The sequence below is a fragment of the Musca domestica genome, unplaced genomic scaffold, assembly GCF_030504385.1.
Source record: "Musca domestica strain aabys unplaced genomic scaffold, Musca_domestica.polishedcontigs.V.1.1 79, whole genome shotgun sequence".
NCBI lineage: Eukaryota > Metazoa > Arthropoda > Insecta > Diptera > Muscidae > Musca > Musca domestica.
Genome location: NW_026712406.1, coordinates 1,990,785 through 2,134,963, shown reverse-complemented (window position 1 = coordinate 2,134,963; position 144,179 = coordinate 1,990,785). Strand labels below are relative to the sequence as shown.

The window sequence follows — 144,179 nt, the reverse complement described above, 5'->3', positions numbered from 1 at the left end:
TTTCTTTGTAAGGTAAATAAATGAAATGAATGTATTTTTACAATTTTCCCCTTCTAATAATGAATACTTCCAAAATTGTTTTAAAACTGATTTGCCCGATTAAACATGGAATGACAAGATTAACACTTGGGTCAATTTTATGCAATAAATATACCAGTAACGCGAGAGCTATCTGAAACTTGCTGGAAAATATATCGGTATAATGATAACGTTTTTACAGAATTTGATTTTTAAAATCACATTATTTTAAATTCGCCTAAAGCTCTGGACCCAAGTGTGTACCCATAACATAGATATTAGAATTACAAATAAGTAATAAATTGTAATGTAAAGCAAACAACAACAACAAAAAGATCTTATGCACACACACAGTGGACATATTTAAAACACTCACAAAACAAACAAACAAATAATACATTCACAAAAAAAGAAAGGACAAGGATAACTAACCTTAAAAAACTAAACCGAAGAGTAAAAAATGTGAAACAAAAATTGTAGATTAGCACCAAACAAAAATTATTATTAAAACAAGAAAAAACAAAACAAAAATGGAAAAACAAATTCACAAAATACATCAAAAACCATCATGCATACACATACATCATAAATAGTTCATTCGCGTAATTATACATTTATACAGATTATATATAAATATAGATATATTACCTATATACAAGGTGGAAACATGCAATCCCTTTTCTTCCCCCCGCCAAATCCTATCCCATTATTATCGAACGACCATCCTTATTATTACTATTATTATTATTACCATTAGCAACCCTTATATTTAATAACGATGACTTTCCCTATTTTCCTAGGATATACGTTTCTAAATTGTAACACAAAAATCAACGACTTATTTTTTAAGTAAAATATCTACTTTTTTATATACATATAACAAATTGCATATATATAGTTTTTTTTTTTTAAATATATAAATATTAATATTTTTTCTATTAAATTATTTATTTAGTTTGTATGTAATATTGAGTTGGCGTAATATCCACACACACATACATATATAAATAGCATTACATTTATACATTGCCTGTGTATTTTACTGTAATTAAGTTTTAACCATACAAAACAACAAAATGTTGTATCCTTAGTCATTTGTTATTACAAAATCAAAAAACAAAAAAAAAAAACTAAAACATAACAAAATGTATATGTATATCATCATTTCTTGATCTCTCCCACATTTCTGGGCTCTGGACAGACGGCGACTAGGCGACGACAACGACAAGTGTAGCGTAAGTCGAGTTTTATATAGTGTGCTTGTATTTCTTCCTGATAAGAAATTGTATTTGTCAAATAAAACAAAAGAAAAATAATAATTAAACAAAAGAACAAAAACAAAATCCGTTTAATTTAAATGGAGTATTAATTGCATTACAAAGTGTTTGAGATTTACGATAATCCTCTCAAAGGAGTTTTCATACATATTGCTAGGAAGTGATTAAATAGAATTAAAATCGAAAATCCTTCCCAAAGGCATCTTCCAGAATAGAACCATAGCTTAAATGATAGATTCTTAAATTTGATTTTGATTTTTGCCGGATTCAAGAAAATATATACTTTTTGTCTCGGTTGCAAATGAATCAGTAAAAAACTCACGTTTTCATTGGAACGGGCTTTGGCCATTTTGATCGAACTTGTTGTGGAAATTCAGTTCATGTTTTAGTACATAGTGACAAAGACAACGTGGGAGGAACATCTCGAGAGATCAGCATCTTATTGTAGGAAAGAAAAGCAGTGTATACGTGGAGTACTCGGAAGAAAGCCATTTGGTGACCAGATTAAAAAACGACAAATGTAATTTTTTGAGCATATATTACGTATATTTTAGTAATTTTCCCTCTAGTGCCACATATACTACTCTTGAACCATTTTTTGATTCCTTAAAATTGCCTAGAATTAGAAAATATTCATTTTTCATTCAAAAAATATTTTTTTCTTTGAATCTGAATTTTTTTTATTTATTTTTTAAAATATTTTAACCCAAAAACAAAAAAAAAATCTCACATTCAGATTGGATATATAAAAACAAAAATCTTAAGAACGTATAAAATCTATATAATTTGACAAGTAACGACTTAAACGTTATTATGCCTACCGATGTCCCATTATCGCTATTCCAGCATCTTAAAAAGTTTTCAAAATCTAAAAAAACATGTTCTCAAAGTCTGTCTTATGCCCATTGTCAAACCCATATATGTACTCCTTGTTTTAAAACATATTTTACTTGTTCCCCAGTGTATCCCTAATTTATTGGTATAATGTCCGTCCTAATTTCAAATTGTTTTTTCAACATGAATTCAATTCCTCGAAAACAAAAAAAAAAAACAAAAATGTTGTAAAAAATAAAAAAAACCGAAATAAATATTGCTCATATGGCCCATAGATAAAATTTTGAAAAAAATAAATCGAAAATTCATACTAAAAAACTTCAAAGAAAAAAAAAACATTTACAAATAAGCACCAAGGCACAAGTGATTGAATAAAAGAAATACATATGTAAATACACTTTATAAATATAGAATAAATTACGTATTTATAAATAAGAAGAACAAAAAAACAAAAACAAACAGAATAAATACATAAGATAATTTTTGTAAATTTTATGTACTAATTTAAAAAAAAGAAAAACACAAATACAATTTTAATTTTTAAATAAGCCAATCGAAAAACCGAATATCTCTGATTACAAATGGAATGTTTCAAAATGACATGAATTGAATGTAAAATTCTTTAATTTCACTTCATTCATTTTTTTTCTTTGGAACTCTACACTTAAGGACAAGATATAAAGAAGAAACCCAACAAGCAAACAAGTATTATACATTATAATAAAGCAAATACAAAACAACAACAAAAAAACAAAAAGAGAATGAAATAAATATACGAAAGAAACGATTTAACGAATAAAATAAAATGTGTTTGTTTTAATTGAGAGGTTTTTTAAGAGTCTTTTTTGAACTGAGGCTGAAGAGAATTTTATTGAAGGGCCTTTACGTTTCAAAATACATTGATAAAGTGATCACATATAGGGTGAATTAAAAAAACTGCAACAAACGCCATAATTTTGAATTGTTTTAAATTTTATTGAATGAAAGCAAAAATGTCGGAAATAGCATCAAATTTTAGATTTGTTCGAATTGGTAACCTTTGGCACGAATTATGGCCTTTAAACGGCCAATGAAAGCGTCACACGCTGCCCAATTGTTGTTCTGCGGTATTTTGGCCCCTTCCCGGCGAAGCACTTGCTTGTGGTGTCGAAGGTGAAGGAAATCGAGCATTCATACCCGATTTCTGGTTACGAGAAATATTTAGATATATCATGTTGTAAAGAATCGCCGATTTGTTTCGCAAGTTATGACAGATAAAAGTATTGGAAATTTTGACCCTTTGTGGGTGAGTTACCAGAAGGGGTTATCTTCGCAACAGACCTTACATTAGCAAAAATATTTGGATGTGTGAAATTTGTTATTTTATTTCGCTTTTTTTTTTGAGCGTTTCGTTTTTCAGAATCTTGAACCTTATGTGGGGGAGGTACCAGAAGAATCTTGTGTTGATGGAAAATATTGAGATGTATCAAGTCTGAATGGAATCGGACGTTATTTTCACGTTTTATGAGCCTCCTTTGAGGCGGAGGTACCAGAAGGAGTCGGCCGATATATTCCATCTTCACACCAAACCTTTGTTTACTAAGAACAATGTGATGTGTTTAATTTGAAGAGAACCGGATGCTTCTTTTCGAGTTTTATAATAGTTTTGGTAATTCAAAATGTTGACCCTTTGTGGGGAAGGTAGGAAGGAATGGTCCGATCTCTGCAATTTTTAAAACAGATCTTGCGTTGATGTATATATTGAGATGGACCAAGTCAGAATGGAATCGGATTTTAATTTCGTGTATTATGAGCTCCATGAATAGCAATATTTTGACCCTTTGTGGGGGAGGTATCAGAAGGAGTGCACCGATATAATCTATCTTCACACCAGACCTTGGATTAATAAAAATATAGTGATGTGTGTAATTTGAAGACAATTGGACTATTACATCACATTTTATAAGAGTTATATTTATTGAAAATGTTGACCCTTTGTGGGGAAGGTGGGGTACATTTTCGCACCTGATATGGCACTGATGCAAATATTAGAATTAGAAAGTTAGAGCAAAAACGGATTATCCTTTCTCTTTCTGTGCAGCAAATTATTTTCTTTGAAAATGTCGGCATTTTTTGAGGGAGGTAACAGAAGGAGTGTACCGTTATTGCCAATCTCCGAACTCGATCCAAGTTTGATAATAATATTACGGTACATCGTAATATTATTATCAAACTTGGATTTGGAAGTTTGAAAAAAATCACATACTCGAGAGTTATCATGCGCACCAGCCAGACAAACGGACTTACTTTCTTATTTTCCTCTCCTGCCTCCAACAACTTTATTCTTACTAGGATGAACACGATGGACCAAAGGACTTTGAGTGAAGCAATTGCTAAATCCCGTGTAGCTGCGCATCCTTAAACTAAACCATCCTATTATTCGGTCTAATATTACAAAGATGTTCAAAAATTTGAATTTTTTAAAAATATTTAAAAAATGTTGTTTTGGAAATTATCATTATTTCTCATTGCTGAGAGTAAAAAAATGAGGTTTCTCGACTTTTAGTTTTTACATTTGAGGCATTTAGTGCAAACATTTCAAATGTCGCCCTTCTCCCACCTAATCCTATTTTCTTCCACACCCAGAAAATCCATGAAGGCACCACCAGTTGCATTGTGAAACACCCACACAAAAGACATGTTAAAAAATTGTATTCAAAAACACAACGCACGCGATTCACCAATTATTGGTGTCATTTAACTATTTGGCTTTGCAGCCACCAGTAGTAATTAAACTCTTCTTATGTACTTTGCCGTATAGCTGCATATATCAACGGTTTTAACAATGTTGGGTTAGTGTTAGTTTTTTTGTTTTATCAAATTGTCAAATTTATTACGTAGGATTATGTGAGGCGGCCGCAAATTCCAGTGTTATCAGACAGGGTGACGTTGATGATATTAATATCCTCATTAGGTGTACTTATTGAGACTTAAAATTGATTGTTTTGCTTTTCATCAACGTTTTTTTTATCTATTTGTGCTTTCCCCATACGCAACAGCAGAATTACTATTATACAAATATGGGTTTTTTTACGGAGGTAAAAATACACAGTTGAGGAAAATGATGGATGTTATCAAGAGCAATGCGTCATAGTTAATGGATGAAAGAAAAAGTGGTGCAGATAAAACTCCATACAATGGATGAAAAATAAAAGGTAATATAGTTAAATGAGAATAAAATAATAAAACGTATAAAAATTATACTGGCACTTGTTTTATTTGTATTGTTGTAAATGCTTAAAGAAAACACATAGGCATTCTAATAAAACAAGAAAAAAACTTTATTGCACAAATTTCAGAGGTTACCGTATATAGAACCATTTTTGCTGTATGTGTAAACACAAAACTCAATGGTCATAAGGCCAAAATGACTTCTGGGAAAGGCGGAAGGAAGCCATTCTAGTTTTAAACCGGATTTGTCATTCTTTGTTTGAAATAAAAAAAAAACAAAACACTTTGTTACTATCTATCTACTTGGGGTACTGAATTGCAAGCAAACACTTACCTCATATGTATCCGAAGCAGTTTCAGGGGCATTCGAGAACTTGAGAAAAACTCTTTGCTCCGGCTCTTTTGGACGACATTTGGTAACAGTTATTTGGCTAGAGATTTTAGAAAAGAATGGCACAAAATTTCCATCTTTAAGTGGTTCCGTTGGTCGTTGCAATTCCAATTTGGACTGAAAATAAAAAGAAAAAATTTCCTCAATATAAAACTATTAATTGGGTAAAAAAATTTTAAATTTGGAACAAAGGGGAAGAACATAAAAAGATTTTCCGATTTATAAAGTAAAACAAGTAAAAAAAGCTGTAAGATCGGCGGGGCCAAACTTGGATACCCTCCACCATTTGAAATGACTTTGGCAAGTTTCGAAAAAAAAAAATCTGTTAAAATCTATAAACGGTAACGGTATAAAAATGGTAAAACTTGAAAAACAAGTAGACGGGCCGAATTCGGTGGCGTATTTTTATTCCCTAAGCCAATGATTAAACACTCATATATGTATGATGAAAAATGGAGCGTTTTTCAGGCGGAGACTCTTGATTACAAAAATTAGAAGGCAGACGAAATGCTGAGACAACTCTGGACGGGGAATTAGCTTGAAGTGGTTCCAAGTCTATTGATCTATTAAACCAACAATAAGGTATAATGTCTGCTACTTTAAAAAGTCTCTTATTGAAGAAAGCGGAAGAATCTGGAGTTGGAAACATGTTGCATGATATCTAAGGCCATATTTAGAAGAAGAACAAGCTCCCTTCTATGACTTAGTTGGTCTGATATAAGAATCGCGGTGGACATACTAATCAGATATCTGACCTCAATAGGGCATTACAGTGTTATTGACAACAGTAGACTATGTGAAGCTGAAAAGAGGTAGAGAGGTCCTACGTCAATGAGATAGACTATTTGACAGATGAGGGATAGAAAACCAACATCAGATACACGTTTGCGAAAAGCATTCCCTGACTAGGCAGACCAGCCTGCTAACTACACTTCTCTCTATAAAATCTTTCTTCTATTTCTAGCTTCATTATCTCTCCCACAACCAAAAACTTTATTCTTCCTAAAATGAACCATATATCCGAGTGAAGAGTTGCCGCCTACCGTTAACTGCGATACCTTAAAACAAACCAGCAATTTTACATTTTCTGGACCGATTGCTAACCGAATGTTTTTGTTTATGTTTGGTTTGTTAACCTTGTAGGCAAAAGCAGAATTCCATGCAGCAGACCAAAATTAACAAAAAAGACACATAGCGCGAAATCGAATTGCATTATAAAAATTTGTGCACTCCACAATTTCTTGGAACTCGTGCACCACTTGAGAACGTAGACGAAAATGAAATTGATAAAAATTCAAAACACTTCAGGTTAATATGAACCCGTGACAATAAATTAAATTATTTTGGCATACATTTATTCGTCACGATCTATTCAACAATCCTCGTGATGACGGAGAAGATTGTATTGATAAGATTGTTTTAACAAGAATCAATAACTTTGTGTCGATTAATATCTTGCATGTTAGCAGTTTGTTGCCCCGATGATTCAAATGTAACAGATATAGGACAAAGTACACAAAGTAAGAAAAAAACATGAAAATACCAACTAACTATCTTAAATCGGCACTACCTAAAAAATGAATTCCGATTCCTTTTTTCAAATAAAGCGTATTTGAAAATAATTAATGTTAACAAAGCTTTACGTTCAAAATATGGATCAAGTTCAACAATGTACAAGCTGCGATAAATCGTTTTTGGATGCCGTTAATCCAAGACTACCTGTTGAGTCTGATATATGGGAAGAGTTCAGAGCGACAGTATTCAAAAAGAGCAGTCACTCGCCTTCAAAGTCTAAAACCTAATTAATAGCCCTGCCTCTTTCCCTTAAAGACCTAAGAAAAGTTCTGAAATTAAGAAGTAGAACTAATGTTGACGAAACCGATCTAAACGACCTAGTTTATTATATAAAAAGGAAAATATTCTTCTTCAAATTTGTTTCTTATTGCTTATTTTTTATGTGAATAAGTCATTTGTGTCTCGTACCATTACCGCGTCACAGTGGCCGAAATATGGCTCGTGAGCTGAACATATCGCAATATTCCATTCGGCAAATATTGAAAAATGAGCTCGGGGCAAAGCCATTGAAATTCCAGATGTGCAAGAACTTACACCGTACAACAGAAAGAAATAGATTTAAAAGAGCTAAAGATCAGCTTTGCTTGGCCGGAAGTGGTGATCTGCCGAATTTGATTTTCTCCGATGAGAAAACATTAGTTGTCCAGCAGTTGGTTAACAAAGAAAATGATCGTGCAAGAGGTCAGCTGAAAATGTGAACCTTCGGTTGGCCACCAGAACTCAAGCGCCGGCCTGTGATGGTGTGCGCCGCCATAACAGCCGATGGTCGCTCTCGGCTCGTATAAATGCCGAATATTATCGCGAAAATATTCTGGAGGGTGTATTAAAGCATTTTGGCCGGAGACCTGGGACATTCTAACAGGATTCAGCACCATCGCAATCAGCATGCGCCACCCAAGAATGGTTACAAAATGAGGTTATTCGCTTCATTTCCAGCGCATAATGGCCACCAAAATCTCCGAATACCAATCCGCTGGACGCTGGAGTATTTTGAAAAGTAAGGTTGGCACTAAAAATACCAAAGTGTTGATCAACTCAAGCAGGCTCATCGCCGGGAATGGGCCAAAATACCACAGAGCAACATTCGGGCAGTGTGTGATTGACCATAATTCGTGCCAAAGGTGACCAATTCGAAAAAATCTAAACTTATTTAAAATTTTATGCTATTTCCGACATTTTTGCTTTCATTCAATGAAATTTAAAAACAATGTAAAAATGTATTGACCCTAGTTTTATTCCACATTTAATTTGAATTTTGCACATTGTTAAAAGTTCTACCCACGACCGAGCAAAAGTAGTTCATGGACAGAACTTTTAGCAGCGTGCAAATTTATTCGACTGCATGAATTATCTATAATTAAACAAGGCTTACTGTTGAATATAAATCCTTGCAAATTTCTTCCTTCATACATCCATCTCCAATTTTTAAATGTGTAGACATCTTCTTAAATACTTACATTTTTGGTTGAAAATATTCTTTTAACGGCCGCTGCTTGATTGAAATACCATCCATATTTAATGAGACCTTTATGTTTGCCGCTGGTTAATACTTGAGTAAAACTGGGCAGTCTGGGTTTGTTATTGAAACCAAAAGTTTTACTGAAATGTGAGAACATATCCTAAAAGAAAAGAGGAAAGAAATTACAAAATCTTGTAAACATCTCTATAAATTCCAAAATAATAACTTACCTCGTGAACATGGAATGTATGCTTAATATTATTGGAGTCTTGTAATATAATACTGTCATTTAATATTTCTATTATATGGTCCAACCACGATTCATAAGACAATGCTGGTGCCATACTCGATGGCTGTGATGCATCCATTAGAGGCGGTGATGGTACTGTCGATGTGACAGTTACATTACTTATGGGTTGAATATTGATTGGTTTTTGTGAACTTTTTGTATTAAGTACTATTATTTTGCTAGAATCTATTTTGGAGATTTGTACAAATTTCTTATCAATTGTTGGCAGTTTTTGTATAACACCGGGTTTTGTGATTTTAATGATTTTAACGGGACTCTGTTTAACGATGACGGATTTGTTGAGAAAAACTGGTTTACACTTTGGCTTGATGATTACCGAATTTGAGGTATTTCCTACAAAATTTGTGGTGGTCTTTTGTAAATCATTGACCGTTGGGGTGTTGGGTTCTTTTTTGATTTGTTCAATGCCATTCAACTGGGTTGTGTCTAAACATGATTCTTGGGCTTGCGATTCCATATTGTTTAGACTTTCAATTTCCTGGGCTAAAGCTATATTATCACATGATAGTCGAATGTCATTGCTCAATTGAAATTGTCCGACAACATTGAAGTTGGAATTTGGTGAAATGGTGGAGCGACTTGTTACCGAATCAGCAATTCTGTTTTGTTTAATGTGAGGAAAATTTATATCGAAATCTTCAACACTATTGTTGGAATTGAAGTGAGGATCTGATGTGGAGACTATTGGCAGGTATTGTTGTTGCATACATGATGTTGAGGTTTTTTTCGCTTCTGTTTCCATGTCAGAAAGCATGTCGGAAAAATCAGGAATGGTCTGAAAAAAATTTAAAAAAGGTACGATATTTACTAAAAGCGAAACTTATAAAAATATTTAGATATATGTTTTGTAGGTAAAAAAGGAACAACATCCTTGTTCGTTATATTCAAAGAAACTCCATATTTTAATAAAATAACTCACAGCTCACGTGCCTCATCGAAATAAGAGTTTTAGGTCACTTCAAATCCGTTTCAGGAATAATTATTACTTTTATAAAATGTGATGTAAGAATCCGATTGTTTAAAAATTACACACATCACAATATTTTATTAACATAAAGTCTGGTGTGAAGATGGGATATACCGGTCCACTACTTCTGATACCTCCCCCACAAAGGGTCAACATTTTGAACATTCATGAAGCTCATAAAGCACGAAATTAACATACGATTTCATGCAGACTTGACAAATTTCAATATTTCCATCAACACAATATCTGTTATAAAGATGGTGCAGATCGGAACATTCCTTATGGTACCTCCACCGCAAAGGGTTACAATTTTGAATGACCAAAACGTTCATAAAATCCGAAATAAGCATCCGGTTCTCTTCAAATAACACACATCACAATATTTTAATTAATCCAAGGTCTGGTGTGAAGATGGGATATATAGGTCCACTTCTTCTGGCACCTCCCCTACAAAGGGTCAAAATGTTGAGTATTCATGAAGCTCATAAAATACGAAACTAACATCCGATTCCATTAGAATTCTATGTACACCTTGTATCGACATTTTTGGTAAATTCCTAGTAAATTGCCTAGAATCATGATTCCGCACTACATATTTTTGCGTGAAAGATGTCATGATTGTTACAAGGGCTTGGTGCGGCTAAGGCTGCTCATACTGGTTCGAAACATGCGAGTTTTATTACCTAAAATCGTGTTAAGCGTGTTAAAACCGGCATCTAGACCCACGGTCGTTAAGTGATGAAGTCGAATTTGAAAATCCATCAAAATGTAAAAACCTAACAGGGTTCTAAAGGGCCTACTAAAGTGAATTTCCAAAGCCCTTTCGCAGTATAATTTTTAGAGAACCCAGAAGAGATAACCAGACATGTAAAGCAATCCATCATAAATGGGTTTAGTCATAGTTTTGAACTCCATAATAGTTCTAAAAATACTACAACAGTTCTCTAACTTGACCCTCTTGAATTGTAGACATTTAAATTATCAACAATGTCGTGTGATAATCTTAAAGTATAACATAAAAATAATACTCCGTGGTAGCTATACCCAAACAGAGAAAGTCAGAGGCATTGAAATATCGGTGGGGTTGTATGTGTGCACATAGGTACATATATTTGTTTTTGTGCTAGCTAGGTAAATAATTAGTGAGATACTGGAAAAGCAATTAACACACATTACATACAACAAAAAGCCAAAATAAATCAAAAGTTTTTTTTACTAACTCAACCCGACCAAAGTGTGGAGTTGACACGCCGCCGTTTGTTATCTGCCAATAAATGCGCTTCATGCCGCTAACGACTACAGTAACGTCATGAATATAAACTGTGTACACATGTACGTACTCACATACTTTTCTTCCTCCCAGCTAGCATTTCGAAATATAATTACCGAATTTCCGTTGGGAATTTCTATCCAATTACATTCAATTTGATTAACATCAGAATGCTGTGAATGATGCATTCTAATGACCTTTTCCTTAGATGATAATTGCATGGCGTTACTTACGTTTTCGGCAAATAGATCTTCGTTGAAATTAAAAAAGTCTTCCGTGTTGCTGTTGTTGGATTTTCCAATTGGATTGACCTCATTTTTATCGTCACAATCAATCATGGGCATGTCGAAATCAGTAAGCGGAGAAGAACTTGAGTCAACCGGTGGGTTCAATGTGGTTGGCATCCATAGGTGTTGCAGGGCATCAAGAAAGGCACTATACATAGACTTGTCTGGCCGATTGAGAATGGCAGCAAGCAGTAACAAGAGATGATCACAGATTTCCTTTTTCATGGTAACAGAATTGTCGGGTTCAACAACGATTTTAAGTTTTTTACAGGCACACAAGTAGAAACCTTTCTTATTGGTCACGGCATCGGAACAAACTGTCACATGTAAGCGTCCCGCTAGAAAATTGTTTGAATTCAAAGATGTAACGGCAAAAGTTTGACCGTTTAAGCGTTGTATTGGTGGTATGTTTTCTTCATTTTCTCCGCGGCAATACGAGTCCCATAGCTTAGTTTTTTGCTCTTCACTAACGTTTAAATTCCACAAAACATTCTTGTCCAATTGATATACCTCAGCCAATTGGAAATCAGTATCGACCGAATAAATGGCCTTGATATGCTGGCAGTGGAAATCAGTTGGGGCCTCATTCTTACAGCCATCCACATAACAGGTAGCCTTCCGTGAAAATATACCAGTTGAGGGCGACTGACTGATAGCCACGAAGTTTCGCACGTTAACTATCTTCTCTTTAGTCCTCACCGAGAAGAGTCGGACATCGTTGTGTGTGACCAGCTGAATTGGATCAAACGGTTTGATGGAAGCCAACATACATTTACGCAAATCACACTCTGTATTACGACATATAAGCGCTCGCTGACCACTAATAGAACCACACGAACCACATTTCTTTAGTCCCCTCAGCGACGAACGATGTAAAATATTATTAAATTTATTTAACTTGTCGCATTCCAACTCATTGGAAATCATTGTTTTGTCACAGAATCCGTTTTATATGCTCCAATTTATATTTTATTGGATCAGTTATGCGACGTCTGTGAATGTGGTCTTAAAAAATCATGTTTTCCAAAGAGCCGAAAGAGAGAGAACAACAAATTACAAATGTAAATAAAGGTTGAACTGACAGTTCGAGCAGGTGGTTGTGGTGAAGTTGCCAACCTAATGTTGAGGTGTTGGAAACATATGGTAGAAATTATAATGAAAATCGTTCCAAAAGTGACATTTAAGGGTGCAACAGGGCTACCACTTATATGTTTTTGGAATGTCTATTAATTTTTGGTTTCGTTTACATTCTAAAGGAAATAAAAGCATTGAGAAAAACGCGTTGAGACGGGTACAATTAATCTGTTCTAGAACTACAAGAATATAAAAGTTTTTTACTACGATAACAGATTTTCCCTTTATGATATCGACAAAAATTGCAAAATTAATAGATTCTTGCAGGTTTTGAAATTCATTCCAAATAAGATGCTCAGATTTCTTTAACAAAAGTTAAAAAAAAAACTTTGTAATGGTGTTTTTTTTTTTCACAGGTAGTCGCATCGACCCAGATGCTGGGACAATGAACTGTCAAACCGATTTTGGAATTGAAAATGTTGAATGAAAAATTAGAGGAAAAGAGCAGGAAAAGAGCCGGTCTGCTACGGGCTTAGTAAAAAGTTTGGTACCACAAGGAAGTATTTTAGCCCCATACCTATTTAACATCTTCCTGTATGACTTTTCCCACGTCAACCAAGGCTCCCAAGCGATTTTATATGCCGACGACTGCTTAATTTATGCACACAACATTTCGCCAAAAACGCCTTACAAAACGCTAGAACTCATCTCGAGAGCATTCATGAATTCTATCAAAATATGGGGAGCCAAAATCAACGCAGAGAAATCAGTAGCAATATGCTTCCGAAACGCTTCAGGAAAATGCACCAGAACCGTTGGTCCAGAGAGTAAAGGACACCAGCTATCTCTTGAAGGAGTTGAGATTCCTTTTAAAACCACCCTCAAATACTTGGGTATTACTTTTACCAATTTTATGAAGTTCAATGAACACGCACGGTCCGTCACAATGGTTTAGTTTGAAAATAATAAACAAAACAAATTTGTAATTAATTTCGTGAAATAAATTTATAGTATAGTTCTTTATTATAGCATGTTTCCATTGGAAACCGAACAACGTTGTTCGCTCTCAGAATTAGGTACACGAATTAACCCGTTCATACGGCACGATTCGTAATTCATAGTAAAATAATTCCTTTTTTTCAAAATTTTGTTTGTTGATTTTAATGGGAATTTATACTAAAATACATTAAATTCTCACTAATATGGATAGAAGAAATGATTATTTTTCTCCCAAAGATTTATTAAAACATTAATTTTATAATTTTCATTCACGTTTCCAACTTTTTGTGTAAATGTTGACATTTTGAACATATTTTTGTATTTTTCTATTTTTAAATTCTGCTGGAGAGACACTTGTCAAACATTTTTTCTGCCGATACAAAAATTTTTCTTTTGTTTCCTGTTTTCTGTGGTAATTTCAACTCGTGGACAAAATGCGTACCTCGGATGAGAGAGAAAACAAAATTTACTTTCGTTTGAATGTACATACGCTATTCTACATTGTAGTTTTCATTCATAAATTTCAGTCTTCCCAAAATTTTTCAAAATTTCATTAAATTTTTCTATTTTCAATTTTTAAATGTCATAATTAATTTTTTCGATAAATGCTCTCATTTGTTAGGAATGGGACATATTTTTTCGTTGTTCTGAGAGTGATTTGATTTGAACAATGTACAAATATGATTGTTCGCTCAGGAAATTTTGTGTGAAGAATTAAGTAGTTTTTTCATAGTTAAGGGTCAAACAACGAATAGAGAGCGAATCAAGTGCAGTGGAAACGCCACATTATAAAATAAACGATTTGTGTTATTAATTTCTTTATTTAAATAAATGTTGTTGTTATTGTCATGTTATCAATATAAAATATGGCAACATGAATTCAGTAAACTTTACGTTAAAAGATGAATGGAAGATGCTCTGGCCTTTAAATTTAAATGAGACTTGTAATAACGAAAAACGATTTATGTGTCCGACATCACTTTTTTATCTATCCATGGTAGAAGAACACAGGTAGATGCAACAAAACATGGGAACATTGATATGTCAAAAAAATTAAATGTTTTTTTCAAATATTAGTAGATTTTTATATGGTTTCTTATACGACGTCATTCGGAGATAATTATAATATGCGTTTTCAACCATTTTTACAAATTTAAATAATTTTTCATTCAACATTTTCAATCCCAAAATTGGTTTGACAGTTCATTGTCCCAGCAGCTGTGTCGATGCGTCTACCTGTATTCTTCTACCATGGTATATCATGTTAACCATTCGCTTTGTAAACCTATCATAGAAAGAAGAAGACTCAAAAAAAGAATTACTTACTTCCATACCTTACTTACTCTAACTGCAGAAGTGAGCCAACTTTATAAACAAGTTTTTAAAGAAAAATGTTATTTTTTGCAATTATAATCATTTGTTTTTTGCTAACGGTTGCATCGGACATTGTAAAGCTAGTAAGCACTTTATAATTATATACTGAACATTGTAAATCATATGTTCCCTTCCTCTAAATATAGCTACGGATCTCAGCGCTGTTTACAAACCGTCAATCTGAAAACACGGAACACCTGCAAGAGGAATTAAAAAAGGCAAAGGCCGAACTGGGCAAGGTATTAAATGCCACTGGACAAGATCGTTATGTAGCCGAAATAAAGAGAATGCGTGCAGAGGATAAAGTGAATGAGGCACTTCGAAAAATCAAAGCCGAGCAACGAAAGGGTCAACTGAAAACTGTGTCTTTTGAAATTATGCTGGGTTATGGTTTCAAGGCTATTCTTTATATTTCACTCGCAGTGATATCCTTCAGGAATCGTTATAATCCCGTTTTGACATTCAGTGAAGACATAAGCCTGCAACCACTACAGGGTCTGCTAAGTTTTCCCACAGGCATACCCAACGCTATTTCGGTACCCATTTGGGTTCTATCATGCAATGTTACCTTCAGGTTAATGTCGGGTCTGGTAAAACAGTATTTACCAAGGAAGTAGAAAACTACTCCAATATTTGCATGGACAAAACATGAAATGTTGAATATAAATTTAAATAGCTTTTAACAAATATAACTGTATTTATTTTCTTATATTATACAACTGTTCATTATTGAAACAATCAAACCCCACTTGGGCTTCAATCCACCGGGCTACGGTCAAAAGCAATTGTTCATTCAATACGTTGGCCATTAGTTGAAGGCCAATTGGTAGTCCTTGTTGAGATAAGCGTATTGGTAGTGATAAAGCTGGAATACCGGCCATATTAGCCGGCTGTGTGCAGTAATCTTGCACCGCACACTGATCCCGATTGGAAAGTGAAATAAAATCTTTATACAATGGTGCATCCGTTAGTGTTGTGGGTGTCAGCAGAATATCTACATTTTCATCGGCATTAACATTCTCAAATACATTTTGGAAATCATTGGCTATTAGACGTCTAACCCTGAGAGCCTTTTCAAAGTATTTGTTGTAGTTTTCCCTTAAAAGGAAATAATTTCCCGACAAAATGCGATTCTTAACTACACTGTTGAAGCCTTCAGCTCTGGTCTTGGCGTACAAATCCTCAGTGCTACGATCATCGTCTGCTCGATGTCCATATTCAATGCCATCATAACGAGCCATGTTACTTGCCACTTCACATTGATTTAGAATTGAGTAAACGTAAATGCTGCTCGGTGTGTGGGGCAATGATACTTGCTTAACCATTGCACCGCCATCTTCTAGTATATCAGCAATTTTGGCCCATGTCTCCAATACTTCTGGTGAAAGTCCAGTACAATGGTATTCCTTTGGTATACCAATGCGAATTTTGCTTAAATCAATCTGTTCTGGTTCGGGCAAAGCAATTGGATGATATGGTTTGGAAATTGTCGTAGAGTCTAAGCGATCGGGTCCAGCAATAGCATTTAAAATATCCACACAATCACTTGTAGAACGTGCAAATATTCCAGGAACGTCCATTGAGTTTACCAATGGTATAAGTCCATGGCGTGATACCAATCCATAGGTAGGTTTTAGGCCAACAACACCACAATATGCGGCAGGATTACGTGTGGAACCTCCAGTGTCGGAACCAATACCACTGAAAATAAAGTGAGGACGTATATGGTTAATATTTAATTATTTTATTTATAATTCCTACATGGTAATGTGAAAAGTCTTTCAGACCAAAATTTTAAATTTGTCTCTGATCTAAGGAGGAAATAAATACAAGTATACGGAACATTTTTGACGATACAACTTCAGCAGTTAGCGACTGCCTGATTTTCTTCTTTAGAATGGTATTTGGAAGGTCGTAACCAAGCTCTATATAAATTCGGCCAGTAGACCCATTTAACAACTTAGTTTGCTTTCAAAACACACAATTGTGATTTAAAATTCAAAGTAAGCTAGATTACAACGGTGTAAAATTCCTAATTTTACTATAGGCCATGACCCATTTTTACATTTTAAACTATATGGTCTACTTCATGGGGTACTGATTCCTATATATTTTAAATTGTCTCGAAAAAATTTACGTAATGTACAAATAAATTCTTTCAATCACGTTACACATTTAATAACCCAACTTTAACTCGGAAAAAGTTGGCAACTCGTGTGTGGCTATCATTTCTTGACATTACTTTGACATTTAACTGTCAGTGGAGAGATTTTTGTAGCAGCGCTGTTAACAGTTGCGTGTGTGTTTTTTTATAGATTTTTTCCATAAAATTCCTAATATTTTCCTTATTTCTTGCAGCGAAAAGCCAAACAAAAATGTCAGCTCTTTTGCGTTTTGTAAACCGTGCTGCTTTGCACCGCACATTGGCCGTGAGGGGTATCAAAACATCACCAAAAAAAGATGAAACAGCTGCCATCGCTACCCCCGTAACCAAAGAAGATTTTGCAAACCCCAATCCCAAGAATTGGGTAAGCTACGGTTTTGATCACAAAGACGAAGCCAATGACCGTAACTCAACAAAAGCTTCTTTCTTCTTTGCCGTAACATTGTGTTTGGTGTGGGGTACATTCTTCTGGGCCTACTTGCCCGATACACAAATGCGTGATTGGGCTCAACGTGAAGCATTTTTGGAGCTGAGACGCCGTGAAAAGGCCGGTTTGGATTTGGTCAGCCCCAACTATGTGGACCCATCCACAATTGTACTGCCTTCCGATGAAGAATTGGGTGACACCGAAATCATCATCTAAACAATTTTTGTGCTTTTCTTTTTAAAGAATTAAAACTACTATTAAGTGTAATTGATAAACAAAAACGTTATGTAATGAATAAATAGAAAATTCGAACAACCCACTGAAGGGGGAAGCTGTTGAAATAACGGAAAAAAATTGTCGGAAAAGTGAATTGAAGTTGATCTTTTCGAAAATTGCGCAATAAACAATTAATGTTTGCATGGAAAATGAACGTTTGGCAATGTGAGGTTGTGTACCCCCCAAATTGTTGGTGTAGTGTTGGAATGGCAATGAAAGCGAAACAGCTGTTTTAAAATTAATGAACATTAAATTACTTACGCATAACAAATACCACTTGCAACTGCTATGGCAGAGCCTCCTGAACTTCCTCCTGCGATGCACCAGTCATCATTCTCCAGGCTTTTGCTCCACACATTTTTGGTTGGTCCAAATATAGAATCAACTGTGCCGGAACCCATTGCAAATTGGTCCATATTGGTTTTTCCAATCAATACCGCCCCGGCATTGACTAGACGTTCATACACCGTGGCATTGTAGGGAGGAACAAAATCTTGTAGCATCCTAAATTAAGTAAATGGTTTTATAAAATATTTAAAACATTTTTTCAAAAAATTAATAATTTCGCACTTACTTGGATGCACATGTTGTGGTTATGCCCTTGGTACAGAAGTTATCTTTCACAGCCACAGTGACCCCGTCCAATGGGCCCTTTTGTTGTTTTTCATGATAACGTAGCGCCGATTCCTTGGCCTGATGCAGAGCCAATTCCGGTGTAAGTTTTATAAATGCATTCAAATCCTTTAACTTAACAGCATCGTCTAGGGCGCAATCAACGACATGTCTCGGCGAATAGAATCCGCTACTGTAACTTGTCGTTAGCTAGAGTTGGAATATATTAAATTGATGAAGTGTTTATGTCATAAAATGATAAAATAATATATTAAAATAAAGTACTTGTTTTATATTCTGCCTGAGATGTCTTCTCATGTTAGAAAGCAAAAATGACAGAAAGAGGAGAGAAAAACAAAGAGATGGGAGAATAACGAATGAGACATGGTAAAGGCAACATCAGCTGGAGAATTCATTGAAATCGAACAGCGGAACTAGTTGCTGAAATACAAACATGTATCTCATGTATTTTCAAAATTTGAATTGAATCTCCAAGAGTGGAAAATTAAAAAAGTAGAGGGTAAAAATTTAAGATTCTTACACCTAAAAAAGGATGTAATAGTACGTTTATATATATGAGGGTTAACCCACTGGATTTGGATTTAAATTGTCATATCCATTACTTTTACTTCAAATAAATCCTCTCAAAGTAGGTTAACCCTACAAAAAGTTCTAACGTAAACATGGCATATGTCATTTTATACCGTATATAAATTTAAAAACGTTCCAAACGGCACAAAAAATAAAACATCTTCTGAAATATGTAAGGCAAATGTCATGACATAAAATCTTGAAGATGAGACAGTGGCCTATAAACAAGTCACACAGGAGGCGAATAATACAGATTGGATCATCTACAATGCCAAAATGCCGCCAATTAAATATTTAGCTAACTTCGGCTAATTCGGTAGAATTAAGAAGATATTTATTTTTTAAAAATGTTACAATTTTGAATAATTTTTCATTAAAAATTTCAATTTGAAAATTGATTTGACAGTTCATTTTTTCAGCAGCTGTGTCGATGCGAATACCTGTATTATTCTACCATGCAATTGATTTATGAATCAAAATTTTGACAATGAGATTTTGTCACATGAATAATTTTGAAAAAAAAATTGTAACCATATGATTGCATGATTTTACCTTCATAATTCTGCCATGGTTCTCCCATTACAAGAAAATCAAAGACTGGAAAAAAGTACATTGCGGTAGAATTCGTAGATTGAACAGTTTGGATCATATTTTATCTACACTAGGTATTTCATTCATCTTGACAAATGAATGAGAAAAACTTTTTGCATATAATTTTGAATAATTCTGATTGGGAGCGGGTCTCAGAGCTTTATTTCAGTTTATTTACGAAGCTGTTCCAACTTCTTATTGTATCATGGTTTTGAATATAAAATTTCCGAATTTTCTTAAATTATTCAAATCACAAGATTTTGTTTTGACAACTAAATTTCTAGACAATTGGGTTTTGTCACCTGTTTTCAAAATTATAACTTCGACATCACTTTGTCAACATTCATATTTATAAATATAATAAAAGTTTATTTTACCATGGCAGAAGAATAGATGCAAAAAATTAAATGTTTTTTTCAAATATAAGTAGATATTTATATTTTTTTTAAACGACGTCATTCGAATGTTATTATAATTCGCGTTTTTCAAAAATTTTTACAAATTTAATTAATTTTTCATTCAACATTTTCAATTCTAAAATTGGTTTGACAGTTCATTGTCCCAGCAGCTGTGTCGATGCGTTTACCTATATTCTTCTACCATGTTTATTTTACAAAGGAGACTCAACATCTTTCGACTTCAAGAAAGTAATTTTTTACCACGATTACCGATTTGTCCTTTATGAAATCGGAAAAAATTGCAAAACTAGTAGATTCTTGCAGATTATGGAACAGAGCATATGTAATGACATGAAAACAAAGTACATTCAACACACCTGTCAAAGGACATACCAAGAAACTTGATTCGCATAGACACGGTTGCTGGGAATTTTAAAATTGCAAATTTTGAATGAAAAATTATCCAAATTCGCTAAAATCGTTGAAAAATGCATATCATAAGAACCTCCACTTGGCGTCATACAAGAAAACATGTAAAAGTCTACCTATTTTTGAAAAACATTGAAAAATATATATATATTTATGTTTCCAAACGCGTCTACCTGAATTATTTTACAATAACTGTAACCCATGGTAATATTAAGAAGGTAAAGTCATCTCGAAAAAGACTATCAATCTCTGCATATTCGTCAAATTTTACTGAATAAAAAGCAGGTTCCCATCTCTGATTTCTGTGTATACAATGGATTTATAAATATAAATTTTGACAATGAGATATGAATAATATCTGGGATGTACTATTAAAGGCGAAACAAGAAATCAAATTACATGCAAATGATACGAACATGTAAATGCTGTATTAGTTCAATTCCGTTTTGAACCTCTTTTTTCTATTAGTCACAAGTCGACCTGTGAATCCCTAATCTATTGACAGTTAGATTTTAGGATTTTCGGTGTGTGAGAGCGTGTGTGCCGCCGTCCATGGAACGTGAACATTGTTTTCGGTTAATTCTCTCACTTATTTGATTGTTGGTTTTAATTGTGATTTTAATTTGTTTAGTGACAATATGCCCGTATTTCAATAAAATTAGACAAATTGTTGTTAACACCAAAATCGACGGTCAGAAAACCCATACAAAAATCAGTAAAACAAGCGGCTTCCCATAAATCCAAAACTTCTGAAAGTGGAGCGTTTGCGGCATACAACACTTACATACACACACGTACAAATTATTTACTCTTGTGCTATATAAAACGCTATTAAATTTAAACAAAACATTCATTTGTGAAACTGAAATTTGCATTTGGAAAAAAAAGTAGTAAACTATATTTGTGACAAAACAAAAAGTGGTAAGGAAATCAATGCCAATTGCCCTTTTGTTAAAATAGAGTAAAACTACGGAAGGGGAAGGAAGGTAAGTGTGATGTTCTATTTTGCTTACTTTTTGAAAAAAAAAGAAAAAATTACTCATCGTTTATGTTTAACTACACGCAAAGAAGAATAAGGCATATGTCGGACAATATGTATTTTTATTTATATATAAATCGCTCGAAAATCAATTGTTGCTCCTCCGTTTTTGCTGCCTTCTTCATACGTATAATGTATGTATGTTTTTTTTCGTTTGATGTTCGGCATTTAATAAATTCCTTAATTTAGAGCTTCTGCTTGGCATTGTTGTTGTTGTCTTGCTTCTTCTGCTTCTGTTTCTCCCCAGAGGAATCAAAACATATCATCAACTCGGACTGGCAAGTGACTAGCAAAGGCGGCGGCGGCGTTGGTGTCTGTCGGCGGCATTGTTTCCCGCCGCACCCATTATTTTGCGAACAAGAAGCGGAAGAATGTTTGTTGTACGCCCATTTTTTTGTTCTTCTTCGGCAATTTGTGTTACTTGTTGTCGGTGCTGATGTTTTTGTATGACGCTACTGCTGCTGCTTTCTCAATTACTTGAAAAAGAATTCTTTATATTTTATTAATTTCACTTCGTTTACATTTATATTGTAAACACACACGCACACACATCCCCCATAGGTAAAATGTACGATTGTGTACGTCGTATGAATGTGCCCATGTGCCCCGTCCATTAAACATAAACCGCCAACGACAACAACAACACAATAATAGCATCGACTGTCATTAAAAGAGAGCAAAGAAAGCAGAGAGAGAGTGCGAATTGCCAAAGAGACTGAATTTTTGTTTATGTTTTTTCTCCAATTAGATATGAGAGAATGAAAGGGACGCGCAACTGTGTACTTTTTAGGTACAACTCATATTCTGCTTAGAATGCATTTTTTGGTCTTGTGTTTTTTTGGAATGGGAAAAGGCTTTGTCTTTAATTGATAATTAGTGTAATTTTCACCCATTCAAACCGCCATAAATGGAAGTAATGAAGAAAATTTGGGGTAGTAGTTAAATAGAGAAAAGTGTACTTCGTTTACACTTTTCTCTATTTAACTACTAAAAGAGAAAATGTAATTGAATCGATCCTGAAGTAAAATAAAAGTCTGGGAAGAGTCAGGATCGGGTTGAAAATATGTTACTTCAAACCACTTGCTAGATAATACTTATTGGTTGATCATATAAAGAGAGGGAATTCTAAGTCTAAATCAATTAGGAAGGCATACTTTTAGGCGGTAAACACAATGCCTCGTCAATGTTTATTATTATACCGCCCATCACATAATGGTTGCACCAAAACGATTTCAAATAAATTGTTATAATTTCGCAAACTAATTTTTGAATTGTCTTATATTGACTCAATTTTTACGAAAAAGAGATAGAAGTATTCAAATTTTTCCTATGAGGTAACAGACATAGCGGACCGAAGTATTCCATTTTCATACTTCATCGAATGTAGATAAAAATATTGGTATGTGCAAAATTTGAAAGAAATCGAGCATTTATATCCAATTTGATGCGAAATCATAAAATTCGATAAATTACGTAGTCGTATCAGATTTCTTGTTAAGAGAAATATTTAGATATAGCCGACTTACTTCGCAAGTTATGACAGATATCTCTCGTATATTACTTTGTTACATGCGTATGTCTATTTTGTCAGTTGTATTTCTCTTCCAACCATTTTTTTATTTAAAATATTTGCATTAATATATTTGTACGTTATTAATGCATTATTATTGCTATTATTGTTTCTTTAAATCAACCACATACCTACGAACATATTTGTTTTGATAGATATTAGGGAATTGCAACACGTCGTCTGTGTGTTTATTTTTTCGAATATCGGTGTTTAAGCAGGTCAAACGTTTCATTTCAATTTTGACATAATAATTGCTTGAATGGTGTGGATAGCGATTAATCAAAATTAACTAAACTATGAAGGTAGGTAGGTAGGTAGGTAGCTAGGTATTGTGGCAGTAGATGGTATTATGTGTAAAATTGCGTTATAGTTTCGGTTATTTCATCAATATGTGTGCGAGCTAATGAAGGGTTTATTTATTTATTTTTTTTGTAACAGACTAGCAAGTGTCCAATATGAAATGTGATAAAATGAGTAAATCTGAATAGTTCTCGAACAAAATAAAAGTATATTGAGTTATATAAAATACAAGGTTTTTTTAACATACCATATTTTTTATAGCCTCAGGCATATGGTTAGAGAGGGTATATATCATATCGGTCTACTTCTTCTGGTAGCTCCCCCACAAATGGGGAATATTCATGAAGATCATAAACCACGAAATAAACATCTGATTCCATTCAGACTTGGTAAATCTCAATATTTTCATCAACACAAGATCCATTATAAAGATGGTAGAGATCGGACCATTTCTTCTGGTATAGGGTTCAAGATTTTGAAAAACCAGTCGCTCAAAGAAATCGAAATTATCATCAACATATCTTCAAATTTCACACATCCAAATATTTTTGCTAACGTAAGGTAAGCTTCGAAACCTCCCACATAAAGGGTCAATAGTTTGAAAAATCATAAATTTGTATCGGAAATCTCTATTACATTGTTAAAATCTCGTAAATATTATTTAATCAATTTTATAATTTTTCCATTTCAACATATAAAATCGCATTATTAGCAGATATGATTTTCACACATTTATTATTTATTTAGATATCCAAATGTGAGAATGAAAATTTTCTATTTTTACTATTTTGAAATATTTTAATATTTACTTAAAACAAATATTGCTAATATTTCTTATATCAGATAAGTTCCATAGAATATTGACTCAATGTCATAATTTAGTTGGCTGTAAAATATTTGCATTATAATCATGAATATTAATTTGAATTACCCATATTGGTTTCGTGTTTTATAGGTAAAATCAAGCAGTTTTTTCATTGCGATATTTAAAAAATTGTCAACACATCTTAGATGCCAGAGATGCGATATAAGAGGCCAATTAAAGGGCTAGCTTACACATTATGTTATGGTCATATGTAAAGCGGTATATTTCGCATTGTATACTTTGGATTTTTGAAGCATATTTTTAGGCGATCCACACAAAAGAAACGGTTTATCAAATATAGAAGAAGAAACATTTTCTATTTCGCATTTTTAGGGCGTTTTGTAATTAAAAATTTGATCTCTCTGTGGGGAAGGTGCCAGAAGGAGGGTATCGATATATCTCATCTTCACACCAGATATTGTGTTAAATGAAATAATAAGATGTGTGAAATTCTAAGAGAGTCGGGCGTTTATTTCACCTTTTTGAGAGATATAATTATTCAAAACTTGAGCCGTTGTGGGGGAGGTACCAGAAAGTGTGATCCGATCTCTACCATCTTTATAACAGATATTGGTTTTAAGAGAAATATTGAGATGTGCCAAGTCTGAATGGACGTTAATTTCGTGTTTTATGAGCAACATGGATACTCAAAATGTTGGACTTTTGTGGGGGCGGTACCAGAAGGAAAGAATCGATATATCCCATCTTCACACCAGACCTTGGCTTATTAGAAACATTGTGATGTGTGTAATTTGAAGAGAATCCGAGTTTATGAGCCTTTTTGATATTCAAAATTTTGACCCTTTGTGGGGGAGGTACCAGAAGGAATGATCCGATCTTTACCACAGATCTTGTGTTGATGGAAATATAGAGATGTGCCAAGTCTGAATGCAATCGGACGTTAATTTTGTGTTTTATGAGCTTCATGAAATTTCAAAATTTGGACCCTTTCTGAGGGAGGTACCAGAAGGAGTGGTCCGATATATTCCATTTTCGCACCTGACGAAGCACTAATGTATATATTAGGATTTGCAAAGTTGGAGCAAAATCGGATTTACGTTTCTTTTTCTGTGTAGTAAATTATTTTCTTTGAAAAATATTTTGTGTGGTAGGTACCAGAAGGAGTGGACCGATGTATTCCATCTTAACACCTTTGGTTTATAAAATTATTGGGATATGTGAAATTTGAAGACAATCGGACTTTTACATCACATTTTATAAGAGTTATAATTATTCAAAATTTAGACCCTTTGTGGGGGAGGTACTTAATGGATTAGACCGATATTGTCCATTTGCAAAGTTGGAGCAAAATCGGATTATCGTATCTCTTTCTCTGCAGACAATATATTTTTTTTGAAAACTTAGATCTTTTGTGGGGGAGGTACTAGAAGGAGTGGAGTGATATTGCCCATCTTCGAACTCGATATAAGTTTGGCAATAATAGTACGATATACCAAGTTTGGATAAAATCGGATACTCTCTACGACAGTTATCGTGCACACCAGCCAAACAGACGGACGAACAGGCGGACATCGCTAGATCGACTCCAAATGCCCTGAAACGGATTTTGTCCAAAGAGACCTGGCATCTAAACCTCTTATTTCGATGAGATACGGTTTGGCCGAATCAAATGATATATACCCTCTCTAGCCATATGGCTGAGGGTATAATTATTGAGAGATTTGTATTTTTTATAACTACGTTAGTTATATGGTTGTACGAAATTAAAATATCGATTTTCGAATTTTTCTACCACAACTTCCTAGCTTCCAAATCAAATTGTAATTTACATTTTGAATGTTATTACATGATTTTAGTATATTTATATACATATTAGCAGATTTGTTTGGATATAAATTTCTATAATAAACCAAAATCGTAATTTACATATTTCTAATTGTATTACATAAAACCAGAATTTTATGGAGGATAATCTGCATAACCCCAACTATTTCCGTATACATGTCACACCTGCTGTAAATTAATTTAATATCATAAAATTACCGATATTAAATAAGTGTTAAATTTATTTCGGGTCACTGACCCGAGGTAGAGGTGTTGATTCTGGTTTTTTTTATGACAAATTAAAATTTCAAAGTTCAATCGGCACACAAAGATGGTGTGCTAGTCTATTTATTATTAGATGAACAGGTTATATTTCAAATTCCAAATTATATTTTAAATCACTTCAGTCAAAGGTTTTAATTTTGTTTTTTTTTTTTTTATGATTTACTTTCATATTGATTCTGTGGGGATTTATATTTCAATATTTCGTTCTACTACAAATTAAAAACATCTCATCCATATTTGACATAGAGAAACACGGGTTTTCTGACCAATTCCTGTGGCTCTAAATTCATGTCTTTAAAGACGTTATTTTTCAAATCGTAGAAGTGACCAGAAGTTTGCAAAAACATGCCTTAAATCTAATACCATGCCGTACAGCATTAGCATTGACATGCACACAAATAAATTCCCCATGGTAATGTCACAAATGATGCTAATTTTAAAAATGAAAAAAAAAAAAAAAAACAAAACAATAAGGAAAAAACCTAAAACAATTTGTCCGACAGACATGTAAACAATGCCATGAACATATTTTTTAAACATCTTGAACTTGCCCCCAATTCTTTGTGTTTAACATAGTTTATTAATTTTGCACTAAAAGTTCATATCTTGAGGTAATTGCAATACCTTTTGACACTGAAAAAAATTCGAGTAATTAAATTAATTTGCACTCGAACTTGTTTAAATGACCACTTGAGATTTTGGGGTTTTCCTAGAGTAGCCAATAAAAGAGCAGAGTCACGGATGACCGGTTTATATGCAGTTAGGAGTACAAAGTCCATGTGGATTTATAACAAATTAACGATTCAGCAAAAGAAGAAGGGTATGCTACTAATTCGGACATGCCATTTGCTATATCTCAATTTTTTTAAATTTGTCGATTAATCTGTTGAAATCAATATAGAGCTGGCAAAATTATATATAGAGCTTTGATATTTTATATTTTTCCACAGATACCGAATCCTAGTCCATAGCGCCATGAACGGTTCCAAAAACATATTTACAATGGCCATTGATTTTATTCTTAGGAGGTTTGGTATTGAAAGTGATGTGTATCAGTCCAAATTTCGTTATTGGAAATTTGGACTGATACACATCACTTTCAATACCAAACATCCTACGAATAAAATCAATGGTAATTGTAAAGATGTTTTTGGAACCGTTCATGGCGCAATGGACTGGGAGTCTGTATCCGTTAAGAAATAAATTAAAAAAATAATAAAATATCAAAGCTCTACTTGGACTGATACACATCTGGCGGTACATTTTGATTTCAAGTGTTTTAAGGTACCAACCAAATTCTCTGAAATTTTACTGTTCGTATTACCAGTGGGTTAATTTTACTCCTCGCAAAATATATTTCATATAGGTATGCTATTTAAAATAGCTCCCATGCTGTGGAACAGCAAATGTGCAAATGTTCAGCATTCCTGAAAAAAATCTCATCAAACAGTCGTTTTTTTTTTGTTTTAAAGTAGCATTTAAGTTTAATTTCATAGTTCCTATTTTTATACCCTCAGCCATATGACTAGAGAGGGTATATATCATTTCAAACGACCAAAACGTGCCTCATCGAAATAACGGGTTTAGACCCTAGGTCTCTTTGGACCAAATCCGTTTCATGACATTTGTAGTCGATTTAGCGATGTCCGTCCGTCCGTTCGTCTGTCTGGCTGGTTGGGGCGCACAATAACTCTCAAAGGGAATATTCGATTTGGTCCAAACTTGGTACATCGTGATATTATTGTCAAATTTGGATCGAGTTCGGAGATGGGCAATATCGCTCCACTCCTTCTGTTACTCACAAAATGTCGAAATTTTCAAAAAAAAAAAAAAAAGAAAAAAAAAAAAACATTTTACTTCACAGGCATAGAAAGGATAATTCGATTTTTCTATAACTTTGCAAATCCTAATATATGCATCAGTGCTAAATCAGGTGAGAAAATGGACAATATCGGTTCATTCCATCAAGTACCTCCTCCACAATGGGTCAAAAGTTTAAATAATTGCATCTCTAATAAAATTTTATATAAGAGTCGGATTGTCTTCATATTTGACACATCCCAGTATGTTTATTAACCCAAGGTCTGATGTTAAGGTGGAATATATCCACTCCTTCTGGTTGCCCCTCCACAAAAGGTCGAAATTTTCAAAAAAATATATTTTCTGCATAGAAAGGGAAACGATATTTCGATTTTTGCTCCAACTTTGCAAACCCCAATAATTGCGTCAGTGCTAGGTGAGGTGCGAAAATGGACAATATCGGTCCACTCCATCAAGTACCTCCCCCACAGTGTCAAAATTTTAAATAAATAGAACTCTTATAAAATAAGTTGATATAAGTGTCTGCTTGTCTTCAAATTACACACATGACAATATTTTTTTCCCAAGGTCTGTTGTGAAAATGGAATATATCGGTGCACTCCTTCTGGTACCTCCCCCACAAAAGGTCAAAATTTTGAATATCCTTAAAGCTTATAAAACGCCAATTTAATATCCGATTGCATTCGGACTTGGCACATCCCAATATTTCTATCAACTTAAGACCTGTTATAAAGACGGTAGAGATCGGATCATACCTTCTGGTACCTCCTCTACAAAGGGTCAAATTTTTGAATAACCAAAAAAAATCATAAAATCTGAAATAAGTTTCCGGTTCTCTTAATATTTTTCACATCACAATATTTGTATTAACAAAAGGTCTGGTGTGAAAATGGAATATATCGGTTAACTTCTTCAGGTACTTCCCCCACAAAGGGTTAAAATTTTGAATATCCAATATCAGTCCAAATGACCTGAATTTTGGCACAGCCGACCGAATTCAGTCTAGAAGCAAGTCTATCAAATTTGGTGAAAATCATTTCAGATATAGCCTTAGCTCCCATATATATCTTTCTTCCAATTTGATCTTTAAATCTCTCACATTCGTAATATGCATTTGACAACAATGATATTTGGTACCAGATATCTTATAGGGCTCGGAAATACCTTTGCCAAATTTTATCAAGATCGGCTAAGATTTGGATGTAGCTGCCATATATATCTTAATCCGATTTCAGGTTTATTGTCCAAATAATTGTTATTATCTGCCCAAATGGAGTGGATTTCGGGACGAATGTTTCCATTTGGCAGAATTCGACACCGATATATTTTTATACCCTCCACAATAATATGGAGGGTATATTAAGTTTGTCATTCCGTTTGTAACACCTCGAAATATACATTTTACACCCCACAAAGTATATATATTCTTGATCAGCATAAAATTCTATGTCGATTTAGCGATGTCCGTCCGTCTGTCCGTCTGTGAAAATCAATCTAGCTTCCGAACAAAATGAAGTAGTTTAATAACATTTTACTCAAACGTATATAATGTTTGCAGGAGTTTTGGTATTGAAAATGGGTCATGTATGTCCACGTTTTGGTATAGCCCCCATATAACGGTTCCTCCCTTTTTCGGTATTTTGGTGATTTTAGCGACATTCACCGGAATTGTTTCAAATTTGGTATTTGAAGTTCGTAATGGATACTAAAGCCTTAAACAGAAATTGTTTATGTAGGTCCACGTCTGCGTATAGCCCCTTTATGACGGTACCTCCCTATATTCGGTATTTTGATAATTTTAGCGACATTAATCGCGATTTTTTTAAATATTCTAATGGCAAAAGTTGCCTATGCAGGTCCACGTCATCGTATTGACCCTAATATAACGCATACGTTCGGTATTTTTCTAATTTTAAAAGAAACTTTAACGGATTTTATTGGTTGTGAAAAATTGCCAAATTCGTTCCCAATGGTGGAGGGTATTCAAAGATCGGCCCGGCCGAACTTACAGCTTTTTTACTTGTTTTAATATAATGCTTCTCGAAGTGATATTCTGCACTCGATAGCAATGTTATTTGGCATAAAAAATAAATATGTCTCCGCCAAATTTAGTGAAAATCGGTTCAGAATTGGATATGCATCCCTTATATTAATTAGTTCCCTCTGAAACCAAATTATAACTGCTCTAAAGCCAAATGTTGATAGGTGGTATGATTTACTTCAGATAAAACCTTTTTTACAGGAGCTCTAGGATATAAAGCCACACTTTTCCTGCACCTGCGAACCAATTTCCCCATTTATGAATATTTTCAGTGTGTTCAGATGTCTATCAGAAACGAACGGCCAAAATTATGTTACGATGGAACAATTTACAATTGAAATATAGATGGCGCTTTCAGTATGCCTTTTTGTTCTAGTACTAATTACGAAAATATATGTCACACAGCTATTACGATCCAGGTAGGGAAACAAATTACATTAAAAATATTTTTGTGTAAGTTTATAAACTGATTTCTCTTTGCTTACGCGAACCGGTTAAATCATTTAACCAATATCCCATATATTTCGAAATTTGAACACTTATGAAGTTTGAATACCTTTGGATCTTGCATTGATCTTTGAACAATCCAAACTTTTTATTTTTGGAACCGAAATAATTATATATCTGGCGGACATAGGCGTGTGAAACAACGAGTACGTCAATTATATCCAAAGTTCGTTTACTACACGCTATCTAGTCTGCATTTCATCTCTTATCTGACAACAAATAGAGAAAAAAGAAATGGAAATAGAAATAGCCGAGAACTGATTTCAAAGTAAATATTAACAGCCATAAAATACGAAGAGAGCTCTGGCAATAGTACATGACATCAATAGCCACTCAAATGTATAAACAAAAACATTTTTGAATATATAATATTTTTCGGAATATATATTTATGTCGTGGACTTTGTACCAAACCAAATAGACGAAGACGTCGACGAGTAGGTAGATAGGTAGGTGTTTCGAACACAAGCAAATCTTAATGATGCTCGCAGATATAAAATTTTACTTTCTCACAAATAAAAATAAATTGTTTATTTATACCTTGTTTTAGTGCAGAATTAGAAACAATTGTTTTGTTTTTTTTTTATGTTCCAGTATTAAGAACACGGGCCAGAAGTTGGTTAAATAGATATTTATTACTTTGTTGGTTATTTGAGCAAATTTATTGAGGAATATTTTTACGGCAAATAAAACCTTTCCTGTTTCTTAAGAAATAATAGAATAATAACAGCATTTCAAAGTGAATTTGGGAATGCCCCAACAGTATTTTTTGTTTTTAAACTGGGTTATGTTTTTGTAATAAATATTAAGCACTTATTAGCTATCAGCAAGTTCCAATTGTGGGCGTATGTGCCAAAATCCACTTCAATATTGTTTTAAATAATAATGATTTATTATCACTTGTAATGGAATATTAGAATGCGATGCATACCTTCCTTGAATTGGAAATTTGGAAGAGTTAAAGCTTTTGACCATCATCAGTTTATTTAATATTTGTTTTTAATTTTTATACTTCTAAAGGGAAATTAGATCGATGTTATCAAATAAATGGGTTTTAGGGTCGAAAATGATAATGTGACCGGACGCAAACTGGAAAAATTGAAACGTTTATTCCCTTAGATGTCGAACTTATACACAAGCATCTGTTGGAATTTTACTATGAAGTTTAGGTGGCGCCATCTGGGTTTCAATTTGAAGGTCTGTTTTTTTTTAATATTTTAGCTTACGAAAGGTCCTATTTTTAACGTAGAAGAAGTCAAAGCATATGATATTCCGATTCATAGGTGAAGTATATACCACCGGGACAAATGGCTATACAGGGCGAGATGAAAAAACTGCAACCAACTTCAGACTGCTGTAATTTCAAAGCCACTCGTCCGCCAGCTGTTAAAATTATTCTAGTGACAGCTCATTATATTCTTCACAAGCATACAAAAGCATTTTAGTGAGAATTTTCCAGAAAAAAAAGTTATTCGCGATGGAATTCGAGCGTGATAGTGTGATTTCTTTATATTTGGCTGGAGAACCACAAGTGGCTAACGTTAGAGCACTCCAGCATTTAAATACGAATAAATATTTTGTGTCTCCTTTACCGTGATACTGGTAGCGTAACCCGACGTCAAGGAATTGGACAGAAGAAAACAGCAACATCAGCAAAAATGGTTCGAAAAGTAAAGAAGCGACTTGATCGAAAACCCGCATCGCAGTGGCCGAAAAATGGCTCGTAAGCTGAACATATCACAACATTCCATTCGGCAAATATTGAAAAATGAACTCGGGAAATTTGAAATTTCCAAAAGTGCAAGAACTTACACCACAACAGAAAGAAAATAGACTCAGTAGAGCTAAAGAGTCGCTTCGCTTGGCCGAAAGGGGTGAACTGCCGAATTTCGATGAGAAAACAACGAGTCCAGCGGTTTGTAAACAAACAAAATGATGGTGTTTACTTGCCAAATAGGTCAGCTGAAAATGTGCACCTTCGGTTGGCCACCAGAACTCAAGCCCTAGCCATGGTGATGGTGTGGGCCGCCATAACAGCCGATGGTCGCTCTCCGCTCGTATTAATCGTCCGTGGCATCAGAATAAATCCCGAATATTATAGCGAAAATATTCTAGAGGGTGTATTAAAGCCCAATGGCCACCAAAATCTTCGGATACCAATCCGTTGGGCTACTGTGTCTGGAGAATTTGGGAAAGCAAGTTTGCCACTAAAAAATACCAAAGTGTCGGGAATGAGTCAAAATACCGCAGAGCAACATTCGGGCATGGTGTGACGGTTTCATTGGCCGTTTAAAGGCCATAATTCGTCCCAAAATCTCAAAGTATTCTAGAGGTTGATGCTATTTCCGGCATTTATTGCTTTCATTCAATAAAATTGAAAAAAAATGTAAAAATTATGGCGTTTAACTTTGTTGCAGTTTCTTTATCTCACCTTGTATACCCTCTCTAGCCATATGGCTGAGGGTATAAAAAGTCTTATCTGACCCTTTCGGACCAGGAGTGACCCTCACCCAAAATTTCAAGATTCTAGATGTAAAATATAAACAAGTTAAAAAGCAGTAAGTTCGGACGGGCCGAACTTTGAATACTCTCCACCATTTGGAACAAATTTGGAAATAAAATACTCAAAAAATTCTGTTAAAATTTTAAGAATACCGAATAACATAACGGCTATATGTTGGTGTCTATACGACGTGGACCTACATAGGCATTGTTTGTCATAAGTCATTATCAAATTCGAATTCGAAACTTGAAATAAACGGTGAATAATGTAGCTAAAATCATCAAAATATCGTATATAGGGAGGTACCGTTATATCGGAGCGGTGCGAAGACCTGGACCAGCATAGACAATTTTCTGTTATAGGCTGTAGCATCCATTACGAACTTCAAATACCAATTTTAAAACAATTCCGGTTAATAATGTCGCTAAAATCATCATAATACAGAATATCGGAAGGAACCGTTATATGGGGGCTATACGAAGACGTGGACCTGCACAGACAATTTTCTGTCATAGGCTGTAGTATCTATTACGAACTTCAAATATCAATTTGAAAACAATTCCGGTAATAATGTCGCTAAAATCATCATAATACAGAGTATCGGAAGGAGCCATTATATGGAGGCTTTACGAAGACGTGGACCTGCACAGACAATTTTCTGTCATAGGCTGTAGTATCCATTACGAACTTCAAATACCAAATTTAAAACAATTTCGGTGAATAATGTCGCTAAAAGCATCAAAATACCGAATATCGGGAGGAGCCGTTATATGGGCGCTATATGAAAACGTGGACCTATATGGCCCATTTACGAACTTAACCTGTCTACTGGAAAAATAAACATGTGTGCAAAATGTATGCCTTCTATCTCAATTCGTTCGAAAGATAGCGTGATTACAACAGACAGACAGCCATCGCTAAATCGACTTAGAATTTTACGCTGATACTTTGTTGGGTCTGACATGAGTATTTCGAGGAGTTACAAACGGAATGACATAGTATGGTGGAGGGTATAAAAATTCACTTTACATATGACTCTGACATAATGTGTAAAAATTAGTTGAATTTAATTACTTAAATTTAATGAATTTCAATTAAATGCGCCTTAAAGTATGCTTCACAACGACGTTTCTCAAACACCTTCAATGGCTGAATTATCGACATCAAGATGGCGCTCACTAAAACGTATATACGGCTATAATTGAATTTTTGTTAAGTTATCGGAATAATATTTTCAAACATTATATATCTTAACAGCTGTTTGTAAATCCCAAAAAAATGGTCCAGCAAATCATATTATATTATATAAGTTTGCCCTAATGAAATACTCATTTAATTTACTCTAAAATCTCTGCCCAGACTCTAGCCAATGAATGAATAAACAATCATTATAATTGTTTGTTTATGCCTTTTTCTTCATCTTTAGCTTCTTGTTATACATTTTCCTAACAACAATTTCCATTTACCACACACACCACACCACTGGGCTTTATGTGGCTGCTTCGCCTGGCTATTGTGGCGGGGCAGACAGACAATGATGATATTCAGTCTGACGATTCAAAATGTGTGTTTTTTCGTTTTGGCGTAACTCTCTGGTTCATTTCATATTTTAGACAAATACTTTAACTTCTATGTTTCCGCATTGAATGAACGAACATTGCCGCAATCCGAATGTTAGTGCAACGAAATGATGATTTGGTTAGTTAGTTCCACATTAGACAACAGTTTGTGTGTGCACACAGAGTCAGTCAAGTCCGGCAGTAGTAGTAGCTGTCTGTCCAATAGTGTGGCGGCGGGGTCGCCGTTTCTTTGTAAACGATCGCGAGCAGCACAAGTGTTGAATGAATTGCGTGCGTGTGCCAACAACTGAAGCGCGTCTTAAACGCGATAAGTGTAATAAAACTGTAAACAGAAATAGTATAATAGGCCATCCATCTATCCATCCGACCAATCAGCCAGTCAGCCAGCCTAACTAGCCAGACAATGTTCGCTATTGTTGTTGTTGTTGTTGTGGTGTGGCATTCCGTTTTTATACCCTCCACCATACTATGGAGGGTATATTAATTTTGTCATTCCGTTTGTAACTCCTCGAAATACTCATGTCAGACCCAACAAAGTATATATATTCTTGATCAGCGTAAAATTCTAAGACGATTTAGCCATGTCCGTCTGTCTGTCTGTGTGTCTGTCTGTCCGTCTGTCTGTCTGTCTGTCTGTCTGTCTGTTGTAATCACGCTATCTTTCGAACAAATTGAGATAGAAGGCTAAAATTTTGCACACATGTATATTTTGCCAGTAGGCAGGTTAAGTTCGTAAATGGGCCATGTAGGTCCAAGTTATCATATAGCCCCCATATAACTGTACCTCCCGATATTCAGTATTTTTATGATTTTAGCGACATTATTCGCCGGAATTGTTTCAAATTTGGCATTTGAAGTTCGTATTGAATACTACAGCCTAAAACAGAAAATTATCTGTGCAGGTCCATGTCTTCGTGTAGCCCCCATATAACGGTACCCCCCGATATTCGGTATTTTTATGATTTTTGCGACATTGTTTACCGGAATCGTTTCAAATTTAGTATTTGAACTTCGTAATGGATACTACATCCTAAGTCAAAAAATGAGCCATGTAGGTCCACTTCTTCATATAGCCCCCATATAACGGTACCCCCCGATATTCAGTATTTTGATGATTTTAGCGAAATTATTCAGCGAAATCGTTCCAAATTTGGTGTTTGAAGTTCGTAATAGATACTGCAGCATAAAACAGAAAATGGGCCATATAGGTCCACGTCTTCATATAGCCCCCATATACCGTACCCCCCGATATTCGGTATTTTGATGATTTTAGCGACATTATTTACCGGGATTGTTTCAAATTTCGCATGTGAATTTCGGAATGGATACTTCAGCCCATGCCAGAAAATTGTCTGTGCAGGTCCATGTCTTCGTATAGCCCCCATATAACGGTACCCCCCATATTCGGTATTTTAATGATATTAGCTAGATTATAAACAGATTTTTCTTCAAGTTTCGCATTTAAATAGTGTAATAACTTATGACAAAAGTTGCCTATGCTGGCCCACGTCGTCGTATAAGCATTCGGTATTCTTAAGATTTTAACAGAATTTTTACCGGATTTTATTTATTAGAAAATGCCAAATTTGTACCAAATGGTGGAGGGTATTAAAAGTTCGGCCCGGCCGAACTTACAGCTTTTTTACTTGTTTTCTTTCGTGTGTTCACTATTTCAATTCCCACATTTACATGTGAAAAATTGTGTCAATTATCACTAGGCTCCTCTAAGCAATTTGTCATTGAATTTCAGAGTTAATGCATGGGTGTGTGTGTGTGTGTGAGAGCGTGTGTGTTTTGTTAGGAAGTTCATTAAAATTTAAAATCAATCTTTGCAACAAATTGGCATGCATTTATAGCTAGTGTTTTCAAGTTTAGGAGGCTTGGCAGGCTGTTTTGTAAAGGGGTATATCTGTGTGTGTGTGTCCTGAATATGCAATAAGCCTGAGGAAGGAAGTCAATAAGCAGGTGATCTTGAGAAAAATTGCATGATTTCAATATAATTAATCAATTGAATTCAAAAATAAACAGGGTGAGATAAAAAAACTGCCACAAAGTCGAGCGCCATAATTTTTACTTTTTTTTTAATTTTATTCAAAATAATCGGAAATAGCATCAAATTTTCGAATAATTTTAGATTTGTTCGGATTGGTCACCATTGGCACGAATTTTGGGCTTGAAACCGCCACACGATGCCCGAATGTTGCTCTGTGGTATTTTGGCCCATTCCCGGCGAAAGGCTTGCTTGAGGTGATCGACACTTTGGTATTTTTTAGTGTCAACCTTGCTTTCCAAAATACTCCAGACACAATAGACCAACGTATTAGTATCCGGAGATTTTGGTGGCCAATGTGGGCTGGAAATGAAGCGAGGAACCTTATTTTGTAAGCATTCTTGGGTGGCGAGTGCTAAGTGCGATGGTGCTGAGTCCTGTTGGAATGTCCAAGGTCTGCGGCCAAAATGTTTGCGTGCTCAAGGCTTTAATAAATTTTATTGAATGAAAGCAAAAAATGTCGGAAATAGTATCAAATTTTAGAAAAAGTTTAGATTTGTTCGAATTGGTCACCTTTGGCACGAATTATGGCCTTCAAACTGTCAACGAAACCGTCACACGCAGCTCCGTCAATGTTGCTCTGCGGTATTGTGGCCCATTCCCGGCGAAGGGCTTGCTTGAGGTGATCGACACTTTGGTATTTTTTAGTGTCAACCTTGCTTTCCAAAATACTCGAGACACAATAGTCCAACGGATTGGTATCCGGAGATTTAGGTGGCCATTGTGAACTGGAAATGAAGCAAGGAACCTCATTTGGGTGGCGCGTGCTGAGTGCGATGGTGCTGAGTCCTGTTGGACTGTCCCACGTGAGCGGCAATATATTTGCGTGCCCAAGGCTTTAATACACCCTCCAGAAAATTTTCCCGATAATATTCGGCATTTATTCTAATGCCACGGTCGATTAATACGAGCGAAGAGCGACCATCGGCTGTTATGGCGGCCCACACCATCACCATGGCCAGCGCTTGAGTTCTGGTGGCCAACCGAGGGTGCCCATTTTCAGCTGACCTCTTTTGCAAGTAAAAACGATAATTTTGTTTGTTTACAAACTGCTGGACAACGAATGTTTTCTCATCGGAGAAACCTAAATGAGGCAGTTCACCACTTTCGGCCAAGCGAAGCAACTCTTTAACTCTTTTGAGTCTATTTTCTTTCTGTAGCGGTGTAAGTTCTTGCACTTTTTTGGAATTTCAATGGCCGAATGGAATATTGCGATATGTTCAGCTCACGAGCCATTTTTCGGCCACTGCTACGCGGCTTTTGATCAAGTCGCTTCTTTACTTTTCGAACCATTTCTGCTGATGTTGCTGTTTTCTTCCGTCCACTTCCTTGACGACGGGCTACGCTACCAGTATCACGGTAACGAGCGATGGTACGAGACACAACAGATTTATTCACATTTAAATGCTGGAGTGCTCGCTCTAACGACAGCCACTTGTGGTTATCCAGCCAAATATAAGGAAATCAGACTATCACGCTTGAAATCCATCACGAATAACTTTTTCTTCTGGAAACTTCTCACCAAAATGCTTTTGTACACTTGTGAAGAATATAATGAGCTGTCACTGGAATAATTTTAACAGCTGTCGGACGAGTGGCTTAGAAATGACAGCAGTCTGAAGCAGTCTGGTTGCAGTTTTTTCATCTCACCTATATTAACCGCCTAAGAGTATGCTCATCAATCTGTGTATCTTTATATAAAGATGTCACTCTATATTCCAAGAAATTGTTGGTATCTTGCAGCCTTACAGGATGAGATTTTCCGAACATTGCTCTCACCTCATCTAGCTCCAACTCCCATATAGAAATTCAGGTTACCATCCAAGGCTGCATCCTTACAGGATAAGATTTTCCAAACATTGCTCTCATCTCATCTAGCTCCAACTCCCATATAGAAATTCCGGCTACCATCCAAAGCTGCAGTGTAAGACCCTATAGAGGGTGATTTGCTACCCATTGATACTTAAAATGCCAAATCTCAGCCCGTTTCGTTGAAAACGTTCAAAATACCTAATATCGGAATATAACATTTTAGAGGGTCGCAAGTTGAGGTCTCCTGGGAATACAACACTATAGTATTCTGAAAAATGCAATGAATCTTTATTTGAATTGATAGTACGGTCCATATCGTTTACAAATGTTGACCGCGATTGCATCTCAAATGGTCCATCCGCGAACCTTTCGGCCAGCATCTCTCGAATAAATAATTCAATGTTATCCTCCAATGTGGCAACTGAAGCGGGCTCGTTTGTATAGACATGGGCTTTAACATAGCGCCCCCATAGCCTGAAGGCGTTAAATCGCACGATCTAAAAAAACACAAAAATCATTGCATACTTTTTGGCTTGCATGAAACTAAAATATTTTACCTTTCGATTTTTACTGCAGGCAAAAATCTTCTACAAACTACACCATACTAGATGGATCAGGATAGGGGTCCATGGTTTTTATTCGCAGCCGACATTCTTTAGCTGAAATGGATTGTAGGTGGACTCCGAGAAGGGAAGTTATACCAATTTAGGGCCTTGATGACTTTACGAGTACCAAAACCTTTCACATTTGCTTGATAGGCTTGTTGAGGCTACCACTCATAACTTTGGACCTCCTATCCAATATCATGCATATCCTTTTTGACACTCAGATATAGGAGAGTTTCCGTTTAAGACACTGAATTTACCAAACATTATGTGGTGTACCTTTCCCAATGAGCCGCACTGTTAATAATAATAAGCCCTTTTACGAAGTAAAAGTTTTATTTTCGGCTAATAAACGCAGACTAACTGACCAGCCATAGCAAGTTGTTGGAAGCGAGCAACACAGTTACTTACTAACATGGTCTGCATTACGCCACGATATAATTTTCTTCCCAATGTATATATGTGTGTGTGTGTGTATAACGACACAAATGCTGCCAACACATGTACACACAAACACTCACACATTGTCATGGGTGTCCATTACACGTGTGTGTTTTGTTTCTTTAGCCCAGCAACAGTGTTTACACGCACACACACTCACACCTAGCTTCTTGACCAAATAGCCGAAATCAAAATCGATCGTTTATTAATGGTTGAATTGTGCGTTGACCATGGTTGCGGTGTTGGCCCCAGCTAGCGAGCTAGCTGCTGGTGGCTAACTTCCAAATTAAAAAATTGAAAGAAAAAAAAAAACATATCGGTCAGAAAGCAGCAGTGACAGGTGAAAATCACAAGGTGGTGATGATTGCGTTTTGTTGGTGGTTGATGGGTAGTTTTGTTCGTTCGTTGATCGTCGTTAGCGTTGTTTTGCTGCTAAGTTGCTTGGGCTCTTATACGTTGCGCTGGATGGCTGGGTGAAAAGAATCGGAAAAAATTATTGGAATTCCAATCGCCAGCTACTCTTCTTCTTCTCTTTCTTCTTCATTTTCATTGCTTTTTATTGATCGTTTTTAATTTTTTGTTGAAATTATATGTCAGCGGACTTTGCTGCTAACTTTTCCGCCTCTTTTTTTCAAAATTGGGATTGATAAATTTTTGGTGTGTTTATTACAAAATACATATACGATGTACATAATAAATTGTATTTTTATTTGTAATATATTTTCAATTAATTTTTGGAGGTAAATTGATTTTTTTGGTATTTTTATTAGCTTTGCCAAAAATTCAGTTGCTACTAACCCACTTCTTGGTTGTCATTGAAATTTGCAAAATAGAATATGGTTTTATTATTGTATTACACCACTAAGCCCAGCGCCGCCAATATTATTTTATGAAGGTTGATTTTTCGAACGCATAATTCACTAAGTAGAAACGAGGCTCAAACCATGAGGAAACGAGGTCTAATAATCACGAAATTTGAATGAGATATTTAAAAGGTCTGAGCTGTTGCACCAAAATAGGCAACTTAATTCAAGGAGGTTTTGTATTCACTAATAACACCAAATGACACCAAGAACAAGTAAAATAGTATTAGTCGGTTTTGCCGACAGATGTATACCCCCAGCCTTGAGTTATGATTATTCAAACTGTTGACCCTTTATTATTTATAGAGGAGGTTCTGAAGCAGTTGGCCAATATTGACAAATTCGTATCTAACCTGAGACTGATAAAAATATTACATCGTGCAAGATTTGAACTATATCGACTACTCCCTATACTTTATATTAGATATGTGCAAATTTTTGGAAAACGTGGAAATATGCATGAGATAAGAGATATAGCGGGCCGAAGTATTCCATTTTCATACTTCATCTAATGCAGATACAAATATTGGTATGTGCAAAATTTGAAATACATCGAACACTTATATCCAATTTTATGCGAAATCATAAATTTCGTTAAATTGCATATTCATATCGGATTTCTGGTTTAGAGAAATATTAAGATATAACAAGTTGTAAAGAATCGCCGACTTGTTTCGCAAATATATGAACTTCACTTGCGTTAGCCAAAATATATGGATGTGTGAAATTTGAAGAGTCCAACTCTTCTGCTTATTTCGCTTTCTTTGAACGTTTTCCAAAATCTTGAACCCTATGCGGGGGAGGTACTAGAAGAAATGGTCCGATGTCTACCATCTTTATAACAGATCTTGTGTTGATGGAAATGTACCAAGTCTGAATAAAATCGGTTGTTATTTTCGCGTTTTACGAGCTTCGTGGCTATTCAAAATTTGTTGACCCTTTGTGAGGAAGGTGCCAGAAGGAGTTTACCGATATATCCCATCTTTATAGCAGATCTTGTGTTAGTAAAAATATTTGGATGTGTGAAATTTAAAGAGAGTGGGACGCCTATTTCGCTTTCTTTGAGCGTTTTTTTTTTCAAAATCTTGAACCCTATGTGTGGGAGGTATCAGAAGAAATAGTCCGGATGATTATTTCGGATTTTATGATCGTTTTGATTATGTAAAATTTTCACCCTTTGTGGGGGAGGTACCATCTTTTTAACAGATCTTGCGATCTTGCGTTGATGAAACTATTTGGATGTGTCAAGTCTGAATGGAATGGGATGTTAATTTCGTATTTTATGGGCTTCATGGATACTCAAAATTTTGACTCTTTGTGGAGAAGGGGTGGTTACCAGAAGGAGCCGACAAATATATTCCATCTTCACATCAAATATTGTGACGTGTTTAATTTGAAGAGAACCGGACGCTTATTTCAGATTTTATGATCGTTTTGGTTATTCAAAATTTTGACCCTTTGTGGGGGAGGTACCAGAATGAATGGTCCGATCTCTACCATCTTTTTAACAGATCGTGAGTTGATGAAAAAAATTAGATGTGTCAAGTCTGCATGGAATGTGATGTTAATTTCGTATTTTATGAGCTTCATGAACTCAAAATTTTGTCCCTTGGTAGGGGAGGTACCAGAAGGAGTGGATGGATATATTCCATTTTCACACCAGACCTTGGATTAATAAAAATGATGTGTGTAATTTAAAAATAAACGGATGTTTATTTCGAATTTTTGATTGTTTTGGTTAAGGTACCAGAAGGAATGGTCCGATCTGTACCATCTTTCTAACAGATCTTGTGTTTATGCAAATATTGAGATGTGCTAAGTCTTAATGGAATCGGATGTTAATTTAGTGGTTTATGAGCTTTATGAATATTCAAAATTTTGACCCTTTGTTGGAGATGTATCAGAAGTAGTGGACGGATATATTCCCTATTCACACCAGACTTTGGATTAACAAAAATATTGTGATGTGTGTAATTTGAAGATAATCGGACTTTTACTTCACATTTTAAAAAAGTTGTAATTATTCAACATTTTGATCCTTTGTGGGGGAGGTACTTGATGGAGTGGACCTTTTTCGCACATGACCTAGCATTGATGCAAATATTAGGATATGCTAAGTTGGAGCAAAATCGGATTGTTCTTCCCTTTTTGTGCTGTAAATTATTTTTTTTTTGAAAATGTAGTTTTGGGGTAGGTACACGAATACCAAGTTTGAATCAAATCTCATACTACCTTCGGGAGGTATCGTGCGCACCAGCCAGACAGATATACAGGCGGATGGATGGACATCGCTAGATCGACTCCAAATGTCCTGAAAAGGATTTGGTCCAAAGACGCTTAGGGTCTAAAACCGTTAATTTGATGAGGCACCTTTTGGTGGTATCAAATGATACCTTCTCTAGCCATATGGCTGAGGGTTAAACAACGTTTGTTTATTAGTGGAGAAGTATGGTAATGTTTACCAGAGGGTAAGGCAGGGAATACCTAGGTTTCGGAAAGAGCCACAAATAACCGATTAGGATTATTAGGGTAAGGCAGGAAATACCTAGGTTTCGGAAAGAGCCACAAATAACCGATTAGGATTTGTGGCTCTTTCCGAAACCTAGGTATTCCCTGCCTTACCCTCTGGTAAACATTACCATACTTCCCCACTAATAAAGAAACGTTGTTATACCCTTAGCCATCTGACTACCTTCTCTAGCCATATGGCTAGAAATGAAAAATTTTTAGTCCAGCAGTTATTTTAAAATAACTCCTATGCCAAAAAAAACATGTTTTTACCCAAGTGGCGAGATCGTAGGCTCTTTAGAAGAGGAATCAAAGAATTAAATTAAACTAAATTTTTTTTCGAAATTTTATGTTTATTTTATATTAGAAAATCGTGTAAATCTATTTATTAATTTCCTCTTTTTATATTTCAGATATATTTTGACTATTTAGGTAAGTAATAAACAATTCAAATAAATTAACTATCTTTTTTCACATAAAAAAAATTGTTGTTCCGGAAGACTTTTATCATTTTTAATGTCTTTCGATTTGGTGTGAACATTAATCGGAGCATTTTAAATAGTCTATTGATCAAATAAAATGTGTGTTCTCTTCTCTGAGACGATTGAAAGTCGTCTACCAATAACCTTGAACTTATCCAAAATCGTTCATCTAATCATTCTTCACATTGATGTGTGGTTGCTTTTTTGATTTGCTAAAGTCATTCACTTGTAAATTCCTACAGATTTTTTTATTTATTTTTGGCCTGTAATCAATGTTTAATTGTTTATTTAATTTTTTGTCACTCCCTTTTTATTTTGGAAATTTCAACAATGAATGAATTATATTAAAATAGCAGCCTACATTAAAATGTAATGACTTGTTAACATAGGTCGTCCAGGTCTTTAAACTTTTAATGCATTTGAGTGACGCATTAAATATATATAATCAATTTTTATTTGTTATAATCACCGAAATGATTGATTGGGAATTTTCGGGACTTTCGAGATTAATTTATTAATTAATTTAATTAAAATTAATTGTTATTATATTAATGAAAGGAAAGGTACAGCAATGACGACAAGTTACGCAAGGAAGAATTGCATTCGAGTTCGAAAATTAGATTGTAATTTTTATACCCCCCACCATAGTATGGTGGGTATACTAAGTTTGTCATTCCGTTTGTAACACCTCGAAATATACATTTTAGACCTCACAAAATACAGATATTCTGGAGAAGCATAAAATTCTTTGTCGATTTGGCGATGTCCGTCCGTGTGTCCGTCTATCTGTTTGTGGAAATCACTCTAGCTTCCGAACGAAATTAAGTAGGTTGATAGAATTTTTCTCCAATGTGTATTATGTCTGCAGGACTTTTGATATTGAAAATGGGTCATGAAGGTCCACGCCCCCCATATAACGGTACCTCCCGATATTCGGTATTTTGATGATTTTAACGACATTATTCACCGGAACTGTTTCATATTGGGTATTTGAAGTTCGTAATGGGTACTACAGCCTATGACAGAAAATTGTCTGTGCAGGTCCACGTCTTCGTATAGCCGCCATGTAACGGTACCTCCAGATATTCGGTATTTTGATGATTTTAGCGCATTATTCACCTGATTTGCTTCAAATTTGGTGCTTAAAGTTCGTAATAGATACTACAGCCTAAGGCAGAAAATTGTCTGTGCAGGTCCACGTCTTCATATAGCCCCTATATAACGGAACATCCCTATATTCGGTATTTTGATGATTTTAGCGATATTATTTACCGGAATTATTTCAATTTTTGTATTTGAAGTTCATATTAAATACTACAGCTTATAACAGAAAATTGTGTGTGTAGGTCTACGTCTTCGTATAGCCCCCATATAACGTTACCTCCCGATATTCGGAAGTTTAATGATTTTAGCGACATTATTCACCGGAATTGTTTCAAATTTGGTATTTGAAGTTGGTATTGGGTACTACAGACTATGACATAAAATTGTCTGTGCAGGTCCACGTCTTCGTATAGCCCCTATATGACGTCACCTCCAGATATTCAGTATTTTGGTGATTTTAGCGACATTATTCACCAGAATTGTTTAAAAATTTGGCATTAGAATTTCGTAATGGATACTGCAGCCTATGACAGAAAATTTTCTGTGTAGCCGCCATATAGCGCTAGCTCCCAAAATTCGGTATTTTGATGATTTTAGCCTCATTATTTACCGGAAATGTTTCAAATTTGGTATTTGAAGTTCGTAATGGATACTACAGATTATGACAGAAAATTGTCTGTGCAGGCCTACGTCTTTGTATAATCCCCATATAAGGGTGCCTCCCTTTTTTCGGTATTTTAATGATTTTAGCTACATTATTCACCGAATTTTTTTATTCAAATTTTGCATATGAATATTGCAATGGTTTATGATAAAAGTTGCCTATGCAGGTCCACTTCGTCGTATAGACCCTAATATAAGGGCTACCTTGGGTATTTTTAAGAATTTAACAGCATTTTTAACGGATTTTATTTTTTTGAAAATTACCAAAATCGTTATAAATGGTCCCGGCCCGGCCGAACTTACAGCTTCTTAGCCTTTTATTACTAATTAAATTTTTTAATATATTCTATAATTTTCAAAATTTTGTGTAATGCAATACATAACATAAAATACTCATAAATATGTTTACTTGACGGCCACCATCACTTCATTATTTATTCCATCACCCATTTACTTTGGCTATTTACCATTTATTTCTTATTTGTTTATTTAGATTTTTATTACACTTCTGATATGAAATGTACACAAAAAAGAAAAAACAAAAACAACAAAGACAAATGGACAAATAAATGGTTTAATGACAGCTGAGAGGTGGTGTTAGTAGGCAGACAGATAGGTAGATAGATAGGATGATGAATAGATAACCTTCTCACATATCTAATTCCGAATGTGTTAATTTCTTGGGTACTCAATGGAAATTTGCACGTTTCATTACAAAAAATCCATAAAGCACGCACGCACGCACCCATCTCTCTGCGACCACTCAGTCAGTCTGTCAACCATTCACATATCAGGCAATATCATCCGAACATGCATAGAGACCACCCTATTTGTTATTCTCAATATTATGATGTGGTGTGGTGTTGGAAATACGAAAAACTTCTCATTCTTCTAGAAAATCATACTCCTCCATTGTGGTATTGAATAAAGTACACAGACGTAATTGAAATTTTGTCTGTATATCCGCGTCGACTGATGACCAACCAACCACAATCATCACACCTTTAGCTGGGCTTTAGTGAATTCGTCATATTTTGCTCTTCTTCGAAATACGTACATTTTTTTGGGCTTGGAATTACCCATAAATTTTTATCACTTTTGTATTTTTACCAAATAATGGAGTGGAGTGTTAACAGGTGGTAGAAAATCTAAAACAGATCCACCTCTCTTTAAAATGCTCTACTGAAAACGATTTATTTGTAGAATCTATCATATGGCTACAATGGAAGTGTATGACTGCATTTTGTAAAATACTCATTGAAGCTCTAATTCAATTTTTCTGCCTCAGTAGAGGTACGCTATCTATAGCAAAAATATAAGTAGTAGAATCGAGTCAGAATGGTTGAGAAATAGGATCAATTTAAATACCCTCAGTCATATGGGTCCAAAACGTGTCTAGTCGAAATAACGGTTTTAGTCCCTTGGTCTTTTTGGACGAAATTCGTTTCAGGACATTTAGAGTCGATCTAGCGATGTTCGTCCGAACTTCTGTTTCTCTGGCTGGTGCGCACGATAACTCTCGAAGGGATTATCCGATTTGATCTAAGCTTGGTACATCTTAATATTATTATCAAACTTAGATCGAGTTCGGAAATGGGCAATATAGGTCCACTCCTTCTGGTACCTCCCCCACAAAATATCAACATTTTCAAAGAAAATAATTTACTATACAGAAAGAGAGAGAGGATAAGTCGATTTTGCTCCCACTTTGCAAATCCTAATATTTGCATCAGTGCTAGGTCAGGTGCGAAAGTGGACAATATCGGTCCACTCCATCAAGTACCTCCTCCAAAAATAGTCAGAATTTATAACTCTTATAAAATTCACATCACAATATTTTTATTAGAACAAGGCCTGATGTGAAAATGGAATATACCGGTCCACTTCTTCTGATACCTCCCCCACAGAGGGTTAAAATTTTGAATATAAATAAAGCTCATAAACCATTCGATACCATTCAGACTTGTCACATCTCAATATTTTAATAAACACAAGATCTGTTATAAGGATATGAGAGTTCGGACAATTCCTTCTGGTACCTAGCCCACAAAGGGTCAAAGTATTGAATAACCAAAACACACCACAAGATCTGTTATAAAGATGATAGAAATCGGACGATATCTTCTGGTACCTCCCCCAAAAAGGGTAAAAATTTTGAATAATTATGACTCTTAAAAATTTTCCAAATCCCTAATATCTACAAATATTTTGTGAGGTGCAAAGTCTGAAGGAAGTCGGATCTTGAAGTCTTTAAAAACTTTGAACTTTTGTGCGAGAGGTACCGAAAGGAGTGGACTGATATAGTTTATCTCTGAACGTGATCTAAGTTTTGTAAACATATAATGAAGGTCCAAGTTTAGAGCAAATCGGAATATGTTTTTTTTCAGTCCTCCGGACAGACAGACAATATGGCGAGAGCGGCTCTTAATTTCCTGAAACGAATTTCGCCGAAGAAACATGACATATTAAACGCTATATAACTCTCTATACCCCCTGCAAAAAAGAATCAATTTCGTTATACTATAAAGACTATTTTACCTTACTTTTGCTCCTATATAACTCTTATTAGGTCCCTTCAGATCGTCTACCAAGTCTCTATAAAGAAAATACTCCCTACTACTCGTCTATAGAAAGACTCCCTTCTACTCGTCTATATGAAGACTCCCTTCCACTCGTCTATATAAAGACTCCCTTCCACTCGTCTATATAAAGACTCCCTACTGCTCGTCTATACAAAGACACCCTTCTACTCGTCTATATAAAGACTCCCTTCTACTCGACTACAAAAAGGCTCCTCGTAAAAGGTAACTCGTCTATATAAAGACTCCCTTCTACTCGTCTATATAAAAAGACTCCCTTATACTCGTCTATATAAAGACTCCCTTCTACTCGTCTATATAAAGACTCCCTACTACTAGTCTATATAAAGACTCCCTTCTACTCGTCTATATAAATATTCCCTTCTACTCGTCTTTATAAAGACTCCCTTTTACTCGTCTATAAGACTCCCTACGCCCTATATAGACTCCCCTCTACTCGTCTATATAAAGACTCCCTTCTGCTCGTCTTTCTCCCCTTCTACTCTTTTTTATAAATACTTCCTTCTGCTCGTCTATAAGACTCCCTACGCCCTATATAGACTCCCTCTATACTCGTCTATATTATGACTCCCTACTACTCGTCTATATAAAAAGACTCCCTTCTACTCGTCTATATAAAGACTCCCTTCTACTCGTCTATATAAAGACTCCCCTCTACTCGTCTTTATAAAGACTCCCTTTTACTCGTCTATAAGACTCCCTACGCCCTATATAGACTCCCCTCTACTCGTCTATATAAAAAGACTCCCTTATACTCGTCTATATAAAGACTCCCTTCTACTCGTCTATATAAAGACTCCCTACTACTAGTCTATATAAAGACTCCCTTCTACTCGTCTATATAAATATTCCCTTCTACTCGTCTTTATAAAGACTCCCTTTTACTCGTCTATAAGACTCCCTACGCCCTATATAGACTCCGCTCTACTCGTCTATATAAATACTCCCTTCTGCTCGTCTTTCTCCCCTTCTACTCGTTTTTATAAAGACTTCCTTCTGCTCGTCTATAAGACTCCCTACGCCCTATATAGACTCCCTCTATACTCGTCTATATTATGACTCCCTACTACTCGTCTATATAAAAAGACTCCCTTCTACTCGTCTATATAAAGACTCCCTTATACTCGTCTATATAAAGACTCCCTTATACTCGTCTATATAAAGACTCCCTTTTACTCGTCTATAAGACTCCCTACGCCCTATATAGACTCCCTTCTACAGAGAACCTCTCATCTAGCGTCAAACCTTCATCCTGTAAATCTATAAACACGACCTCCAGATTCTTTTGACCTGATTTAGTGACTCTTGGTGGCAGATTGGTAAGTACGTACTTCCTATCCATGTTAAACTAAGAGATTAGGATTCTGCTTTGTGAGTTTGCCTTTGGTGCCAAAATGTACCCATTATTTGGTAATGAGTTTCTTTGCTGAGTATTTTGAAATCTCTTTTCATATCCAACTTTCTATACTGTCCCCCCCTTCGAACCATAGGTTTTTTTTAACCAGCTATTTTAATAAACATTTTTTATGCGATTTCGTTTTCATTTCTTATTTTTTTCGTCTTCTACTTCTCCTTCGTCATCTCGTTTTGGTTAAATGTCCGACCAAGTTATTTTTGTCAACAACAATGAAATCGCTGTTGTTGATGCTGTAATAATAAATGTTGTATTTATCTGATTTTGTTGATGTTGTTGTTGTTGTTGTGGTTTGCTCCATCTTCGTCTGTCCGCCGGTCTACCTGTCTGTATCCACATCTTTAATTTGTTGCCCCCTTTTTTAGTTAGCTATCTGTTGTGGATTGTCATCGTTGTTCCCGTTCCTCCGGTGTTGTTGTTGCTGTTATTGCTGCTGCTGTTGTTGGTAGTGGTAGTGGTGGTCGTTCGGTGCGTTTAGTTTGTTTGCCATTTTGATGACCACATGTTGACCATGAAATATTTTTTTTTTTCAGACGCGTTTGTGAATTTTTTCATTTCACTTAACTCGGCGTTTTGGGTGTCTGCTGTTGTCGTCTTTTTCACCACCAACAACCAGTGCTGCTGCTGCTGTTGTCGTCACTGGCAAAGCTGGCGTTGTTGATGTCGCCTTCGTCGTCGTAATTTTATTTGCTCTGCTTCTTGTCGTCTTCCTTCTTTGGTATGCCAATTTGGTCCCATCTTTGTAGATTTCGTAATAATATGTAATATCAACCAACCAACCAACCTACCTGGCTGCCTGTTCGACTGACCAACAACAACAAAGACACCAACAAGTTGGAGCAACATAATTGTGGGTTTTTTTCTTCTCTCTAAATGGTTAAATGTTAGTGTTGTTGCGGTCTTGATTGGAGTATTAGGTTAAACATTTCGCATAAGGAGAGAATGGGATGCCTTTAAGAAAAAGTAAACCGGTTCCAGAGTTTGCCTTCTTTACAAGTAATGCACTGTATCTCCCTTTTTTTTTTTCTTTTTTTGGGGACAAATGGAAAGTGCTTTAAATGGCCTTGAGAAGTTCATATGGGTTTTGGTTTATTTGTTTGTTTGTCTACAATGTTACTGCCCCTGACAGAAAGGAATTTTAGTATCTCTTTACGACATATACTTCGGGAAATTTCGATTTGTTTTTCCGTTTAACATACTTTCAGCAATATGGCCACAGAGGGTATTTTTTAAACGGCCAAAACATGCCTCATCGAAATAACGTTTTTAGACCCTAGGTCTCTTTGGACCAAGTCCGTTTCAGGACATTTGGAGTCGATCTAGCGATGTCCGTCCGTCCGTCCCTCCGTTCGTCTGTCTGGCGGGAGCGCACGATAACTCTCGAAGGGAGTATCCGATTTGGTCCAAACTTGGTACATCGTAATATTATTATCAAACATGCATCGAGTTCGGAGATGGGTAATATCGGTCCACTCCTTCTGGTTCCTCCCATACAAAATGTCAACTTTTTTAAAGAAAATATTATACTGCACAGGAGGAGAAAGGATTTTCCGATTTTGCTCCAACTTTGCAAATCCAAATATTTGCATCAGTCCTAGGTTAGGTGCAAAAATAGACAATATCGGTCAACTCCATCAAGTACCTCCCCCACAAAGGGTCAAAATTATGAATAATTGTAACTCATATAAAATGTGATGTAAGAGTTCGATGGTCTTAAAATTACACACATCACAATATTTATTATTAAATCAAGGTCTGGTGTAAAGATCGGTCCACTCCTTCCGGTACCTCCCTCACAAGGGTCAAAATTTTCAATATCCATGAAGCTTATAAAACGCTAAATTAACATCCGAATACTTAAGACTTGGCATATCTCAATAGTTCTATCAACCCAAGAACTGTTGTAGGAAGAAGTCGGAACATTTCTTCTGGTACTTCCCACACAAAGGGTCAACGTTTTGAATACCCAAAACGCAATAAGCATCCGGTTCTCTTCATATTTCACACATGCCATTATTTCTACTAACACAAGGTCTGCTGTGAATCCGATCCGATCCACTCCTTCTGGTACACAGAGGATCAACATTTTGAATATCCTTGAAGCTCATAATACGTAAAATTAACATCCGATTACATTCAGACTTGGCACATCTCAATGTTTCCATCACGCAACTCATTACGTCTGCTAACATAAGATCTGCTATGAAGGTCGGTCCACTCCTTTTGGTACCTCCCCCAAAAAGGCCAATGAAACCGTCACATGCTGCCCGAATGTTGCTCTGCGGTATTTTAGTCCACTTTCGTATTCTTTAGTGCCATCCTTGCTTTCCAAAATACTCCAGACACAATAGTCCAACGGATTGGTATCCGGAGATTTTGGTGGTCATTGTGCGCTGGAAATGAAGCGAGGAACCTAATTTTGTAAACATTCTTGGGTGGCGCGTGCTGAGTGCGAGGCCGCTGAGTCCTGTTGGTATGTCCAAAGTCTGCGGCCAAAATGTTTGCATGCCCAAGACTTTAATACATCCTCCAGAATATTTTCGCGATAATATTTGGCATTAATTCTGATGTCACTGTCGATTAATACGAGCCGAGGGCGACCATCTGCCAACCGAAGGTACACATTTTCAGCTGACCTCTTTGGCAAGTACACACGAATGTTTTCCCATCGGAGAAATCCAAATTCTGCAGCTCTTTTGAGCCTGTTATCTTATTTGGTTTTCCAGCCAAATATAAAAAAATCACACTATCACGCTTGCATTCCATCACGAATAACTTTTTTTTTTTTGGAAAATTCTCACCAAAATGCTTTGTACGCTTGTAAAGAATATAATAAGCTGTCACTGGAATAATTTTAACAGCTGTCGGACGAGTGGCTTAGAAATGACAGCAGTTTGAAATTGATTGTAGTTTTTTCATCTCACCCTGTATATTTAAATAATCAAACATTGGCTGAGGGTTTAAATCTGTTGGCAAAACCGACTTATACTTACTAACTTGCTTTTTTTCTTGTGAATTAAAATAATTTAACGCAATTGACCTGTATTACCTTTTAAGTGAACCTAACAAAACATGGTGTAAATTTTAAAATTTAACAACATATCTGAAAAGATAACTCAATAAACCAAAGGTCGTTCGCTCAGTCCCCAGCCACAAATCGTAACATGTAATAGTGCCGTTTTGGCTCGTTAATCTCTCTTGCCGTCGATTTTTTAATGGATTTTCTAGCCTTCTAGGAATGTAAATAAAAAAATTTACCGCAAATTAACTATTATCATATAAACAACTTTTATTTACAATTTACACTTTGGAATTGGAAATTTTGCAACCTTTTAATATTTGCAAAAATATTGACTTAAAATTTAAAATAAATATTGCGGTAGTTGGGGAAAAAAACATCCTCATTAACAATGCCTAGAATTTTCGTTGTCAGATTTTTTTATTATGTGTGAAATTTTTTCTAGGGGTTTTTGCAGGTCAACCATCCATCCATCCATCGGTTCTCCACGATAGCTAGCTTGTATAAATACATTAGCCAGCCGTAATACGTTGTTAGTAAATTTATTTTCCCCTTCACACAGCTACTCAGCACAACTAAAAGGATACTCTACTCAACAACATTGAAATTGTAAGTTGGTGAGATTTTTCAATTTAATTGAAATTGTTGTCAACACGCATTAACGTGGCCAATAATTTATGGCATAAAAAATATGTCATTCATTAATTTCGAATGTATTTTTAATTTGAAAATTGGCCTGGGGTTGTAATGCCGCCATATCACCAATTAATTTCTTGCAATTGAAAAAAATTAAATAAAATAACTGATTGTAAAAAGGGTTCGCCAATCTTAATTATAGTAATTTTAAAATTATTGCTTTTGAACCTTGGCTTTAGAAAAAGCAGCTGCTGTGTCTATCGGACTTTGTAAGTTACAATGTAAACACATGTATTTATTAATTCTTTGAATTTATAATTGCCGAGATAAGCCATAAAATATTATTTTCTATTTGTCTCGTACTTGTGTGAAAATTATTTGTGACGGATCTCACTGGGATCGTCTAGGGGTTCTTTCTCAATTCTATTATGAGCTAAGGTGGCCAAAAACTTCCTTAGACACTCGCATAGGAGGAACCTCCTCTATTCTTCTCTTCTTCTATAAAGAGTAACTTCTAGACATATTTCTTCAAACAAAACAAGTAAAAAATAGCTATGCTCGGCCGGACCGAACTTGAAAAATTTCTAAAAAAAAATTCCGTCGAAAAATACTCTCGAAGGGAAACGGTTATATGGGGGCTATTCGAAGACGTGGACCTACAAAGACAATTTTCTGGCCTAGATTGAAGCACCCATTACGAGCTTTAAATACGAAGTTTGAAACAATTATAGTCAACAATTATAGTCTCCAAATCATCAAAATACCGAAAATCGGGAGGTATCGTTATATGGGGACCATACGATGGCTTGAACCGCCAAAGACATTTTTCTGGCATAGATTGAAGTACCCATTACAAGCTTCAAATACGAAATTTGAAGCAATTTCGTTCAATAATGTCGCTAAAATCGTCAAAATACCGAATATCGGGAGGTGTGGTTATATGAAGACGAGGACATACTCAGTTTTTTCCATATGCTGTGGTACTTTGTATACGAAATTTGAAAGAATTCCACTCAGTAATATCTCTTAATACCGAATATCGGAAAGTATCGTTATGTGGAGGCTATACGAAGACGTGGACCTGATACACAATTTTTTGTCATAGGCTGTAGTACCCATTACCAGCTTCAAATACGAAATTTGAAACAATTCCGGTGAATTAAGTCCCAAAAATGTTTAAAACACCAAATATCGGGAGGTGTAGTTATATGGGGGCCATACAATCAGGCAATAGATAATTTTCTGGCATAGATTCGAAGGGCACATTACGAGCTTTAAATACGAAATTTGAAACAATTCCAGTCTATAACATCTCTAAAATCTAAAAGACTGACTATCGGGAAGTACTGTTGTATAGGGGCTATACGAAGACATTGATCTGCATACGGCTATAGTACGCATTACGAACTTCAAATACGAAATTTGAAATAATTCCGGTGAGTAATGTCGCAAAAATCGTCAATATGCCGATATCGTGGACCTATATAGACAATTCTCTTTCAGGTTATAAAGTACTCAGAAGGAACTCCTTGTGCGGATTTTCAGACAATTTCATTGAAAAAATCAACGAAATACCGAATATTGGGAGGTACCGTTATTTGGGGGCTGTACGATATCGTAGAATTATATAGATAATTGTCTTTCAGGGGGTAATGTACTCACAAAAAACTTCTTGTGTAGAATTTCGGACAATTCCATTGAAAGATGTGGCTAAAATCATCAAAATACAAAAAATGGGGAGGTGGTGGTTCGTTATATGGGTGCTATACGATATCGTGGTCCTCTTCTAGAATTTCGGACAATTCCATTGAAAGATGTTGCTAAAATCACCAAAATGCCAAAAATGGGGGGGGGGGGGGGGTGGTGTGTCGTTATATGGGGCCTATACGATATGGTGGTCCACTTATAGTTTTTAAAGAAACATTTTATGTCGTATATTAAGACTCCCTGCCGAAAGTTCATACAGACGTTATATCGTTAGGAAACCCTCCCTTTTGATCACCTGTAAAAACACGTTTCTTTTCGACTATAAAGATTTTCTTCTATTATTTCTATTATTCTATTTTGAATCTCTTCAGGACGCCCATAAGAACTCTAAATATGTCCTCGTTTCAGGCCGTCAATAAATATTATTTATGTTGCAAATAAACCATAATCCGCTCATGTATAAAGACTCCCTTCAAGTAGTCGTCTATATAGACATCTGCCCGGTCTTCTTGAAAAGCTTCTATTAATCTATTTTAGAAGTCCTCCATTTGTGTCTGTGGTGAAAAACACTCCTTCTGGTTTCCTATACAGGCTTTCACTTGGTGATATATAGACTTAATTATGGTACTATACAAAGAATCCGAGGGTCATTGAGAGCCCTTATGTTGGCCAATAATACTCCCATTATGTTATCTAATTCAAATTCCTTCAAACTTCCTTAGAACATTTAAAATAACTTCCTTCAAATCATCCAGAAAAAACTACTTTCAAGTTGTCTGTAAATACTTCTCTCAGGTCGTTCTTAAAGGCTTCAATTTTGATCGGCTATAAAAATTAGCTTTGAAACGTCTATACAGATTTCAAAATCGAATAGAGAGTAAAAATCGCTATAATTCGATTGGGTTAAGTCCTGCCCGTAAACAAATTAAGCATTCTTTATTTTGTCTATGTCAATTGAATAAGAGTTTCGAACCTCCTTACGATGTCTATTTGTCTAGTATTCTAAAAATTAAAAAATATATATGTTAAGATTCTCTTCTTGCTCGCTATAAATATTCATTAGGTAATCTCCATATTTTTTATATTTCTCCGTCGTCTGTCTTTGGATATTGCCAAGCTGGTTCTTACAAAAACTTTTTTTCAAATTCACCTTAGATATTTGAAACACAAATATTTAATTTGTTATGTATAATTTATTGCCATTCGAATAAAACAATAATTAATAGAACACAGTCCATTGTAACTTAACCAGATTTAGATATAATATTTTAATTATTTAAATCAATAATTATTTAAATTATTCAAATATTAATTATTTGTTTGTTTCCAATTTTTATCTCCTAAAATTATATTTGTTATTCATGTTAGTTATTTTATAAAAACAGATAACACAAAGGCAGATGGATTATCATTGATCAATCAAATCTAGTTAAAACTACAGGGAAATATATTTTAATTCGTGTTACATAAATCAAGTTGTACAATCTCCCTCCGAAAATTGAAAACGAAAAATACACACGGGGGTAAAGTTGGCCGGTAATTATCATCCGGTAATTGTCCATAAATAACCCAATTATATCTGAAACGAAATAAAACATCTCCCCAATTTTAGTTTTTTTTTATCATTTTACTAAAGCTCCACTCAACATGACTCCTCTCTTTTCTATTGAACTTCATTTTTTTTTTGATTTTCAATGGACACATTTTCAAACTCTAAATGGGAAATTAACAACAAACCAAAATACAACATAAAACATTTGGAATTAACGGTCGTTTTTTTTCTCTCTCGAAAAACGCAACACGCAACTTTTTTTCTCAGCATCAAAATTGTTTGTTATCCCACAGACGACACAACCACAACAAAGACAAAAATCTATCTTTGTATTTGCAATAACATAAAGTTTCAGATTTTAGACTTTGGACCCGAGTTCAAAAAAAGTGTTCGCAATATTATGTGATTTTTTTCTTTCATTCCATCTATCTTTCTTTTGCCTTTTTTTGTTTTCTTTTCCCTCTCATCTAACCACAATTAGGTATTGGATACACCATTGATGGCGGCAACAACAACAAACAAAACCGACAAATTTTGATTTTGCACTATGGGCCAAGAACTGATAATGAATAGGTTTTACTTTTTTTTGCGGAAGACGGACTTCATGTCGATTCTGAAAATCCCAAATGATCAAAAAATCCTTGTATTTGAGACGATGTTTGACATTTGTAAAGTCTTCCGCAAGAAGGTGTTTAAAAACTGAATTTCCCTCATTCATAGCATTCTGGTCTTCGTTAAATGCTCAAATAAGTCCAAATATTCTATATTCTATTTTTGTATCAAATTGTCCTTGTCCTTGTCGTCGTACCGTATTGTTTCTAAAAATCCCATTCTATTAGGCTTGAAAGACTACTCCAGACAATTATAAATAATCCGTTGGTACGATTTAAATAATCCTCTTTTGGTTATCTTGAAGAAATACATTATTTTCTCCAATCATAATTCCCTTGAGATAGTCTATATAGCCTCGACTGATGTCTACTATAATTTCTTACCTGGTCATGTACAAACAAACCATAATTTGCATATGTGAAGAATCTATTGAGGGTCGCTTATGAGGTACAACTTCTAGACTTCTTTATCGTCTTTTAAAAACACTATATACGGCGTCTTCCGAAAAGGTCGACCATACGATGTCCTCTCTGTCATCAATAAGTTCATTCCATACTTTTACGCACTTCGGGTTCAACTTAACTCCGTATGGCTACTTTTTATACCCTCCACCATACTATGGAGGGTATATTAACTTTGTCATTCCGTTTGTAACTCCTCGAAATACTCATGTCAGACCCAACAAAGTATATATATTCTTGATCAGCGTAAAATTCTAAGTCGATTTAGCGATGTCCGTCTGTCTGTCTGTCTGTCCGTCTGTCTGTCTGTTGTAATCACGCTATCTTTCGAATGAATTAAGATAGATGGCTAAAATTTTGCACACATGTTTATTTTTCCAGTAGGCAGGTTAAGTTCGTAAATGGGCCATGTAGGTCCACGTTTTCATATAGCTACCATATAACGGTAACCCCCCTATATTCGGTATTTTGATGATTTTAGCGACGTTATTCACCGGAATTGTTTCAAATCTGGTATTTGAAGTTCCAAATGGATACTACACCCTAAGACAGAAAATTGTCTTTGCAGGTTCACGTCTTCGTATAGCCCCAATATAACGGTACCTCCCTATATTCGGTATTTTGATGATTTTAGCTACGTTATTCACAGGAATTGTCTCAAATTTGGTATTTGAAGTTCCAAATGGATACTACACCCTAAGACTGAAAATTGTCTGTGCAGGTCCACGTCTTCGTATAGCCCCCATATAACGGCACCTCGCTATGTTCGGTATTTTGATGATTTTAGCGACATTATTAACCGGAACTGTTTAAAATTTGGTATTTGAAGTTCGTTATGGGAACTACAGTCTGTGACAGAAAATTGTCGGTGCGGGTCCAGTTTCGAATTTGAATATGGTAATGGCTTATGACAAACAATGCATATGTATGTCCACGTCGTATAGACCCCAATATAACGGCTATATTCGGTATTTTTAAAATTTTAACAGAATTTTTTAAGGATTTTATTTTTTGAAAATTTCCAAATTCGTTGCAAATGGTGGAGGGTATTAAAAGTTCGGCCCGGCCGAACTTACTGCTTTTTAACTTGTTTATTACTCAACGCGATTTGGACCGAATAAAACAAAGGTTCCTTTTTAGATTGCCGGCATTACTTAATTCAGCATTGTCCAAAATTCTACAAAACAACTTTTCATTCTTTACTCAGAGTTCGCGATCTGATTCACAAGTGAGCTGACTGGCTGGATCCTACTCACTTGTATTCATTGAAGTTTCTGGATTAATTATCCAGGTTATTATATAATATTCCAACTGTGTACTTAAATTTATGATTTACTTTGGTTACAATACAAAGATGTCCTTAGAGGCTGGCTGGCTGCTACTCACTCGTATTTATGAGATTTCGAAAATAATAATCCCGATTATTCTAAAATACTCCAATGAAATGACAATTACGTCCGATTGTCAAAGTTCATGCACACATACACAAATGAACAAAAAAGGGAACAAAAGATATCCTTTGGGACTGACTGGCAGCGACTCACTCGTATTTATAGTTCCTCACCTATACATGGAAGTTTCTGGAATAATAATGACGGCTATTCTATTATATTCCAATGGAATGGAAACCTTGACCATCCCTCACACACACACAAACGAATTAATTACGAGTGGGTGATAAAGAACAACAAAGACGGCATAATGAGAACGGTTGTTGCAAACTAATATCAAAATTTTTTACATTAACGAAAAATTACTAAAAACAGATGTCATTTACAATACTTTCGTTGATCTACAAATATGTTCTTTGGGCGATCTCTGTTTAGGCCAGGTTGGCACTAAAAAATACCAAAGTGTCGATCACCTCAAGCAAGCGCTTCACCGGGAATGGGCCAAAATACCGCAGAGCATTTCAGGACGCAAAAAAAGTCTTACGACTAATAAGACTTCCTTTTGGGTCGTTTAAAAGGGTCATCTTTAGATCATCGATAAAGGCATCGATAATGTTGTTTTCAGATATTGTCTTTTTTGACAGTCTCTCAACTCTCACGATAAATCTGTAAATTTTGCACATCTCAATATTTCTACTAACTCAAGATCTGGTGTGAAGATGGTATATATCTGACCACTTCTAAGCATCCGAATATTTTTAAACTTGAGACATGTCAACACTCCTAACTACACAAGGTCAGGGGTGAAGATGGAATATATCGGCCCACTCCTTCTGGTACCTCTTACTCTTTAAATTTCACATATCCTAATATTTCTTCCAAGATAACATCTGTTGTGAAGATGATAGATATCGATCCACACCTTCTGGTACCTCCACCTCAAAGGGTCACAATGTTCAATACATACAGGGTAAGATTAGAAACTGCAACAAAGTCAATCGACATAATTTTCACTCTTTTAAAATTTTATTAAATGAAAGCAAAAAATATCGGAAATATCATCAAATTTTAGTATAAGGCCTTAGAATATGGCCTTCAAACAGCCAATGAAACGGTTGCATGACGCCCGAATGTTGCTCTGCGGTATTATGGCCCAAAACAATCTACGTCTTTCAATCCTAGACGTCAACAGTGATTTAAAATTAGTACTTTTCGAACATTTTACCATAATTTCTAAAACCACCATTCACCAACAGTGATATTTATTTTAGGATTCCCGCTCTATCCCTTCACCCAATAACAAAACATTCTCCTTTGTCAACCACAGACACCAACAGTGACATCCATATCATATTTCGGAATTTCAGCTCAATTCCTTCACCCAATACCAAATTTAGTACTATTTAGCACTTTTCGTGCAAATATAGGGCACATTTTGTAAACCATCTCCATATCTAAATCCCAGAATCCAACAGTGACCTTAATATCAAATTTCAGGAATTCAGCTCTGTAATTTCCCCCCATTAACTATTTTGGTACCATTTAGTACAATTATAGAACGCATATCCAAAACCAGATCTTTGTCTCAACCACAGACACTAACAGTAACATCCATATCAAATCAGGATTCAAGCTCTATCCCCTCGCCAAATACCAAATTTAGTCCCATTTAGTAATGTATAGTACATATTTATAGATTTGAGTAACTCGGGCTTTTTATATTATCCGAGAAAGTTCCCGAAATTCGAATTGAAAATGTTTTCAAATGTTATACCGTTGAACAGATGCTGGGATTTTGTTGTCATTGACACATTTTCAAACACAAAACGGACACGGACGGTATAGATATTTGAAAACAGATAGGAAAGATCACGCCTTCACATAACGCCGCAATAAAATTTTGAATTGACATTAAAAATAACCCATATCACATACCTCTCATTTATTTATGAATGACCTTTGGTTTGATGTCACGTATCAAATGATAAAGAAGAAGAAGAAGAAGGATGCCCCATTCCCAAAATTGTAAACAAATTCAACCTTCATTATTGTGGTACGAAAAACATTACCAATCAACCTTCCAAAATTTGACCTTCACATGAAGATTCAAAAAAATATGTTATTGCTTTATTTAATGACTCAGGGTTGGGTTTGTTGTTACAATTGGGCCTAGCCCATTGTGCGATCGGCGAGCTGGTTGGTCAGTATGTAAGTACAACGAACAGATGAGTGCTAAAATTGCTGTTAAATCTTCCGTCTTATGTTCGAGACATACATACATCTGTATTTCGACTCGTTTCTGCCTTCTTTCTTTTGGCCTGCCTGACTGACTTACTGACTTACACATCTCAGAAGTTATGGCGTTTTGTTGTCTGTTCATTCAGAAATCCATGGAATGTTCGGGTAAACTACATTATGTGGCTTGGCTGGCTGACTAGTGGGCAGATCGATCGACCGGCCGGTAAGTCATCCAGCCAGCCAACCAGCGAACCAGATAGCCGCAAAACGTAATGCTGCCGCAATCAATTTGCTCAGCCGTAACGTTGCGGCTTCTTTCTTAACACGCTTGGTGGCAGAGAATACGTTTGTAAGCCAAAGGCAAAATTGGTCAGCGCAAAAAACCCCAAACGATTCAATGAAAGCGAAAGTCGTTTTGTAGCAGCATAATCTCTTATGCTTTTTTATAACGTTCCGTTAAGTCTGGCCTGGCTTGGTCCATTATCGAGCTTGAGCATCATCTCCCCGTAGTCAGTCGTCTCAATTGTCATCTCTTCGTTGATGTCTCTCTTTCGCCCCATCAATTATGGCAATCGATTCAAAGTTGAAAACTTGGTTGGTTGTAATAAATAAAAACCGTTAATAATGTGTCGGATGGTTGGTTGGCTGATTTGACTGACAGATTGGTGCAGCAGATGTTGTTACTCGATGAATATCTTTGACGGAGAGTATATGAGTGAGTGAGTGTGAGAGAGAGAGCGCGCAAAAATATAACATTTCCATGCGTTACATCAGATTTGTTTGAATACAATCGAGGAAAGAAATCCACACCAATGGCAATATTAAAAACTCAAATATTATGTGATTGAAAGATCACAGCTGTGTTGGAAATTATAGTTGAAGATAAAGGAAAGGAGGTGATATAGAACATGCTAGAAAAATGTTTATGTTTTTGCACTTTTGTGAATGGTGGAAATAGTAAAATAGGAAATTCTTAAAATCTGAAAAATTCCATTCCGAGTGTGGCACGTAAAAGAAATTGGTATAAACGATTTCAAAACTTTTACCAAATTAAACACAATTCGGGATTTTATTGGGAAATATTGGAAAATTATATATTTGTTTCGAGAAGAGCTAGAATCGAGCACCTGTACTACTGCGGGCAACAAAAGCAATTGTGTATACTCTATATGTCTATATCACTCAAAAAGGAGGGAGTATGGTTCGCTCGTCTTCGAGTGGGAGTAAAATTCGCTGATTCTACTCTTGCCGAGCGCTCTTTTTGTTAGTTTGCCATAACGCTATTTCTCAACTCTAAGCTATATCGTAAATCTCTACCAACTTATATTTTCATGTGTTCCCCTCTTGATCTTTCATCACCAGTCCACAACAACATCAAAACATGATTGTTACGCAGGATGATGTTTTGATTGATTGTTAAAAACAATCTGCTGAGCGCGAATCAATGCTCAGACGAAACGGTGAAAGCTAGAATATTGAAATTTTGCACGTGGGTCAGTCTTGGACCTTAGGCGTGTGATTAATCTGGGATTATAGCAAGTCGTACTAAAAGGGAAAAAAAAAAGAACTAAAAACTGATAAAGGGAATGTATTGGACAAACTAGACCTCTGAAATTTTGAATGGGAATCGCTGATGAAGTGCAGGATAGATATACCAAAGAGTTTATGAAAATTCGAACTTAAAGGTTACGAAAATTATGAAAATGGTACTGAATTTCTAAAATGGCACAGTTCGGTATTATGTGAACTGATAGAGCTCAAAACTTGAAATTTGGTATAAGCATCAGGGTAAGTTTGATTTATAGAGGTATTGTATTCTAAGGGTGCGACCTGTAATAAATGTTGATATCTATGTTTGAGATATGGAGGAGATATTTATACGAAAAGTACTAAATGGTACTAAATTTGATATTGGGTGAAGGGATAGGGCAGGAATCCTGAAATTTTATATCGAAGCGTCTGTTGGTATCTGGAATTGAGATAAGGAGGCCGTTTTGGAAAAGTGTAACATAATTGTACGAAATGTTTTAAATAGTACCAAATTTGGTATTGATTGAATGTACATGTACGTGAGTTACCCGATATATAGTAGACCTAACTATTCCATTTTTGTACTTTAATACATATATAAATATTTATATGGACAAGAAAATCGAATATTTATATCCAATTTTATGTGAAATCATAAATTCCTTATTCGTCTTATGTTTCTGGTTAAAAGAGAAATATTTGGATATAGCAGGTTGTAAAGAATCGCTGATTTGTTTCGCAAGTTATGACAGATAAAAGTATAGAAAATTGTGAACCTTTAGGGTGAGGTACCCGAAGGGGTTGGCAGATGTGTATCATCTTCACAACAGATCTTGTGTTTGCAAAAATGTTTGTGTGTGTGAAATTTGAAGAGAGCTGGATGCCTATTCCGCTTTCTTTAAGCTTTTTGTTTTTCAAAATTTTGAACCCTTTGTGGGGGAGGTACCAGAAGAAATGGTCCGATCTCTACCATCTTTATAACAGATCTATCTATAAAATATATTGAGATGTGCCAAGTCTGAATGGAATCGGATGTTAATTTCGCGTTTTAGGAGCTTCTTGGATATTAAAAATTTTGACCCTTTGTGGGGAAGGCCCCAGAAGGAGTTGACCGATATATCCCATCTTCACAGCAGATCTTGCGTTAGCAAAAATAATGCCATGTGAGAAGAGAAGATTTTGAAGAGAACCGGATGATTATTTCCGATTTTATGAGCGTTTTGGTTATTCAAAATTTTGACCCATTGTGGGGGAGGTACCAGAAGGAGAGGACCGATATATTTCATCTTCACATCAGACCTTGGCTTAATAAAAATATTGAGATGTGTGTAATTTGAAGAGAATCGGATGCATATTACGGATTTTATGATCGTTTTGGTTACTCAAAACTTTGATCCTTTGTGGGGGAGGTACCAGAAGGAATGATCGAATCTGTACCATCTTTATAAGAGATCTTGTGTTGATGAAAATATTGAGACGTACTAAGTCTGAATGAAATCGAATGTTAATTTCGCGTTTTTTGAGTTTCATGAATATTCAAAATTTTTGCCCTTTGGGGGGAGGTACCAGAAGGAGTGCACATATATATACCATCTTCACACCATAGCTTGGGTTAATAAAAATGTTGTGATGTTTGTAATTTGAAGACAATTGGACTCTTGCATCACATTTTATATGAGTTATGATTATTTAAAATTTTGAACCCTTGTTGGGGAGATACTTGATAGAGTGAACGGATATTGTCCATTTTCGCACCTGACCTAGCACTGATTCAAATATTAGGATTTGCAAAGTTGAAGCAAAATTGGATTATCCTTTCTCATTCTGTGCAAAATATTTTTCTTGAAAATTTCGATCTTTTGTGGGAGATGTACCAGAAGGAGTAGACCGATATTGCCCACCTCCGAACTCGATCTAAGTTTGATAATAATATTACGATGCATCATGTTTAGATCAAATCGGATACTCCATTCGAGAATTATCGTGCGCACTAGCCAGACAAACGGACGGACGAACATCACTTGATCGACTCCAAATGTCCTGAAACGGATTTGTTCCAAATTGACCTAGGGTCTCAAACCGTTATTGCGATGAGTTACGTTTTGGCCGTATCAAATGATATATACTCTCTCTAGCCATATGGCTGAGGATGACGACACACAGGCGTCGGTCGTTCATCGAAATGGAAAACTTAGTAAGTTGTTTTCAATAAGTCAAGATTGGAAGGAACCACGGCATATTCGGCCCAGAACCAAATGAATAACTTATCAACTAAAAAACAAGTAAAAAAGCTGTAAGTTCGGCTGGGCCGATCTTTGATTACCCTCCACCATTTTGTACAAATTGGGCAATTTTCAAAAAAAATAAAATCCCTTAAAAATTCTGTTAAAATCTTAAAAATACCGACTGTAGCCGTATATTAGGGTCTGTACGACGACGTGGACCTGCATAGGCAACTTTAGTCACAAGCTATTACAATATTCAAATGCGAAACTTGAAAAAAAAAATTGTTTATAATGTAGCTAAAATCATCCAAGTTCTGAATATAGGGAGGAACCATGGGAGTTGTAAAACGTGGACCTATACAGACAATTTTTTGTCATAGGCTGTAGTATCCATTACGAACTTCAAATGCGAAATTTGAAATAATTCCGGTAAATAATGCCGCTAAAATCATCAGAATACCAAATATCGGGAGGTACCATTATGTGGGGGCTATACGAAGAAGTGGACCTACATGGCCCATTTTCAATACCAAAAGTCCTGCAGACATAATACATATTTGAGTAAAATGTTATCAACCTACTTCATTTCGTTCGGAAGCTAGAGTGATTCCCACAGACGGATAGACGGACGGACATTGAGAAATCGACATAGAATTTTATGCTGATCAAGAATATATATACTTTGTGGGGTCTAAAATGTATATTTCGAGGTGTTACAAACGGAATGACAAACTTAATATACCCTCCATACTATGGTGGAGGGTATAAATATTACAATAGAGTTGACAGTTTTGTGATTTGATGTTGAATCTCCATATTGGAAAATGTCCCACGTTGACGTCTATTGAGTTTCTACAAAGTATTGAAAAGTATGTTTCTAGTTCTATCTGCTTTGAAGAGGAAGTAACTCTAACTCACAACCTGTTACAGATTAATGTGATTTAAATATTTTCTTTTCGATTAACTTCTTAACTTGTTTTATTCGCTTGAACAAGAAGAAGAAGAAAACTATGGGAAGTGTAATTTATTCAAACGCTTTTAACTCTCTAACGATTTGTGGCGGAGGAGGGAGGGGGGGGGGGGGGGGGAAATGGGGTTCCTATGTAAATTTCAAATGATTAAATTATAAACAGGTATTGGCAGACGGACAGTAATTCTTATCACACCAATCAAATTGGAAATTTGGAAGATAAAACGCGATGTGTACGCACACACACACACACCCCCCTCTCGCCGATGAATAAAAATTTATTCTAATTCTTCTTGGTCTTCCATTTTTCTTTTTTAATTTTTTTATGAAAATTAATTTATTCAAATTTTTGGTATTTTTTCATTCCCCGCTGTTGTTGTTGTCAACAAAGGCCAAAGAGGCGAGGGGGAGGGGGGGGAGCAAAGCAAACATAAGCAAAGAAAGTTATTTACCATAATAATGTGTCGTCGTCGTAGACGTTGGTTGGAAGCGTTGACTGACTGGCTATTCCGCTGGTCATTCAGACTAGCAGCACCACCTGATCACAGAGCTTTACAATGACGATGAGCGTTGTCGACGACGATCTTGGGAAGGTTTTTTATTTTTTTTGAAATGCTTTAATGGAATGGTGGAGTTGACGCTGGCTGTGCCGCTGTCATGCTGGCTGGCGTCCCGACTATGTGAATTTTGTTATGGCGTTTAGTTGGTTAACGTTTTTGTAAATGAAATTTTGTTGTCAGTTGCATTTTAAACGTTAACGTATACGGTTCGTAGCTGTGCTCAAAATTTCGCTGAGAGGCGGGAGATTCGGGAGTAGTAGTACTGTGTTCGTCGTCTATTGACTTTTTTTTTGCTGTCATTGTGTGTTATCGTTACTATTATTATTTGTTATTGTTATTGTTTTTTTATTAAATTATTTTACATTTGACGTTGAAATAAAAAAAGAAACGAAACGAAAAAAAAACGATATTAAAGTTGAATAACTTCGAAGTAGTAGTGGCGCGCTCTGGCGGTGACTAAGTGAAAAGATAAGAAGAAAGAAAGGAGAAAAAACCAAGTGGAAGACGGAGAAGAATCGAAAGAGAAATACCTTGCGTTTCTGGTATTGTATAATCGCAAAACACGCACTGAACTCTGACGGCGGACAGCACGTTCGATCGCTCGCTCGCTCACTCGCAACGTAAAGAGGACTCTATCCAGACTAGACTCTCGCTCTTTTGGTGTAATCTCCCCCGTGGCAGAACATTGAGAGTAGAATAACCTTTGATGTGCTGATCAGTCATTAAAAAAAAAGTAGAATCGGGTTTTCGAAATTATTCGGCGTCGTCGGTTCGATACGATAAGAATCGATTCTCTGCCTTCGTACGGTCACTTGATCCCTATACATAGCGAGGAAAACTCCAAGTGTGAATCATTTTGTTTATAAACGCCATCCAAGTCGGAAATCCATACATCCACCTCCTAGCAGTGCGACATTGAAAGTTGGGGACCACGGAATAAATAATTGATAAGCCAGCGATCCAACAATTAGTTACTATTGGAATTGTTGTTGTTTTTTACGGTTTGTTTGAGTGGATTTTAGCTGTTATCAGCCAACTTTAATAATAATTTTTGGCGAAATCTGAAGTGCCTGCCTGTCACCTGTTTCTACTTCTGCTATCGCTTAACTAACTTCCCAAGTGAGTGTCTTTTTAATTATGCGTCATTTACTCGTGAGTGTTGTATTATCTAAATTGTATTTCATTTTTTTTGTTAACCGGCAAAGAAATTCGAACGTAACGTTTTCCGCATTTTTTTTGTGAATTTGTTTTGCTGAAAAAGAAAAATACCAAACCAATCATTTCTGATAAGTTGCAAGAACCACCGAACCCATGATTAATCATTCACAAATGCAGACAGTATTATTTTTGGGTACACATTTTGAAGGGGAAGTTTTCAATACAAAATAAAAACAAAAAAATATATTCCCGAAAAAATGACAAATTACATTGACTCGACTGAATTATCATTAAAAAAATAAACAAACAAAACACTTGGAACTGAACAACAACAAAATCGAAATCAACAACAACTGCAAAAAAGTGTCGGGTTATATCCATTACTATAATTTGGAATTTAATTTATTTGAAATTTGATATTATTCAAATTTTAAATCTTATTTCAACAATAGAATTCGAATTTTGGACAGAATTCTGGAATTGAGAAAAATGAGTTAAATAAAATTTTGAATTACTAATTCAAAAATGACATTGTAATTCGCTATAGATTTGAAATTTAAAATATTTCACTTGGAATTCAAAATTTCCAAAATTTCTAAAGAAAGAAATCAACGTTTTTAAACCCTCCACCATATTATAAAGGGTACATTGTCATTCCGTTTGTAAGTCCTCGAAATACCAATGGCAGACCTAGCAAAGTATATATATTCTGGATAAGCGTAAAATTCTAAGGCGATCTAGTTCCTCCAATAGAAAAAAAAATGTACTAAAAATACTTCGTATTTCCCCCATATAACGATATCTACCGATATTCGGTATTTTGATGGTTTTAGCGACGTCATTTGCCGGAATTGTTTCAAATTTCGTATTGGAAGATCTTAATGGGTACTACAACCTATAACAAAAAAATATTTATTTGGGTCAAGGTCTTCGTATAGCCCCCATATAACGGTACCCCTCAAAACCTGGTATTTGGACGAATTTGGCGACATTATTTAACGGAATTGTATCAAATTTCGTATTGGAAGATCTTAATAGGTACTACTTCGTATAGTCCCCATGTAACGGACCCCCGATATTCGGCATTTTGATGATTTTAGCCAAAATTTTCAATGGAATTACATGAAAATACATTTTACATTACTTTATCCCCTGGAAGAGAAATGTTGATAATTTTAGCGACGTTTTTCACCGGAATGGTTACAAATTTCGTATTGGAAGATTTTAATAGGCCCTACAAACTATGATAAAAAAATTTCGTATGCAGGTCTACATCTTCGTATAGGCCCCATATAACGGAACCTCCCGATATTCGGCATTTTGATGATTTTAGCGATATTTTTATCGGAATTGTTTGAAATTTCGTATTTGAAGTTCAGGTACTACAGCCAATGACAAAAAAATGCGTATGCAGGTCCACGTTTTTGCATAGTCTCCTTATGACGATACCTTCCGATATTCGGTATTTTGATAATTTTAACTACATTATTCAAATTTCATATTTGAAGTTCGTTATAGATACTTCAACTTAAGACAGAAAATTACCTATGCAGGTTCTTGACTTCGTGTAGCCTCCATATAACGGTACCTGGCGATATTCGGTATTTTGATGATTTTAGCGACATTTTTTTATTGTTTGAAATTTTGTATTTGAAGCTCAGGTACTACAGCCAATGACAAAAAATTGCGTATTCAAGTCCAAGCCTTCGTATAGACCCTATATAAAGATGCCTCCCGATATTCGGTATTTTTATGATTTTAGTGACATTTTTCAGCGGAATTGTTTCAAATTTGGTATTTGAAGTTCGTAATCGGTACTACAACCAATGATAACAAAATTGTTCATGCAGGTCCACGTCTTAGTATGGCCCCCATATAAAGATACGTCCCGATGTTCGGTCAGGTCTGGAGACATTATTTACCGGAATTGTTTCGAATTTCGTATTTAACGTTCGTAGTGGATACTACAGCCTGTGACAAAAAATTGCATATGCAGTTCCACGTCCTCGTATGGGCCCCATATCGGTTTTCTTTTGGGGCGGAATTTTGCGGCGATTTTTTTTTAAATTTTTCATGTCGCTTCCAAATGGGGGAGGTATTAAAAGCTCTTCCCGGGCGAACTTAGGTTCTTATTTACTTGTTTCTTCTAATCAGATTTAGCCATGCCCCTCCTTCTCTTGTAATAAGGCTATATTCGTAGGAATTGTTATAGACTGTTGAAATTTGGTACACATGCGTTATGGGTCTGATCAAGTTCGAAGATGGGTTAAATCGGACAACTTTTTCGTATAAAACAGTACCCCCTCATTTTAAACATTTTGACGACTTTCGGCACATTTTTAAACGGAATTGTCTGGAATTTGCTATTTATTGTTACGGGTTACTAGCCACTTTTGAAAAAAAAACTGTTAATATTAGGTCCACATCGTGGTATTATCTCCCATATAAAGGTACTCCATATTTTCGGTATTCTGATGACTTTCCTCAATTTTTTCAAAGCAATTGTCTGAAATTTTGCATTTGAAGTTTTTAATGGGTATCTAACTTCCTTATATCTAACTTCCTTATAGAAAAAATTTCGAAATAGGTCCTCATTTTGCCTTTGTATATATCATGTTGACCCGGCAGAACTTACTACTTGCATTTTTTTGCAATAAGTGTGATAATTTTTGGAAAATGTTGAAATGTACTCTAGGTACCATATATAGTGGGCTGAAGTGTTCCACCTAATCTATTATTGATAAAATATTGGAAAGTGCAAAACGTAAAGAAAATCTAACATTTATTTTCAATTCTATGCCAATAATTATAACTCAAAATCTTAACTTTTTGTGAGGGATATACCAGAAAGAGCGGGCAGATAAATCTGATATTTACACCAGATCTCTGGTTGAGACAAATATTTTGATATATCAAGTTTTAATAGAATCGCTTACTTGTTTCGCAAGCTATGAGAGATAAATATTTAAAATTGTGATTCTCTGTGGGGAAGGTACCACAAGGAGTGGATCGATGTCCACCATCTTCACACCATATCTTGTTGTCGTAGAAATATTGAGATGTGTGAAATTGAAAATGTGAAATTTGGACGTTTGTTTCGAATTTTGGTTTTGTTATTAACATTTTGACCCTTTTGAGGTACTTAATGGAGTGGGCCGATATCGTCAGTTTTCGATCTGGCCTTGCATTGATAAAAATATTGGGATTTGCAAAGTTTAAACAAATTTGAATGATCCCTTCTCTGTCTGTGGGATAAATTATTTCCTTTGATCTGATTTTGACCTTTTGTGGAGAGGTACCAGAACAGTACCCACTTTAGAACTTGTATTTTCCGAATTAAAGAGATTGACATTCGATTTTTCTTAAAAAAAATTATTATTCTATTAGCCGGCAAAAAGTCCTCGACCCATAAGAATTAAAAAGCGCTGCACAGTTAAATGTATTGCGCAATCAAGAAGAGATTTGCAGATTTTGCGTATTACCAGAATGTTGAATTAAATTAATTAATTAAAAAATTACCGAAAATACAGCTTTAATTTTTTGTGCAAGTTAACATTTAGTCGTCGTTGTATTTAAATTTGTTGGGGGATAATTTATTTCGATTTTATCAAATTTTTTTAACAATTTGCATTGTTAAAACTAAAGAGTGTCCAAATAATATGCAAATAAATAAATAGTAAATAATTTGATTTGGCCATGCCAAATTTCAAGAAGGTTCGAAATAATTAATTTTGGAACATAAATAAATACTGGAAATGACACCATCTGTTTAACTTTAGAGTGATTTATATTGTTTAGAGAATATATGAATTTTGTAACATTTTATTAATAATAATCGTTCATTGGACAATAAGAATTACGAAAAATTCTTTGGGTGACGTGTGTCGTGTGAGTTACACGTCTTCCGTGTACGTCTTCTTAATTTGTAAAAAAATTAATCTTTTATAGATTATTTATGGAAGTTGAATTATTAATTCCATTATTTTGCTATAAATGTTAAGGTAATCTTATCAATGTAATCTGACATATATAACAGCTGATAGGCAATGTGTAAAATAGCTTATCCTTTCAAAAAAAAAAAAAAAAAAAAAAAAATAAATAAATAAATAAATAAAAAAAATAAAAACTAAAGTAAAACATATTAGAAACTCGGTTTTCCAACATATTTCAATATTAATTTCTAATATTCCGGCACACTAATCGAATTTTTTTAATTAAAAAAAAAAAAAAAACAATTTTATTGATATTATGGTTTGTGTCGAAAGAAACTAAATGCGAACGAAAAAAAAAAAAAAAAAACAATTTAAATTTCTCTTTTCCAAAAAAATTTGAATTTATTTGAAGTGAGAGATCATACCTAAAGTTGATGTTTTTCGTTCGTATTCATTTGAGCTGATATCAGCCTTTATTTGCACAATGCACCTGAAAAAGGATAAAGTTTCTATGGGAGCTATATGCAAATCTTAGCCGATCTCAATAAAATTTGGCAAAGGTATTTTCCTGGTACCAAATATTGTTGTCGGATGCATATTACGAATGTGAGGGACTTAAAGACCAAATCGGATGAAACATATATATTGGAGCTATAGCTACATCTGAACCGATTTTCCCCAAATTTGATGTACTTGCTTCTAGACTGAATTCGGTCAGATGTGCAAAAATGCAGGTCATTCGGACTAATATTGGCCATTTGGTGCACAATTAACGAAATCGTTTGAAGATAAGAAAGAACTGCAACCAACTTCAGACTGTTGTCATATCTAAGCCACTCGTCCGACACCTGTTAAAATTTTCCCAGTGACAGCACATTATATTGTTTGCAGCCGTTCAAAAGCATTTTGGTAAGAATTTTCCAGAAAAAAAGTTATTCATGATGGAATTCAAGCGTGATAGTATGATTTCTTTATATTTGGCTAGAAAACCACAAGTGGCTACCGTTAGAGCACTCCAGCATTTAAATGTGAATAAATCTTTTGTGTCTCGTACCATCGCTCGTTACCGTGATACTGATAGCGTAGCCCGAAGTCAAGGAAGTGGACGGCAACATCAGTTGAAATTTTTCGAAGAGTAAAGAAGCGACTTGATCGAAACCCGCTTCGCAGTGGCCGAAAAATGACCGTGAGCTGAACATATCGCAATATTCCATTCGGCAAATATTGAACAATGGACTCGGGGTAAAGCCATTGAAATTCCAAAAAGTGCACGAACTTAAACCGCAACAGAAAGAAAATAGACTCAAAAAAGCTAAAGAGTTGCTTCGCTTGGCCGAACTGCCGGTTTTCTCCGATGAGAAAACATTCGTTGTCCAGCAGTTTGTAAACCAAAAAAAAAAAAAAGTGTTAACTTGCACCTTCGGTTGGCCACCAGAACTCAAGCGCCGGCCATGGTGACGTTGTGGCCCGCCATAACAGCCGGTGGTCGCTCTCCACTCGTATTAATAGACCGTGGCATCAGAAAAAATGCCGAATATTATAGCGAAAATATTCTGTAGGGTGTATTAAAGACTTGGGCACGCAAACATTTTGGACGCAGACCATGGACATTCCAACAGGACTCAGTACCATCGCACTCAGCACTCGCCACCCAAGAATGGTTACAAAATGAGGTTCCTCGCTTCATTTCCAGTGCACAATGACCACCAAAATCTCCGGATACCATTCCGTTGGACTATTGTTGGTACTAAAAAATACAAAGTGTCGATCACCTCAAGCAAGCGCTTCGCTGGGACTGGGCCACAATTCGTGCCAAAGGTAGCCATTAAAATTTGATGCTATTTTCGACATTTTTTTCTTTCATTCAGTAAATCTAAAAAAAATGTAAAAATTTGACTTTGTTGCAGTTTTTTATCTCACCCTGCATATTTGGGAACTATATCTAAATTTGAACCGATTCTCACCAATTTTAGTAGGGTTCGTCGCGTCTTTGGGTCAAACAAATATCGTTTGGAAATTTTCATCCCAATCGGATAATAAATGCGACCTGCATTTTGTTCACAAAAATACATAGACAGAATGGCGGACGGACTGACATGCATAAATCGACTCAGAAAGTTATTCTATGGTCTATAATGGTCTACTTCTCCATGTTACAAACAGATACACAAACACATAACACCCTTACCACTATGTGGAGTAGGGTATAAAAATTCAATTTTTCTTTTTAGTGTTCGGGAATAAATATTACGAATTAGTACTGAAATATTTAAAAAAATCGAGTGAATTCAAGTAGAAATTTTTGAAATTTTATTTAATTTTGAAAACATATATAAAGGATTTTTTTTTTCTAAAAAAGTCCATCCAGATTGTTTGGATTTTATAGTTCTCAAAATGTGCAACACCAAATTTTAGGTCAATACCAGCTTTTTTTGGTCATGTGGTCACATTTGAAAAAAAACTGTAAAAATTTCAAACTTATTTCGATAGTTTTGGTGTTTGATTTTATTTTAGTTTTTTTTTTTTGAAAAAAAAAAAGATACGTTATGCAAACATAACGCACCAAAATAGGCACACATGTACCTACATACAAATTTGTTTGTTTCTTTGTTAGTTTTGGCCTTGACTGTATGCAAATCGGTGCTATATATTTTTTTCTCTGTTTTGTTTTAGGGGCAAGATACCTTTTTTTGAATGCGAATTTATGTAAAACGTTTTGATATTAGTTTCTTTAGTTTTATTTTTCGTAGTTGTTGTACTTTTACTTTCATATCCCCAGAGAGTGTGTGTGTGTAGCATTGCGTATGTGATGAGTTTTCATGTGTGAGTGCGTGTGCGCGCCAAAAAATTTAGAATAATTTACATAAATTTATGAATTTGGTATTTTCATATACATATTTTTCGTTAACTTTCCCTTCAAGTTTGGAGATATGCATGAGAAGTGTTTTGAAATATGAGAAAATTAAATACAAATGGTTACAGCATACATTTGGATTTATAAAAAAAATCCAAAATTTTTATTTTTGTTAAATAATTTGGTGTATTTCAATTAAATTCGCCATACCTTCCTACTAGAATGGTACATAAAAAAACGATATAAAACACCATGTATTTTTGGACGAAATCCATTTTAAATAATTTGAAGACAATCTTTTTCAGTTTTTTTTTTAAGATTATTAAAATAAGCTGCAATTGCTATTTCAGGTTTTTTTGTGGACAGATTATATGATTTTAGAAATACGGAAATCCATAATTCAAGGGATTTTGTAATTTCGATTTGGCCTAGTTTTCCCATTGTCGAGGATATAAAAAATTCTTTCCGACATAATTTAACGTCGTTTGTATACCTTCACTATACTATGGAGGGTATATACAATTTATAATTCCTTTTGTAACTCATCGAAAAAAACGTTTTAGACCCACAAAGTACATAAATCCACCATAAGATTATGTGTCGGTTTAGCCATGTCCGACTGTGAAAATCATTGTAGCTATCGAGCGGAATTTACAAGTTTGATAAAAATTTAAATAGATCCGTGAAATTTAGTTATAAAAAATTGGCAATATAGGTCTTGATATATCGCCTATGTAACGGTACCGCTTAATTTAAGGTATTGTTAAGGTTTTACTCATATTCTTGAACCGTTATATTCCCGTTGTATTCCCTGTGGACAGAAAACGTTTTCACAAAGAACTTTCCATATAGGTCCAAATAGTAGTCGGTATTTGGATGATTTTAGCCACATTTTTCTCAAACTTTTTGGGAGTTCACAATAGGTACCACCTTCTCAGGCAAAAAATATCTACACAGGTGCACGTTTTCATACGTCCCTATATTCGGTATATACATACATTTTTATACCCTCCACCTTGGACTTGGTCATTGTTTGTAACATCCCTAAATATTCGTCGTAGACCCCATAATGTATATATATTCATAATCAGCATAAAATTCTAAGACGATTTAACGATGTCCGTCTGTCTGTCTGCCTGTCTGTCCGTCTGCCCGTCCGATACAGGCCACATTATTTGACGTAGAGCGTCAAAATTTAGCAGAATAAATTGTATTGTGTCTATGAAGGTTGGTATTAAAAATGAGATATATCGGTGCCCATTTTGGTATAGCCCCCATATAACGGTACCTCCCGATATTCGGTATTTTGATGATTTTTGCCACATTTTTTCATGGATTTATCTAAAAAATGGTATTTGTTGGTCATATTGGGTCCTAGTTCGTGTGGCGAAACTTTGCATGTATAGGTCCACGTTTTGGTATAGCCCCCATATGACGGTACCTCCCGATATTCGGTATTTTGATGATTTTTGCCACATTTTTCACGGATTTGTCTGAAAATTGGTATTTCTAGGTCATAATGGGTTCTAGCTCCGGTGACGAAACTTTGCATGTATAGGTCCACATTTTGGTATAGCCCCAATATAACGGTACCTCCCGATATTCGGTATTTTGATGATTTTTGCCACATTTTTTCGTGGATTTATCTAAAAATTGGTATTTGTTGGTCATAATGGGTCCTACTTCGTGTGGCGAAATATTGTATGTATAGGTCCACGCTTTGGTTCGGTATTGTGATGGTTTTTGTCACATTTTATCACGGATTTTTATAAAAATTGGAATTTGTTGGTCATAATTGGTTCTAGCTCCGTTGGCAAAATATTGCATGTGTAGGTCCGCGTTTTTGTATAGCCCTATATAGCGGTACCTCCTGATATTCGATATTTTGATGATTTTTCCCAAGTTTTCCCACGAATATGTCTAAAAATTTGTATTTGTGGGTCATAATTGGTTCTAATGTTTCCATTACCCTAAGGTGGAGGGCATTAAAAGTTCAGCCCGGCCGAACTTAATTTTTTTTACTTGTTTCCAATAACTACGGGGGAAATCCAGCAGATTCTGAAAGTAGAGGTAAAAAAGACGAAATCCTTGCATTTTAGGTAGACAGGGTTGCCCATATTGGACGGACCTTTGGGCCTATTCCAATCGACGAGGCTTGTCCGCAGGCAACATTCTTTGCGTCAATTGAATTTTGTACGGGAACAAATGCAAATCAATGCGAATAATCCGTTATAAAGTGGACCGAGATATGCCCAACTGCTGAGAACGGCGTTTTTGGGATGTTCTTGGGGACCTCTCAACACTGGCTCGTACGGCAGCGATATTCTCGGCCGATCGCCTTGGTCGACTTTTATATGGCCTCTTCGGATTAGAAAGAGCCTTAACAGTCGAAATTTTTTCGTATAAACGTTTAATGGTGTTCTTAGGAGCCGCACTTCTCACGTGGCGTGTATTTTTTCATGGTAAAAATCTGCTTGGACTGACCCTTTAAACGCGGTATGTCATTAAGCGATGTGACATCTCTGTCAAAAGTTATGGCGTTGCCAGATGAGTCCGTCGAATATAGGCAACACTGTATAGTGTCTTTGGCACTGTTGCTGTTTTAAAATATGCCGAAAAAACTAGCTTTAATCTAGATAGTAAATTACTGCATCAATGTTCAAAAAAAAAAAAAAAAAAAAACCGTCTACATATTTTTTTGATCGTTTTTTCCATGGACTTGTTTTTAGCCAGGTCCGTCCTTATGACCGTCTGTAGTAATCACACTAGAGTCAAAACGAATTAAGATAGGAAGCTAAAATTTTGCAGATATCAGTATTTTGTGTGCAGGTAGGTCAAGTTCGAAGATGAGCTATATCGGTCCACTATATCGTATAGCCCCCATATAACGGTACCCTTCGATATTCGGAATTTTGTTGATTTTAGCCACATTTTTCAATGGCATTGTCTGAAATTTTTAACACAAGGAGTTCCTTTCTGTGTACTTTACCCCTTGGAAGAGAATTGTCTACATCGGTCGAAGATATCGCATATACTCCATTAAACGGTACCTCCCGATATTCGGTAGTTTGTTGAAGATGTGTGCGAAAACCATTAACATTCCACAACAATTCTCCGGCGTTTAATTATTAGGACCTGATTATTGTGTATTAAATCTACCACTACTCATAATCAAGCTTTTGCTGATAATAATATTCGTATTTGATTTTTAGTATATTTATATATTAGAATATTATATAGGATTAAATCAGATTTCAGTCAGTCAAATTCATAATACCCAGAAAATGACACAACTAAGGATTGCAACAAAGTACTTTATATTCAGTTAAATATTTATTAAATCAAAAGAATGAATAAAATTAAATTTCACAAATCGGATGGATGGCGCGGAAAACACTCAGACACTTATAAAACAAAAGAATGTTCATTATATATTACTTAGTAAAAATGACTATTACGATTTGGAAATTATTGATATATCAATTGCATTTGTACCTTGGAACCGGCGTTAAAATATTTTCAATTTATTATGAGAAGGCTTATTCAAGCTATTAACGCATTGGTAATCGCTTTGGAATTTTTATAATGCGATAATATTTTTTTTCTACATAATGATTTTTCAATGGAAATGAGTGACTAGACATATTTCAAGTTATTTAATATTGTTAAATGTTTGACATATAATTTTTTTTTATTTTTTTTGCAAGACATTCGTGGCTTACATTAACACCATTTACTTTAGAACTCTTTGCATAAATAAATTGTACTTGTTCTTGGCGACCTTTGACGATCTCCTCAATACAAGCTAAATTTTGTTCGATTTTTAATTTGAACAAATTAATACAAATCCGTGACTTGTAATCGGTTGTGTTCTGATTTTCTAATTTTCTTTTATAAAAACGATAAATGTGAATTTTGTTCTTTGCAAATTCAAATCGCTAATTGTATGACTACAACAATTAGGTATTTAGGTTAGGTTATTGCAAATGAATTATTTTCTTTTTTTTTTTGGGTTTACCTCCTTCATGTTTATTTCATTATTCGATTTTCCAGATTTTGTAAATTATTTAGACGACACGGTGTCTGCAATTTACGGACAAAAAAACCATGTCAAATCGCATTTACCTTGCGGAAGATATCTAAAATGATCGAAAATATACTCAACGGTGAACGAAGTTTTAGAATATTTCAGTTTTTTTCTATTCCAAAATCAAGACATTTTTATTTTTATTGCTACAGAGGGTATATATCATTTGATACGGGCAAAACGTGCCTCATGGAAATAACGGTAGACCTGAGGTTTCTTTGGACTAAAACCGTTTCAGGACATTTGGAGTCGATCTAGCGATGTCCTTCCGTCCGTCTGTCTGTCTGATGCGCACGATAACTCTCGAAGGAAGTATCCGATTTAGTCCAAATGTGGTACATCGTAATATTATTGTCAAACTTAGATCAAGTTCGGAGATGGGCAATATCGGTCCACTCCATCTGGTACCTCCCCCCACAAAATGTCGCAAAAAAAAAGAAAATAATTTACAGCACAGAAAGAGAAAGGATAATCCGATTTTTCTCCAACTTTGAAAAATCTTAATATTTGCATCAGTGCTAGGTCAGGTGCAAAAATGGACAATATCGGTTCACTCAATCAAGTACCTCCACCACAAAGGGTCAACATTTTGATTTTCTTTAAATTTAAAACATCACAACATTCTTTTTAACCTAAGTTTGGTATGAAGATTGAAATATATCGGTCAATTCCTTCTGGTACCACCCTTCACAAAGGGTCAACATTTTGAATAATTTTATCTCTTATCATTTGCGAAATAAGCATCCGATTCTCTTCAAATTTTATAAATAACAATATTTCTATCAATATATAATATGGGATTTATCGGTGCACTTCTTCTGGTACCAGCCCCGCAAGGGGGTCACAATTTTGAATAACTAAGAAGCTCATAAAACGCGAAATGAGCATTCGATTATTTTCAAACTTAGCACATCCCAATATATCGTCTAACACAAGTCCAGGTTTGAAGATGGGAAATATCGGTTCACACCTTCTTTTCAAAATTTTTAAAATTTATGAAACTCATAGAACGCGAGATCAACATCCGATACCATTCAGACTCGGCACATCTCAATATTTCCATCAACAGAAGATCTGTTAGAAAGATGGTAGAGATCAGACCATTCCTTCCGGTACCTCCCCCACAAAGGGTCAACATTTTGAATAAGCAAAACAATCATAAAATTCGAAATAAGCATCCGGCTCTCTACAAATTTCACACATCCCATTATTTCTACTAACACAAGTTCTGCTGTGAAGATGGGATATATCGGTGTACCCCCTCTTGTACCTTCCTCAAAAGGGTTCAAGATTTTTGTAGAACAAAACGGTCAAAGAAAGCGAAACAACTGGGTTCAAAATTCACACATCCAAACATTTTTGCTAAGACTAAATATGTTGTGAAGATGATATATATCTGCGAACCCCCTCTGGTACCTCATCCACAAAGGGTCACAATTTTCAATACTTTTATCTGTCATAACTTGCGAAACATGTCAGAGATTCTTTACAACTTGCTGTATCTAAATACTCCTATCAACCAGAAATATTCATAATTTCGCATAAAATTGGTTCAAAATGTTCGATTTTCGATTTTATAGATGAAGTGTGAAAATTAAAAACTTTGGTCCGCTGTATTTTCTAAAATTTATCTATATTTATATCATATTTACGTAGGTCCAATACGAAATGGACAATATTGGCCCACTCCTTCGAAGCTTACTCCATAGAGGATCAACAGTTTGAATAATTAAAACACAAGTCAAAATATATTTAAATAACTGAACATTGGCTGAGGATATACATCTGTCGGCAAAACCGCCCGATACTTTTTTATTTGTTTAAATAGCACGGCCAAATATCGGTTTACTATTGCTAATGCTAATGCAAAATATCTAAAAATTTACAATTACAGAGAGTCCCGAGCAGCATGGGCCAACTGGCTACGTCGGTGCATTGCATATATTTAAAAAATCTTAAGAAGGGAGGTCAACCCGAAAAAACTTCTAGTGTAAATATACTACAATATTCGAAGCCTTCGAATTAATTTCTCAATCATGTGGAGGGCAAATATTAGTTACAATTTTATAATATTGACATCTGCCATAATGAATTGCTACAATCTGATCCCAGACACGATAGATAGTTTAATATTGAATTTTGCCAATGAAAGTAATTTCCTCTGGAGATATTACAAAGTTGTAATTGTTGGAAAATAATTTATGCTTTCGATTTAATATGAGACACACTTGTAGCAAATGCCAGATCAAATAGCAATTATATTTTCTAAAGATTTTTTTTTTTTATAATTTTCTATGAACTATTTACATTTCAAATTTTCAATATTTCTATGAAATTATCATTTTTTTATTTTCAATAGTTTAAAAAAGATCTCAATTGTAATTAAACATGTTGTTGCATGACGTCCAACTAACTAGCTGCCGCCGCCTGCCAATGCTAACACACTCGTAATTAAATATACAACTCGCGTTTCGATGCAACGAAACGCTGCCTTTTTATTGTTTCTTTTCCGCTTCATTTCACTTGAGAACCGGAAATCGAATAACAGTTATATTCAATGATTCGATTTTTGTAAAGAAATTAATGGAAGGCAAACTTTATTTACACTAAACTGTACTGAAAAAAATTTAATTTTTTATTTAAATTTTTTAAATTATTAGCTTTTTTTCAAATACATCATGTTGACATGAATTTTGCATGTGCTCGATTTAGAAGTGCGATAGTGAATCAAATAAAATATTTGAAATTCATGTGTATTTTAAGGCATAAACTGAGGAGAGGAGTAGTTCTAATTGGGAATATTTCGAGTTGCGATTTTTAAATACAGCTCAATATTGTACAAAAAAATTAAAAAATATACACATTAAATGAACAAACAAACATTGAAGATAGTACTTTTTTTCAAGCAACATAAAATAAAATCATAACAAAAAATTGAATCGATTTGTAATTTTTTGAATTCCAATTTAGAAAATATGGCGATAAGTTCGAATATTATAGTTAAATCGGCTACAAAATTCCAATATCGGGTTGCCTTTATATGAACAATATTCCAACATTTTTTTAAAAATAATATGAAATATTTTTTGGAAGCCAAAATACAAAAGTGGCGCCCAATCAATTGGAAAATGCTGCTTGGACCTTATAAATATCTAGAGCTGGGGGTTATCATTTCATGGAAGTTGTGCCAAAATTGGACCTGCAGTGAACATTTTTATACCTTGTCATAGACGTTACCATGCGATAACCTCAATTATAGTTACATCGGCTCCAAAATTGCTACAAATTTTAAAAAGAATACAAAATATTTTTCTGATGCCAAAATACAAAGGTGGCGCCCAATCATTTTACAATTGAATTGACTGCTAGAAACTTCAAAATGTCTATAACTGCGGATTATCATTTCGGCCTTGTCGTGGCCGTCGCAATTGGGTAACCTCAATTATAGTCAAATCGGCCCCAAATGTTCCAAATTTCTAAAAATAATACAAAATATTATTCCGAAGCCAAAATACAAAAGTGGCGCTCAATCAATTAGAAATTCTACTTGGACCTTATAGATATCTGTAGCTAGGGATTATCATTTCATGGGAGTTGTAGCAAAATTGGTCCTGTAGTGAACATTTGTATATATTGTCATAGCCGTCACAATTGGATAACCACAACTATATTCAGATCGGCTCCAAAATTGCCAAAGTTTGTAAAAAGAATACAAAATATTTTGCGAAGCCAAAATACAAACGTGGCGCCCAATCAATTGAAAATTCTACTTGGACCTTCAAAATAAAAACAGCTGGCGATTAGCATTTCATGGGAGTTATATCGAAATTGAACCTGTAGTGAACATTTTTATACCATACATTATAGTATTGGGATGTTTGGGTTGTGGATAATTTCAGGTCCATTTGATGGTACTCGTTTGTAGATCCAAACGCCAAACATTGTTAAGGTCCTTATATAGTTTTTACCATATTAACCCTATAGTTTGAGATGTATTTGGTAATATTTAGAGTAGAACTTGGAAATTTGACAGTGATCTTTGACTTACATCCGGAATCATTGGTGCAACAATTGAGTCGTAAAGATAACTTCAAGATTAAGTATTTTGGCGGACTGCGAACTCTTCTAGAATTACGAACATAGAGCTTTGTTAAAAATCTTCTGGAGGGTATATTAAGTTTGCCATTCATTTTGTCTGCAGGATTTTTGGTATTGAAAATGGGCCATATAGGTCCACGTTTTGGTATAGCCTAGCATAGCATATAATGGTACCCCTATTTTCGGTATTTTGGTAATTTAAGCGACATTATTCACCGGAAATGTTTTAAATTTGTTATTTGAAGCTCAAAAATTGTCCGTGCAGGTCCACGTCTTCGTATAGCCCTTACATAACAGTACCTCCCGATATTCGGAATGTTGATGATTTTAGCGACATTATTCACCGGAAAGGTTTAAAATTCGGTATTTGAAGTTCGTAATGAATATTACAGCCTAAGACAGAAAATTGTCTGTGCAGGTCCACGCCTTCATATAGCCCCCATATAACGGTACCTCCTGATATTCGATATTTTAATGATTTTAGCGACATTATTCACCGGAATTGTTTCAAATTTGGTATTTGAAGTTCGTAATGCATACTACAGTCAAGACAGAAAATTGTCTGTGCACGTCCAGTTCTTCGTATAGCCCCCATATAACGTTACCTCCCGATATTCGGTGTTTTGATGATTTTAGCTACATTATTTACCGATTTTTTTTAAGATTCGCATTTGAGTTTTGTAATTAATGGCTTATGTCAAAAGAAGCCTATGCAGGTCCACGTCGTCGTATAGACCCTAATATAACGGCTACATTCAGTATTTTTAGGATTTCAATGGGATTTTTAACGGATTTCAACGGGATTTTTAACGGATTTTATTTTTTTTTTTTGAAAATTGCTAAATTCGTTCCAAATAGTGGAGGTTATTCAAAGTTCGGACCGGCTGAACTTACAGCTTTTTTTCTTGTTTTCATTTCTTCTTTGTTTGGCGACTCCAAGACTCGAGATCACAGCCATCGAGTTTGTGCCGACGTTACATATTACATGGTACTGATGAAAGTAAGTTAATCTTCATTGTATTTTTAAAATTACCACTGGAAATGTAAAAATAAGTTCCTTTAAATTATCTTTTAATGGGTCTTTCGGCTCATACAGCTTCCAAATTATTGCTGGAAATTTATGGAATCAAGACGTTGTATTAAATTTACATTTCTCAATATCGAATTGTATTAAATTTACATTTCTCAATATCGAATTATGACGTATTTTTCAAATCGAAAAATACTGAATCTTCCCACACAAGACTCCCTTGGGTGGTAAATCACAGAGATTCGTAAACAATTCAATTATTGAATATTCCGCTACGTCATTGAGAGTTCAATGTAATTAGGAAACGTAAGACTGAATAATTCCTCTTCCTCTCTCACTCTTTCTCCCATTTAATGAAATAACAACAAAACCACAATAACAACAAAATGGAACATGAACACTTAACACTTGTATTATTTATTAATTAATGCAGTTTTTGCATTTTTAACATTTGATCTTGACTTGGTCAAGCCAAGTCGAGCCAAGCCAACAAACGACGCAGAGCCAACAACAACAAAACAGCGCCGCAAAACAAGTGACTGAAACAGTTTTTTGTTGTTGTAGCAGCAGCAGCAGCAGCCAAAAGTAAAGCAAATATTTAACGATGAGCATTCATTCTTTTACGAAGCGACAACGTTTCGGGTGTGTGAGCCAGAGTTTTATGGGACAGTTTATTTTCGACTGGCCATCGGTTCACATTAAATACTGCGAAAAAGAAGAAGCAGCAGTAATATTCAATTCAAGTGTTTAATTCTGCTGCTCGCGTTCGAATACTGAGTTGACTCTGGCTTGGCGGGCGAACCTTTTTCTAAACGAATTTCGCAAACGGCAGCGCATTCACGTGAAGGCTGTCGCCAAAGTTACAAGACCAAAAAACTAACAACACACAAAATAAAAACATTAACTGAAAAAAAAAAAAAAAATATTAAATAAATAAATAAATGAAAACATCAAGTACAAGCAATAATAAATATACAATTTACTATATAAAAAAAATAATCTTTTAAAAATAAAAATATAATTTAATAAACTTTGAAAAATATCCCTTTGTAATAAATAGTATTTTTTTAAGGAATTCGTATTAACTGTTTTTAAGGTGTGTGATTTTATGACAAATTAAAAAATAAATGATATTTTTACTTATATGATAAATATATATTATTAAAAAAATATTTTTTGTTCATTTTTATAAATTTGATTTTTTTTATAAACGAAATAACAATTTTTATTCTTTTGAAGAAATAAAAATATTTTTTTAATTTTTTTCAAACAATGATTTCAAAAATCTTAAATAACACTATTAATTTGCTTCTCTCTATTTTCTTTTTAGGTTTAAATAACATAAATAAATTATCCTATATATTTTTTGGATAAGGATTTATCAGTTTTGTTGTTAATATTTCTACCTGCAAATTTGGTAAGTAAAAACAATTTAGATTTAAATTCCATAAACAATTTTTTTTAAACAATTTATAAATTAAAAATTAAATGCCAACTGAACTACTCTTGGCGACCAAACTTTTTTTCCACGGAGATTGGACTTTTAAGTCAGTAATAATTTGAAGACATTCATTTTTTACTACAACAAATCTACTTTCCAAAAATGGGGTCTATATAGCTGCAGAAAAAAACTATTTGTAGAGAAGAAATTATAATCCTCTAAAGTGCAAAAACTCCAATTTGCAGGACAATTATAAATAAAAATCGATTTTTATACCCTCTGCCATATGGCTACAGAGGGCATATATCATTTGATACGGTCAAAACGTGCCTAATCGAAATAACGGTTTTAGACCCTAGGTCTCTTTGGACCAAATCCGTTTCAGAACATTTGGAGTCGATCTAGCGATGTCCGTCCGTCCGTCTGTCTGTCTGGCTGGTGCGCACGATAACTCTCGAAGGGAGTATCCGATTTCATCCAAACTTGCTACATCGTAATATTTTTGTTCCACAAAAGTTCGAAATTTTCAAAAAATATATTTATTGCACAGAAAGAGAAACTATAGTTCGATTTTGCTCCAACTTTGCAAATCCTAATATTTGCATCAGTGCTAGGTCAGGTGCGAAAATGGACAAAATCGGTTCGCTCCATCTAGTACCTCCCCAACAAAGGGTCAACATTTTGAATAATTATGACCCTTATAAAATGTGATGTAAGTGTGCGATTGACTTCGAATTTCACACATCCCAATATTTATATTAACCCAAAGTCTGGTGTTAATATGGAATATATCGGTCCACTTCTTCTGGTACCTACCACACAAAATGTCAAAATTTTTAAGGAAAATAATTCACTGTACAGAACGAGAAACGATAATCCGATTTTGCTCCAAATTTGCGAGTCCTAATATTTGCATCAGTGCTAGGTCGGGTACGAAAATAGACAATATGGGTTTACTCCATCCAGGGACCATTCCTTCTGGTATCTCCCCAACATAAGGGTCAAAGTTTTAAATAGCTAAAACGATCATGAAATCCGAAATAAGCGTCTGGCTCTCTTCAAATTTCACACATTACAATATCTTTTCACAAGGTCTGGTGTGAAAATGGAATATACTCCTTCGGGTACCTCCCCCACAAGGGGTCATAATTTTAATATCCATGAAGCTCAAAAAACGCGAAATTAACATTCGATTCCATTTAGATCTGGCACATTTCAATATTTCCATAAACATAAGATCTGCTATAAAGATGGTAGAGATCGGACAATTTATTCTGGTACCACCCCACATGGGGTTCAATATTTTACACACAAAACCCTCAAAGAAGTCGAAATAAGCATTGAACTCTCTTCAAATTTCACAAACCCAAATATTTTTGCTAACGAAAGATCTGTTGTGAAGATGATATATATCTGCCAAACCCTTCTGGTACCTCACCCACGAAGGATCACAATTTCCAATACCTATATCTGTCATAACTTGCGAAACAAGTCGGCGATTTTATACAACTTGCTATATCTAAATATTGCTCCTGACCAGGAACCTATGACGGAAAATTGTCTATGCAGGTCCACGCCTTCGTATAGCCCCCATATAACGATACATCCCGATATTCGCTATTTTGATGATTGTAGCCAAATTTTTCAATGAAATTGTCTAAAAATTCACACAAGGAGTTCCTTCTCCTCCTTCACCTCCTGGGAGATAATTGTCTACATAGGCCCACGATATCATATATCCTCCCTATAACGGTAGATCCCGATATTCGGCATTATTTAATGGAATTGTCAGAAAACCCACACAAGGAGTTCATTCTGAGTACTTCGAGTCCTAGAAGAAAATTGTCTATGTTGGTAGGTCTACTTTGCCAACTTTTATACCTTGAACTGATTTTTTAAAAACCTCTTTAATATGAAATAATCATTCCAATGAAACCGTCATATTTTACTCAAAATGATCTCATAACGTACACACTTACGTCCGAACAAAAAACTGACTTTTGGTGGAGAAGTTCACAGATTTCCCTCTGCAATATAATCGAAGTGAAATTATTGACGAAAAAATATATTCCGGCAAATAAACAAAATTGAATTTTGAGAACTTTGTTCTATTCCAACACCAATCTTTCCCGGCCCTTGGCGAAAACAAAGTTGTTTTAAGAGGCTGCAAATGTATGTAACACATTCAGTTTTATATGTGAGGTCCGGCATATAACTTTTTTTTTTAAAAAAATCGAGTGTAGCTTCGGGTATGAGGCAATGTTCTACTCTTCAATTTTTGTGAACAATAACGATAACGAAACGGTCACAACTTTCGAAGAAAGTGGTCCAATTATGCCTCTGTACCAAAATCCACACCAAACAGTGACTGGGAAGAATGGGAGAATTTTGAAAAGGAAAAATCAACGCTTCAGGAGAGCAACAAAATTATGCTTAAATTATTCTTTTATCACACCTGATACCGAACCATTTTGTATAACATGGCTCTATGTCATGTTATGTCGGTCATGCCATAATGTCACATGTTGTACTGTCCATCAAATACTGGATACATGATTGACATTCCTACGTATCGAAGACATATTTTATAAATAACTTATGCCTATACCTTATATTGTGTCGAAATTCTGTTTTCAAAGGCACCATATAAATTACAAAAAAAAAAAAAAACAATTGCTTAAAAATCTAAAGAAGCAATTACGATTTTCGAATCTAGAATATGTACATTGGCAGGGGATTTATGGACACTAATTTCATATAGATGTACATATTATAGATCTGACTGACATGTGCGGAATAAACAAACACGTGTTTGGGCTTTTTAATTAAGTACTTGATTTTTTTTTGTCAAACATCCAGCCTGATCATGTAATAAAAACCCGTCTCATAAATCTAAATTTTAACAGTTCTAATGGCCACTGTCAATGATCTCCTCCAGATTTACACACATAATATATTTTGACAAATTTTTAGCACGTTTTTAGACTAGATCTATAGAAAAGAGGATCTTAATTGGTACCTGTCAGGCATAATGAGCCAAGCTGCCAGCTATTCAGCCAGCCAGCCTATGGAGCGGTCAATTTAGAATTTTTTTGTACAAATTGACAACCACCACAAATCATAGCCGAAGAATTGACAAAATAAGTGTAGATTTTTGTTGTTGTTGTTGTGAATTGTGAAGAAGTAAACGCTTTTTGTTATAACCATTTGTATTCATTAAAACAATACATTTGAATCCATTATAGCAAATTGATGTTAAAATTATTGTGGTTTGTCTTTATTGGCGGATTATTAAATAAATTATTTGGCATATTTTTTTTTTTTTTTTTTGTATTGGAACATCTATGCATATTACTCAAAGTACACATGACCGAGCCGTTCTTTTTAAGAAAAAAATAAATATTTAAAAAAACTGGTCTTGAATTCCTTCAAAAAAATTTAAACCAAAAAAAATTTAAAATTACAATAAAAATAATGAGACATGACAAATTGAAAGAAAATCGGGCACAAATTTGATCTTTATGGAGGGCTGTTATTCGAAGTGTTTACCTTTTGTTGGCAAGATAAAGAGACATATTCTCTCTTTACTCTTCACTTGTTATTGAAGATCTCCCCTCTTTGTGAAAGATTTTCTAGTAGGATAGAGGTACCGGATTGAATAATCCTTAGGCCTCATATGAGTTTTATAATATTTTTTTTAACAATTTTGAATTTTTAGTTCCTCTACAAAATCTGAAGGAGTGCTCCGATAAATCCAAAGTTTGACAAAAAAAACGAGGTTTGAAAAATTATCTTACGCTCCTACCAAGCAGATAGACCGACATGAGTAGATCTACCCCATCAACACAGCATCTAAAACCATTATTTTTTGTGGCACATTTTGAGCCATATTTTCAGGAGGTGCCACGAAAAATGGGGTATTATGAAGGTTAATTAATAGGCACACAGTTCGAAAACTATTTAGTTGAGCTCAAGTCAAGTAAAATTAGTTTTTCCACATTTTTATACCTTCAGCCATATGGCTAGAGAGGGTATATATCATTTGAAACCGCCAAAACGCGTCTCATCGAAATAATTGTCAAACTTAGATCGAGTTCGGAAATGGGCAATTTCGGTCCACTCCTTCTTGTACCTTCCCGCACAAAGGGCGAAATTTTCTAAAAAAAAATAAAAATATTTTACTACTCCAACTTTGCAAATTCTAATATTTGCATCAGTGCTGGGTCAGGTGCGAAAATGGGCAATATCGGTCCACTCCATTAAGTATCTCCCTCACAAAGGGTCAACATTTTAAATAATTATAAATCTTATAAAATTGTGATGTAAGAGTCCGATTGTCTTTAAACTTCACAAATCCCAATCATTTTATTAGGAGTATATCGGAATATATCGGTCGGTGGTACCTCCCCCACAAAAGATCAAATTAAAAAAATAAACAAAAAACGTAAAAAAATCTGCACAGAAAGGGAAGCAATAATCTAATTTTGCTTTAATTTTGCAAATAGTAATATTTGCTTCAGTTCTAGGTGAGGTGCCAAAATTGATAATATCGGTCCACTCCAACATGTGCCTCCCACGCAAAGGGTCAACATTTAGAATAATTATAACTCTTATAAAATGAGAAGTAAGCATCCGATTCTCTCCATCATCATCACAATATTTTTACTAACCCAAGATCTGGTGCGAAGATGGAATATGTCGGACCACTCCTTCTTGTACCTCCCCTACAAATGGTCAACATTTTTAATATTCATGAAGCTCATAAAACGCGAAATTAACATCCGATCCCATTCAAACTTGTACATCTCAATATTTCCATTAACACAAGATCTGTTATAAAGATGGTAGAGATCGGACCATTTCTTCTGGTACCTCCCCCACAAAGGGTTAAAATTTTGAATAACCAAAACGGCCATAAAATCCGAAATAAACATTCGATTCTCTTCAAATTGCACACATCACAATATTTTTATTAACCCAAGGTGTGATGTGAAAATGGGATATATTCTTCCATTCCTTCCTTCTTGTACCTCCCCCACAAAGGGTCAAAATTTTGAATATCCCTGGAGCTAATAAAACGCGAAATTAACATTTGATTTTATTCAGACTTAGTAAATCTCAATATTTCCATCAACAAAAGATCTGTTGTAAATATGATAGAGATCGGACCATTTCTTCTGGTACCTCCCCCACAAGGGGGCAACATTTTGAATAATTATATCTCTCATAAAATGTGAAACAACTCTCTTCAAATTTCACACATCCCAATATTTCTACTAACACAAGATCTGGTGCGAAGATGAGATACATCGATCTACTGCTTCTGGTACCTCCCCACACAGAGTGATCAAAATTTTAACAACAAAACGCTCTAAAAATGTGAAATAAGCGTCTGATTCTTTTCAAACTTCATACATCTCAATATTTCTACTAACACAAGATATGGTGTGAAGATGATAGATATCGACCTTCCCCTAGGCAACAATTTCAAATACTTAAATCTCTCATAACTTGCGAAACAAATCAGCGACTCCATTGAAATCTGGTATATCTTAATATTTCCCTCAACAAGAGATGGGCTGTGAATGCATTTTTCTGCTCACTCCCTCTGATACCTCCTCCCCCTCCCTCTAATATCTCCTCCCCCTCAAAAAGTTAAAATTATGATTTCACATAAAATTGAAAATAAAGGTTCGATTTTCCTTACATTTTGCAAGTTCCAATATTTCTATTAATACTAGAGATGTGGAATACCTTGATCCACTATATCTGGCACCTCACGCAGATTTTAACACTAAATAGCCGATATAGTCTAAATATGGCACATATATCAGAGAAGAATAGCATAATTTTGGCCAACTCCTTCGGAATATTACGTTGAATAATACGTACGGATGCCAAAATATGCTTAAATAAACGGACAATAGCTGAGGGTATACATCCGTCGACAAAAACCGACTGGTATTTTTTAACTTTAGTATTCAATTCGTTGTAAAAATGTAAAGCAAAACTAAAAATGCAACATTTTACCACTCGGTTGAATTCCGACACAGATCGTGGAGGACCTTCTTTAAATGACATTTTTTATTCACAATTTATTTTTTACAACAACAACCTGGTCTTTGTTGTTGTAAATCATACATATAACTTATATAAATATATCTTCATCCAGTCGTCCAATGCCCTTTATATTTCCAGCACGACTATCAAAAAATAGGCCTTTAAATATGAAAAATTTTTTGTTCCTAAGAAATCTTTATATGTTAACTGCTTCCGCATTGTATTTTCTCAAAAGTAGCTGTCCTTAATCCTAGTTCACTTATATTTTGCAATTGTGTGTGTGTGTGTGTGTGTGTGTGTGTGTGTGTGGAAATTCCCCATTCGAAATAAACACGTTACTCCACACCACACACTCATAATAATACCAATTATGCCGCTCATCGTCATTATTGACTCCCAACATTTTCTAGCCTTTAATTTTGCCATGATTCTTTGTTGTAGTTGTTGTTTTTTGAATATCCTTACGAAAAACCAGTAATTAGTGGAATATTTCCTTGGATTGTTCTGGAGCTCCCCCTCCATTATTTTAATGCAAAATGATGTGGAATAATTTTTATTTTTGTTTTGTTGACAAGTCAAAGCCTTGGCTTTCGTTTAATTTCATGGAAATTTTATGTGGATTTTTGTTTATTGCTCTTGTGCTGTGTGGTATTGTTATTGTTGCTAGCTATAATTATTGGTAAAAAGAAACAGTTTTTATTTTTATTAAATTTAAATGATTGCTGTTGAATCAAATTAACGTACACAACTACGTCATATTATTGGCAGTAACGTTTTCATGGGTTGTTTTTTTTTAAGTGGATTCCTGTTTTTTTGCTCAATAACCTTTGTACTACTCACTCAACACAGCCAGATTCAAAACAAAAATATATTTAAATAAAAATATGTAATAAAAAAGAAACAAATAACAAAGACGAAAAAGAATGAAACAAAGAAGGATCGAAGTTTCTATTTTTTTCTTCACTGTCAAAAAATATGCTCAATCTCAAAGAGTATTAAATCGAGTACAGGCACATTGTTCGTCCACCCTTCAAACCATCATAGTTCTAAGTAATGTGTACAAAAACGAATACTAAAATAAATCCATTTTGACAAATAATATTCAATTGAGGATTGCAAATTAACATTGACCTTTTCCGAAATATCATCAAAATGTCCAAAATTTATGCGGCAGCTAGTAATCAATTCCTAAAACTGCAATTGCCTAAAACTGCAGTCCTTACAGACAAAATATACACCGTGCCTGCCGAGCTTCATTCTTTTTGAAGTTTTCCTGGTTTCCTACTTATACTTATTTGAATTACTGCTAAGAATTTAGGCTATACCTACATTTACATAATATTATTAATTGTTTTTTTTTCTCTCTTTTCATTGCAGTTTTTATTGAAACAAATTAAAAATGGCTCTCGCAATTGTACATGATATATATGACTGGTACAGGGATCTCATGGACAACAAAAGTGGTAAGTAAACCCTAAGTGAAGAAATATTTTTTTGCCCTACTGTTAAACATTTCCCTAACTCTTTTAGGATCTTGTAGACATAAGTAGTAATTTGATTTATATTTTTTGTGAGATCTAATATTTTTTTATCGCCTGAAAGTATGCTAATTATCTTTATATATATTTGTGGGGCCAAGTATTAAAAGTTGGCACTCAAGGTGGAAGATGTATTGATATATAAAATATATTTGTGGATATTCCGTAGCCCTACTACACATGATGTTAGGGTCATATGTAAAGTGACTTTTCCCACCATTAAATCTGACATTTTTATAGCATACTTTTAGACGCACCCCAGAATGGTTAATTAAAAAAACGCTTGACATTATGAAAATAATGGAAAGAAAGACATTACTCTTAAATTTACAAATTGTCGGGAGCTCCTCAAAGTATGCTATAAAAATACAATATATAAAATGTGAAAAAATCACTTTATATATGACTCTAATTCAATGTTTAATAACCAAGGACGAACTCTACTTAAATTGAAGATAATCGGTCAAAATTTAGATATTGATCACATGTAAATCTTCGTCCGATTTACGATTTATTGTGCACAAAGTGGAATTTGGCATATACAACGGCCCCGCTCGACAATTTTAATTTTTCCGCACTGGGTTTTATATAGATCCCGCTTCTTAAGCTTTCGAACGAAATAAATAACCAAAAAAACAAAATTTTGGCCAGATGTGTCTTTGGTCTATAGGACTTTTGCTATTGAAAATGGGCTATATAGTTCCATCTTTACGTATAGGCCCCATATGACTGTAACGGCAGACTTAAGGTTTTTTTTGGGTTCTTAGTCACACCGAATTTGCTGTAAGTTGGCAATATGTGTTTCCAGGATGGAGGAAACATACTTGCAGAGAACTGTACATATTGGTTCAAGTTTTAGTATAGAGCCTATATAGCTGCACCTCCTGATGATTTGATTAATAATTTGTGTCACAGCTTTCATCGGATTTAAATTTGGCATTTGGAGTTCGTAATGGACTGACATGGACCTCCACTGCCAGAAAATTGTCCTTGTCCATTTGGTATTTTGACGATCTTAGCTACATTTTCTTAAAATAATTATCTCAAATTCGAAAGTTGGAGTCTCCAATGGGTATTACTTCCCACGGTAAAATATTTTCTGTACATATTCACTTGAAATTTGGAGTTCCTAATAGGCAGATAATCGATTATACAGATCCACATTTTCTTATAGCCCCATTTAACTGTAAGACCTTATATTCTAATTTTTTTTAAATTTTTGCGTAATTTTTAAACTAATTTTTTTTTCCAAATTTTGCGAATTCTTTCCAAATAGTGAGGATATTGAGGGTTCGGCCCACCAGAACTTAGGTTTTTATTTATTCCTTACAACTAAAATATTGCGCTAGAATTAAATTTTACATTTTTGCACGAGATTTTAGATTTTTTATCCCGTTTATATCGATTAAAAAAATTGCCTAAAAGTATGCTTTGTTCTACCTTTCTAGTTGTTCTACCCTTCTAGGATAAATTCCAGAAATAAGAGACTAAACTTGTATCCCCTCAAAAGGAGAGCTCATTGATTTCATCCAGGTCATTTTAGCTTAAGTGTTGTCAGTCTCTCAGATGCTCTGTCGTGACCAGTTTTTAAATATTACACGTTATCCTGTTCCTGTTTTTATATCCTACACCATAAGGTGGTCAGGGTATTATGCCTTTGTGCACTTGTTTGTAACGAGTAAAAGGGAACGAGATAGACCCATAGTTCCTTTCGATGATCTGCATAGAATCACATTCTGAGTCCATTTGTGCATGTCCGTCCGTCTGTCCATGTATTTTTGTAAACAAAGTACAGGTCGCATTTCTTACCCGATCAAGATGAAAGTTTACAATATTGAAATTAGAGATAATCGGTCAATGTTTAGATATAGCTCTCATATATTTATCTTCGTCCGATTTGCCGTTTTATTGTGCTCCAAACGTGTGATATCAGCATATACGAATAAATTAAGCCTGTAAATAAATATGCCATATTTGATCCAAATCAGTTCAGATATAGCTATAGCTCCCATATATTTTGTTCATCCTATTTGTTATTTTTGTCCTCGGCAGTCGTAATATGCACTCTGTAACAACGATATTTGGGGAAATATTACAAATACAGTATAGAAATACCTTTACCAAATTTTATCGAGATCGGTTCAGATTTAGGTATAGCTCCCATATAGATCTTCGTCCGATTTGTTCACTAAACGTGTAATATTAGGCCAAATGTGATGATGGATGGCACTTACGACCAAATTAAGCCTAGAAACAAGTATGTCAAATTTGGTGGAAATCGGTTCAGATATAGCTATAGCTCCCTTATATATTGTTCATCCGGTTTGTAATTTTTTATATAAAGCTCTACACCTTCTTTGCTGATTAAATATTAAGATTATGTAGTTAGGTGTTTAGCCTCAGGATTTTTTCATGTTTTCGCCAATGAGTCAGCCCCCTCACTCAACACTTCAGTTTACAGATAACAAAACATATCAAACCTTTGTTTATGCGATATGATGATGGGTTAAAGATCAACCTTTTAGTGTGGCCATTGATTACTCATATAAACAACTTGACTTTTTACGTAATATTATCGAAGTTATTTTATTTTTGATCTGGCCATCATAAAAATGACCATTGGTAGAAATTTAATGCCCCCCAATGGTGATAAATTTTGTTTTTTTTTTTAGAAATAATGCTTACACGTTTAATATCGGACAGATCGTAAATTTTAATTAGCAGTCGTGGACTATAATCAGCTATTCTGGTGATTAGAAAACAAAGTGAAAATTATTTCTTTATTTCAATATATTTTCGGGCCTTAATGCAACAATGTTTTTTTTGCAAATAAATCAAAAACCATAAAAATCCTATTAAAATATCGATTTTAGGGGCCTGTCCAATAAAACGTGTGCTCAAATGTCTCCTAGATAATATTCTGGTTTGCCTAGTTCTGGAAATTTTGTTTCTTCCTGCTTCGTTACTTTTTTTATTGATTCTTATCCCACATACATATATGGATCAATGCACTGATTTCTTATGCAAAATGGATTTTTGTCATTGACTCGCAATCATTTTTATTAAAATAATTAATTTATTCAAATGACGCATTTTATTATTTTTACTTTTGGTCTTTCACTTTCCCGCAGCCAGGCAATTCCAATGACAAGTTTTCTTATTGACTTCGAAAAACATTTCTAAAGTAATTAATTCATTTCACTATTTTTTTTTTAAATGTGTTTATTGGCATTTGCACTAAAAAGCAGCTGTCTTTATAGTCTTGAACTATTCTATTCCAAGTCTTTAATTTTTCCAATAAATTTATTTTATAACATTGAAATATTAAACAATTTTAGTGCCATCAATACATTCCCGTTAGTCAAGTATTTCGGTAAAAATTCCAATTTGAAATCTTGATCTTGAAAATAAAGGTATACAAACTTGTTTATTATTTGCAACTTAATTTAAAAAACTAGAATTGCTATTGCTATTTTTGTGAAATAAAAATTATTAATAGTATTGAAATATAGGCTAATTAAGCATCATTTTTTATTATGCAGTTGAACAAGGTCACTGTGTCTTTTGTACCTGACACTACTAATTTTAATTCTAGTATTATTGAACTTTTAGAAAGTTGCAAGAATTTTAAAATAATTAATGTCTTATTTAAAACAACGTCAGGCATAAATTTTAATGTCTCATTCTACACCAAAAAATCTTTAAAACCTTTCACTTTGAAGATAACCGAGGAGGATATTAGTAAAATTATTGCACAATGGACCGACATCCAAAACTATTTCAACGGCTACATATGTAAATCCTAGAAGCCATGGCATTTCCAAACCATCGCCAAATTTCGAACACAGACATCGTCAGTGACCTAAATATCAAATTTCAGAATTACAGCTCCATCCTTTCAACCAACACCCAGTTTAGTACCATTTAGTACTTTTCGTGCAAGTATGGTACACATTTTCAAAACCACCGCTAAATCTCGAATGCAGATATCATGAATAACCGCAATATCAAATTTCAGAATTACAGCTCCATCCCTTCACCCAACACCCAATTTAGTACCACTTAGTACTTTTCGTCCAATTATAGTACAAATTTCCAAAACCTACTCTATATCTCAATTCCAGATACCAACACAGACCTCAATATCAATTTTGAGGATTCAAGCAATATCCCTTTACCCAATACCAATTTTAGTACCATTTAGTACTTTTCATACAAATATAGGACGTATTCCCAAACCACCGCCAAATCTCGAACACAGACATCATCAATAACCTAAATATCAAATTTCAGAATTACAGCTCCATTCCTCCACTCAAATCCCAATTTAGTACTTTTCGTCCAATTATGGTACACATTTCCAAAACCACTTCCATATCTCAAATCGAGATACCCACAGAGACCTCAATATCCAATTTGAGGATTTCAGCCCTATTCCTTCATCCAATACAAAATTTAGTACCATTTAGTACTTTTCATACAAATATAGAACGCATTTCCAAACCACCGCTAAATCTCGAACACATATATCATCAATAATCTAAATATCAAATTTCAGGATTACAGCACCTTTCCTTCATCCAACACTCAATTTAGTACCACTTAATACTTTTCGTGCAATTATAGTACAAATTTCCAAAACCTACTCAATATCTCAATTCCAGATACCAACACAGACCTCAATATCAAATTTGAGGATGACAACCCTATCCCTTCACCCAATATCAAATTTAGTACCATTTAGTACTTTTCGTTCAAGTATAGCACGTAGTTCCAAAGCATTGCCAAATGTCGAACACAGATATCATCTGTAATGTAGATATCGAAACTTCAGAATTATGCCATCCCTTCCCCCAACACCCAATTTAGTACCACTTAGTACTTTTCCTTAAAAAATTGGACACATTTTCAAAATACCGTTAAATCTCGAACACAGATACCAACAGAGACCTCAATATCAAATTTGAGAATTTCAGCCCTATCCCTTCGTCCCCTCCAAATCTTGTACACAGACACAGTCAATTATCTAAATATCAAATTTCAGAATATTATCTCTATCCCTCAACCAAGACCACACATACACACTTCCAATTCTCATACCAGATTTCAAGTTTTTAATTCTATCCGCTCACGTAATACCAAATAGATATTTAGTACTATTTTAGAAATTTTCGTATCCTTTAAAGTTCGAATTTCCAAAAACTCTACATCTATCATGCACTTCATCAGTGACTCTCAATCCAAATTTCAGAATTATAGATCATTTCTTTTGTCCAATGCAAAGTATATAATTCTTAATAAATTTTAGTACTTTTCATACCCTTTTAGTCCAAACCTAAAACCCAGCTTAACGTACCCCTACGCACCAAGACGCACTGTCGTGCAAAATTTCAAAATTCTAGCTTCAGCCATTTCGTATGGGTATTGATTCTCAGTTAGTTATTTCACTACCACTATATTTTAACTTTTTTAATTTTTAAAATTCCAAATTAATTTGTTAAATCTCTTCTTTTGCAGATCCTCGTGTAAATGGTTGGCCCATGATGGCCTCACCTGTACCCACATTTTTGCTGTGTGTCTTTTACGCTTATTTTAGTAAATCATTAGGACCCAAGTTAATGGCCAAACGAAAGGCCTTGGATTTAAGAAATGTATTGGTTTGGTATAATCTATTCCAGACCGTGTTCAGTGCGTGGATATTCTACGAGGTAAGACGAACTTACTTCAATAAATCATAATAATTTATATTTTAATATGTAATTTGTTCTTCTATTTTACAGTATTTAATGAGTGGCTGGTGGGGTGATTACAATTTCAAATGTCAACCTGTTGACTACAGCAATAGTCCAAAGGCTTTGAGAGTAAGTATTGGCAAATGTATTTCCATTTTAGTCAAAATCTTCTTCAAACCCTATCATTTTTAAATTATGAGCCATAAAAGCTAACATAAAATCCAAATGCATAAGACATTAAGGGCGACGCATTTCAGTTCTGGTTCTGTCACTCTTTCCTCTTAAAATTGAGGACAGCCAGTTTATAAATATTTTTATTTCTGTAATTAGAATTAAAAAGAGAGAGAGAGACCAAAATGGGTTCATAGTTCAAATATTGTTCAAAACCAGCTTTGAGACAGTTTTACAGCCAATATCTTGTATTTGGTAGTTTTATGTAAAAGAAAATCATCATAAATTATTGAAATATCTTGTAACCATATTTATATCCACATTCTGTGTACATAATTAATTAGATTCTATTTTTACATTGTTAATCGATAGTATTGTATGTAAAGGCCAATAAACTTCAAAGAATTTTTTAGCATATTTTGTTCCCTAAATCGCAACAGATGTCCGTAGTAGAAAGTCTTTTTAATTTTATTATCAGAAATATAAATTGGAATTGGATTCAAATGGAAATATCGTAATATTTTATTTTGTAAATAATCGGGCTGTTTGTGAATTTTTATTGGATGAAAACCTGGTATAAGTCACGTTTACCAGTGGAAATGCGAGAATTTGGCCCATTTGTAAAATTTGTAATAGCAATTAGTTATTCATTTTCGTTTCCATCTCTAAAGTTGATATAGCTATTTTTATACCCACATCTATATGGCTAGATAGGGTATTTATCATTTGATAAGGCAAAAACGTGCCTCATCGAAATAATGGTTTTAGACCCTAGTTCTCTTTGGCCCAATATTCCCAATATTTTTATTAACTTATGCATATTTCCACATTTGCACATATCTCATATAAAGTATAGGAAGTAGTCGATATACTCCAAATATGGCCGTTGTAATATTTTTATCAGTCTTAGGTCAGATACGAATTGCTCAATATTGACCAAATGCTTCGGAATATAAATGAGAAACAAATCGAACTTAATTTTTAGACAATAAATTCCATTAAAATATTTCTTTTGATTGTGAGGTATTTCAAAACCTTCCCTACTAAATATAACTGTTATATTGACTTTACATTTTTACTGAATAGTTTACAAATTTAGAAGAGACAAAACAAATAACATCAGAAAACATTATCTTCGTCCCAACAGGCAAAACTTAAAGTTTCGACTCATTTATTTTCAATTTAATCCAATTAATAATTTTTCCATTTTTTTTAATTTTCAGATGGCAAACATTTGCTGGTGGTATTACATTTCGAAATTCACCGAATTCTTCGATACACTGTTCTTCATTTTGCGCAAGAAGACACAGCATGTATCGACGCTGCATGTCATCCATCACGGCTGTATGCCCTTCTCCGTGTGGATGGGTCTGAAGTTTGCCCCTGGCGGCCATAGTACCTTCTTTGCCTTATTGAACTCCTTTGTACATATTGTTATGTATTTCTATTATATGATCGCTGCCATGGGTCCCAAATATCAAAAGTACATTTGGTGGAAGAAGTATTTGACCACTTTCCAAATGGTAAGCTATCGAAATTGTAAACGTGAGATTTATATTAATTTGTTTTACTGTTCTCCAGGTACAATTTGTTGCTATCTTCACCCATCAATTCCAATTGTTGTTCCGCGAATGTGATTATCCCAAAGGATTCATGGTCTGGATCGGTTTGCATGGCGTTATGTTCCTATTTTTGTTCTCAGATTTCTACAAAACCAAATATACCCGCGCTGCGCAAAAAGTTAAAGCGGCCAATGGCCATGCTAGCGCGTCAGAAAAAGAATACCTCACAAATGGCAAAGCGACTGCCAATGGCAATGGTGTCTATGCCAATGGCAATAGCAATCGTGGAGCATGCATGGTGAGTAAAACAAAAAATGATAAATAAAATTAATTAGCGATGACCGTCTGCCGGACAGACGGACGTCTATGGAAATCACTCTAGCTTCCGAACGAAATGAAGTAGGTTGATAAAATTTTGCTCAAATGTATATTATGTATGCAGGTATTTGGTATTGACAATGAACCATGTAGGTCCTGGAAATGTTTGAAATTTGGTATTTGAAGTTCATAATGGATACTATAGGATATGACGAAAAATTGTCTGCGCAGGTCCACACCTTCGTATAGCCCCCATATAACGACACCTCCCGATATTCGGTATTTTGATAATTTTAGCGACATTATTCCCCGGAATTGTTTCAAATTTGTTATTTGAAGTTCGTAATGGAAACTACAGCCTATGACAGAAAATTGTCTGTGCAGGTCCACGTCTTCGTACCACCACATAACGGTACCCCCCGATATTCCGTATTTTGATGATTTTATAGACATTTTTTACCGGAATTGTTTGGAATTTAGTATTTGAAGTTCGTAATACAACCTATGACAGAAAATTGTCTGTGCAGGTTCATGTCTTCGTATAGCCCCCATATAACGGTACCTCCTGATATTCGGTATTTTGATGACTTTAGCGACATTGTTCACCGATTTTTTTTCGCATTTGAATATTGTAATGGCTTGTGACGTCGTCGTATAGACCCTAATATAACGGCTATATTCGGTATTTTTAAGATTTTAACAGAATTTTTAACGGATTTTTTTTTTTTGAAAATTGCCAAATTCGTTCCAAATGGTGGAGGGTATTCACAGCTTTTTTATTTGTTATTTTAGACATTTACAGTTTTTAGTGGGCAGAAATCTCCTTGCGTAAAATTGGCAATATAAGTCATCATCTTGTAAAAAGTCTCTGGCTTATGAAAACGCCCAGATCGAATTATTTCTCATATAATTAAGTAATACTTGAGACTCATATGATATGTTTGTTTCACATCACAATTTCATATCGGCTCGGCGGACTTTTTGTTATGGCATTTCCAAAGAATTCGACATTTCCAAATTAAATATTGAACTTAAGAACACTTTCCATGGTGATCCTGCCAAAGACCTGTTACGCACCCCTTTTTCCTGGAGTATTTCATATTTGTTTTTTGTTTTCTTTCTTTCAATATCTCCCTCTTTGTGAATATGTATCGAAAGAAATGAATTCCCAAGCCCATTAGCATTTTTTGCGTGGAAACTTTTGCCGGCTACACTGAATAACAATTCGTAACATGCCTATTAAAAAATTCATTGCAATTTTATGGGTTTTATCGTACCGTTTTGCAATTAACCACCACTGACCGAGCGGCTGTTAAAGTGTTGGTGACCATTTGGCAATCATTTACCAACAAATAAAACAACACATTAAAAAATGTGTGAATATCAAATTAACAAATCAATCAAGTCATCAATGAATGGATTTGACAAAACCTCCAATGACCTTCAAATGTTTGTGTGTACACGATCAATAACCTTTGAGCCCTACAAATGTGTGATTTTTATAAACAAAAATAAATATCAAAAAAACCATACTCACACCCCTAACGATTGGGGAGAGGGGTACGTACATATGGACAATATGTTTAGGTTTTATCCAAGACAGTCTCTGCTGCAAATACCAGCCAAATAGTATCATCCATGCATGCATTAGTTTTGTTGTCGTTGTTGCTTAAATTATTACAAAATATCATGTTGAGTTTTTGTTTTTTTGATTCTGATTTCGAAAAGGCGTGGCAATGAAACTTTGCAAGTTGTTTACTTTTTTTTTTTTAAACGGGCGAGGAAGATAAGGAGTGATATCTCCCTATCTTTCTAATTGAATTCAAGCAAATGACGGCCAAGTGTTGGAAATTATTAGAAAAGTACATGGGTCCGGTTTAACACCACTGTGTTAATTAAATACAATTAGACACAATAACAACAAAGTGAATTTTATGTAGAAAAAAATCTGAAATAATGGAAACTACTTACTTTTGGTTTTGGTTATGATATTTTACGTATATTGAAAATAAATATTACGCAAACAAAAAAATATATATTCTAATAGCTGGCAAAGTTCAACGGGAGAGAAAGACACAGGCAATGGAAAATTATACCATGATTGCCTAACGTCTAATTTGAAGTGCGCTGTGTTGCTCATATATTGCCTTCATAAATCCACAAAGTTTCCATTTTCCATTTTGTGCATGTAATGTGTGCAATGCAATTATTGTTTCTATTTTATAATATTGAATTTTAAATATCTACGTAAGCCGTCGATTTTTTTTTTGTTTTGTTTAACCTAAGTCTGGACTTTATTTATTTCTTCTTCTCGGGGTTTTGTAATATTGTCTTTTGTTCAGCCAAGCATTAAGGCGACGTGATTATAAATTCTGAAAATTTTTTTCCTTCGCTCTTTTGAAGAATGCTCATATATTCCCCCTTTTAGCATTGGCGTATTTGGGCAAAGTGTGATGATCTTTGGAGCGAATAAAACCTCCACGTGCTGTGTGGTGATACAATGACCAACAGGGTGTTTGCTAATTCCATTAGACCATGGCGCACATAGAAATTATTTTATAGGCATAATTCACTGTGTGTTTTATAAATTTGAGAAGACTTTTATTTCATACGCGTTTGTTGTGGCTTAATTAAATTTGGAAGTTGAATTTTTTAATTGAAATAAAGTGGGAGTGGCATGCTACTAGGGTTGGCAAACATTTCTTCAACTAAGTGATTAAAATATTTTTTTAGTTATGCAAAGATCAAGGTAGATTGGTATATGCTTCACGTTCCTTTTCATACAATCTCATATTTTTTGTAAATTTAAACGACATCTTCTTTTTGTACTAGCAAGTACCCGTTCATACCTTCAAGCCACAATTTGCTCAGTTTGACATTTTTTTTGAATCAAAGCTTCATACATCGTACTGAGACTTGAGACTTTCAAGGTTTTGTTATTATTATTCAAGTTTTTAACATAACATTTGTAACATTTCTGAATATTCCCACAAAGTATTTATATTCTTTATCAGCATAAAATTCTATGTCGATTTAGCGAAGTCCTCCGTCTGTCCATCTGTGGAAATCTCTCTAGCTTCCGAACGAAATGAAGTAGGTTGATAAACTTTTACTCAAATGTATATTATGTCTGCAGGACTTTTGATATTGAAAATGGGTCATGTAGGTCCATGTTTTGGTATAGACCCCATATAATGGTACCTCCCTATTTTCGGTATTTTGATGATTTTAGCGACGTTATTAACCGGAATTGTTTCAAATTTGGTATTTGAATTTCGTAATGGATACTACAGCCTATGACAGAAAATTGTCTGTGCAGGAGCATGTTTTGGTATAACGGATACATTCGGTATTTTGAAGATTTTAACAGAACTTATAACGGATTTTTTTGAAGATAGACAAATTGTATCCAAATGGTGGAGGATATTCAAAGTTCGTTCCGGCTACACTTGTAGTTTTTTTTACTTGTCCTTTTTTCGGAAAAAATAATAGGAATATGTTTACCTTTTGCACCAAGAAGTCCTCTTGGAAATCTTTCCTTTTAAAGTTTACCCACATCCAATTTTTCTGTCCAAACCTATTTCAAAGTCTCCATATGTAAACCCTAGAAATCAAAAGTGACGTCAATATCAATTACCAATTCTCATAGCCACAGACATCAACAGTGACATCCGTATCAAAATTCAGGATTTCACCTCAATTCCTTCACTTAATACTGAATTCTGTATTTTTGTACAATTATGGTACACATCTCCAAAACTACTTTTATATTTCAATTCCAGATACCACCAGAAACCTCAATACCAAATTTGGGGATTCCAATTCTATCCCTTCACTCAAATACTAAATTTAGTACTTTTCATACAAATATAGATCTCAAAACCGTTCCATATCTCAATCCTAGACACCAATAGTTATCGGAATATCAATCAATCAATCCCTTCACCCAATACCAAAAGAAATAAAGGACGCATTTCTGAAACAACCATTATATCTTAATTCTGAATACCATCAGTAACTAAATACCAAATTTCAGAATTGTATCTGCCAAATACAGTACTATACCTCCATGTGTCCAGGCTACATATGACCAGCGACCCTAACACCAAATTTCAGATTTCAAGCACTATCTGTTCACCCATTACCAAATTGTAGTAAATATAGTACTATTTAGTACTTTTCGCTCACTAATGCCAGATTTAAGACTTCCAACACAATACCTTACCCAAATGCCAAATTTTGTACCATTTAGTACTTTTTAGATTTAGATTTTAATCACTATATGTTCATACAATACCAAATATTGTACTATTTTGTATTTTTCGTGCACTTCGTGAAGTAAACATTTCCAAAAGCACCCCTTTATCACAAACCTACCAATAAAAGGGACACAACTTGCTGTTCAACCTTGATTCCCATACCAAATTTTTAGTTTTTAGCCCTAATCTTCACTTAATACCAAATGTTACCATTTTAGAAGTTTGGTTCCTTTTCGTAACCTTAAAGTTCGAATTTCCAAAAAACCTTTTGAAAATCTATCCTGGACTCCATTAGTGACTCTCATTCCAAATTTCTTAGGGTTGGAATTTTAATTCGTAAGAAACGGACTAGATTTTACCATCCTTTACTAGGAATACTTGGAACTTGAAACATTTCTAATTCTTTACCAAAAAAATTCTTAGTGTTTTTCAACTCAAAATTAATTGCTTTTTTTTTAATTTCTCTTTGCAGCCTGTAATGGAAGACGAAGTTGAAACCACAATACAGACAAATGGTCATTTGAAAAATGGCCATTACAAGAACGGTTATGCCAACGGCGGTGGCGATCACATACTCAAGGAAGGTGTTATCTCATCTAACGAAGCTATTCTTAATTCAGATACCAGTAGCTCTAGTCTTCACCAGAGAAAAGTCAAATAAGATAGAACAACAAGAAACACACACACATACACACAACACAACCACTCGATTTAAGCCTATTAAAATATTTAAATTAATTTTACATAGTTTTTAGCAACAAATTATATACAAAACACAAGAAAAATAAGAAAGAAAGAAATTAAAAACAAAACAAAAACAAATGGAATGAAGAAAACTATAAATTATATATTATATAATTTCTTATTTATATAAAAAACATAAAACAAAAAGAAAGAAAAAAAAAAACAATCAATCATATTTAAGTGTGTAAAAACAAAAAAACCATCCACCACCACATGCAACACAATACCTACCTACCTACCAACACATTTATTATTGTTAAGGGTATTTGAAGATGAGAATGAGAAACTACCACTACTCTCTCTTTGTATCTCTCTCTCTGGAGCAGCATTACTAAACTCTACTTTACAATCCTTAAAGAACAGCAATCAAAACGAAACATTTAACAATCATCATTGAAACCCCATATAAACATCCATCTACCTACCCACCACTCATCGACCTCTCCTCCCCCCGACCGCCTTCTCTTATTATCATTTAATGTCTTTGTCTTTTTGTAAATTATTATAAGCTAAAGAAACCAACCCCTCCCACAATATTCTCCTCCTTTTGCTAGAACAAAGAAAATACAAAAAAAAAAAAAAGGATTAAGCGAACAAACATTGTTTTTTATAATAAGTTTTTGTATACAAACAACAACAACTACAAACTATATTTAAAGAAAATTGTATCTTTTTTCTTTTGTAAATGGTCAAACTAATAATAATTTCTTAATTTCTAAACAAAAAATTGCTAACAACAAGAAAATAAATAAATAAATGACAAGATTTTATAAAATCTTTATAAATTTTATAAAAACCAAAAAAAAAAAAAAAAACAAAACAAAATCAAGTTGTATAATGATGCTTAAATGTTGTATTTAGTATGTATTATTGTTAGTCTCTCATCGTTAGTTATATCGTTTGCAAACGGTTGCCTTTTTTAAGTTCAAAAAAAAATTAATATTAATTGTTAATTAGAAACACACACATAGGTAATGATGTATACAATGTAGTCGGTGTGTTCTTGTGTGCACATACACATCACATTCGAATTTAGCTAGGATGTGAACATGTTTCAATTCACAGAAAAAATAACAAGCAGGCTGTATATGTTTTAGCTTTTTCCATTTTTTTCAATTTCTATGTTCTGTTAAACAATTTTTAATTTATAAAGAAAGGAAAGTTTTATTTTTTATGACGGGATGTTGCCTGTCGGTACACTAAATAAAAATGGACCTTTTTAGACCATAGGGCGGTGTTATTGTCGAAGTTATAATTTTATTGCTCCACAATGACAGGCTAAAGATTTCTAAATCAATTGAAACGACTTACAGGTTTTTAATTGATCTAATTTCGGGATATATTCAACAGATTACGGATAAAGAGATGGCATTACCTAAATTTACACCAATTTTTTTAACTTAATATTTAATATTTTTTAATATTCGATGACTGTATTATTTGAAATCTAGACCTGAATTTAGTACATTTCGATAAGGCAACCTGAGACCACTTTTCCTCTTTGATAATCGATCATCCATTAAAGTTCACCTTCTAATGACATGTATGTAATAAAAATGCATCGTCACAGTCTTTCATACATATGAAATATATGCATGACCAAATCCAGTTAAAAAATCGTCATAAGATTGTCGTTATAAATTGAAAATGAACAAATCTTTCTACAATAAAAGAGTTGAGATTTTTTTCACAAATTTTGCCGTCGAATATTTTTTGTAAGAGCTTTTGATTTTTTAGAGTTCTGTTTTAAAAATGAAGTAGAACCATAGATTAGTTTGTTTCAGAAATACGGAATGTGATAAAAGCCGATTAGATTGTGAAATTATGTAAAGTTTAGTAGTCCTTTGATGAGAAACGTATATTTCTAATAAAATTATATTTAAAAAATTCAATGGCAGTTTTCATGAAAGTCGTTGTCACAATAAGATATAACAAATCGAATTATGCCAAGAAGGGTCAAAATTGTTTCCATAACTTACCCGCTAGTTTTCTTTAAGTTCACCCAACGTGAGCTGGTGAGATGGCTTCTTTATCCTTCCAAAGAAGATTTGTTTTTCTTTCTTAAGGAGAATTTTCGCCACCAAGAGATGGTATTTAGGTTACTTTGCAAATTCCAATTGTTTGTTTTAGGGCATAAATGTATTTTTGCATTTATCAAATCCTTGGTCGAAGGGCTTTAAGGTTATTTAGATAATGAATCGTTTTTTTTGACTTGCCTGCATTAAGATTTTAGTGCCGACGTGTCCCCTTTTTCGAATTCCATTTTCGACGACTTGCATAGGTGTCATATCTAGGTAATTGCCAGTAAGGGTCAGACTGTTCATTGGTTCCTCAAAGCCCCCCACATCCAAAATAGTGAGGATTTTCTTACTTTGCACATCGGTGAGCTGAAACGTTCTGTTACATTTTCAACGGAATTGCCTAGAATATTTAATTTTAGTAAGCAATGGTACACTAAAGGTATGGTAGAGCTACCAGCTAATTACAATATTTTTCTGAATGCGTTTGACTTCTGGCGAATTTGTATCTGTATTTTCTGCTTTAAAATGTTCACAAAAATAATTGGAAGAAACGCAATGGAATTGAAATAAAATTCAGGCATTTTATTCAGGCAATGCCGGTCGCATTTATTGCCCGATCGAGATGACATTTTTCAAACATAATTTATTTGGCCCAAGGACGAACCCTATTGAAATGGTTAATCGGTTAAAATTTAGGTATGGCTGCCATATATATTTTCAACTGATTTCGGGTTAATTGTGCACCAAATGGCCAATATCAGTCCAAATGTCCTGAATTTTGGCACATCCGACGGAGTTCAGTCAAGAAGCAAGTGCATCAAATTCGGTGGAAATCGGTTTAGTTATAGCTATAGCTAACATATATATGTTTCACCTGGTTTGGGGTTTTAGGTCCCTCACATGTAAAATATGGACTCCCCAACAATGATCTTTGGTACCAGATATCAGAAACAGCTCAGAAATAAGTGCCTAAAATTTTGTCAAGATCGTTTCAGATTTGGATATAGCTCCCATATACATCTTTATTCGATTTCAGGTTTATTGTGCACCAAATGGCTAATATAAACCCAAATGGACTGAATTTTGGTACTTAAGACGAAATATATGTAATATCAGCTCAAATTGGATTCCATTTGGTGAAACTCCGGTCCGGTATATCTATTGCTCCAATAAATATTTTTTTATATAATTCTTATCGAAGTCCTATCATGCACTATACAGCAATATTATTTGGTACTAGAGGGACAAAATTTATTGAAAATCGATTCAGAGTTGGATATAGTTCCCAAATTGTGACAACTCTAAAGCCATGATACGCATTCAAATAAGGTTCATAGTTGGTATGATCTACTTCACATAAATACCCAATATAAAGTTTTTTTTTTTTGTTACGGGAGCTCTACTTAATATGGCCCGCCCGACTTATATATATATATATGAAAAAACAATTCTTTGAAAAAGAAAAATAAATTAAAAAAAAAAAACACATGTTGAATTGTGGCTATATCCGAAAAAAGGACCTCATCTGTGAAAATGGTCTTCCACCATAATATAATCAATTATGAATTCTGAATATCAAATAGAAGGAGATATTTGTGTCATTTTGAAAATAAGAACTCTCCTCCGCTTAAATTTAGTTCCCCACCCTTGGTCTATACATGGTCGGCCAGTGGCCTTACTCGACAATTAAGACAGAATTGTGATTTGAAATTCAAAGAGAGGTAAATCACAATTGTGCAAAAATTACTAATGCCATGTTTACGTTAGAACTTCTTGCAGGGTTAACCTACTTCAACATAATTTTTTTTGAAGTATTAGTAAGGGGGTCCAGTGGGTTAACTCATTTATATTAAACGTTCTGTAAGATTATTTTCAAATTCAACTACTATGTTTATGGTCAAGGCCTATTGTATAGGCCTTGTTCCCATCCAATTATGCTATTCATTTTGAAAGAACAATTTGTTGTTTTGAAGATAACACCAAGAAGGCATTTAATATAGGGTTTGATGGGTTGTTTTATATAAAACTAAAATTAACATAACTGGGATCATTAAGACTCTCTTAATAACAAAAATACAAAGCCTCGTTATGGCGCTGTGTAGATTTACGCACGAAATTTCATTTCATAAACATGTCAGAACCAAAAAAGGTTAAATGTCAGCGATTGACTTGAATTTCCGTAAAGGCCATAAATGCCACTTGTGTGATCAAGTTCTATTCTTTTATTTTGTCACCTTTATTACAGCGCAAATATAACCGGTCTTTTTCGAATAAGTAATTTTAATAAAATCAGCCTAGATTTGAATGGGAAAACCCACGTTTTTTTATTTATTATTTTTTTTGTTAACCAAATATAGGCTCTTCTATTTGTTTCAGAACGAAATTTAAACTTGTTTTTCAATTTTTTTAAAGAACATGCATATTTGGTGGATATGATTTGAAATTATATTTTTATGAAGAATAATTTATTAGAACTCGTAAAATGGCAAAACATAAAATTCTGGAAAAATACAAATCAAGGTCAAGGTCTTTTTCTTTTGGGAAGTTATTTTAATTATTTACATTGTAAATATCTGCAAGCTGATTACCGATTATTGAACAAAAAAAAAAAAACATGAAATGGGTGTTTTTGAAAACATAACAATGTTGTTAAGAAGTTACAGAATAGGGCCCCTAAAATATGATACGATATTTGTCCATGTTTTTTTTTAAGTTGAGAATTGAGGCAATATGAAATAAGTACGTAATGGAAAGTGGAGAACATTTTTAGTATACGGTAGACCATGGCTAGAATGGTCATTTTTATACCCTACACCACATAGTGGTAAGGGTATTATGTCTTTGTGCATTTGTTTGTAACATGAAGGAGGAAGCGAGATAGAGCCATAGTTCCTTTTGATGATCTCCATAGAATCACTTTCTGAGTTGAATTATGCATGTCAGTCCGTCCGTCTGTCCATGTATTCTTGTGAACAAAGTGCAGGTCGCATTTATTATCCGATTGAGATGAAATTTTGCACAAATCATTTGTTTGGCCCAAGGACGAACCCTATTGAAATTGAAGATAATCGGTAAAAATTTAGATATTGCTCCTATATGTATCTTCGTCCGATTTGCCTTTTATTGTGCACCAAACGTGTAATATCAGCCCGAATAGTATGGAATTTTGCACATAAAACCAAATTAGGCCTGAAAATAAGTATGCCAAATTTGATTGAAATCGGTTCAGATATAGCTATAGCTCCCATATATATTTTGTTCATCAGATTTGCTATTTTTGTCCTCCGCAGTCGTAATATGCACTCTGTAGCAACAATATTTGATGAAATATATCAAATGCAGCTCAGAAATACTTTTGCTAAATTTTATCAAGATCGGTTCAGATTTGGATATAGCTCCCATATATAACTTCGTCCGATTTACTTTTTATTGTCCACCAAACGTCTAATATTTGCCCAAATGGATGAAATTTGGCACTTACTACCGAATTGAGTCTAGAAGCTAGTATGCCAAATTTGGTGAAGATCGGTTCAGATATAGCTATAGCTCCAATATATTGTTCATCCGATTTCTTGTATTTGTTACCCACAGTCGTAATATGCACTCCGTAATAACGATATTCAGGGAAATATATCAAATACAGCTCAGAAATATTTTTTCCAAAATTTACCGAGATGAGTTCAGATTTGTATATAGCTCCCACATATATCTTTATCTGATTTCAAATTAATTTTGCACCGAATGGGCAAAACAAGTCCGAATTTAAAAGATACAAATGCTTCGGCATATTTTGATTTTAGAACTTTAAATTATAATTATAATCATAGCGTGTATGATTAAATTCTCCCATAAAAAACTTTTAATTGTTATGTGGAGCTCTACAAAATTAGCAAAGTGGTGTAGGGTATCAAAAAGTCGGGCCCAAATATATTTTTTTTTAATTTTGCTGTACAGTTGAGGTTTAGAAACACAAATAATTTTGGGTTTTCCAACATCAAGTGCAGAGAAAAGTTCTAAAAAATTCAAAAACAAAAAAAATCTTTGTATACAGAATATTCAAATAGACAACAATGAAAAAGTGAACCGCCGAGTCTAAAAAGGTCCAATACCATCTAAACTATTTAAATAAATAACGCAGTAACTATAAACCACCTAAACTTGTTTTGATACTAAAAAGAAAAATGAATAAATAAATGCTTCTTTTTCTAAAATCTTTATAAAATTGTTATAAATTCGTTTGTTTTTATTTATTGTTATGTTTAAATTAAAAACTATATTTTTTACATACAATCATACAAACGTATGTGTACAATCGTTTTTTAATATAAGCAACAACAAAAATACATACACTTTTTGATACATAATTATATTAAAATACAAAAACAAAAAAATACAACAACAAACGGACCAGGATTATTTGTATTTGAAAATTAGCATAGACGAGACAGTCATTTGTTTGTAGCTAAACTAAAAAAAAAAAAAAAAACAAAAACACAATAGAAAACATTAAAATTTAAGACAAATTTTATAATAAAATAATAATAAAAAACCCACAACTCTAATAAATTGTTCGCTAATAAAATTAAATGAAATTCTTTTTATAACAAATTGCGTATTAAAAATATAGTAAAATATGACTCTAATAGTAGACAGTTTGACTGTTTGCTATCAAAAGTCCACACTTTGAAAATACATTTTCCTATATAGCCGCTTTAAAGAACAAAATAAAAAAAAATAATTTTAAAAACAATTGTTTTGATTTCGAAATCAAATCAGATAAAATCAGAGCATTTATTTAAGAAGAAAAAAAAGAAAAGCTATGTCTAAAACAATATGAAAATGAAATAAAGAGAAAACTAAACAAGAACACTATATAACATGTATTTTTATTGGGAATTTTATTAAATTCTTGATTCAATGTTTTCGTTTAAGAGCTAAAAAGGGTTTTTGTAACACAATACCAATGACATGATTTTTGCTGGTTACTTTTTATGGAAATGAATAGTTTAATACTTAATTATTAATTTTAATTTAATTGTTTTTAAATGTTTGGCAAATATCGTTTTTCTAATATTTGAATGTGAAATGGGTACAATTTTTAATATTTTCTATTATTAATAATTTCAATTTTATTATTAACATTTTAAATTTTAGTTACAGAAGAAAAGAAAATTAAGTGGGTCGGAAATAAATGTCAGAAATTTATATTGGATTTATTTTATAAATTCAAAATAAAACTCGAATGAGAAGTATGAAGGTTTGAGAAGGAGTAGTGGCAAAGACATAGAAGTATAAAGATGGGACAAGACAGAGTCAAAATATTGTCACCAGGTGTAAATACCTCTGTTGTTACGATATCATAACAACATAATCACCAATGTTAAGTTATTTCAACAGCAAATGCAATTTTCAATTAAGTGAAAACGTCAAAGGAATTCAATTTTGACTCCAAATTTTTGGTTTACAGAAAATGTTATTCTTAAAATTGCTGTGTAAATATGATTTTTATTCTAGCATGTCACTGTTGTGAGCAGTGCCTCTATATATTTTTCACATTATCTATTTTTCCACTATGCATTTTATCCAGGCTTTACCATTTGAGGTCTTTGGTAGTTTGATAAATTCTTTCGAAAAACAGTCATTCCAGTACAAAATCAAATGTAAAAACAGAAACATAAATCCAACGTTCAATGTTAGACAATGTAACAGCACACGTCGTCAATAAAGTATTACTGTGCCACTGAAAAAAATTACAATTACATTGGTTTTTGGGAAAACTATTTTCAATGCTATGTTTAGTCAAAAGTAGAGCATACTTTTAGGCGAAGTTGAGTATTGCACAGTATTTGGTAAATGATGTTATTACAAGTTTAATTTATATCTTCACATAAGTAAGTCTATACATCATTTTGGTGAGAATTCTCCACAAATAAAGTTATTCGTGATGGCATTAAAGTGTGATAGTTTGATTTCTTTATATTTGGCTGGAAAACCAAAAATGACTATCTCGTACCATCGCTCATTACCGTGATACTGGTAGCATAGCCCGACGTCAAGGAAGTGGACGGAAGAAAACAGCAACATCAGCAGAAATGGTTCGAAAAGTAAAGAAGCGACTTGATCGAAACCTGCGTCGCAGTGTCTGAAAAATGGCTCGTGAGCTGAACATATCGCAATATTCCATTCGGCAAATATTGAAAAATGAACTCTGGGCAAAGCCATTGAAATTTCAAAAAGTGCAAGAACTTGCACCGCAACAAAAGAAAATAGACTCAAAAGAGGTAAAGAGTTGCTTCGCATGGCCGAAAGTGGTGAACTGCCGAATTTGCTTTTCTCCGATGAGAAAACATTCGTTGACCAGCAGTTTGTAAACAAACAAAATGATCGTGTTTACTTGCCAAAGAGGTCAGCTGAAAATGTGTAAGATTGGCCACCAGAACTTAAGCGCCGGCCATGGTGATAATGTGGGCCGCCTTAACAGCCGATGGTTGCTTTCCGCTCGTGACATCAGAATAAATGCCGAATACTATCGCGAAAATATTCTGGAGGGTGTATTAAAGCCTTGGGCACGCAAACAATTTGGCCGCAGACATTGGACATTCCAACAGGACTCAGTACCAACGCACTCAGCACGCGCCACCCAAAAATGGTTACAAAATGAGGTTCCTCGCTTCATTTACAGCGCACAATGGTCAACAAAATCTCCGGATACCAATCCGTTGGACTATTGTGTCTGGAGTATTTTGGACAGCAAGGTTGGCACTAAAAAATACCAAAGTGTCGATCACCTCAAAATTATGGCGTTTGACTTTGTTAGAGTTTTTTTATCTTACCCTGTAATTATACCCTCAGCCATATGAAGGTATATATCATTTGATACGCCCATTTGTCCGTCTGTGAAAATCACTCTAGCTTCCGAACGAAATGAAGTAGGTTGACAGAATTTTACTCAAATGTATATTATGTCTGCAGTTTTTTTGGTGGTTGATATAGGTCCACGTTGTGGTATTGCCCCCATATAATGGCACCTGCCTTTTTTCGGTATTTTGTTTATTTAAACGACATTATTCACTGGAAATGTTTCAAATTTGGTATTTGAAGTTCATAATGGATACTAGAGCCTAAGACAGAAATTTGTCTGTGCAGGTCTTCGTATAGCCCCCATATAACGGTACCCCCGATATTTTGTATTTTGATGATTTTAGAGGTGGATAACATTGGCCACCTCCTTCGTAAACTTCCCCATAAAAGGCTCAACGCGGTGAATAATAAATGTGGATGCCAAAATTTATTTAAATAAACGGACAGGAGCTGAGGGTATATATCCGTCGGCAAAAATCGTCTGATACTTTTGAACTTGTCTTATACCCAAAAATTCTGAAATGTGAAGGAATATTTTGAGGGATTTTCTGACAAAAAATCACTGGGCCTTGCATCCTGGCAAAAAAAAAACTTATTTTTTCAAAATAAATAATTTTAAGACCAAATATCTTCTGCCTGGGCTCTTAAATAATTTTAACTTATTAAACACAGAATACTCTTGAAGATTCCTACACGAATTGTTATTAGATTGGCCACAATTTTCTATAATCAGATTGTAAGTTGGAATTACGCGTGCATGTTAAGGTCAAATGAATATATACTAATGATAGCGCGACATCTAGGTTTACCAGAGGAATTAAGTGTGCACGAACTTTAAATCGAATAACATTGGGCGCCATTTAAAGTATTTTCAACATTTATCATATTTGGCTTTAAAACTTTAAAATTTGGCAAATTATAATAATAAAAATATAAATTATAATAATAATAAAAAAGTGATTAAATTTCATTTTTTATTTCGGAATCAACCTAGCAAAATTTTATTGGACCAACCACAAATGTTTAATTTTTTGTTATTATTCTCATAACTAAATCCAACGATGAATTGTCCAGAACTTGTTCAAGATATTTTCACATATATTTCCTAGAACAAATGCCCGCATATCTAGCTCCCAATCGATTTATTGCCGTGATTACCGCGCTAGTGGTTGGTGAGTCAACGAATGTCCGGTTTACAGCAGAATTGATGAATAAATAATTTTATGTGGTTGATTTCAATAATGATGCTAATACTTACCTACCTGCCTGGCCTGGCTGGCTGGCTGCTCGCCATAGAATCGAAACGAGAAGAACGAGAAAAATACTTCCTTTCACTCCATTTGCGTCTTAAGTTAGTCAAGTAGTTGGGAATTTAAAATAAGAGCCTCAACGAGGAAATCTACTAAAATGATAACAACGACAAAAACAATAATACGAAACAAACAATAAAACATTAAATAATAAATCGTAATGTAATTTAATGATCATCAGATCAGATCGGTCGGGTCAATGTTCGTTTTCAATATGAACGACTTTATTTTAGTTTTTTTATTCCACAAGAAAAAAAAATGGAGAACAAGAAAGGAGTTTTGCTAAGATGCAGTTCTGGTTTCATGTTTTTTTTTGGCTGGCTGACCTTGGTGGAAAAGTTTGCGTAGAGTAAAGTGAACGGTTGTTGAACAGGTCCTGTTACAGCCATCCAAAGTGACGAATGAATGAAATGAAAAGTTGCCGACCCGCAAAGGTAAACGAACGCTCATGAACGTGACCAAAAGAGGTCATTATGTTGTTTTTTTTTTCGACTTGACGCTTAAGAACTATTTGCGAGCGCATTTTGAAAGGATTGAAACGGAAATTAATTTTGGTATTCTCTTGTCTTGTAATTTTGAGAATTTCCATTGAAATGAAGCTATTGAGATATGCAATTATTGTTGGTTAAGAAAATATGAGTTTTTAGGAGAATAGCTTCGGATAGCACATTATCTTCTGGATAGCTAATAATGATGTCATCTTCCTTCAGAAGGATACGATAAGTACTAAAGAACTACTAAATATGTTTCATAAGTATACCAATCTTACCAATATACTTGGTACAGAAAAATGTCGCAAATAGCATCAAATTTTAGAATAAGTTAGATTTGTTCGATTTATGTTCGAATTATGGCCTTCAAACAGCCAAAGAAATCATCACACGCTGCCCGAAAGTTGCTCGGCCCACACCATCACCCTGGCCGGCGCTTGAATTCTGGTGGCCAACGGAAGGGGTGCATTTTCAGCTAATCTCTTTGGCAAGTAAACACGATCATTTTGTTTGTTTACAAACTGCTGGACAACGAATGTTTTCTCATCGCCAGTTCACCACTTTCGGCCAAGCGAAGCAACTCTTTAGCTCTTTTGAGTCTATTTTTTTTCTGTTGCGGTGTAAGTTCTTGCACTTTTTGGAATTTCAATGGCTTTACCCCGAGTTCATTTTCAATATTTGCCGAATGGAATATTGCGATATTTTCAGCTCACGAGCCATTTTTCGGTCTCTGCGATGCTTGGGTTTCGATCAAGTCGCTTCTTCACTTTTCGAACCATTTCTGTTGTTGTTGCTGTTTTCTTCCGTCCACTTCCTTGATGTCGGTCCATGCTTCCAGTATCACGGTACGAGACACAAAAGATTTATTCACATTTAAATGCTGGAGTGCTCTACAGATAGCCACTTGTGGGTTTCCAGCCAAATATAAAGAAATCACACTATCAAACTTGAATTCCATCACGAATAATTTTTTTTTCTGAAAAATTCTCACCAGAACGTTTTTGTATATGCCCCCGTTTTCGGATGTGCCTATTTGTAGTTCTAGGTCCACGTTTTCCTATTTATCCATATTTTGCCATAATGAAGCCAAAAGCTAAAACTGTATAATTTGATCCCTTAAATGCAGTTCATAGTACTTTTTAGTACGAATATTTAAAAACGTGACTTGTCTCTGTCCTCTCTGTCTAGTCCTGGTTCTATTCAATTCCAAATTTCTAATCCTCGTAAAAGTGGGAACAACTCTAGTTTAGTAAAAACTCTTGGATTAAAAAAAAAATTCACAGGTATGTATTTGTTCCCTGATTCCGGAAAAAAATTTTTTTCTTGGAGGACCGAATATTTCACCCGAAAGTCCGGGTCGAAGACCTAGGTTAGACCCGGATTAAATAAACACACTTGAAAAAAGTTTCAAATTTAGAAAAACTTTAGTTCGCGTAGCCGATGTTGGACATACCAAGATTAGAAAATATAAAAATCCAGTCGAATTATCAAATTTAGAAAAAACTAGTAGAAAAACTGCTAAATTGGGTCGAGCCGAACTTTTTATACCCTCCAGCGTTCGGAAAATAATAATTTTGAAAAATTTCCAAATAAAAATTCGTCGAAAAATACCGCTCAAATTAAAACCTTTATATGGGGCTATACGAAGACGTGGTGATGTAAGTAATAGGCTGTAGATGAACTTCAAATACGAAATTTTACGCAATTCCAGTGAGAAATGTCGCAAAAATCCTGGAAATACCGAATATCTCGGGGTAGCGTTAAAGCAATTCCATTGAAAAATGTAGCTAAAATCATCAAAATACCCAATATCGGGGGGGGGGGGGGGGGGCACCATTGTATGGGGGCCATACGATATCGTGGAATTATATATATAATTCTCTTTCAGGGCTAAAATACTCGCAGAGGACTCCTTGTGTAGAATTTCAGACAAGTCCATTAAAAAATGCGGCTAAAAGCATTAAAATACCGAATATTGGGATGTATTGTCATATGCGGGACGCAATTGCGGTGATATACGATATCGTGGACCTATATAGACAATTCTTTTGCAGCGAGTAAAGTGGTCACGAATAACTCCATGTGTAGAATGTCAGACAATTCCATTGAAAAATGTGGTTAAAATCATCAAAATACCGAATATCGGTTGTATATAAGGGCTATACGATATCGTGGACCGATATAGCCCATATTCGAACTTGACCTGTCTGAAGACAAAAGACAGATCGGTGCAATATTTTAGCTTCATATCTTTACACGTTTTGACTCTAGCGTGATTAGAACAGACGGACGGGCGGACAAGGCTAAATCCTCTGTTACGCCGATCAAAAATATATATCTAAAATTATTATTTCGATGAGTTACAAACGGAATAACGAACTTAATATTCCCTTCATACAATGTATGGTGAAGGGTATAAAAATTAGATCACGGAGCCGGTGTTGGACATACCCAGAAGTGATAAACTCATGCCCAGGCCAAATGGCAGCTAAGTAAAAAATAATTATTTTTAGAAAAACTTTGAACTGAGTCGGATCGACCAGATTCAAAGATATAGTACAATATTGGAAAGGTGTGGGTTATCATTTGGTATATATTTTTTAGACTTCCATAATTGGCCCTTTTTCAAACCCCATAATGTAACCACTTGTTGGATAATTTTCGTTAGCTTTCAAATAATACCTATTGTCAAATATCCGGGGCTGGACCCTAAAAAGCAGGGTATATATATCCAACTCTGAAAAAAAAAAAAACAAATAAATTCGAGAGTTTTTACTAAAATAGAGTTAAACCTAAAGATGCAAGATAATGTTGGGTTTTCGAAAGTAGGAAAGGCATTAATGTGTTCAAATTATATCATTAACTTTAAACGACTGAGAGATGCTAGAGCTTTTTTTTGAAACGTAGTTCTTTGTATGATAAACAAAAAGGCGTAGAGAAATATTTTTTGGAAATTCGTACTAGAAGGGTACATCAATTACCAAAAATGTACTAAATATGGTACCATTTTCTATTGGACAAATAGGATTTAAATAAATTTAAATATATAGTGAACGAACAGTACGAAAGTAGATAAACACTAGTAATATTTGATATATCGTAGGTAAAGTGCTGTAATTTTACATTTTGGTATAAGAATTATTTTCAGTCTACGGAATTTTGATAAGGTTAAATTGGCATCATAACGTATACGAAAAGTTGTAAATGGTACTAAGTTATGCATATTGTGTAGGATTAAAGGAGCAAAGGTTAATTTTCATATTAGAGCCCACTAAACAAACCTTAAAAAAATATTTACTATATAGGGCTAAATTATAATAGGGTAAATATAACCCATGTTTTTATAATATGGAATAGATAAATGCTTAAACCCGTATCAATGTCTAGTTTTTAACTAATGCAAATCTTGACATTATTTTAGTACCCATAATGTTAAGACTTTTTTCCACTATTGGCTCTATATGACTCCACAACCATGTTTGAGTAAATTTATTCTTATCCTTCCCTGAATGTATACAAGATCATCAAAGTCATTCAGATACTAAGCGCCTTTGTCAATTATCATTACATGTATAATGTTTTAAACTTCGCTATGATAGACAATGCCAAAACCGGAAAATATCCAAGACCATCATCAGAAATATTCCCCACTGTCTGTCTATTGACGATAGATATTTGTTTACAAAGTGCAAGCGATCCAAGTGCAATGGCTTATTTATTTCGCGTAAGGGCAGTTGCTTGGTCAACAAACGAATAACAAATACGGCGCGTGACATCCGAAATACAGAAAAAGCTAAAAAAAACGAAAATGAAAATGAAAGCAAACAAAAGAAAAAAACTTTAAAAGGCAATTCCATTAGCATTAAGTGACACTTAGGGCACAGTGTGAATGCATGCGGATAGATACTTGGGTATTCAATGTTATGAATATCTAAAATTATTGCAATTTGTTTTTTTTTTTTTTAAATGAAGATTTAATTCCATGAGTTTCAAACTAATTTTAAGTATTGGAAGTACATGTTGAAGGAAGAAACTCTTTATACATCTGAATGAAGTTATGACTAGAGTTAAGTGAAGAAGCTGGGTTCTTAGATATATGTTGTTAAGAGTAACTTCAAATACTAATTTATACTCAAATCGATTGAATATATGGCCCAAACCCTTGCAATAATTGAAATCAGGAGGTATAATTATATAACTGCTGTACCAAAAGGTGAACCAATATTGTTAATTTCTTTTGTAAATATCGTTTTTACATAATAAGAACTTAAAATGCCAAAATTTGGCGAAATTAAATGAGCCCACAATCCGCCTAAAACAAAATTTTATGTCGCAAAAAGTCAAGAAGAATAGATCAACAAAAATTAATGAATATTTTCGATTTTTTGGGAACATAAAAAAAAAACTTTGGTTTTTTGATTTACTGTGGAAATAGAGATTTTTTTCTTTGGTAGACTTATTTTTGTTTTTGAAGTCATCCTTCTAAAATGATGCTTTGTAGGAGATTTTTGCACAAACTCACCCTAAAATCATGGCCAATATATAAAAATTACTTGAAATACTATCCTCATAAGGAAGCTATTCCAAAAAGTAGACCAATATGATCCATTTTCTGTACTAATGGCTCTGAATGTAATCCAAGTATCTCCATCAACTTTAAAAGCTCAACCCTAAATATTGTGAAATATATCATAAACCATAGAGGTTTGGTCTAAGAACCCGAAACTCCCTTGAGGTATTTTGACCTTAAAACTAGAACTATCAAGTCCACTTGGTATTTTCTACAGCCCAGACTGGCTATTGTACAGCGACATTATAAGAAAATTTGGGAATTGGGAAAAGAAAAGAATTGAACAAGGAGTTTTATTAACAAAAATGTATGTTATTTTTATGGTACATATTAAGTATACAAATTTCTTTTGTTCGAAAACTCATAATCAAATTTGATGTAGAATAATTTGTACTTTGACACTTTACTCAAAAAATGAAGCATAAAGGGCTTGGATTGAAAACATGTTTAATTGACAGTAAAAAAGGAAAAACATAATTTTCACTTTTAGCACATACATTTTGAATGTAATTTTCGTGAAATCTATTATACCTAGATAAATGGTTTCTTCAGCAATTTTTAGTAAAATTTTGTGTAGAATATTTCTTCTTTTGACACCTTCTGCCTAAAACGAACTTTTATGTTACTTTCAGATATCAAATCGTGAAAAATTTAGAGGAAAAATTAATCAAAAAATTATGGAATATTTTTGCGTTATTTTTTTTTTTTTTTTGTAACATTGATACAAATATTTTTTTGACATGCATTGGAAATATAGATTTCTTTCCATTGGTGACTTATAGTAAACTTTGATGAAGCATATTTTTGTCTTTGACGTCATTCCAAAAAATGAAAAATAAAGGGAGATTTTGACTCGATAAATTCCATATTCATCTCAGATTTCTGGTTAAGGGAAATATTTAGATATAACAAGTTCTAAAGAATTATTTCGCATGTTATGACAGATATAAGTATTGGAAGTTGTGACCCTTTGTGGGCGAGGTACCAGAAGACGTTTCCAGGGGTGTTTGTATGTGTGACATTTGAACGTTTTATTTTTCAAAATCTTGAAATCTATGTGGACGACGTGCCAGTAGAAATGAGCGGATCTGTACCATTTTTATGACTGAGCTTTTGTTGATGAAAATATTGAGATGTACCAAGTCTGATTGTACCCGGAGTATAATTTCGCATTTTTTGAGCTTCATGAATATTCAAAATGTTCAACCTTTGTGGGGGAGGTACCAGAAGGAGTGGTTCGATACATATCATCTTCACACCAGACCTCGGGTTAATACAAATATTAAGATGTGTAATTTGAAGAGAACCGGATGCTTATGTCGGAGTTTATTATCGTTTTGGTTATTCTAAACTTTTACCCTTTGTAGGGGAGGTACCAGAAGACATGGTCCGATCTCTACCATCTTTATAACAGATCTTGTGTTAATGGAAATCGTGAGCTGTACCAAGTCTTCATGAATATTAAAAATTGTTACCCTTTAAGGGGGAGGTACCAGAAAGAGTGGTCCTATATATTCCATCTTCACACCAAACCTTGGGTTAGTAAAAATATTGTGATCTGTATGATTTAAAGAAAATCGTAATTTTACATCACATTTTATAAGAGTTATAATTATTCAAATTTTGGACCCTTTGTGGGAGAGCACTTGATGGAGTGGACCGAAATTATCCATTTTCACACCTAACTGATGCAAATATTAGGATTCGCAAAGTTAGAGCAAAATCGGATCATTCTTTCTCTTTCTGTGCAGCAAATTATTTGTTTGAAAATTCTGAAATTTTGTGGGGGAGGTACCAGAAACATGGGCCGAAAGTGACCATCTCTGAACTCGATCTAGGTTTGACAATAATATTACGATGTACCAAGATTGGATCAAATCTGATACTCCCTTCGAGAGTTACAGTGCGCGTCAGCCAGACAGACGGACGGACGGACATCGACTCCTATATCGACTCCAAATGTCCTGAAACGGATTTGGTTCAAAAAGAGACCTGGGGTCTTAAACCGTTATTTTGATGAGGCACGTTTTGTCCGTATCAAATGATATATACCCTCTATAGCCATATGACTGAAGGTATAAAAATTAAGGAATATTTTCGATTTTTTGGGAACATTGAATATTTTTCATGGATTCAATGGAAATGGATGTTACTTTGCTTTACAGACCTATAATGACGAATATTTTGCCTTAAAAATTATCCTTCAAAAAATATGCTTTGTAGGAGATTTTTGCACAGTCACACAAAGTACTGCATTAAGCTTAAAATTTGTTTTTTAATATATACGAATTTCTGGTGTTTAGGTAAGATTTAGACTCGTGGCGTCTTCTAGGTCCTATAGTGGAATTTTAAGATAAATAATTTTGTAGAATATCTTGAATTGTAAGATTCCATTAAGGAGAGTTTTTTTTTTAACAATATTTCGAAAACCTAAACGAACCTTTCTTGACACGATTGAGGGTTAAAATTTTTGAGCAAAATATTCCTCGTAGTTTAATCTGTAATATTGCTGAAGACACCATATGCCTTAAATGACGGATTTCCAAAAATATTAATCCGAAAATGTTCAAAAATGTGTGAAGAGGCGGGAACTTACCCCTCCATTTCTGTTACTTTTCGATGTAAGCTAGTTCTACTTCCATAATCTTCTGAATATTCCCTATAATAATTGGAAAAATTGAATTTTGTCGCACAGTGGAAGTAATGTAAGAAAGTTTTTATGGGGGTAATATGTAGACAAATATTCCTGATATTCTCATAATATTTCCAAAGTGTATTAGGTGTTTGGTTAAGTATTGGTATTTTTCCAATCATTTAATTAATTTAATTATTCAGTTAAATACGATTACTTTCATTGCAATCATTAAATTAATAAATGTAAATGTAACTTTCAAGGCCAAGGGTCGTATCCAATTTCATCCGTCTTAATTACAATAAAACAGGTTATCCATTGTTCTTCGTATTTTCTTGCCAATGGGATATTCCACTGTGCAGTTTGTTTGTTTGTTTGTAATTAGTGTCATCGTCATCCGTCAGCTAGCTGGCTGGTTGGCTGACGTTAATAATTTAGAATATTGAATGGGATTGGAGTGGAAAGGAATGGAATGATGGATTTAGTGATGCTGCATTTAGACATCAACAGACGACGATTTGATGAAATGTTTTGTTTTTGTTTTTTTTTTGTGGTTTTTTGTAGCATCATCATCCTCCACCAACAGCATCAAGAAGACAAATAACTCAAAGTTCAATTACTCGTCTTCAAGTGAGGAGTATTTGCGTTTTGAAAATGCTTTGTTTGTTTATTTTAACCGCAGTTTGGAATTTTTGTTTTTATATTTGTTGTGTCCAACAAAAATAAATAAAATATATTGGCAATTAATATTTAATTGAATATTATATTAAATTACATTTAAATCTAAAATAATTAATTAAATTCAGTTTGACGCATTTTTGGTCTTTAATCCGTTGTGAATGACCCAAAAAGTGAAAGTATTCACGTAAATTAAAATCCATTTCATATGACACAGTTCTTACGCCAGATCCTGGGTTCAGTGGGTCAATCACCGTCTAATGGAAATTTTTGGAGAGTACACGAAAATATTTTCAAAAATCGGTTTAAAAATAAATTCCTTAGACATTTAAAAGTTTCCACTCGATAAAAGTTCCTTAACCCTCAGGCGGCTTCCATTTGTATCCATGGTATTTTTTTTTAAATAAAATTATTTACTGCTGGCTTTCTTGAACAGTAAACCCAAATTAGGATAGAAACATTTCACCATGGGGAATGACATTTAACCATGGCAAATGATACTTAACCAAAAAATCGGACACTTGGAATTTACATTTTCAGACCCCAAGAAGTTTATATATTCTTGATTAGCATAAAAGCCGATTCTAAGTCGATTTAGTGATGTCCGTCCATTGAAATCACTCTAGGTTCCGAACGAAATTAATTAGATGGATAAAATTTTACTCATATGTGTTTAAGGTCTGCAGGATTTTTGGTGTTAAAATGAACTATATGTCCACGTTATGGTATAGCCCCAATATAACTCTTCCGCAGATTTAAGGACGTGCTTTTAGTACTTATATGTAAATCAAATATATCATATACCCGCACTTAGCCACCCTCATTCCTACACCCCATTTTAGAATTCCAGCTCTTTACGTTTGAGCAATACTTTCATTAAATTTTAGTACCTTTTAGTGTATAGGAAACATCCTTGCATAAAGCTATACATATAGGTTAAAGTTTTGGTATATACCCCATATAACTCTATCTCCAGATATTCAGTATTTTAACGATTTCTGCCACACATTTCACCTGAATTGTTTCAATTTTGGTATTTGGAGTTTGTAATGGGTACTACCTCCTATGATAGGAAATTCCCTTTACAGATTCACGCTTTCCTGTAGCCCCCCATATACCGGTACCTCCTTATACTCAATATTTTGATGATTATACCCTCAGCCATTTGGCTAGAGGGGGTATATAAATTAATTGATACGGTTAAAAGGTGCCTAGTCGAAATAACCGTTTTAGACCCTAGGTCTCTTTGGACCAAATCCGTTTCAGGACATATGGAGTCGATCTAGCGATGTCCGTCCGTCCGGTTGTCTGTCTGACTGTAGCGCACGATAACTTTCGAAGGGAGTATCCGATTTGATCCAAACTTGGTACATTGTAATATTATTATCTAACTTAGATCGAGTTCCTAAGATTTGCATCAGTGCTACGTCAGGTGCGAAAATAGACAATATCGGTTCACTCCATCAAGTACCTCCCCCACAAAGGGTCAAGATTTTGAATAATTATAACTCTTATAAAATGTGATGTAAGAGTCCGATTGTCTTAATATTACACACATCACAATATTATTTTTTTTAACCCAAAGTCTGGCGTGAAGATAGGTCATATCGGTCCACTCCTTCTAGTACCTGGGTTAACATTTTGAATATTCATGAAGCTCATAAGACACGAAATTAACATCCGATTCCATTCAGACTTGGCACATATTAATATTTTCATAAAAACATGATCTGTTATAAAAATGGAAGAAATCGGACCATTCCTTCTGGTAGCTCCCTCACAAAGGGTCAAAGTTTTTAATAACCAAAAAGATCATAAAATCCGAAATAAGCATCAACTCTTTCTTCATATTGTACACGTCACAATATTTTTGTCAACCCAAGCTCTAATGTAAAATTGATATATATCGGTCCACTCCTTCTGGTACGTCCCCCACAGAGGGTCAAAATATTGAATATCCATTAAGCTTATAAAACGCGAAATTAATATCCGATTGTATTCGGACTTGGTATATTTCAATATTTCTATAAACCCAAGATCTGTTATAAAGATGATAAAGATTGGATTATTCCTTCTGGTACCTCCCCCACGAAGGGGCAAACTTCTGAATAACCAAAACGATTATAAAATCCGAAATAAGCATCCCATTCTCTTCATGTCACAATATTTGTTATTAACACATGCACTGGAGTAAAATTGTGGTATATCGGTCCACTCCTTCTGGTACCTCCGCCACAAAGGGTCAAAATTTTGAATATCCATTAAACTCATAAACCGATTGTATTCAGACTTGGTATATCTCCATATTTCCATCAACACAAGATCTGTTATAAAGATTGTAGGGATCGGATAATTTCTTTTGGTACCTCCCCCACAAAGTGTCAAAATGTTGAATAACCAAAACGATCATATAATCTGAAATAAGCATTCGGTTCCCTTCAAAGTAAACACATCACAATATTTTTATTATCCCAAGGTCTGGCGTGAAGATGAGGTATATCGATCCACTCCTTCTGGTACCTCCCCCATAAAGGGACAAATTTTGACTATCTATGAAGCTCAAAAAATGCAAAAATTATGTTCGATTGCATTTAGACTTGGTTCATCTCAATATTTGCATCAACACAAGATGTCTTATAAATATGGATATTTTCTTCTAGTACCTCCCCCACATAGGGTTCATGAATTTGAAACCCCAAACATTCAAAAAAGCGTAATAAGCATCCAACTCTCTTCAAGTTTCACATACACAAACATTTTTGCTAACACAAGATCTGTTGTGAAGATAATATATATCTGCAAACCCCTTTCAGGTACCTCACCCACAACAAGGGTCACAATTTTCAATACTTTTATCTGTCATATCATACAAAACAAGTTAGTGTTTCTTTACAACTTTCTTTATCCCAATATTTCTCTCAACCAGAAACTTGAGATGAATATAGAATTTATGATTTCGCATAAAATCGGAGGAAAATGTTCGATTTTCTTGCCCATACCAATATTTATACCCTACACCACATAGTGGTCAGGGTATTATGTCTTTGTGCATTTGTTTGTAACAGGCAGAAGGAAACGAGATAGACCCATAGTTCCTTTTGATGATCTGCATAGAATCACATTCTAAGTCGAATTATGCATGTCCGTCCGTCCGTCTGTCCGTCCGTCTGTCCGTCTGTCCATGTATTTTTGTAAACAAAGTACAGGTCGCATTTATTGCCCGATCCAGATGAAATTTTGCACAGATCATTTGTTTGGCCCAAGGACGAACCCTATTGAAATTGGAAATAGTCGGTCAAAATTTAGATATAGCTCCCATATATATCTTCGTCCGATTTACCTTTTATTGTGCACCAAACGTGTAATATCAGCCCGAATTGTATGGAATTTTGCATATACACCCAAATTAGGTCTGAAAACATGTATGCCAAATTTGATCGAAATCGGTTCAGATATAGCTATAGCTCCCATATATATTGTTCATCAGATTTGTTTTTTTGTCCACCGCCGCCGTAATATGCACTCTGCAACAACAATATTTGGGGAAATATATCAAATACAGCTTCGAAATACATTTGTTAAATTTTATCGAGATCGGTTCAGATTTGGATATAGCTCCCATATATAACTTGGTCCGATTTTCCTTTTATTGTGCACCAAATTTCTAATATTTGTCCAAATGAAATGGAATTTGGCACTTACGACCGAATTGAGTCTAGAAGCTAGTATGTCAAATTTGGTGAAGATCGGTTCAAATATAGATATAGCTTCCATATATATTCGTCCGATTTGATATATTTGTTACCCACAACCGTAATATGCACTCCGTAACAACGATATTCAGGCAAATATATCAAATACAGCTCAGAGATATCTTTGCAAAATTTTATCGAGATCGGTTCAGATTTGGATATAGCTCCCATATATATCTTTATCCGATTTCAAATTAATTGTGCACCAAATGGGCAATACAAGTCCGAATTTAAAATATACAAATGCTTCGGCATATTTAGTCCTTTGAACTTTAAATTATAATTATAATCATAGCGTATATGATTGAATTCTCCCATAAAAACTTTTAATTGTTATGTGGATCTCTACTAAATTAGCAAAGTGGTGTAGGGTATCATAAAGTCGGCCCGCCCGATTTTAAGACTTTCCTTACTGGTTTTATCTGTATTAGATGAGGTATGAAAATGAAATACTTCGCGCACACTTTCAACATTTTCTAAAAACCATCACATAACTCATATAAAGTGAAGGAAGCAGTCGATATAATCCAAATCTGGCACGTCACAATTTTATAACATATTTTTTTAAGGTCCGATACGAAATAGACAATATTGGCCCATTCCAACGGAACCTACTCCATAGAGGGTCAACAATTTGAATAATCATAACATAAGTTAAAAAATATTTATATAATCGAACATTGGCTGAGGTATGAGGTATGCATCTGTCAGCACAACCGATTGATATTTTTTAATTTGTTTTAGATTGTTTTCGGATAATATCTCCCGGTTGAAATGGACCATAGTTTTTGTATGAAAAATTCCAATATTCTTACGAATCTCTTAAATCGGAGTTATTGTAAAATAAATAAAATATACCTAACCCTGGTTGGCCTGAAAGACTATGACCTTGCTTACTTGTTAAATTAAAAAATAAATAAATAAATAAATAAATCAATTAAACAATATTTCTATTCGCATTAGTTAATTGTCCCATTCCACAGCTCTTAATTAATACATTAACAGCTGAAAGAGTAACATAACCTTATTACAAGTCTCCATTACATTGTAGCATAACTGGTTTTTGTCTTTTCTTCTTCTTTTTCTTTGGGATGACAGTTGATCAAAATGTTATGCTTCACATATCATTTTCCTTTGACATTCGCAAGAAAACAGGAATAAACATTAAATTAAAAAAAAAAAAACAATAAACTATTCTATTTTAGTTGCTATTTATCGACACCTTCGCCTACCCATTTCCTAGTGTTTTGTGTTTTTGTTTTGCTCCAATCGAAATGTGAATGATGTGAAAAGTGTGTGTGCGGCCGGAAGAGAATTGTGTAAATTTTTTGTAATTGGAAATGCATTAATTAGTGAGTTTGGAAGATAACAAAAACACTAAACATAATTGCAATTAAATACCGCGATTAACTGGATTTATTACCCGTTTCAGTGAAATGGAAATAATTCTATAATTCCAGTTGTTGTTGTGTTGTTAGCTGTGGAAAGTTTTTTTTAAGGTTATGTTGTGTTGCAATGGTTGATCAATTGTGGAGAATTCAAGTGATTAATGGAAGAAGAATGTATATTTAAATGAAAATTTAATTAATTAATTTAATGCAGAATTACATTTTCACATGTAAGTTTTGAAAATAGAAAAATTCTCTTTAACGACAATGCCAAGAATGGAGTATGGTCGAAGGAGAGTAGTAATCAAGAATTCGGATAAAAATATTTAGTAGAGTTTTAATTAACAATTTGTTCATTTTTTAATCAAAACATCACACATCATATTGAATTTTTTGAATTTTAAGTTTTTTTTTCCTTTTTCGGAAAGAATAATAGAAAAATGTTTACCTCTTAATCCAAAAAGTCTTTTATTTTGAAGTTTACCGAGGAGGATATTAGTAAAACCATTACAGAATACACCCACATCCAATTTTTCAGTCAAAAACTATTTCAAACCTCTCCCTATGTAAACCCTAGAAACCAACAGAAACTTCAATATCAAATTTTAGTATTTCAGATATATCGTCTCAACTAATACCAAATTTAATAACATTTAGTACGCAATGCAAAATAATCTACATCTTTCCATTCTAGACACCAACAGTGATCCGAAATTAGTACCATTTAGTACTATTCGAACATTTATATATCTCATTTGGAAACCCAACCCCAGATCTCAACACCAGATACTAATAGCGACTTCAATATCAAATCCAGCTCTATACATTCCCTCAATACCGCAATCAGTACTTTTTGAACAATTATAGTACGCATTTTTAACACCATCTTCATATACCTTAATATGAAATTTCCGGATCTTATCTCTTTAATTTCCCCCACTAAAAAATTCAGTACCATTCATTGCAATTAGGGTACGCATTTTCAAAACCACCCCCATAATTTATCCAGAAAACAACAGTTATCTAAATATCAATTTTCAGAATTTTGCCGCGATCCCTTTATTCAATACTAAATTTAGTCACATTTGGTACATTTCGTACAAAAAAAAAACTCATTTTTGAAACCCCCTTCGTATTTCTATTCCATGCTTCGACAGAGACCTCAATATAAAATTTGGGGATTCCAGCTCTATCCCTTCATCCAAGACCCAATTCAATATAACTTAATACTTTTCGAACAACTTTAGTTCGCATTTTCAAAACTACTACCATATCTCAATTGCAGATGCCAACAGTTATCTTAATATCAAATTTCAGAAATTGGCCTCGATCCGAAATTTAGTACTATTAAGTATTTTTTGTAAAAAAAAGTAAGAAAGCAGCTAAGTTCGGCCGGGCCGAGCTTTTGAATATCCTCCACCACTTCGAAGGAACTTGAAAAATTTCAAAAAAAAGTCCGAAAACTATCACTTAAATAAAAAAAACGTTATATTGTTTCACGAAGACGTGGACCTGCATACGATTTTTTTGTCATAGGCTGTAGTGCCTTTTGCGAACTTCAAATACGAAATTTGTTACAATTACGGTGAATAATGTCACAAAAATCAAGAAAATACGGAGTATCGGGAGGTACCGTCATATTGGGACTACACGAAGACGTGGACCTGCATACCAAATTTTTTTGGCATAAGTTGTAGTATCCATTAAGATCTTTCAATACGAAATTTGAAACGATTCCGGAGGAAAATGTTGCTGAAAATACCGACTATCGGAAGGTACGGTTATATGGGGGCAATACGAAGACGCGGATCTGGATATAAACATTTTTGTCATAGGTTGTAGCACCTATTACGAACCTTTAATACGAAATTCGAAAAAAATCCGGTAAATAATGTCGCTAAAATCATGAAAATACCGAATATAGGGAGTAACCGTTATGTGGTGACTACGGGAAGACGTGGATCTGCGTACCAATTTTTTTGCCATAGGTTTTAGTACCTATTAGGATCTTCCAGTACGAAATTTGGAACGATTCCGGTGAATAACGTTGCTGAAATCATCAAAATACCGAATATCGGTAGGTACCGTTATATGGGGGTATACGAAGACGTGAACCTGCGCACACAATTTTCTGTCTTAGGCTGTAATATCCATTACGAACTACAAATACCGAATTTGTAACAATTACGGTGAGTAATTTCGCTAAATCACCAAAAAAACGAAAATAGGGAGGTACTATTTTATGTGGGCTTTACCAAAACGTGGACCTACATGGCCCATTTCCAATACAAAAAGTCCTGCAGACCTAATGTATATTTCACTTAAATTTTATCGACCTTCTTCATTTCGTTCGGAAGCTAGAGTGATTTCCACTGACGGACGGATATCGCTAAATCGACATAGAATGTTATGCTGATCAATATATACTTTGTGGGGTCTAAAATGTATATTTCGAGGTGTTACAAACGGAATATTACAACCTGTTTCCGCAATGGAATTTTTATTTTCAAATAAAATTTATTTTAAAATATATTCATATTAAATTTGTTAAAAATTATATTAGGGCATTTTTGCGAGGCTGCCAGATTCTTTATCCGAACTTCATTATTTTCAAAAAAAAACATTGACATTAATGAACTCAAAGTTCTGCGAACTTTATACCCAATCGATTACAAAATTTTCCCTTAATAAATAAATCGTTGCCATGGAATTTTCCCCTGGACCGACCCAAACTCACTTTCGCATATGCAAATTAAATTTATGCGGTTAATGCTATTATTAAACTTTCCCTTGGCGTAACATTGTCGATTGAGTTCTGAAAATCGTTATTGTTAATGTGTCTGATTGATGGCGGCTTCGCTTCGATTTTTTTTCAAATTGTTTCGATAAGCGAAATTTTGATTACGCCAATTGATGCTAATACAGTTTTAATTATTCGGTTCTTTATTATCAAAAAATAAATTATTAACAATGTTATTATATTTAATTATTGATTTGAAATTTATGCCATAACTGTTTGATGTGGAAACAAAACCAGTACGGGATTCTGAACTTCGTACCGTGTTCGAAACCAGATTTTAAATTTGTGTGGGGTATTAATATGAAATTGAATAATGAAGTGAAATTTATTATTTTTAATTATACTAAAATTGTGTCGAATTGAATTTGTGTCTCTGGGATGATCATAGATAAATAAATTTATAAATAAGGAGTATGTTCCGCATTGTTAACTTTTGAATGCCGGTAAAAAATTTGACATTTTTTTTTAAGAAACAAAAGACTATATATTTCCTTTGTTACAGAACCTGCAAGAATCTACTAGTTATGCATTTTTTCGGTTTCATAACTCTCAAACTGACTTTTGAACGTTGATTCTCTACCCAAATTTCAATTGTACCATTTTAGAAATTTAGTAAAATTTCAGAATATTTCCTAAATTTAAAGTTAGAATTTCCAATAACCCTTTAGTGCATCTACCCTGCACTTTTCATAGAAGGGCAGAAGGTCTTTTTAGAGGGAACGAGGGGTTATAGAAGACCAAAAGGTCTTCTTATATCTTCTCATAGAAGATCAGAAGTTATCTTCATAGAAGACAAGAAGGTCTTTTTAGAGGAGACCAGAAGGTCTTCTTATAGAATATCAGAAAGTCTTCTTAGAGGAGACCACAAGGTTTTCTCTTGGAAGACCAGAAGGTCTTCACATAGAAGACCAAAAAGACTTCTCATAGAAGACCAACAGGTCTTCTCATAGAAGACCAACAGGTATTCTCATAGAAGATCAACAGGTCTTCTCGTAGAAGACCAACAGGTCTTCTCGTAGAAGACCAACAGGTATTCTCATAGAAGATCAACAGGTCTTCTCGTAGAAGACCAACAGGTCTTCTCGTAGAAGACCAGAAGGTCTTCCCGTATAAGGCCAGAAGGTCTTCTCGTAGAAGACCGGAAGGTCTTATCGTAGAAGACCGGAAGGTCTTCTCATAGAAGACCAGAAGGTCTTCTCGTAGAAGACCGGAAGGTCTTCTCATAGAAGACCAGAAGGTCTCATCATAGTAGACCAGAAGATCTTCTCTTAGGAGACCAGAATTCCAGCTCTATCTTTCCACCAAAATTCCAGTTCGTGCCAAATTAAGTACTATTTAGTACACATAAGTACGAATTCCTAAAGCTTTCCCCAATTCTACACTCGCACAGTAATCCCAATTCGAAATTAAAGGATTCGACCCCTGTTGGTTCGCCCAAATCCAAATTGTACCAAATTTAGTACATTTTAGTGCATATATTTCCAAAACTACCGCAATATCCCAATCGTAAAATCCGACAGTTATTTTATTTTCAATTTTCAGGATAGTAGCTCTATTGGTTCACCTTAATCCAAATTGTACCAAACGTATACCATTTAGTACAGGATTGTAGCTCTACTGATTCACTTTAATCCAAATTGTACCAAACTTAGTACCATTTAGTACGCTTAAGTTCTAATTTTCATATCATAGTGTCCAATAGAAATCTTTTTTCCAAATTTCAGGATTCCATCTCTATTGGTTCTCCAAACATTTAAATTGTACCATTAGTACATATAAGTACGAATTTCCAAAACTACCTACATTCCCCTGTCTTAGAATGCAATAGTAATCTGATTTCAAAATTTCTTAATTCCAGCTCTATCGGTCCATCCAAAACAAAATTGTACCATTTAGTACTTTTCGTTTATATTTCAAAAATTCCACACTAATATTAATTTCAAATTTCAGTATTTTTTTCGGATTGAAAAAATCGGTTACACATTCTTATAACCTTTAATAAAAATATGCAGAAAAATCTTGTCTATTTTCCTTAAAATTCTGTTTGCATAATCCTATTTTTTTGTTTTGATTACCCGAACTCGATGTTGTTCAATATTTCTTCTTCTATACATTTATTATATGCATCACCTATATATATTAATATTATTTCTAGTTTTTTTGATATACGTATCGAATATTAAATTAATTTCTTAATGCTATTTGAAAACATTTCAAGTTCTTATAGGCCTATCCAATTTTATTTCTACGAATATCCAAACCAAAACATTTATTGTTCTTTCCAAGTTACGTTTTCAAAATTCTGTTGGTAATTCCCCTCATAAACGCCATTTATTACCAATGCCAAGTTGATTGTTTTGAAGAAGTTTTCTCATTTAATGTAGGGTGTAAGCCATTATGCCAATACGGTCATTGATCTCTGGGTGGGGAATACCGGCTGAAGTTTTGTTTTAGATGCCGCCAAAGAAGAAGACAAAAAAAAAAAAAACAACCAACTCAAATAATTTACCGATGAGTGTTGTTCACTGACACCGCCTCCAATCAGTTGAAGATCTCTTCATTTATAAGAAACGGTTTATTAGGCTGTTGCGACTTGAAAAACAAATATTAGTTAATTTTCTATGATTTTTATACCCTCAGCCGTATGACTACAGAGTTTAGATACTAGGTCTCTTTGGACCCAATATCGAGTTCGGAGAAGGGCAATATCGGTTCACTCCTTCTGGTTCCTCCCCACAAAAGATCGACATTTTCAAAAAAAAAAAAAAAAAAAAAATACTACAAAGAAAGAGAAAGGATAATCCGATTTTACATATCCTAATATTTGCAACAATGCAAAATCACGTGTAAAAATCGAAAATATCGGTTAACTCCATCATTCACCTCTCACACAAAGGGTCAAACTTTTGAATAATTATAACTCTTCTAAACCGTGATGTATGTCCGATTGTCTTCAAATTACACATATTTTTATTAACTCAAGGTCTGGTGTGAAGATGGAATATATTGGTTCACTCCTTCTGGTACCTCCCCCACAAGGGGTCAACATTTTAAATAACCAAAACGATCATAAAATCCGAAATAAGCATCCGGTTCTCTTCATATTTCACACAAATTTTGAGTATCCATGAAGCTCACAAAATGCGAAATTAACATCTGATTTCTTTCAGATTTGGTACATCTCAATATTTCCACCAACATAAAACATTATAAAGTTGGAAGAGATCGAACCATTCCTTCTGGTACCTCCCCCACAAAGGGTCAACGTTTTGAATAACCAAAACGATCATAAAATCGAAAATAAGCATCCGACTCTCTTCAAAATCCACTCAAAGAATATTTTTATTAACCCACGCTCTGATATAAAGATCGAACATATCGGCCCACTCCTTTTGGTATCTCCCCCACAATGGGTCAAAAAACGCGAAGCTCATAAAACGCGAATTAAAGATGGTATAAATCGGACCATTCCTTCTGGTAACTCGCCCACAAAGGGTCCAAATGTTGAATAACCAAAACGATCATAAAATCCGAAATAAGCATCCGGTCCTCTTTAAATTACACATATCACAATAGGGTCAACATTTTGAGTATCCATGAAGCTCAAAACGCGAAATTAATATCCGATTCCTTTCAGACTTGGTACATCTCACTATTTTTATCGAAAGAAGATATATTATAAAGATGGTAGACTTCGCACCATTTCTTCCGGTACCTCCCCTACATAAGTTTTAAGATTCTGAAAAACGAAAAACTCAAAGAAAGCTATGTAAGCATCCAACTCTCTTCAAATTGCATACATACAAACATTTTTGATAATACTTTTGAGGTGAACATACATATCTGCGAACCCCTTCTGGTACCTTACCCAAAAAGTGTCACAATTTTTTTTTTTTTTCATTTATCTGTCATAATTTGCGAAACAAATCAGCGATCCTTTACAATTTGCTATATCTAAATATTTCTCTCATCCTGGAACCTGAGATGAATATGAAATTTATCGGAATTTTTGATTTCGCATAAAATTGGATATAAATGATGGATTTTCTTGTAATTTTACCCATACTAACATTTTTATCTGTAGTGGATGGAGTATGAAAATGGAATACTTCGATCGACTATATCTGTTACCTCATTCATGTTTCCAAATTTTCTAAAAATTATCGCGTATCTCATATAAAGTGAAGGAAGTAACCAATATGGTCCAAACCTGGCATATCGCAATATTTACATCATATTTTTTTAGGTCCGATTTGAAATAGACAATATTGGCCCACCCCTTCGGAATCTACTCCATAGAGGTTCAACAATTTGAATAATAATAACACAATTTTAAAATATATATGTCGGCAAAATCGACTGATACTTTTTAACTGGTTTTTATACATTTTATTGGGTTAAAAAATTCACAAATAAATGCTAAATATAAATTTCAATTTCCGCATACGAAGTGGGGGGCACTTGCTGTAATATTATAAAATGCAAAGAAGTTTTTTTTTAAGTTTTGTCAATTTCTTTTTTTAATTTATACAATTTTCATATGGTATACATCGGGCGCCAAGTTGAGCAATGGCGATCCACACCTTTTGTTATTTCCTCCCCCACGAAATTTTGACAACATATGATTTCTTGGAATAAAATTAAATCTATCTTATCTCACCCCAACCTATGGTTACGTCTACAAAAACATATGCCTAGGGGAACTTTTCTTCTGTCTCGCAGTGGAGTGTGTGTGATGAATAGCTAAACACCCGAAGATAATCAGCCAACTTCAATAGATTAAAATGCAGTTCTGTGAACGCCAATAAATTTTTAATAAATAACAAAATTGTCAGTTGAGGTACTTTTTTTGTTGCGTTATTGAAATATGTTCTGAGAGATAATAACAATTTAACGATAAAGGTGTAATTTTTTTTTTATTAATTCAAATTAATGGTTTAAATCGATTTGCATTTTTAGATTTTTTTTCTATTTTTGTTCTCTGTAGAATATTTTGATTGGGTTATTTCGTTTTAGAGGACTCACAAAAGAATGCAAAATGAGCATAAATTTTATGGTACAAAGTGTACGTTTAGGTATTTTAATTGGGGCCATTAATAGAGTTTTGAGTTACTCCTTTTGGCTTGTCATCGCATTCGTATTAAATTGTAAGTTCATATTTTTCTTGCAAAAGTTGTACAAATTTGCATATTTTAAGAGTTTATTTCAAGTGTCAGCAACCCTTAACCTCTGAATCATACCAGGATATGACTTTAAATGGGAGTAATATCCTCCTTCATCATCTCTTCTGCAGCAGCAGGCCACAGCTCCAACTAAATATTACTCATCATTTTTTTGTTATTTTTTTCATTCGTATTATTGTTAATTGCATTTATCTCTGTTCCTCTAATCGTTTTTAAACGCTGCTTACAACTTGTGTAACCTAATCACGTTCATAATTAACGAGATCTTAATTAAAATAATCAAAAGATATGTTTGTGCAAAAAAAAAGTCACCAGCAGTAGCAGCAACAACAATAGCAAAAAATGATATAAAACAATCGCAAAAAAAAAAACGGTTGCATGGGAAAAGAACAAAGGCAACAACATTCGTTCGGTCGTCCGTTCGGAATACGAGTTTAACGATAGCGATTATTTAATTGCTTTTTCATTTTCGAAATAAACGTTATTTGGAATACTAGACCTGTGCATATCGCATCTCGATATTTAACGCATTCATGCCAACACCTTGTATTAACCCATTGGGGACCTGTTAAATATATGGAAGAAGGTTCGACATTTAATTATACGGAGGAGCAATTTCAAGGCAATGAATTAGGGTGAGAGTTTTCAATTTCAATAAGGATAAGAATACAATACTTAAATACGAATCATCATCAAAAAAAGAAAAAACAACCTAAAATCATAAAATCATAAAAATACCGAATAAAGAGAGGTACTATTACATAAGTTCTGTACGATGCATTAACAGTTTAATTTTCTGCCACAAGCTGTAGTACCCATTAGGAATTTCAAATACGAAATTTGAAACAATTCCGGTGAATATTGTACATAAATTCGTCAAAATACCGAATAGAGGGAGGTATCCATATATGGGCGCTATACGAAGACCTGGATCTGCAGAGACAAATTTCTGTTATAGACTGTAATACCCATAACGATCTTCAAATACGACATTTGGAACCATTCCGGTGAAAAATATCCCTAAACGATATCGTGGAACTATATAGATAATTCTCTTGCAGGGCGTAAAGTACTTAAAAATAACTTATTGTGTGGATTTTCTGACAATTCCATAACTATATAAAAACGCTACACACTCTTAGTATGCCCTATACCAATATTCAGAATTCCAGCTATATTCCTCCTCCACCCCACTCCTTACCAAATTTAGTACTATTTAGTATTCTACGTAGTACGATTTTTCAAATCTACCTCCAAATCTACGGATCATAATATCCTAATGATCTTAATATCAGAATTTATAATTTCACCTGAGTTCTACACTCTATGCTAAATCTTGTAACATTAAGTACTTTTCGTAGACCATAAAGTACGTATAACCAAAGGCACACCATTGTCAAAAATCTTTACACTCTTAAGGGAGCCGTATACCAAATTTAGTACCATTTAGTATTAAGTACGCCTTTCCAAAACCTCCTCTTTATATGCTGACCTCCTCGTCCCAATGCCGATTCCTATGTCAAATTTTGAGCTCTTAGCTAAAATTGTAAAAAAATCTTCATGGTTCCAAATTAGTGGCTTTTAGTATTTTCCGTCAAGTTCCGGCCTCTCTACACTTTTCGAATAAAGTGTCTTCGGCAATATTGCAGAGAAATATATGAGGAATATTTAGGTCGGAAATTTTAACCTTCAAGGGAGTCAACAAAAATATCCTTTTAATCCTTTTTTTAAATATGGTTAAACACTCTCTTTAAACGGAATCGTAGCTAGTCAAAATAATTTATAAAATTATTTGTCTTAAAATTCTACTACAGGTCCTAGTAGTTTATTTTTTTAGAAGAAGTTTAGATTTATTCAAACGGTCAATGAAACCGTCACACGCTGTCCGAATGTTGCTCTGTGGTATTGTGGCTCATTCCCGGCAAAGCGCTTGCTTGAGGTGATCGACACTTTGGTATTTTTTTGTGCCAACCTTGCTTTCCAAAAACTCCAGACACAATAGTCCAACGGATTAGTATCCGGAGAATTTGGTGACCATTATGCGCTGGTGGCCATTGAAGCGAGGAACCTCATTTTGTAACCATTCTTAGGTGGCGCGTGCTGAATGCGATGGTGCTGAGTCCTGTTGGAATGTCCAAGGTCAGCGGCCAAAATGTTTGCTTGCCCAGAATATTTTCGCGATAATATTCGGCATTTATTCTATTGCCACGGTCAATTAATACGAGCGGAGAGAGACCATTGGCTGTTATCTGGGCCTTGATTTCTGTTTGTTTGTTTACAAACTGCTGAACAACGAATGTTTTCTCATCGGAGCAGTTCACCTCTTTCGGCCAAGCGAAGCAACTCTTTAGCTCTTTTGAGTCTGTTTTCTTTCTGTTGCGATTTAAGTTCTTGCACTTTTTGAAATTTCAATGGCTTTACCCCGAGCTCATTTTTCAATATTTGCCGAATGGAATGTTGCGATACGTTCAGCTCAGTGGACATTTTTCGGTCACTGCGACGCGGGTTTCGATCAAGTCGCTTCTTTACTTTTCGAACCATTTCTACTAATGTTGCTGTTTTCTACCGTCCACTTCCTTGACGTTGGGCTACGCTACCAGTATCACGGTAACGAGCGATGGTACGAGACACAAAACATCTATTCACATTGAAATGCTGAGTGCTCTAACGATAGCCACTTGTGGTTTTCCAGCCAAATATATAGAAATCACACTATCACGCTTGAATTCTATCACGAATAACTTTTTTTCTGGAAAATTCTTACCTGGAAAATTCTTTGTACGCTTGAAAACAATATAATGAGCTGTCACTGGAAAAATTTTAACAGCTGTCGAACGAGTGGCTTGGAAATGACAGCTGTCTGAAGTTGCTTGTTGTTCTTTTATCCCTCTCTGTATATCAAAAACACTTTTTAGGATTAAAACCTTACTCTGTTTGAGTTTGAGCAAAAGTCGGCAACAACTCCTCATTTTAGAAGGATGACATCAAAGACAAAATAACTCTACATTCAATTTCACTATTAGTCTCCTAAGAAAAAAATCTCTATTTTTATTGTATATCAAAAAAAAAAAAAATAAAAAATAAAATAAAATAAAAATAAAAAATTGCATTGATGTTCTCAAAAATTCCGAAAATATTTCCTAATTGAATTGAATTAATTTTTTCTCGGACTTTTTTCGAGTTGAGGCCTAAAAGTAAGATCAAATATCGTTTTAGGCAGATGATGTCAAAAGAAGAAATATTCTACACAAAATTTTATAAGTTTCAAAATAAACCATATATCTAAATACTGCAGTTTTTAAGAAAATTATATTCAAAATGTATGTACTACAAGTGGAAATTATGTGTTTGCTTTTTTTACTGTTAATTTAACACGTTTCCAATCCAAGACAAAATCCACCTTTATACTTAATTTTTGGGGGTAAGTGTCAAAAAAAGAATGATTCGAGAACGAATTTCATTGTGGGTTTCTGAACAAAAGAAATTTGTATATTCAATATGTAGCATGAAAAAATTTAAATAATTTTCACTTATATGCATCTCTAAGAAAAAAAACTGAGAATGAAAATTTGTCAATTTCTCCTCAGACTTTTTTCGAGTTGAGTTCTAGAAGTACCATCAAATTTCATTTTAGGTGAAAGATGTCAAAAGAAGAAATATTCTACACAAAATTTTACTAAAAATCTCAGAATAAACTATATATCTAGATACAGGAGTTTTTAAGAAAATTACATTCGAAATGTATGTACCACAGGTAGAAATTACGTGTTTGCTTTTTTACTCTTAATTTAACACCTTTCCAATCCAAGACAAAATCCACCTTTATACTCAATTTTTGGGGGTAAGTGTCAAAGGAAGAATGATTCAAGATCGAATTTCATTGTGGGACTCTGAACAAAAGATGTTCGCATATTCAATATTTAGCATGAAAAAAATTAATAATTTTTTGTTATATGCATCGCAAAAAAAAAAAAAACTAAAAATACTTCCTAGTTTATTTTCTGATCTATTTTTCCTCGGACATTTTTCGAGATGAGGCCTAGAAGTAACATCAAATTTAGTTTTAGGTGGAAGATGTCAAAAGAAGAAATATTCTACACAAAATTTTACTATAAATCTTGGAATGAAGTATATATCTAGGTACAATAGGTTTTATGAAAATAACATTCTAAATTTATGTGCTACAAATACAAACTTTGTGTTTGCTTTTTTACTCTTAATTTAACATGTATCCAATCTAAGTCAAAATCTCCCAATATACTTCATTTTTTGACAAAAGTGTTAAAGGGAGAATTATTTTATTTCAAATTTCATGGTGAGTCTCTGAACAAAAGAAATTGGTATATTCAGTATGTGCCATAAAAACATATTTAACAACTTTTGTTAAATGTATCAATTTTGAAAAAAAAAACCTAAAATATTTCTTAATTTTTTGATCAATTTTTCTTTGGTCTTTTTCGTGTATACTCCTGAATTTTTGATAGAAGTTGTCAAAGGAAGAAATATTCTACCCAAAATTTCGTTAAAAATCTCAGAATAAACTATATATCTAGGTATAATAGTTTTTAAGAAAATTTCATTCGAATTTTATATATTACAACTGAATATTATGTGTTTACTTTTCTACGTCTAATCTAACACGTTTCCAATGAGAGACAAAATCTGCCGTGATACTTCATTTTTTGGGGCAAGTGTCAAAGGAAGAATTTTTCTAAATCGAATTTCATTGTGGGTCTCTGAACAAAAGAAATGTGTATATTCAATATGTACCACGAAAAAATATCATTAACAAAGCCTTGTTTATTTCTGAAAAATTTAGGACTTTTTCTCAATTTACTGTTATTTTTCTTTTAATTTCACTGTGCAATGGCCAGTCTGGATTGTAGAAAATGCCAATGATCCACATCGAAAATTGAATTTCACTCCATTAAAAAATATTCTCAATCCATATCCCCCATTAAAATAACCTTGTGAAATTACTACTTGATGTGGCGCCCAACGGGTTATATGTAAAATAATTTTAATTAACAGGAAAAATGTAAACAGCGAATATAAAATTGTTCTGTACTACGTGGTCAGAATGTACAGCTACCGACATGTCAGAAATGATTTATGTTAAGTGTCGCACAAAGGCTCGTTTGGAAAATTTTCAATGAGTTCGCGAGTAGATCGTAGCCAAAAGGAATTTAAAAACGCCACCGAGCGGGTAATTATTGGCTGGCGCGATGATTGCAATGAAACATAAAACAAATAAACAAACAAATATTTCGAATAAAGTTCATTAGCTCTTCTGTTCTGTTCTGTTCTAGAATAGAAATTTCGAAAGGATTCTATGATGAAGAAAAAACAAAAAAATAAAAGAAATTAATGGTTTTAATAGCTCAAATGGTACCAAAAACAACTTCTTTGAGCTGCTTAAGAGCCATAAACAGTTTTTACTGCTTGTTTTGAGTTTTGTTGTTTGAATACATAAAAAGTTCCATTCTTGTTTGTTTCGATTAACCGAAACTGTTTTTTTGGAATGTTGACATAATAACTGTTTGAAATGTGTTTACGTTTTGTGGAAAAATATTGACATTTTTTAATTTTTATTTCCACACACAACTATTTTTTTTCGATAGAACGCAATAAATCTATTAGAGAAAGAAATGCCATTCATGGTTGAAATTTACTGTAAATGCTCATTCATCCATTTATTCAATCAAAGTCATAAGTTTTGTCGTCTATACAAATAGTGTTAATAAATATTAAATATTAGTATTAATAACAATTAATATTGATTGTTATTAGATTATAAAACGACAAATGTCAATTTTATTAAATTGACATTGCATTAAATCAATTTGTGAAGGGTTTCTGGGCCCAGTGTTATAGAAAAAAAATATTTAAAAAAATAATATAAGAAAAAAATTTTCAGATATTTTTAAGATTTGCTCGATAGAATGGTTTCGGCAGACTACTACCTTATTTTTTAAAAGTCAAAACCCCAGTTGAAAGCTCTCAATCGCCATCCTGGAAATATTTTGAAATACGTTTTTTAATAATCAGGCTTTTTAATTGAGAATTATCAATTGTCCGGGTAATTGTTATCAATTATAAGTTATAAGTAGTAAAGTGGAAGTTCTGCACATCTTTTGAACGATCTCTGCAGTCTCTGGAAACATTAACCAGTACCATTTACAAAAAATTCAAAATTCATCATCAGTTTATTGTGGATACAATTTTGAAGCTATTATTTTAAGGTCCTACTTTACATACGATTTGGCCAATAAAACGAAGCACCTTCAGTTACACTGTGCGACAAAAATAATTGTTTTCAATAATTACAGGAAAAAACCAGCAGATTATGAAAGTAGCGTTTACAAGTAAAAATGTAGCTAAGTTCGACCAACATTTTGAAGGAACTTGAAATTTTTCAAAAAAAAAGGTCCGTAAAAAAGTACCTCTCAAACGAAACCCCTTACATGGGGCCTATACGAAGACGTTTTCCTTCATAAGTAATTTTTTGTCATAGGCTGAAGTACTAATTATGAACTTCATTTACGATATTCAAAGCAATTCCGGTGAATAATCGCTAAAATCATCAAAATGCCGAATTTTTGGAGACATATGGGACTATACGAAGTCGTGGATCTGCACAGACAATTTTCTGTCTTAGGCTGTAGTATCCATTACGAACTTCAAATACCAAATTCGAAACAATTCCGGTGAATAATGTCGGTAAAATCATCAAAATACAGAATATTGGGAGATACTGATATATGGGGCTTATACGAAGACGAGGACCTGCACAGACAATTTTCTGCCATATGGGAGGTACTGATATATGGGGCCTGTACGAAGACGTGGACCTGCACAGACAATTTTCTGTCTTAGGCTGTAGTATCCATTAAGAACTTCAAATACGAAATTTAACACAATTCCGGTGAATAATGTCGCGAAAGTCCTGGAAATACCAAATATCTCGGGTTAGCGGTATATGGGTGCTATACCAAAACGTTGACCTATAGAGACCATTCTCTTCCAGGGGGTAAAGTACTCAGAGAGAACTCCTTGTGTAGAATTTCAGAATATTCCATTGAAAAATGTGGCTAAAATTATCAAAATACCGAATATCGGGGGGCACTATTGTATTGGGGGCTATACGACATCGTGGACCTATATAGAATATTCTCTTCCAGGGGGTAAAGTAGTTGAAGATAACTCCTTGTGTGGATTTTCCAACTATTCCGTTGAAA

The 144,179-nt window shown here is 34.2% G+C and overlaps 7 protein-coding genes across 11 annotated transcripts in view; 5 read left to right on the top strand and 2 right to left on the bottom strand.

Moving 5' to 3' along the window:
* The window catches only part of LOC101893452 (tyrosine-protein phosphatase 99A), a 606,223-nt gene extending 604,862 nt beyond the window's left edge, over positions 1-1,361 (top strand). Inside the window, exon 17 of the mRNA XM_059130728.1 lies at positions 1-1,361. This exon is cut by the window's left edge and continues 675 nt beyond it. The gene's annotated coding sequence lies outside the window, so the exon portion shown is untranslated.
* A 4,005-nt stretch (positions 1,362-5,366) lies between these two features.
* On the bottom strand, positions 5,367-12,679 carry LOC101894126 (uncharacterized). Of its 2 annotated transcripts, XM_059130720.1 has the most exons (6): positions 11,545-12,679; positions 11,428-11,484; positions 8,995-9,849; positions 8,763-8,924; positions 5,674-5,847; positions 5,367-5,592 (listed from the first exon to the last, which is right to left on the bottom strand). In XM_059130720.1, the coding sequence occupies exons 1-6, from the start codon at positions 12,523-12,525 to the stop codon at positions 5,464-5,466; spliced, it is 2,358 nt and encodes a 785-aa protein (XP_058986703.1). In that variant the 5' UTR covers positions 12,526-12,679; the 3' UTR covers positions 5,367-5,463. The 2 variants fall into 2 exon arrangements, with proteins under 2 accessions (XP_058986703.1, XP_011295562.2); XM_011297260.3 differs by lacking the exon at positions 11,428-11,484.
* A 2,294-nt stretch (positions 12,680-14,973) lies between these two features.
* On the top strand, positions 14,974-15,754 carry LOC101894297 (uncharacterized). The gene is made up of 2 exons (XM_005190818.4): positions 14,974-15,128; positions 15,192-15,754. The coding sequence occupies exons 1-2, from the start codon at positions 15,063-15,065 to the stop codon at positions 15,660-15,662; spliced, it is 537 nt and encodes a 178-aa protein (XP_005190875.2). The 5' UTR covers positions 14,974-15,062; the 3' UTR covers positions 15,663-15,754.
* LOC101894462 (glutamyl-tRNA(Gln) amidotransferase subunit A, mitochondrial) lies at positions 15,719-18,853 on the bottom strand. The gene is made up of 4 exons (XM_005190819.4): positions 18,810-18,853; positions 18,487-18,734; positions 18,174-18,416; positions 15,719-16,746 (listed from the first exon to the last, which is right to left on the bottom strand). The coding sequence occupies exons 1-4, from the start codon at positions 18,840-18,842 to the stop codon at positions 15,744-15,746; spliced, it is 1,527 nt and encodes a 508-aa protein (XP_005190876.1). The 5' UTR covers positions 18,843-18,853; the 3' UTR covers positions 15,719-15,743.
* On the top strand, positions 17,217-18,006 carry LOC131806529 (NADH dehydrogenase [ubiquinone] 1 beta subcomplex subunit 11, mitochondrial-like). 2 transcript variants are annotated; one of them, XM_059130708.1, is made up of 2 exons: positions 17,217-17,344; positions 17,404-18,006. In XM_059130708.1, exon 2 carries the CDS (start codon positions 17,421-17,423, stop codon positions 17,850-17,852), a length of 432 nt encoding a protein of 143 aa, XP_058986691.1. In that variant the 5' UTR covers positions 17,217-17,344; positions 17,404-17,420; the 3' UTR covers positions 17,853-18,006. The 2 variants fall into 2 exon arrangements, with proteins under 2 accessions (XP_058986691.1, XP_058986692.1); XM_059130709.1 differs by having other exon boundaries at positions 17,239-17,337.
* Positions 18,854-43,522: 24,669 nt separating the features above from the next.
* Positions 43,523-109,896, top strand: LOC131806526 (elongation of very long chain fatty acids protein AAEL008004-like). Of its 3 annotated transcripts, none has more exons than XM_059130663.1 (8): positions 43,523-43,539; positions 84,761-84,847; positions 92,309-92,394; positions 97,987-98,177; positions 98,250-98,330; positions 99,596-99,895; positions 99,954-100,232; positions 104,984-109,896. In XM_059130663.1, the coding sequence occupies exons 3-8, from the start codon at positions 92,331-92,333 to the stop codon at positions 105,170-105,172; spliced, it is 1,104 nt and encodes a 367-aa protein (XP_058986646.1). In that variant the 5' UTR covers positions 43,523-43,539; positions 84,761-84,847; positions 92,309-92,330; the 3' UTR covers positions 105,173-109,896. The 3 variants fall into 3 exon arrangements, with proteins under 3 accessions (XP_058986646.1, XP_058986644.1, XP_058986645.1); XM_059130661.1 differs by lacking the exon at positions 43,523-43,539 and adding an exon at positions 66,482-67,390; XM_059130662.1 differs by lacking the exon at positions 43,523-43,539 and adding an exon at positions 84,465-84,526.
* Positions 109,897-128,787: 18,891 nt separating this feature from the next.
* The window catches only part of LOC101899005 (elongation of very long chain fatty acids protein AAEL008004-like), a 170,856-nt gene continuing 155,464 nt past the window's right edge, over positions 128,788-144,179 (top strand). Inside the window, exon 1 of the mRNA XM_059130751.1 lies at positions 128,788-128,922. The gene's annotated coding sequence lies outside the window, so the exon portion shown is untranslated. The remainder of the gene's footprint in view (positions 128,923-144,179) is intronic.

Coding starts and splice junctions, on each gene's coding strand:
- LOC101894126 (XM_059130720.1), bottom strand. CDS start 12,525: ATGATTTCCAATGAGTTGGAATGCGACAAGTTAAATAAATTTAATAAT. Junction 8,925..8,994: donor ATACATTCCATGTTCACGAG/GTAAGTTATTAT, acceptor CTTTTCTTTTAG/GATATGTTCTCACATTTCAG. Junction 5,848..8,762: donor GAATATTTTCAACCAAAAAT/GTAAGTATTTAA, acceptor TTTTATTTTCAG/TCCAAATTGGAATTGCAACG.
- LOC101894297 (XM_005190818.4), top strand. CDS start 15,063: ATGTTATTTTTTGCAATTATAATCATTTGTTTTTTGCTAACGGTTGCA. Junction 15,129..15,191: donor CATCGGACATTGTAAAGCTA/GTAAGCACTTTA, acceptor CTCTAAATATAG/CTACGGATCTCAGCGCTGTT.
- LOC131806529 (XM_059130708.1), top strand. CDS start 17,421: ATGTCAGCTCTTTTGCGTTTTGTAAACCGTGCTGCTTTGCACCGCACA.
- LOC101894462 (XM_005190819.4), bottom strand. CDS start 18,842: ATGAGAAGACATCTCAGGCAGAATATAAAACAA. Junction 18,735..18,809: donor TCAGGCAGAATATAAAACAA/GTACTTTATTTT, acceptor TTCCAACTCTAG/CTAACGACAAGTTACAGTAG. Junction 16,747..18,173: donor GCAAGTGGTATTTGTTATGC/GTAAGTAATTTA, acceptor CTTTATTTTCAG/TGGTATTGGTTCCGACACTG.
- LOC131806526 (XM_059130663.1), top strand. CDS start 92,331: ATGGCTCTCGCAATTGTACATGATATATATGACTGGTACAGGGATCTC. Junction 98,178..98,249: donor GTGCGTGGATATTCTACGAG/GTAAGACGAACT, acceptor TCTATTTTACAG/TATTTAATGAGTGGCTGGTG. Junction 99,896..99,953: donor ATTTGACCACTTTCCAAATG/GTAAGCTATCGA, acceptor ACTGTTCTCCAG/GTACAATTTGTTGCTATCTT.